We start from the raw sequence: 144,179 nt of genomic DNA on the forward strand, positions 1-144,179 counted from the left end.
TAAAATGCAACATATCAGAAATGTGCATTTTCAAAAGCTGATATATTCCAATTAATACATTCAGAATAAAATACTTTGCTTTACCTTTTTTGTCTAAGTATTTTATTTTTCTGTTCCCTTTGGTCCCAGTGCTCTTTTTCTGCTTCTGTTTGTTTTCTTGTGTCTGCTGTGGTCAGTCCATTTGACATTTCTTCTTGCTCCATGTCCACCATCCTCCTCCTGCATCCTTGTCCATCCTGTCTAACATCACTAGTCTGTGTCCCTGTCATTTAACTTCCTCCATTTTCAGCATATGCCCTCTCAGTGTCCCGATCCAGCCCTTATGTTCAGCATTTCCCCTTTGTGTGTATCTTGCCCTATCCTGCATTTTCCCCTCTGTGTCCCTGTCCCTTTCCCTCCCTCCCACCCCTGTGATCAGCATTATTCCTCTGTGTCCCTGCCCTCCATCCAGCATTACCTCTGTGTTCCTATCCTTTCTACCTCAAAGCCCAGCATATCTTCTGTCTCCCTGTCTCACCCCTCTCTCTTCTTCCCTCTAGGGTCAGAATCTCTCCCTGTAGCTTCCCACCCACACCCTCCACCCTGGGTCCAGTATCTATCCCTGTCTCTTCCTACCCACACTCCTCTCACAGTTCAGTATGGCTCCCTCCTGGGTTTCCAGTGTCTCTCACTTTCTCTTCCACCCAGCATCTTCTTTCTCTATTTTTCTCCCTGCAGTCTGTCTGTCTGTCTGTCTCTCTCTCTCTCTTTCCCCCCCCCCCTCAAGTTGGTCCAGCATCTATCCCCTCTCCCCTTTCCATCCAGCACCTCTTCCTATCTGTCCTTCCCTCCCTCCCTCCCCTCTCCCATTTCCTGATCCAGCAGGGCAGCATCTCTCTTCCTTCCTCTGGCCCCCACAGGTCCCTTGTTTCTCCCATTTGTCATGCTCCCCCACACCCAGCTCACTTGTGCTGCTAACTATCTTGAATGCTGCTGCTGGTAGAGGCACCACAGCGATTGAAAGGAGCTGCTTTGGGGCCTCGAACTTCCCTGTGATGCGTCCTGCCAATGCAGAACAGGAAGTTGCATCAGAGGTGGCAGGGCACATCATAGGGTCCAAGATCCCAAGGCAGCTTCCTTTGATCGCCATGGTGCCTCTACCAGCAGCAATCAAGGTAGCTAGCAGCACTAGTGAGCCGCAGGAAGCGATAGAGCTGCCAGCAGCGGGACAGTGCAAAAACTGACTATTGAGAGTTCTCTGGTAGAGCATTGCACTTGCTGCCATGCCATCTATGTCAGGCCTCAAATTATTGGGGGTGCTCAAGCACCCACAGAGTCAGCGCCTATGATGGCAGCCACACAGAGGGTTGGAGTCAATGAAGACTGACAGATTTTTATTTTAAATATCCCCCTTCTTGTCAGTGTATGATCCAATCATCACATATGCATTGACAGGAAGGGGCACATTTCACAATGAACTGTAGATTACTTCAACGATTTCAACATGGCAGTAATTTGTATGCTCATTGATTGCTGCATACTGGTAGTAATTTTTTTTAGCAAGAACTTCAGGATTTCCTGTTTGAAAATAGGTAAGAAAGACATTCTTGCACTGAAAACATCCAAAATGAACAGCTATTTTTTCAAAATGAAATTTCCAAAATATGAACACTAAAAGTCAGGCACAAAAACATCTATCTGCCATCATTTGTACAAAAAAGACCATATAGGCATCCCTGCAGAGCAGAGGGGCAGCCTAGTGGTCGGTGCAGTGGACTGTAAACAACGGGACAAAGTTACAAATCCCACCTTAATTCCTTTATATGTTATTGTTATCCTTCTAGGAACAGATAAAAACTTACTGTACCTAAAGATACACCACTACAATAAGCAACTCATAAGGTGGAGGGATGTTCGAAGAAATGAACAGAAAACAAATTTCTTCCAAAAGGTTTATTCTTCACAAAGAGTCACGGGTAATAGCTGGACCCAATACGGTCTGTGTTTTGACTTTATACTTTCTTCAGGAGTCACAGCTATATCACAAATATATAAAGGTATAATTACACAATTTAAAATATGATAAATGATACAAAAGTTGATGAATCATAATGATACAAACAAAGGAAATAAAGGAGTGATGAGACAAAAAAGAAAATTTGTCCAATGTGATAAAAGGTAAATGGAAGGATGAACATGGAACTGAGGTGGTGGGTGACAGTACATTTAAAAAATGATGAAAAAAGAGGGAAGTAAAAAGTGCTAAGTGACAACTACTTTAGAAAACTCTTGGTGAAAAGTATTCTGAGGTGTAGAAAAATGTGATATGGAACTAAATATACTATAAGCTAAATAATAAAATACCTCAAAAATATGTGACCATAGCTACTTGGAGAAAGCACCTCATTAAAGACAAACTGTGTTGATGTAATCCTGAATAAAAAACATATTAAGTGGACATCATGAATGCAAACTTCTGTGTGTGTGTGAAAGGTCATAAAAGAACAAGTCAAACATGGTAAAGAGGATTGAAAATAATATTAAGTATTCTACAAAAAAGGAGCTCTATATAATATCTAATGAGCATATTTAAATCAATTTTCTTTGCTGAATGCTAAAATGTAATAATAATGAAATAAATGGTATTTGACATGATGCAGCAGTAGTGGTGCACTATCTGAAATATATTTTAAAAAGTGCAAGTATTCAAATTTACATATGATAAGTCAAAGGCACTGCTTGGATCTTTGGAACAATTGTGGATTTTCTAACTTTTAAAAATTGAGTAAAGTAGTTGCTTAGTTGTAGTTATTTTCATTATTAGTGGCAGTTGGTTTTTTCCAGCAGTGGCTTTTTCTCCCTTTGGGAGTTGTTTTCCACTGCAGTTTTTACAACTTGCCAGTGAGCCGATGAGAATGTGCCCCATTGGGTTATTGCTTGTAAAAGTCTGAGACTTGTCCCGGGGCAGTTGAGGCTCATATTTATTAAGAATAATTAACAAGGTGACAAATACTCTTTTTCAGTTTTTAAGAGCAATATAATCTGTATACATTTTGTTTTTTTACAAGGTACAAGCATTAGAGTGTCATAACGTATATAGTTATTGCCTTGTTTTCAATATATTTCTGCAAATTTACTGAAAATTTGACTTAAGTATGTGAACAGTAACTCATAGTATGAAATAAAATGTGTGAATTCCCTTTTTTTCTAACCACCATGTAGTGTAAAGAATGACATTGCACAGATGTCACTTTTGAATGGTAGAAAAAGTAATCAGGAAGCAGCAATTCTGGTGGTCAATTATACAAAGTGTTTCTTGATGCTTATTTTGGTACAAATTATCCAAATTGGCTTAAATCATGCTGTTAAATAACAAAAGTTAGATTTTCCAATCACATATGTTCTGATAGGGCAGGATATGAAGAAAGGGAGAAGGTGTATGTAAAAAAAAAAGAAAGAAAGAAAAAACTATGAAAGTAATAGAACTGCAAGGTTTAAAAGATAGAAGGATGCAATATGGGAAAATGTAGATATTGAGAATGGAACATCTATTGATATTAGTTTAAGGGGTTCTCAACCCAATCCTCAGGAAATCCAGCCAGTCAGGTTTTCAGGATAATCATAAGGACCTCAGCAGCAACTTGTTTCAGAAGAGTCAACATACTCTTGGCTCGCTTTTCCTCCTCATTGGTCCATAATGACTTTTAATATTTACTTAAACTTCATATTAATGTTTAAATCAAAGCTATTTTTCAAAGCTTTTTCAACTTATGTGTGAAATATAAAGCAATTTGGCTTTTAATATTTTAATTGCGGGACTGCTAGCTGACATGTGGTATGTTTCACTTCCAGGTGTGTCAGGGTTCGGTCCTCTGAAATAACAATAAAAAGATTAGTATGAAAAATAATAGAAACATAAACTGCTCAAAATTTATTTTTATATAATACTCACTCATCAATTTCACATTCAAAATAAATTCAGTCTTTAAAATATGGTGGCTAGGCAAGATGCTTTAAAATTCAATGTCACGTGATCCCTAAGCAATTGGTATCCTTGAAATTCTGAATAGCACCCAATAGGAGCAAACTCCAATACAATTCATCATTTAAACTACCATAGGTCAGTGTATTTAACATAATTTAACAATGTCACCACCCTCCCGCCCCAACTCAACTTTATCAATTACATACCAGCACAAATCAGATATGTTATGTTTTAAGTCTAATCAGTGTTGAACAATAGAAGCTGTCAGTGTTTTAGTTTTAATGCATGATTTATGTTCCACCAACCTGCATTTAACAGGATGAGTAAATCGCCCAATATAAACCAAATTACAAGGGCAAATCAATGCATACACCACATTCATGCTATCTCAAGTGGTATCTGAATGGGCATAGATCTTTCCGTTCAAACCCGGTACAGACCAGGATGTTCCAGTGATTGCTGATATACACAATTTGCAACAGGTACAGGGGAAGCAGTTTCATAATCCAAATGTTTGTATGATAATATTTCACCTATAGTTTGCCACTCTGATAAGCAACTATTGGGTGCTCATGAAAACATGAATGAATAGAAAGTACTCCCCAATACTTATGAATCAATGCAGTCACAGTAGTGCTGCCAGTAGTGTAAAGCAAAACAGCCACTAATTGCTCATCAATCTCCATAGATCTGTACTGTTAAAGAAGATCACAATTCACAAATTTGGCTCTTAAGTAAGCCTTTTAAATAACTTTATGAGGATAGCCCCTGTCCACTAGGTAATCAAATAGCTGTTCAATGTGGTTTTCAAACTGAGCAGATGTAGATCAAATATGCTTGATTCTCAGAAATTGACTTATAGGTAAGCCTTTTCAAACTACAAGGATGTGAGCAGGTATAGTGTAGTAAAGTGTTGTGGGCCACAGATTTATGATACAGAGTTGTCTGAATCATATATTCCTGCCAATATATTTGAACATCTAAGAAATCTATCTCTTGCATGTCAAAAGTCATAATGAATTGTAAAGAAACAGTCAAAGAGGTCAGCCACCTCAAAAACGTGTGCAACTCTTCAAGTGTATCCTCCCACAGAAAGAAAATATCAATCAAGAAGCATTGCCAAAATCTGATCTTAGAATACTACTCAGTTGGATATATAATTTTTTCTTCAAAGTTAGCAACAAACAAAGTCACTGCTGATGGATTTAAGGATGCCCATGGCCACTCCCTGTTTCTGTTTTATAAATTGATCTCCAAATAGGAAATAATACCTTTTAATAACCAGGATGGCCAAATTTATCAAAAAAGATGTAGAAATTCTTTGTGGACAATTCGAATGTCCAACATTTCCTTAACCACTTATAAAAGTTCTTTCTGGGAATTTGTGTGTACAGTGACACAATGTCTATAGACACAAATACAGTCTTTTCAGTCAATCGAATGTATCTTACTTCACGCAAGTAATGTGTAATATCCTGTATATAGGAAGGAGCTTGTTTGGTCAAAGGTGCTAGAAACACATACACAAATGTACTTAGTGGCTCCAAAATCAAGTCTCTTAAAGCCACTATGGGGTGACCTGGAGGGTTAGAAACATTTTTGTGTATCTTGGGTACAAAAATAAAGTCTAGGAGTTTTTGGATGAAGCTTCATTAAATAAAACATTTCCTTTTGCATGATCATATTCTCTAAAAATGCTTTGGTAACTAATTCCACAATGGATTCTTGTATATCCCTCATAGGATCTTCCAAAAGAATAGAATAAGGGAAAGGGGACTTGATATACTGCCTTTCTGAGGTTTTTGCAACTACATTCAAAGCGGTTTATGTACATTCAGGTACTTATTTTGTACCAGACGCAATGGAGGGTTAAGTGACTTACTCAGAATCATAAGGAACTGCAGTGGGAATTGAACTCAGTTCCCCAGGATCAAAGTCCACTACACTAACCAGTAGGCTACTCTGCAAGTTGTCTCATGGTCTCTTGCTGATATAATTGCAAGCTTTGAACAGTAGTGGCTTCACCTTTTGTCAGCCTTAAGAATTACTAATTATTGATGATCCCTCAAAGTTTGGAGAGCCTGCCTCTGCTCAAAGGTTAAATTACTTTGAAAATGAACAAAAAAGTTTTTTCCAGCTATATCAATTCCATCAGGTAATAAAAAGGATTTTAGAGATTGCTTTTCAACTCTATCTGCCTTGACTGACAAGTGCACTTGGGGTCTGTATTATTGATTAGAAGTAATTCTGTTTAAAAATGATTATTTAACTTTGTTTGAAAATAAGTTGAAATGCAGAAGATAAGACACAGCTCTAATTAATTTGGTATGTGAAGAGGAGGATGGTGCTTGTTTTTGAAGTTCAGACTGGCCACCTGGACTTGGAAACAAGTGACCACATTCCCACAGTATGGCTTGTTTACCTATTCTCAAGCATTTTGTAATTTTCCTTGGCTCTGAAAATAAGCTTTAGCTTAATAAAAAGGGGGGCTTGTTGCAGCAGAGCTTTGAGGCTCATCTGTGGGTGGACGCATCATGCAGAAAAGACTTGTTTCTGGTCATAAGGAGACTTCAGGCTTTCACTGCAATGGGCCTCCCGGCTCATGAGATAAGGGCCTGAAATTCCTGACCAGTGACGTTGTATGTATAGTGTATTATTGCTTCTTTTCCTGGTCTAAGAACTCTTAGCATTGCTTAGATGTAGAGACCAATGATGTAATGATTGTTTATAGCTAGGTATTGTTACTTTTTATTTATATAGCTAATCATTTTGTATATAGCTTAATCATTGTATATAACTTAATCATTGTAGATTTTAGCACCTCTAATAAAGGTCTAATTTACCTAATACGAATCCAAAAGAATCCACAGTAATTATTGAGTAGTCTGTGTCAGTGATACAGGCTGTAAATCCATAGCAGTACACATCACCAACAAACCATGGTAGATCTGGATTGCTAAGGAGTCCTTTTATTAAGCTATGGTAAAAGAGGTCCTGCACTAGCTCAGCGCATGTTTTTGATGCATGCTGAGCTGCCCCCTTTTACCACAGTGGGCAAAAGGCTGTCCATTTTTGGGGAAAAGAAATGGTTGTGCGGTAAATGAACCACTTACCACACGGTCATTTCAGTGGGGAGCCCTTAATGCCACCCATTGAGATAGCGGTGCACTGCCCGATTACCGCCAGTTAAGTTCTGGTGCTACAATAAAGGACATATTTTTGTAGCTCCAGAAATGGCATGTGCTAGGGGTTGGAAGTACATGTGGTAGCCCAGAGGAAGTTCCAGATTGGTGCATGGTAAGCCCACAGTGGGCTTACCGTTGTATAGTAAAAGGGCCCCTAAATCTATTAGCGCCTTAGTAAAAGGACTCCTATGTATGCAGTTTATATCCCTTCTTCAAACTTGTACCCAGGAATGCCTATTCATGGTAGATATAAAGATACACAAATGGTACACATGTACTTTTACCCACATAAAGGAACAATTTTATAAAAGCCTGCTTACACAGTTTAAGCTTTTTTATTTTCTCAGAAAATGACTTTGAAAATTACCCTTCTTCTGTGTTTGGTGACTTGGAGAAAGCAGAAAGCCAGTTACCATTCACGTCAGTATGTGTTCACTTGTTTATAATTTATTGCTAATCAGCAGTCTGAATGGGCCTCCTGCCTGGATAGAAATGCAAAAATTTTGGATGGTTGACCTGATGAGCTATTCACCTCATGACAGCTCCCTGTGGCAAAATGTATGAATCACCCCTATGATTGTAGAAATCACAGAGAACATTAGGTTGCCATGCCTACAAGATTCAAGTCATGCATACTAAGGCAAGCCATCAATGCCAAAAGATACAGGCTGATGAAATTGTCTGACATAGGAAATATTGTTGGTAGTAGGGATCACTTTCTCAAGTATTTCAGTATTGCCTACAGGTATTTCAATTTGCCTATAACTTAAATGTTGACTATATGCTTATTATGTTGTATTTTTCATTTTTTTAATCTAAATAATGCTTGAAGATAATTTCTTTCATGAAGATATACCTAATGTAGATAAAGATTTACCCCTTCATTTCATGACTTGGTTCCTATTCCTATATTATAGTGTAAAAGCACAAAATTCAGATGTTAAACACACATAGATTTTTTTTAAAAAGAGGTAATTACAGCAACTAATAAATCTCCCCCTTATATATATTTTTATATATATGTCAAATAAATAGAGGGCGTCCTTAATTGAAAATCTTATCAAAGAGCTACTAACATGGTTCGTCATAGATCCGTGAATATCTAATTTTTGATTTTGTGAACTGCAGTGATTGTCAAATAGACTTCATGGCAAAAAAAGTTCATTTTAAATAACCATTTTCTTATAATATCAAAAACAGGCAACCTCCTGACATGACATCATATTTTGCATATGCTACAACAAGGTACATCTCTTGTGTCTTGATATTCTTCCAAAGGCTCCTTGTAATCATCAGATATTGTTCTGCCTACCTACCACTGAAGTCAAACAGAAGGTAAAATCTTATTGATTAACACACGGCACTGAAAATCTAGGCAGACACCCATACTTTCATATCACCAGGCATCCTACACTGGTATGCCTCTCTGAAATTGTATATGTGCTTCAAAGCTGAGTCTCTCTCTCTCTCTCTCTTCTCCCCCCACCCCCCTCCAAAAGAGCTAGAGACCTGGCATCCTCATCCAGAAGATCTGAAGCATATGTATAGTTTGGACCAAGTATGTGGTAGTGCTCCCCTCTCCCTAAATCTTACAGTTGCTAATGATGACGTGATCCCTCCTACTCCATTGAAAAATAAGTACATAAGTATTGCCATTTTCTTCGCCCTTCTCTGCACCTTTTCTAATTCCACTATATCTTTTTTGAGAAGCGGCAACCAGAATTGAACACAATATTCAAAGTGCGGTCGCACAATGGAGCGATACAAAGGCACTATAACATCCTCATTTTTGTCCTCCGTTCCTTTCCTAATAATACCTAACATTCTATTTGCTTTCTTACCTGCAGCAGCACACTGAGCAGAAGGTTTCAATGTATCATCAACGACGACACCTAGATCCCTTTCTTGGTCCATGACTCCTAACTTGGAACCTTGCATGACATAGCTATAATTCGGGTTCCTCTTTCCCACATGCATCACTTTGCACTTGCTCACATTAAACATCATCTGCCATTTAGACGCCCAGTCTCCCAGTCTCATAAGGTCCTCTTGTAAGTTTTCACAATCCTCCCGCGATTTAACAACATTGAATTACTTTGTGTCAACAGCAAATTTAATTACCTCACTAGTTACTCCCATCTCTAGGTCATTTATAAATATGTTAAAAAGCAGTGGTCCCAGCACAGATCCCTGGGGAACTCCACTAACTACCCTTCTCCATTGAAAATACTGACCATTTAATCCTACTCTCTGTTTTCTATCTTTAACCAGTTTTTAATCCACAATAGAACACTACCTCCTATCCCATGACTCTCCAATTTCCTCTGGAGTCTTTCATGAGGTACTTTATCAAACGCCTTCTGAAAATCCAGATATACAGTATCAACTGGCTCACCTTTATCCACATGCTTGTTCACCCCTTCAAAGAAATGTAGTAGATTGGTGAGGCAAGATTTCCCTTCACTAAATCGATGTTGACTTTGTCTCATTAATTCATGCTTTTGAATATGTTCTTAATAATAGTCTCTACCATTTTGCCCGGCACCGACGTCAGACTCACCGGTCTATAATTTTCCGGATCTCCCCTGGAACCTTTTTTAAAAATTGGCGTTACATCGGTCACCCTCCAATTTTCTGGTACCATGCTCGATTTTAAGGATAAATTACATATTTCTAACATTAGCTCCGCAAGCTCATTTTTCAGTTCTATCAGTACTCTGGGATGAATACCATCCGGTCCTGGAGATTTGCTACTCTTCAGTTTGTAGAACTGCCCCATTACATCCTCCAGGTTTACAGAGAATTCATTAAGTTTCTCCAACTCGTCAGCTTTGAATACCATTTCTGGCACTAGTATCCCACCCAAATCTTCCTCGGTGAAGACCAAAGCAAAGAATTCATGTAATCTCTCTGCTACGGCTTTGTCTTCCCTGATCGCCTTTTTTACTCCTCGGTCATCTAGTGGTCCAACCGATTCTTTTGCCGGCTTCCTGCCTTTAATATACCTAAAAAAATTTTACTATGTATTTTTGCCTCCAATGCAATCTTATTTTCTAAGTACCTCTTAGCAGGGGCGTATCTGCGTGGGGCCACAGGGGCCTGGGCCCCCGCAGATTTCGCCCTGGCCCCCCTCCCCGCCGTCAACCCTCCCCCGCTGCTTACTTTTGCTGGCGCCGAGGTCCGACCCGCAATCTCCGTTTTTCGTCTACCTCCGTGGCCATGCTTCCAGGAAGTAACGCTGCAGTGCTGATTCGTTGAATCCAGTTCGGCGTCTGACGTCAGACGTCGAACTGGATTCAACGAATCAGCACTGCAGCGTTACTTCCTGGAAGCATGGCCACGGAGGAAGACGAAAAACGGAGATTGCGGGTCGGACCTCGGCGCCAGCAAAAGTAAGCAGCGGGGGAGGGTTGACAGCGGGGAGGGGGTGGAGAGAGGCGGCGGCGGCGGCGGCGGCGGGGGGGGGGAGGGAGGCAAAAATGTGCCCCCCCTCTCTGGCTGTGGCCCCCCCTACCGCCGGATTCCAGATACGCCCCTGCCTCTTAGCCTTCCTTAACAACACTATGCATTTTACTTGACATTCCTTATGCAGTTTCTTATTATTTTCAGTTGGTTCCTTCTTCCATTTTCTGAAGGATTTTCTTTTAGCTCTAATAGCTTCCTTCACCTCACTTTTTAACCACGCCGGCTGTCGTTTGGTCTTCCAGCCTCCTTTTTTAATACGTGGAATATATTTGGCCTGGGCTTCCAGGATGGTGTTTTTGAACAGAATCCACACCTGATGTAAATTTTTGACCCTCGCAGCTGCTCCTCTAAGTTTTTTTTTCACCGTTCTTTTCATTTTATCATAGTCTCCTTTTTTAAAGTTAAACGCTAACTTATTTGATTTCCTATGTATACTTACTTCAAGGCTAATATCAAATCCGATCATATTATGATCACTATCAAGCGGCCCCAGCAACATTACCTCCCGCACCAGATCATGTGCTCCACTAAGGACTAGGTCTAGAATTTTTCCTTCTCTCCTCGGCTCCTGTACCAGCTGCTCCATAAAGCTGTCCTTGATTTCATCAAGGAATTTTACCTCCCTAGCATGTCCCGATGTTACATTTACCCAGTCAATATCGGGGTAATTGAAATCACCCATTATTATTGTGTTGTCCAGTTTGTTTGCGTTCCTAATTTCCTTTAACATTTCTGTATCCGTGTATTCATCCAGGCCAGGCAAATGGTAGTACACTCCTATCACTATCCTTTTCCCCTTTACACATGGAATTTCAATCCACAGTGATTCCAAGAAGTGTTTTGTTTCCTGCAGAATTTTCAATCTATTTGATTCAAGGCTCTCGTTAATATACAATGCTACCCCTCCACCAATTCGATCCACCCTATCACTACAATATAATTTGTACCCTGGTATGACAGTGTCCCACTGGTTATCCTCCTTCCACCAGGTTTCAGAGATGCCTATTATATCTAATTTTTCATTTAGTGCAATATACTCTAACTCTCCCATCTTATTTCTTAGGCTACTGGCATTGGCATATAGACATTTCAAACTATGTTTGTTGTTCCTATTTATATCATGTTTAGTACTTGACAGTATTAATTTGCAATCTTTCGTCTGATTTTTATTTTTATTTAAGGACACCTGATCTACAATGGTCTCTTTTGCAACCTCACTTTCAGGATACCCGGCCTGTCTCTTGGGCCCTGCGTGTGGAACGGGTAGCATTTCAGAAAATGCTACCCTAGAGGATTTGGATTTGAGCTTTCTACATAAGAGCCTAAATTTGGCTTCCAGAACCTCTCTCCCACATTTTCCTATGTTATTGGTACCCACATGTACCAAGACAGCCGGCTCCTCCCCAGCACTATCTAATATCCTATCTAGGTGACACGTGAGGTCCACCACCTTCGCATCAGGCAGGAAAGTCACCAGGCGATCCTCACGCCCACCAGCCTCCCAGTTGATCGAATCACCAACTACAACAGCTGTCCTAACCTTTCTCTCCCGGGCTGCACTTGGAGACATATCCTTGGTGCAAAAGGATAGTACATCCCCTGGTGGGCAGGTCCTGGCTACAGGAGTACTTCCTACTTCACCAGGGTGATGCTTTCCTTCTAAAAGACTTCCCTCCTCCAAGGTAGCACAGGAGCTACCAGACTGGAGGTGGGACTTCTCTACAACATCCCTGTAGGTCTCCTCTATGTACCTCTCTGTCTCCCTCAGCTCTACCAAGTCTGCTACTCTAGCCTCAAGAGAACGGACACGTTCTCTGAATGCTAGGAGCTCTTTGCATTGGGCACACACATATAACATCTCACCAACTGGGAGGTAATCATACATGTGACACTCAATGCAAAAGACTGGATAGCACCCCTCTCGCTGCTGGACTGCTGACTCCATCTTAGTGCTTTTAAGTTTTTCAATAATTTAAAACTTGATACAGTATTAAGGATATTAGCCTAATATAAAAGTGTCTTTTAGTTTATGTGATAGTATATTGTATGATTTATTTAGTGTTTCCTTCTTAGATGGTAATTAAATGTATTTAAAACTCTGTAAGCATACTCCTTGCTTGTTATCCTAATTACAATAACTGACTATAAATGAAGAGTTGTCCTAGGGGTGGGCGGGAAGACTAGACTAGATCCTGCATTGCCTGCTAGATTCTGTTAATGCTGTGGTAGAAAGTTTTTAAAAGTAAGTGGAAAAGACTATGGAGATTAGTTGATAATTTTGCTTTTTATAGTTTTATTTTGCCTATCACTATCTTACAATTCCTCTTTTAACCCCCAATGTTTAAGTTCCCAAAGCACAAAGCAAAATAGTGTTCACTTACGAGAGAAATGTCCTCTTCTCTTGGAACTTTTACCCACCAAAAGTAAGCCAGTAAATGATACCTAAGAAATTAAGTTCTTATATCTAAACCAGGAAAACCTGTAGCCCTGTTATCCCCCCCCCCCCCCCCCTAAGTAGGTTTGAAGCACCTGTATTCTCGCCTTGGAGAGCTGGCATGTCTGCATACTTACCTACACTGGTAACCCCACTCAGAATATGGGCCTGTAGCCTGTTATTCCACTTGACTAGGGGTCTGGAATACCTTAGTCAGACCTGGATGGTCTGGAGCCCTGATATTCCTAATGAAAGATCCTGGAGCCCTGCTATCCCCACCCAGAATGCATGTCTCTGATTGCTATTATTTCCAGAGTTTCTCAACCTGGCAGCACTAGAATCAAGAATGGAAGATAAAACAACAATGCAGACCTTGTAAAAAAACACGATGCGTCGGGGTAGTGAGTCACTGTAAATGAAAATAACAAATCTAATATCTAATAACAAATCAGTATCTAATATTTATTTTATTTATTTATTAGGATTTATTTACCGCCTTTTTGAAGGAATTCACTCAAGGCGCTGTACAGAAAAAATAGATCAAACATGAGCAACAGGCAATTACAGCACTAAAAATATTTAAATAACAATACAAAGTATGGCATGGTATGCTACTTACAATGTCAACACAATATGTAATAGAACATTTTAATTGATAGTGAAGGGTAAAGCAAAGATGTAACATTTAGATAGGTAAAAGAGTAAGAAGAGTTAGAAAGTAAAGTGACTGATTTAAAGAAAGTTGCACACGAGGTCAGATAGATGGTTAAATATTATCTCAGCTAGGGTATGAGTGGATAAAAATGTCCTGCTGCAGTATTTGCAGCCTGAGTCACTCCTTGTGTGTTTGAGTGAGATTAACAAGTTAGTTACTTCTTCCATTAAAGGTCTGGTTAAAGACCCAAGCTTTCACCTACTTCCTGAAGTAGAGATAGTCTTGTGTTAAGCGGAGCCTTTCAGGCAGTGTGTTCCAGAGTGTGGCTATTACTGGCTAAATCCTGAGGTCAATATTCCATCCTCATTCTTCTTGATCTTTCCGCTGCTTTTGACACTGTCGATCACAGCATACTTCTCGATACCCTGTCCTCACTTGGATTCCAGGGCTCTGTCCTTTCCTGGTTCTCTTCCTACCTCTCCCTCCACACCTTCAGTGTTCACTCTGGTGGATCCTCTTCTACTTCTATCCCTCTGCTTGTCGGCGTACCTCAGGGTTCTGTTCTTGGTCCCCTCCTCTTTTCTATCTACACTTCTTCCCTTGGTTCATTAATCTCATCCCATGGCTTTTCCTACCATCTCTATGCTGATGACTCCCAAATCTACCTGTCTACCCCTGATAGCTCACCTTGCATCCAAACCAAAGTTTCAGCGTGCTTGTCTGACATTGCTGCCTGGATGTCTCAACGCCATCTGAAATTAAATATGACCAAAACCGAGCTTCTCATTTTCCCCCCCAAACCCACCTCCCCGCTCCCCCCGTTTTCTATTTCTGTTGATGGCTCTCTCATTCTCCCTGTCTCCTCAGCTCGAAACCTTGGGGTCATCTTTGACTCTTCTCTCTCCTTCTCTGCTCATATCCAACAGACTGCCAAGACTTGTCGTTTCTTTCTTTACAACATCTGTAAAATCAGCCCCTTTCTTTCCGAGCACTCTACCAAAACCCTCATCCACACTCTTGTCACCTCTCGTTTAGACTACTGCAATCTGCTTCTTGCTGGCCTCCCACTTAGTCACCTCTCCCTTCTCCAGTCGGTTCAAAACTCTGCTGCCCGTCTCGTCTTCCGCCAGGGTCGCTTTACTCATACTACCCCTCTCCTCAAGACCCTTCACTGGCTCCCTATCCATTTTCGCATCCTGTTCAAACTTCTTCTACTAACCTATAAATGTACTCACTCTGCTGCTCCCCAGTATCTCTCCACACTCATCCTTCCCTACACCCCTTCCCGTGCACTCCGCTCCATGGATAAATCCTTCTTATCTGTTCCCTTCTCCACTACTGCCAACTCCAGACTTTGCACCTTCTGTCTCGCTGCACCCTACGCCTGGAATAAACTTCCTGAGCCCCTACGTCTTGCTCTATCCTTGGCCACCTTTAAATCTAGACTGAAAGCCCACCTCTTTAACATTGCTTTTGACTCGTAACCACTTGTAACCACTCGCCTCCACCTACCCTCCTCTCTTCCTTCCCGTTCACATTAATTGATTTGATTAGCTTACTTTATTTTTTTTTTTTGTCTATTAGATTGTAAGCTCTTTGAGCAGGGACTGTCTTTCTTTTATGTTTGTGCAGTGCTGCGTACGCCTTGTAGCGCTATAGAAATGCTAAATAGTAGTAGTAGTAGTAGGGGGCTAGTCTGAAGAAGGCTCGCTTGTGAGTATTACATCGTGTAATGTCTTTTGGAGAGGGCATGGTTAGTGATAGTCCTTGTGTGGGCCTTAGTGTCCTTGGTGGTATGTGAAGGATCATCCTATTCTTCAGGTACTCAGGGCCATTTCCTTTCAGGGCCTTGAAGATCAGGCATATAATTTTAAATTTAGTCCTATATTGTACTGGTAGCAAATGAAAGTTTTGCAAAAATGGTGTGATGTGGTCACATCGCTTGCAACCTTCAATGAGTCTTGCTGCTGCATTCTGAATCAACTGAAGCTGGTGCAGGCCCTTTGTAGTTAGACCATTGTATAGTGCATTGCAGTAATTCAGTCTTGATGTTATCATGGCATGTACAACTGGGTTAGATTTACCTTCTCGATGTAAGGAAAGAGGCAGTGTAGCTGTCGCAAATAGTAGAAGCAGCTCCTGAAGGTTGCTTGGATTTGAGGAATCAGAATAAGTGTTGAATCTAACTGTATTCCAAGGTTCCTGACTTGTGATTCTTCTAAAAGAATAATTATAAATAAATAAATAAATAAATAAATAAACTTTAAAAACAACAGTAAAACAACCAGAGAGGCTTACCCAGCTGATATAACATTCCAAAATTAGCCTGGCTGATGCAGCTGTTAAAACATAGCAAGCTCTTTCTGGATGCCTTCTGACCAGGACATGTGAATCTCACAGGTGTTTTCAAGATTGTACAATTGGGCAGCATCAGAAACAACATTCCAGGCAAAGAAAGTCTTAGAAGGCAGTCCAAAAAAATAGAACAGAAATATATTAAAGAAAGATGCTTTTAAGAATCAAAAATCATATTTTAAGAATAATTTTTAGCAAGTCAAGCATGCCAAGCAATACATTTATATTTTTTTTTCAAAAAGGAAAACCATTTATAGTTCACTTTGCATTCCATTACATTAAACATGTAGTGCAATGTTCAAGAATGAAAAATCAGTCCAAAACTCGCTGTAGGAAACAGATAATTTAAATTCACATAGCAATCTATGGAATTTATGGTCACTGGCATAAACTGTGATCAGCAGCACTTATAAGAATTACTGGAGAAATATCCAATCTTACAAAATCATGCAAAATGACATAGGTGCCAACATTTCAAAATGATTCGGAGTGCTAAATGCAATACAAATGATCTTGCCTTGCATACAAATGAAGGAGTTTGTTCAACATTGGGGGTGCTTAGCAGCTATTGCACCCACTACGCTGGCTCATAGGACTAGGGATGTGAGCTCATTTGTGTGCATTCAGTTCATTAGCATATCTTTTTAAAAGGCTGTGTACGTTAAATCAGTCCTTACCATTATCGTCATTTATTGCTTAAGGAATGTACTCAACTCCCTGAGCTTCAAATGGACAGATTTGTAATAAAAAGTCAACCAGAGATGACAGCAAACACTCAGCAAAGAGATAAGGAAACAACTAAGACTGGAGACAAGAAGATGACAGATGCAGTGCAGGCGTAAGCCACGTTTACTGCAGAACAAATTGAAGTGGTGGAGCAGGTGTTGGGCTCTTACTTTGAGGGACTCTCCTTGCAGATAAACCTCTTGTCCTAAACAGTATCTGACTATAGAGCCCTTTTACTAAGCTGCGGTAGAGCTAATGTGCGCGTAGTGCACATCAAATCGACCCTACTGCCAGGGTAGACCTGGCACCCGGCAGTAGTTTTGAAGTTGGTGCATGTTGCTTACCATAGTAGAAAAGTTTCTACCATGTGGAGCATTTCCGGTCATAATCGGCAGTATAGCAACATTACAGCATGCTGCCTAATTACAGTATGAGTAGTGCGTGAGCCCTTACTGCCAAGTAAATAGGTGGCGGTAAGAGGGTTAGACAGCAAACAGCCACACTCTACTTTTAATATTATCATACAGCCATTTACTGCCCCACTTAAAAAAGCCCTTTTTACCCGCTGCGGTAAAACAATGGCCCAGTGCGTGCCAATTTCATGTTCCCCAACTAGTGCAGGCCATTTTTTACCATAGCTTAGTAAAAGGGCCCCCTTCATGAGGTGCATGGGAAAGGCAGAGTACCAAATTGTTGAGATGGAGGAGAGCTTGGTGACCATGCAGAAGCAATAAGGGAGATGCAAGTGAAACTTGAGGACGCTGACCTTAAACTGGACAATCTTGAGAATTGTTCACATTGCAGCATTGTGCAGATGACAGGACCACCAGAAGCTTTGGCAGAAGCTGAGCTGGGAGGTCGTTTTGATTTTTGTTTTTGGAACAATGGCTCCTGACAGCTCTGCATCTCTTTCTGCAATAGGAAAAACTCTTGGAGGAGTGGTCCCATCACATGGGACCCCAACAAGTAAATACTCAATGGCCCAGAATAGTGATTTTCAAAATACTTAACTATACTCATATGGTAGCTTTCTTGCAAGTCTACCAGTGGTTAGGAGACTTATTTTATCAACAGAAGTGTTCTTTTCTGTTTTTATTTTGAATTGTAAACCACTCTGGCCTTGTTGAAGACTAGTATATCAAATAATGTAAATAGAATGGAAAACAAAAATGAGGACGTTATAATGCCTTTGTATCACTCTATGGTGTGACCGCACCTTGAATATTGTGTTCAATTCTGGTCGCCGCATCTCAAAAAAGATATGATAAAGTGGATGGGATGACTCCCCTATAAGGAAAGGCAGAAGTGACTAGGGATCTTCAGCTTTGAGAAAATACGGCTGAGGGGAGATATGATAGAGGTCTATAAAACAATGAGTGGAGTGGAACGGGTAGACGTGAATCACTTGTTTAGTCTTTCCAAAAATACTAAGACTAGGGGGCACATGATGAAGCTACAAAGTAGTAAATTTAAAACGAATTGGAGAAACCTTTTCATCACTCAACGTGTAATTAAACACTGGAATTCGTTGCCAGAGAATGTGGTAAAGGCAGTTAACTTAGCGGGGTTTTAAAAATTTTGGATGGCTTCCTAATGGAAAAGTACATACACCATTATTACAATGGACTTGGAGAAAATCCACTGCTTACTTCTAGGATAAGCAGCATAAAATGTATTTTACTTTTTTGGGATCTTGCCAGGTACTTGTGACCTGGATTGGCCACTGTTGGAAACAGGATGCTAGGCTTGATAGACCTTCGGTCTGTCCCAGTATGGCATGTTGTTAGATATCGAGGGGCATAATCGAACGGCGCTGGCCAAATCGATGGCCGGCCATCTTCGGGGCCGGTGCCGTAAGCGGGCAGAGCCAAGGGTATTTTCAAAATACGCTTGACACTGGCCAAATAGCTCGCCGGGTTTACAACAGGATCGCCGGCGGATCGCTGGGTTTATATGAGATGACCGGCTTCGGTTTTCAGCCATAATGGAAACTGGGCCCGGCCATCTCAAACCCGACGAAATGCAAGGCATTTGGCCGTGGGAGGAGCCAGCATTTGTAGTGCAATGGCCCCCCTGACATGCCAGGACACCAAACGGGCACCCTAGGGGGCACTTAAAAAGTTTTTTAAAAAAATAGCTTCCAGGTGTATAGCACCCTTACCTTGTGTGCTGAGCCCCCCAAATCCCCCCCCCCGAAACCTACTCGCCACAACTCTACACCATTACCATAGCCCTAAGGGTGAACGGTGGCACCTACATGTGGGTAGAGTGGGTTTTGGGGTTTTTTGGAGGGCTCTACATTAACCACCACAAGTGGAACAGGTAGGGGGGATGAGCCTGGGTCCACCTGCCTGAAGTGCACTGCACCCACTAAATACTGCTCCAGGGACCTGCATACTGCTGTCAAGGAGCTGGGTATGACATTCCAGCCTGGCATACAGGCTGGCAAAAAAAGTTTTCTTTTTGTTTTATTTGGGTGGGAGGGGGTTGGTGACACTGGGGGAGTAAGGGGAGGTGATCCCCGCTTCCCTCCGGTGGTCTTCTGGTCAGTTGGGGAACTTTTTTCAGACTTGGTCCTAAAAATAAATGGACCAAATCTGGCCGGCGAAATGCTCGTTCAAGCCAGCCTCTTTTTTTCCATTATAAGGCAAAGCCGCCCATCTCGTACCCACACCCCCATCCCGTCTTCTCTACCCTACCAACACGCCCCCTTGAAGTTTGGCCGGCGCCGCAACAAAACAGCAGTTGAAGCTGGCCAAAATCGGCTTTTGATAACACCGATTTGGCCAGGATCAGGAGATCGCCGGCGATCTCCCGCTTTATGTCGGAAGATCTCCGGCGAGCCCTTTCGAAAATAAGCTTGAATATGTGCTCCACAAGTAGTTTTTCAATTGCCTTTCTCTGCAGAACACTCCTATGTTCTATAATACATTTATTTAAAGCTTTGATTGTTTTCCCAATATATAGCATCTTATAAGGACAAATAACTGCATAAACTACACATTATGTTTTACAATTAGAAAAATGTCTCAGCTCATATTTACTACCAGTGACTGGAGGCTGGAAAACCTTGGTTTTACGGTTCACATGACAGGTGGAACAGTTGTGACAAAGATAATGCCTGAAGATGGCATCATTCCTTTTCCTCTCAGGCGTATGAAGGGCTGAGGCAGGGGCATAACCAGACTTGACATTTGTTTTTGTTACATTTGTACCCCGCACTTTCCCACTCATGGCAGACCCAATGCGGTTTACATATTATATACAGGTACTTATTTGTACCTGGGGCAATGGAGGGCTAAGTGACTTGCCCAAAGTCACAAGGAGCTGCCTGTGCCTGAAGTGGGAATTGAACTCAGTTCCCCAGGACCAGAGTCCACCACCCTAGCCACTAGGTCACACCTAGGGGAACTCTACTATCTATCCTTTTCCTTTGAGAAAGCTGACCATTTAAGCATACACTCTGTTTTCTATTTTTCAACTAGTTTTTAATCCACATTAGAACACTACCTCCTATCCCATGGTTCTCCAATTTCCTTTAGAGTCTTTCGTTAGGTACCTGGTCAAATGCTTTTTGAATATTCAGTTATAGAATATCAACCAGCTCACCTTTATTCACATGTTTGTTCACCCCTTCAAAGAAATGTAGTAGACTGGTGAGACAAGATTTCCCTTCTCTAAATCCATGTTGGCTTTCCGGCTTATTTTCAAAAGAGAAGGGCGCCCATCTTTCGACACAAATCGGGAGATGGGCTTCCTTCTCCCAGGGTCGCCCAAATCGGCATAATCAAAAGCCAATTTTGGGTGTCCTCAACTGCTTTCCATCGCGGGTACGACCAAAGTTCACGGGAGCATGTTGGAAGCGTAGCGAAGGCGGGACTGGGGCGTGCCTAACACATGGGCGTCCTCAACCGATAATGGAAAAAAGAAGGGTGTCCCTGACAAGCACTTGGGCGACTTTACTTGGTCAATTTTTTGTTATGACCAAGATTCAAAAAGGTGCCCGAACTGACCAGATGACCACCGGAGGGAATCGGGGATGACCTCCCTCTGCTCCCCAGTGGTCACTAACCACCTCCCACCCTAATAAATTTTTTTAAATAGTTTTGCCAGCCTCTATGCCAGTGTAAAATGTCATACCCAGCTCCATGACAGCAGTATGCAGGTCCCTGGAACAGTTTTGGTGGGTGGAGAGCACTTCAGGCAGGCGGACCCAGGCCCATCCCCCCCACCTGTTACACGTGTGGTGGTAAATGGGAGCCCTTCAAAACCCACCTGAAACCCACTGTACTCACATCTAGGTGCCCTCTTCACCCCTTAGGGCTATGGTAGTGGTGTACAGTTGTGGGGAGTGGGGTTTGGGGGGCTCAGCACACAAGGTAAGGGAGCTATGCAACTGGAAGCAAATTCTGAAGTCCACTGCAGTGCCCCCTAGGTTGCCCGGTTGGTGTCTTGGCATGTCAGGGGGACCAGTGCACTATGAACGCTGGCTCCTCCCAAGATCAAATGGCTTGGATTTGGTCGTTTCTGAGATGAGCGTCCTCAGTTTCCATTATCGCCGAAAATCGGAGACGACCATCTCTAAGGTTGAGCTAAATGTTGAGATTTGGGCGTCCCCGACCGTATTATCGAAACGAAAGATGGCTGCCCATCTTGTTTCGATAATACGGGTTTCCCCACCCCTTCGCGGGATGTCCTGCAAGAATGCCCTCAGGAAAACTTGGGCACCCTGTTCGATTATGCCCCTCTTTGTTACCATGTTTTTTAAATTTATTTATTCATTTTTAAATGCATCTATGGCTTATTCATTGCATTTCTCTTTCTTATTTTGTTCTCATGCAATAACCACTTAATAAGCCATTTTTACATAACCGCTTACCTTTCCACATAGCTGGTTTTTGTTTTAACCAGTTATGCTCTTCGGTAATACAAATGCGTTTCTCCCTCTGTTTTTCTGCTAATAAATATTGATGTGATTACTATTTAAATAGGCTAATGCACCTATACATCCCCCTTTTATGTCTGATGATGGCATTGCCTTTGAACCTCGCTTCTCTTTGACGGAACTACTCTCCAGTAAATAAACAGATCTTTTTATTGCTTAACCGGTTACTTTTTATGGCAATCCTACAAGCTGTTCCCATATTGCTACCAGACCCATCTTCCACACGGTTTTCATTTTGTTTTTGTTTTAAGCCCTACCACTGCATTTTTGGTGTATTTGTTTAGCAATACTGCTTTTTTAATGTTTTTAGTCCTACTGTTTTTCTCCAAATCCAGGTATATATTTTAACCAGGTATAGTTATCTGGTTATATTTTTAAATAGTTAGTATTGTAAGATATTTTTAACCGCATGCTTTTTTAACCAGTTATCACATACATGCCTACTGGTTTTATATCTCCCTGATTTTACATTGCAATGCTTGCTATACACCACCCTGCATATTTCTCCTTGCCCCTCTCTCTCTCCCTCCCCATCCTGCATATCTCCCCCCCCCACCCCCCCCCCCCCCCCCCCCCCCCCCCCCAAATCTGACATTTTTTCATTCCCCTGCACAAATGGCCATTCAGGAAGAGAACTCTAACTACATGACCATGCGACAAGGATCTCTTACTGCCACCCATTGAAGTGGCAATAAGGGCTTCCACATAAGCCAGCAGTAACTGGGCAGCAGCAGTGATGGTCAATTACCGCTGGGTTATCACCATGCAAGATATTTCCAGGGGTTTTCTCTTTCCTCTGGAAATTGTGTGCGGTCGGGGCAGGACTACCTCCAGCAGTCGCGTTGGGCAGGAGTAATCCCAAAGAGTGAGCGGCAAGACTGCATTGGGCCTACTGTTCCTCTGTAAAAGGGCCCCTCAATGCCTTAAGTCAGAAGAAAGATTTTATCTGTCACTGTAATTTCATTTGAAACTTTAATTATGTGTGTGGAGTCACACATATACGAGGGGATAGAGGGATCAGTGATCTCAAGAATGTGTCTACAAAAGTAGACAACAGTTCTAACAATGATCTGATCACAGAAATGATCGATCTTCCTGGGGTTTAATTAGTGATTTCTGAACCTTAGGATATATATATATTTTTTTCTCAGAACTCTTGGAAAGGGAACATGTAAGAAATTATATTCTCTTTTTGCCAAGTATCCTGTCTGTTTACCAATATCAAAGAGAATCTATTTTCTTTCGTAGTCTGTCAGTTGGGTCCTCCTGTAATGGTTTACAAAAAATTGGCATCCTGTGTGATGATTTCCTTAGCATAATCCTCCTTTTTCATTGCAACAACTACCCTCCTTAACCTGCCTGTTTGATGACAATACTAGAATAATTTTTCAATAAGTCGATGGCATTCTTCTCTCCCTTGGTCAGATTTAAGAAGGGGTGCCTGTTCTTGTTTTCCAATGTCTCTATTTCTTTCAAAATCAATTTTTCAAAAGTACATATCAAATGATTTGTATTGTTGGACTAATCTCTAGATACAGACAGTTTATTCGTAAACTAATCAATAACTTTTAGCTCTCCTATCACAGGTTAAATGTAACGTGAAGATATGATTAAATTCATCTAATATCCACACACTCCTTTGGCACTTTCATTGTAAATGCATTTATGCTTTTCATTCATTTTTATGTTTTAACATTGTTTATGTCAAAACTCCTAACCCTTACTCAATTGTTTAGTACCCATATTTATCATTCCACCTTAATAATTCCCTTATCCCTTATTTGTCCTGTTTGCTTTTCTTAATTAGATTATAAGCTCTGTCGAGCAGGAACTGTCCCTTCATGTCCAGTGTACAGTGCTGCGTATGTTTAGTAGCGCTATATAAATGATAAATAGTATAGAAATGACAAGTAGTAGTAGTTGATTTATGTGGAGGGGCATTTTCGATATGACATCTAAGTCTAACTTTGGATGTTTTGTTCAAAATGTCCAGAATCCAAATAGCAAATATTGCAATTTTTGAATAGCAAAATGTCTACCTTTCTTTTTTTTTAATGGCCACTTGATAGATGTTTTTGTGCTCTGTGTGTTTTATCGTTTTAGTCCATTTTTGAAAAAAAAAATCCCATCCAGGTGAAAAACTGACAAAATCAAGCCATTGGAATGTAGGAGGAGCCAGCATTCTTAACAGACTGGTCACATAGACATCCGAGCAGATTAGTGGGGCAGTGGACTTTACTTAAAAGCTCCCAGGTACACATCTCACTGTTGCGCCCTTATATTGTATAGTGAACCCTCCAAAATCCATCAAAAACCTACTGTACCCAAATGTACACCACTACAATAGCCCTTAAGGTTGAAGGGATCACCTATATGTGGTGCAGTAGGTTTTTGATGGGTTTTGGAGAGCTCACTCTTCCCAGCACGTGTAACAGAGTGGATTATGGGCCTATGTCCTCTTCCCTACAGTGCACTGCACTGACCACTAGGCTACTCCAGGGATCTGAGGCTGTCATAGAGGCTGGTATGCACTGTGGTTCATGACTGTCTACATTTCAGGTTGTATTGTATATAGACATAACTATCTGACAGCCTATAAAACAGTTCTCCCCCAGATGGATCTAGATAATGGAAACAGCTTTTTAGCATGCCAAAGGTTTTCTCAATGATGGCTCTGGTTTACTAGTGGACCCTGTTGCATCAGTGTGGGGTGCCACAATAGGAGTGAGAGTAGCCCCTATCACCTGTGTGGGATTAAATGAAGGAGACAACACTCATGATGAGTGAAACAGCCTATGAGCTGTGGTGATTAGTGAGTTCTAGGAAGCCTCTGCATATGTGTTCTGAACCTCCAGAAGGCAGAGGGACTTCTTCCCTTATGCACGTACAGGTGTGAGTGTGGATAATTGCTGGGATTACCAAACAGCCAGCCACCAATGATCTGGCTAATCTCAGACCTCTCACAGATTCCCTCATGTGAAAGGATGTATGAGTCATTACAGGATCCAGGGAAGTGGAAGAGGACATCTAGTATCTAACCCTTGGCATTATAGACCACCTGCATATTTAGGGAGTGAAAGGCCTCTCTGTAGTTGTATGTGGCCTCCCTCCCTCTTAGAGGCCTGATGAGCACATGTGTACAGTCTGTGTCCCACAGGACAGATGGAAAAAAATGGGACATTTCATAGAACTAGGACACTTTTTGGTGCTTCTGTTGCACAGTGTGAATGAAGGCTATGTAATCAGAGGTATGAGTAAGAAAAGCTATGAGGAACTGGTGCACTATAAGAGGCCAGACTGACTGAGGCCTGCAGCAACAGACAATGCACACTAGAAATTGCCAGTGGTACCAGCTTTAGTTCTTCACAGCCGGAGTCACCATTCAAGCATCACTCTCACATCCACCCACCTGCAGCCACTTAAAGATTTTTGTTGTTGTTGTTTTATACATCTATTTTCTGTGTTCATCCCACACCTTTTGAATTCCGTCAATGTTTTTGTCTCTACTGCTTCCCTCAGCAGGGCATTCCAGACATCGACCACTTCTCCATGAGCAAGGATTGAATGAGCAGAGATCCTCTCTGTATGGAATGCTCTGTTTTTCTGGATTTTGGTAGGACCTTAAGCTAGGTATTCTACCTTGAGGAAAATGACAGGATTGCTCCTTGAGGTATTGTATCGTTCCTGAAGCAGCCCTGCAGGGCAAAACACAGCCATGTTGGGCACCCTTTTACCTGCATTTTACAATAAAGATTGTCATTTATTGTCAGAAAATGCCTAGCCACCCACCTGGGGTTACCCCACGGCCACTTAAAGGGGCTATCCCCAGCACAGCTCAGGTCCACCTGCTGCTTGTGCTCTACACTAGCACCCTCCTCCCACTGACTGGGTCAAAACTAACTCTGGGCAAGTCTCCCCGCTCTCAAATTATCCCAGTGATTCCTAGGTTACTGAAGCCACACTCCCAGTGGTCCCTCAGTTCCCAGAAAGCACTCAAGACCCAACACAAAAACCACCAGGATTCTTTATCAGTCCAGAAAAGCAGAACAAACAATTTGTTTATTCTCATAAAAACTGAATACTGAACAAAAATGTGCAATTGGCAAACAATAACAGGTAACTGAAATATGGATCAATTATAACACTAACCAAACGTCTATATACTGTCTAAACAGTACCTGGGAAGGTCAGGACATATAGCTGTTCACAGAGCCTCAGCAATGAGATCTCTCTTTCCTTCCTGGCTAGGACTGAAGCAACAGTCAGCATCTGTCGGGTAATTTTCAAAACTCCAGGCCAATAAGAGCCCAGAACAGTCAAGTTTCAAATAAAAACTGGTTATATCACTACAGTCACTTCCTATTATCTGTGTGCCAAATAAAGAAAGATAAGTCAGTCCTCTGTAACAGCTTTAAGCATAAACATGTACCATCTGCTGGCCAAACAGGAGAAATACACTTCAAATATAATGCAGGAAAATATCCAATACATTTTACATGTTTAAAACACACTGTTTCTTCACATTTATCTTTCATTGTATCTGCTTCTGCATCTTCCATTCTACTGGGACTAGCAGACTGCTTGCCCACCTGTTTTCTAGGACAATATGCCTCATTCAGTAGGGTCTGCACTTCCCATATGTTCAGGTCTGCCATGACTCCTGCATACCACCATCAGCAACACCCAAATATCCCCACCAGCAGTACCCAGATATTCCCACCACTATCATCCAGATATGTTTATGCTTATTTAAAACTTAATGGATCGCCAATCTTGGCTCAAACCATATTGGGGTAATGTACAAAGTTAAAATTGAAAGTCAGTAAGAACACACAAAAAAAATCAGGAAACACACAATCAGTCCAAGGAAAAAAACAAAACTAGTCTATCTACTACAAACAAGCTGACATTCATTGCAATGCTACCACAGCTCCTGTCCCAGAGCTCCGGGTTCATCAAAAGCTATCTGGAAAAAAGTGAATTTTTAAACTAACCCTAAATTGCTTATAAGAAGTCTCTGAATGAACTGAAACGGCAAAGTATTCCACAAACTAGCAAACAGATGATCAAAACCCTGTGTTGTTCCAAACAGCGCTCCAAAAATAGCCCTGGAACAGTGTGGGGCATAATTAGACCTATGATCAGAGATAATTGAATGCAAATTTAAGCACGCAATTATCTCTGATCATGGGGTAGAAGTGTGGGAGAATTATGCCTGAGCATGCGCTCAGCACAATCCTCCCACACTTGTTTGACAGGTCTGGGCTATCAAAAGCCCAAACCTGTCAAACACAGGGGCTGGAGGTCCATGGGACTACCAGGCCCCAACTACCCCTGCCCCGAGCAACGGTGGCTGGCGGTCCGGCGGACCTCCAGTCCCCCCAACAATCTCCCGCCCAGGTTCAGGGAGGGCTGGAGATCCGGTGGGTCTCCAGCCCCCCCTAACTCCCATTAACATGTGCAACCAGTCCCTGGTGGCCCAGTGGGTGACCAAACCCCCCCCCCAGCGACAGGGAGGCTGGAGGTCCGCTGGACTGCCGGTCTGCCCCCCCCCCCCGACGATTCCCCCCCTAGGTTCAGAGAGGGCTGGAGATCCAGTGGGTCTCCAGCCCCCCAACCTCCCAGCAAAGGGTCCCTGGTGGTCCAGTGATAAATCTGCCCCCTCTCCCTGCCTACCCACCCCCTCTCCCTACCCCCTACCTTGTGGGTCAGAGGAGGAGGGAGGTAGCCTGCCTTCCTCCTCGTCCTTCGACGCCACAAAATGGCGGCGCCCAGCCCTGCCCAGTGTATCGTCCAATCACTCGCAGTTTCAGGTTATCTGCAATGACTGTGCATTAATAAATTTGCATAAAACAGAAACAGTGCATGTAATATGACATATGCATATTTATTGTGGATATCCTTAAAAATTGACTTACAGTGTATGTCCCAAGAACTGGATTGCATTGACTAAGCTAGAGAGTAGTAAACTGATGACAAAGGAGACAAGAAGATGTGCTAAGACTATAGTATTTGGAGTTCTATATGCATAGCTGAGCTATTTGTGTCAAGCCCAGCCTCCATCTCTTAATAACACAAAAATGAGAGAGCCATTTCAGTAAAAATTATTGAGGAAATGTCCTTCAAATCATTCCCATTCATTCTCATTAAGCCAATGTAAGTGATACTAACACTTGAATTCTTTACTGCTGATGGGTCTAGAAGTGCATTTTAGCAGCCTTGCTTTCAGATTAATAATTTAGCCTTTCAGTATCTATTGTAAATGGCAATTGGTTCAATGGCAATTCTTTGGTTACTAATGAAAACTATTATCTGCTCTCTAATGGCATTTAGGTTTCAAGTGAACAGAGAAAGCCATCTCATGGTCTGTCAACATGAATAGAAATACTACACTGCTTTCTACACATCCAGGAACGAACTTTGAAGACTTTGGCATCAAATTAAAAATACGTCATATGGAATGTCAAAAAACAGACATCAAAGTAGTGGTGACAAGTCTGTTGATTTCCACTGTATGTCTGGTACCAATTTATCCTTCAGTATAACCTCTACCGAATGGGTTTGAATCTACTGTAGAAACAACAATAAAAGAAAAAGAAAGAAAGGAAATAGATTAAAATTAAAAGACCTGCTTCCTTCTAAGCAACTATGCTGTCATTTTAAATTTGTATAGTCAAACTATTTTGACTGCATTGATGTCTACAGTCATCATAAATATATCTGAAGATGTATTCTAAAAAGGAGAGTTAAAAAGGATGTGTTCTAAAATGTTGAAATATAAAGTGAAAGCTAACGTTATTGGCAATATATTCTATGCTACGCTTTATTTATCTTGCTTTTAGACAACTTGAATGTATTCAAACAAAAGGTAATAATGGAATGCTACAGAATGCATTTATTCATTTTCTTAAATAGTGATTGCCACATCTTGAAAATCTCTATTGTTGGATTCACTTTGCACAACAATATCTAGCTTAAATGCTTCCTTCTTTGTGTAGACATATCTCAAAAAGGAGATCTATACAATCAATAAGTGATATTACAGTGTGAGCCGAATGTAAATAACTTTAAAAAAAATAACCTTCATAGTTTCATATTACTTAAATAAAAATGCTTCATATGTATTAGATATTTTGGGCCCTCTTTACTAAGCAGCATTATAGGTGCATTAACATTTTAAATGTGCGTTAACCATGTATGTGCATTAACAATGTACGTGCCTTCAATATCCCTATAGGTGCCTATATGGTTAGCGCACACACTAAAAACACTAACACACCTTAATAAACACCTTAATTTGATATTAATTTCAATAATAGATTAAAGATCCAAAAACAAAGTATAAGCTGTATAAGGTAGAACAAATTTTAAGAATATTTATGATATTTTTCAAAGGAATAGTCTTACGTGAAGTATATTATCGACTTTACTCCCTAGTTTACATAGAGCTCCTTTTACTAAGCTTCAGTAAGTGCTAGTGCGTGCTTACTGCAGCTTAAAATGGATTATCATGGGACACACTCAGGGTTCTTGTGGTAAGTTTGAGATCTGCACATGCAAACCACGTGATTAAAATATATTTATTTTCTCCACAGAGGGGGAGTGTCAGTGAGAGAGTGATCTTTTCTATGTTGATCAGTTAGCTCAATTACAGCACGCTAACTAGTTCAAGATTAGCATGCGAGCCCTTACCATCTATAAAATAGATGTCAGGAGTGCTCACACATTAATCTTTGTTAATAGCCATGCACTCATGGCAAAACTGACACATGGCATTAATTGAGAAAATGGAAAATCAGTCATTTTCCTGCTGGGATATTCAAAAGGCTCTGCTGAACATAGAGCCTTCTGTAAAACATGCATAATGATGCTGGTAAATAAGCACATATTTGTCAGCACATTCAGCAGGAGAAGCCATTTTAGAAAGACATTCTTAGAAAAGAGTGACTTCATTAGTGAATTTATACATGTAAGTGTAAGCAAATACACATACAAGCACCAATCTTGTAACATTCATGTACAGTGCACTCCATTTAAGTGCACGTCGGATAAGCGCATGCTCTGTTTAACTGCATGGATCAGGGCATAACAGCCAATTTCAAACAACATTATCGGGCTCTTGTGCTACGTCGTCTGATGAGCGTTATGGATGACCAGACTGGCAAGAATAAATGTGCTGTTGAACTGGCTCGTAATCTATCATTGTTGGATTCCATACATATGCAGAAAGAAGCCTGGAATCATGTTACACAGGCAACCATTGTGAACTGCTACAAGCGAGCAAACTTGGTTAAGGATGTGGAGAGGGACGAAACAGATGCAGCTGTTGCAAACGCGTCAGATGAACAGGCTATTGACATCCCAGCCGGTGTTACTGAAGAGGAGTTTCATCACTACGTAGCTGTTGATTACGATCTACAAACAGCTGACGACAGCACTGATGTCCAGATATGTGCCTACACCTAGGCAACGGCTGATGATGATGAAACAGATGATGAAATGAGCAGCGAGGCACATGCTGACAAATTCAACAACCTCCTGTCACTTTGCAAGAGCGCTGGCCTATCTGGAGGCCACTGGATGTCAGTGCTATGACAGTTTTTACCATCTGGCAGACATAGTCTATGAACTCACAGATACAAGAGTGTACAGAGGACTATGACTGATTACTTCAAGTAAGCCTAACATCAGTTAACGGAGACTGTATAACGTCAGTTAACGGAGACTGTCTACTCTACGTATAATAAACAGTACTGTACATATGTTTACCAGATGTCAAACTTCTTTGGGTCACAACGGTTAAGTGCATGCTCCGGTTAACTGCATGTATTTCTTTGGTCCCAGAACCTTGCACTTAAGCGGATTGCACTGTATATTTCCCAGTATCTGTGCAAGATTTCAGAAAGCTGTAGATACAAGATAAACCAAATAAGAAGTCCAGTGAAATAACTGTTTTTTTGAGGTGGTGTTAGGCATGACAGATGTTAGCACAATTGCACCCTATCACTGGTAGAGGCCCAGTGTCCAAATTAATGAGTATCTCCACTGTGTGTGCCTCAGAGCTTTTGTAAAAGCTATTGTGGGAATTTTAGGGATAGCCAGGGGAGCTGGAGTTCTACCGGCGCCAGTGCCTATTTTTTTTGGTCCTGTTGCACCGGTGGAAGTCCGCTCTCGCTCCCCCTGCGCCGTCAACTTGCCTCATCCTGGCTCCACTTCTGCATCCAAGATTCATCTGGAGGGAAGGGGTGGAGATGTCTTGACATGGCCAAGCCACTACCATATATGTAAGTTTGTCATAGTGAGAGCAAGGGATGAGATGCTAGGGTTATTGTCAGTTTCCACGAGATAAAGGACTTAGGGCACTGGCCCAGGTTCATTGGTGAAAGCAGAGTTATGCAGTCAATCAGCTCAGGACAGAGATCCCTTTTGAACACTGTTCCCTCTGCTGAGTGGGAATCCTCCAAATGCATTGCTATCAGTAGGGGGTGGTACTTTAATATTGTGCTTTCAATTGTTAGGAACAGGTAAGTTTCTTGGAGTCCTGCAGAGCTTGCCCCACCCTCATTATTGAAAATGTGATAGTACAACAGTACCAATACCCCTCACTGACAGAACTGTAGGTGGAGGACTCCTGCTCAGTTTAGAGGGAACAGTACTTCTAAGCGCAGGGAAGAGTCATTGGGGCAGTTTTTTCTTCAGGAGCCCAGGTGTGAGGGAGTCATCAAATTTCTTGTCAGCCATTGACTACCTGCTGTCCAGTCCATCAATTCCATCAATTCCAAGCCTCCAATCCAGCTTTTCGCTCTATCTATCTGCTTCACAACTCAGTCACTACACATACACCTGTTACACCTCAATCACTACTTATGGCCAATGTCCACATTCTCTTCCTTGCCCTGTCCCTTCCTAATCTTTTCCCTCCCCCCACCGCTGTCTACCGCTGGAACTCATTGCCCGCCCATGTTCCCCCTCCCTTCCTGCTCGCTACGGCAATACCCTATTCACCCCATCCCTCACCACCTCACCATCTCTCTTGTGCCCACCTCCTTCCTAGCTCTTAACCTTCAACACTTCATTCCTGCCATTAACCCATCACCGTTCCTCCTAAGTGCATCCCGTCTTCGTTGCCTTTGTCGCCCGACCGCCCCCACCCTCCTCCGCACTCTCTTGCTTCTCCTCTTGCTATCTGCGGGAGACATTAATCCTAATCCAGGCCCCCCTCACCTGTCCTTCTCCTATCCATGCAAATGATTCTGTGATGTCTCCAATCTCGTCTCTATTCCCCTCCTTCCCCCCTCTTCCCTCCCCTTCTCATGTGCCCTGTGGAATGCCCACTCGGTCTGCAACAAACTGCCCTTCACCCATGATCTCTTCATCTCTCGTTCCCTTCAACTGCTCGCTCTAACTGAAACCTGGCTCTCCCCTGACGACTCTGCCTCAGTCGCGGCCCTTTGCCATGGAGGTTCTCTCTTCTCCCACACTCCCCGCCCAGTTGGCCATGGTGGAGGTGTCGGGCTACTACTTTCGCCCTCCTGTAGTTTCCAACCCCTCCTCCTACCGCAGTCTCACTGCTTCTCATCCTTTGAAGCACACTCCATCCGGCTATTCTACCCATTGCCACTCAGAGTGGCAGTCATTTACCGCCCCCCCTAATAAATCCCTCTCTTCCTTCCTCACCGACTTTGATGCCTGGCTTTCCATTTTTGTTGAACCCTCATCTCCGCCCCTCATTCTCGGAGACTTTAACATACACGTTGATGACCAATCCGACCCTCACACTTCTCAGTTCCTCACTCTAACATCCTCCTTCAACCTCCAGCTATGCTCCACCACCCCTACTCACCGAGACGGCCATTGTCTTGACCTCATCCTCTCCTCTTCCGGCTCTCCCCCCAATTTCCACGCTTCAGCTCTTCCTCTCTCCGATCATCACCTGATCACCTTCACACTTCTTCACCCCCCCTCAGCCCCGTCCAACTCTTACCACTACCTCCAGGAATCTCCAGGCTATTGACCCTCCCACCTTATCCTCTAGTATTTCTAATCTCCTCCCCGCCATCATGTCCTCCGAGTCTGTCGACAAGGTTGTCTCTACTTACAATGCCACTCTCTCCTCTGCTCTGGACACCCTAGCACCATCCACCTCCCGTCCCACAAAGCGTACTAATCCCCAGCCTTGGCTGACCCCTTGCATCTGCTACCTTCGTTCCTGCGCCCGATCTGCTGAACGCCTCTGGAGGAAATCTCGCACCAATTCAGATTTCCTTCACTACAAATTCATGCTATCCTCCTTCCACTCCTCCCTATTCCTTGCCAAACAGGACTATTACACCCAATTGACCAATTCTCTCAGCTCCAACCCCCATTGTCTCTTCACCACCCTTAACTCCCTCCTCAAAGTGCCCTCTGCTCCCCCCCCTCGCTCTCTCCTCAATCACTGGCCGATTACTTCCGCAACAAGGTGAAAAAGATCAACCTTGAGTTCACTACCAAGCCATCTCCTCCTCTTCACCCTTCAACCTTCTCCCTCAACCAACCAACCCAGGCCTCTTTCTCCTCCTTTCCTGACATCACCGAGGAGGAAACCGCTCGCCTTCTTTCCTCTTCGAATGCACCACCTGTTCCTCTGATCCCATCCCCACCAACTTACTTAACACCATCTCTCATACGGTCACCCCCCTCCATCTGTAATATCCTCAACCTCGCTCTCTCCACTCCAACTGTCCCTGACACCTTCAAGCACGCCCGTAGCACACCTCTCCTCAAAAAACCATCACTTGACCCTACCTGTCCCCTCCAACTACCGCCCCATCTCCCTCTACCCTTCCTCTCCAAAATACTTGAGCGTGCCGTTCACAGCCGCTGCCTTGATTTTCTCTCCTCTCATTGCCATCCTCGATCCACTTCAATCCGGTTTCGCCCTCTACACTCGACAGAAACAGCACTCTCTAAAGTCTGTAATGACTGTTCCTTGCCAAATCCAGAGGCAACTACTCCATCCTCAGCCTCCTTCAATCTATCCGCCGCTTTTGACACTGTCAATCATGATTACTCCTTGCCACACTGTCCTCATTTGGGTTCCAGGGCTCTGTCTTCTCTGGTTCTCCTCCTATCTCTCCCACCGCACCTTCAGAGTTCACTCTCATGGATCTTCCTCCACCCCATCCTGCTATCGTTTGGTGTTCCCCAGTGATCTGTCCTTGGACCCCTTCTCTTCTCAATCTACACCTCTTCCGTGGGCTCCGATCTCATCTCTGGCTTCCAGTATCATCTCTATGCTGATGAACACCCAGCTGTATCTCTCCACACCAGGCATCACCGCAGAGACCAGGCAAAGGTTCGGCCTGCTTATCCGACATTGCTGCCTGGATGTCCAACCGCCACCTGAAACTGAACATGTCCAAGACCGAGTTCATCGTCTTCCACCAAAACCCACTTCTCCTCTTCCTCCACTTTCTATCTCAGTTGATAACACCCTCATCCTCCCCGGCTCATCTGCCCGCAACCTCGGAGTCATCTTCGACTCCTCCCTCTCCTTCTCTGCGCATATCCAACAGACTAGCAAGACCTGTCGCTTCTTCCTCTTCAATAGCAGCAAAATTTGCCCTTTCCTCTCTGAAACACACCATCCGAACTCTCGTCCCATGCTTCATTACCTCTCGCCTTGACTACTGCAACTTACTCTTCACCGGCCTCCCACTTAGCCATCTATCCCCCTTCAATCTGTTCAGAACTCTGCTGCACGTCTTAATTCCGCCAGAACCGATATACTCACATCACCCCCTCTCCTCAGGTCACTTCACTGGCTTCCGATCAGATACAACATTCAGTTCAGCTTCTTCTTGTTACCTACAAATGACACTCAGTCTGCTGCACCTCACTACCCTCTACCCTCATCTCCCTTACGTTCCCGCCCCGAAACCTCCGTTCACAGGACAAAATCCCTCCTCTGAGTACCCTTCTCCACCACCGCCAACTCTAGGCTCCTGCTCATTCTGCCTCGCCTCACCCTATGCCTGGAACAACCTTCCTGAGCCCTTACGCAAGCCCCCTCCCTGCCCATCTTCAAGTCTTTGCTTAAAGCCCAGCTTTCAATGCTGCTTTCGGCACCTAACTCTTACCTTTCAGGAAATCCAGACTGCCCCAATGACTGCCCCTATCGGACTGACTGTTCACTTGTCCTTTAGATTATAAGCTCTTTGAGCAGGGACTGTCCTTTTATGTTAAATTGTACAGCGCTGCGTAACCCTAGTAGCGCTTTAGAAATGTTAAGTAGTAGTAGTCGTAGTATTCTTGCTTACCTCAGGGCTATGTTTGAAGAGCAGAGTACTTTGGGAACAAAATACTGTTGTTGTTTTTTTTGTGATTGTGAGATGAGCGGGGATGCCTGAGTCCTGTTGTGTGGTGGCTCCAGGCTCTGAGTGAAAACCAATGTGAGAAAGTGAGTGACAATACCCTTGGAGAGAGAGGACTTCGGTTGAAGGAAGGCTCCGGATGTTTGTTGGGTTTTTTTTAAGTTTCATTGAAGCAACCAGATTCCTGGCCTCTACTTCAGGGACTGACTCATTGGACTGTGCATTGACAATGCTCACTGTGACCTAGTTGTCACAGTTGGCCGAAGATCTTAGTGCCTGCGGATTTTGCCATGGTTTGGGTAGTAATAGGCAGTGCAAAGTGTTGCTCAGAGAAGTGTTTTGATATTTCAATGGGGTGTGGAGAACTTGTGTAGGGAAGGGTGAGAACCAGGAGGTAATGGAGGGTTTTATTAGTCCATTTTTTAAAGACTGTACTTATATTGGTATGGCTCCTAAGCAAAGGAGAAGAGCTGGCACCCACATAACTTTTTCAACTCCCCCTCACGAGTCCCTTACAAAGTCCCCTCCTTCCCTTCCTCCAGCTCACTGCAATGACTCACCTCCCTCCCTCCCCTTCCCCTCAGGAGATCCTATCCCCTCCCACGGAAGATCCAACCCCCCCCCCCCCCCCCACCAGAATAGACATGGCCCCCTACCTTATGTTTCGGTGGTCCATGATATTGTTGAGGGCAGGAGCAAAGGCCACTTCTTCTGCCCTTTGTGGCTGCTAGGCAAAAATGACTACCTCGCCTCTCGATCAGGTCATGGTACTTTGTGTAGTACCGTGAGGCCTGCCACAAGTGGTTGTGGCAGCCATTTTCTTCTAGCAGCTACAAGGGACAGAGGTGAGTGCATTCGCTCCTGCCCCCCAATGACCCCATGGACCATCAGAGATACAAGGTAGGCCCAGAGAGGGGCCTGCCTACAACAGTTAGGGGGTAGTACCTCCAGGGGGTGCAAGGGAGAGAGGTCAGTCATTGCAGTGGGCTGGAGGAGAGAAGAAGGAAAGGAGGGGGGCTTTGGAAGGGGCTTTGGGCTTAAAACAAAGAAAGACTTATGCGGGTCCCGGTCAATATTCAATTGGTCCTGCATAACTCCTATGTGGGCCCCCTATCTGAAGTTTTATGTTTATATAAGCAATATTTTATGTATGGGTAATTTGTTAACTGCTAAGAACTATGGATTGTGCTGTATAGAAATGTTTGAATAAATACATATTTTGTGAGTAATATTATTGATGACCTTTTATGTATCTATTTTATGGTTCGTATTTAGCCCCGATGCAGCCCTTGTGCAGGCAAAACATGGCCATGCCAGGCATGTAGAAATTGTTTTTATCTATTGTGATGAAGCAAATTCTGTTTTAATCTAAAAACGCTGGTCTGCCCCATTTTTTTTTTTTTTTTTGCTGTACTATGAAGTAAATACAAAATAAAAATAGAGCAATGAAAAATAAGTGAAAAATAATAAGAATGCTTCAAAGGCAAAGAAATGTACTTAACAAAGGGGTCACAAAAAGCCAGCAAAAAGCCGACATATAGCCAGTCGCATTCTGTCAGAAGTATAAAAATAAAGGTTATGAACTGGTTAATCATTACATAATAATAACTGCGTGACCGAATATTTAACGGTAAAACTATAACCCTTAGCTTTAACAGGTTCAGGTGAATGACTGGTGAAAGAATGTATATATAGTAAATGGCACTAACAAAGTATAAGGGGTGATAATGTTTTACAAAAAAGGGGGTGTAGTCTGCTTCTAAGTTAAGAGCAGTGTCCTAATTACAAAATCTTCACATCTTTCACATAGGGGCCCTTCTACTAAACCAGTAGGCATCTACGTGCATCCAACATGCACCAATTCAGAAATACCGCCCGACTACCACATGGCCCAGGCGGTAATTTCATTTTACAGTGCTAACTGGGCAGTAATCAGTATTGTACGTGCACTGATGATTACCACCCGGTAACGCGTGAGACATTACCGCTAAGTGAATGGGTGGCAGTAAGGTCTCAGGCCCAAAATGGATACGTGCCAAATTTCATTTTACTGCAAAGTCCATTTTCAGCCAAAAAAGGCTTTTTTTTTGCAGGTGTGCTGAAAAATGGACCTGCACGTGCCCAATACACATGTCTCACCAGCGCAGGCCACTTTTCGGCACACCCCAGAATGTCCAGCTGAATATCAATGTTCAACAACTGGTGCACTGTGGATGTTTCTATTAATACAGCTCATGTGTTCCATGACACATGTTCTTATCATTCTTTTAGTTTTGCCAACAAATAACAAGTTACTTGGGTTCCTTTTACAAAGGTGCGCTAGTGTTTTTTAGCACCGTGCGAATGATTAGGCATATGCTAAACACTAGAGAGTACCCATAGAAATATATGACTATTCCAATTAGTAGACTGAAAATATATATATGTGGGAACTAAATTATAATTATAATTTCTGTGGAGGGGCATAATCGAACACGAACTCCCATCTCCATGGGCGTCTATCTCCGAGAACGGGTATGTGAAGAAGCGGGACAGACCGTATTATCGAAAAGGATGGGCGTCCATCTTTCGTTTCAAAAATACGGTTTGGACGGACCAAATGCCATGGATTTGGTACCTTCTGAGATGAGTGTTTTTTTTTTTTTTTAGTGATAATGGAAACTAAAAACGCCCAGCTCAGAAACGTCCCAATCCAAGCCATTTGGTCGTGGGAGGGACAAATGTACAACACTACCATAGCTCTTAGGGGTGAAGGGGCAACTACATGTGGGTACAGTGGGTATTAGAGGCCTCCCATTTACCACCACAAGTGTTACGGGTGAGGGGCGATGGGCCTGGGTCTACCTGCCTAAAGTGCACTGCAGTACCCACTAAGGGTACTCCAGGGAGAGGACTTGTTGCTGGTGTATAACCTTGGCACAGCAGTTGACACCTGAAGACCAATCTCGCTGAAAACATCCTTTATTTGAATAAGCACTTTTATTCTCAGTTAACTGTCAACGAGTCTTGCTGGTACTGAGAAGAGCAGGTAGGTCGAGCTATCAGAATGGTGTACAATGCCTTTTTTCAGCCACATTCAAAGTAAGAACTAAGTGCTGTAACATGGCTAACCCATGAAGGGATCTAAAAGTGTCTTAAACTAAATGGCCATTACCTCATGGACTACCGGAAACAAAACAGGGCACACTCTGACCCCAGTAAGCAGAGGGAAAAGCTCCCATGGGAGTAGAGCCTACCAACTACCATCATCGTGAGCATTTGCCACAAACTAGTGGAATCAAGGAGCCCAATACCCTACACCCACCACAATGCATTGCTGATGTGACTCTGCAGTATCCTTAACAAAAAAGATGTCACACTCACTCGAGACTCACATCAGAACCAGGGAAAGGCTGTCAGAGGATAGAACACATTCTGCTGTCATGGAGGTGGGTACGGCATTTGAGGCTGGCATACAGGCTGGCAAACAAAGTTTGTAAAGTTGGTTTTTTTGGGTGGGAGGGGGTTAGTGACCACTGGGGTAGTCAGGAGAGGTCATCCCCAATTCCCTCCGGTGGGCATCTGGTCAGTTGGGGCACTTTTTTGGGACTTGGACCTGAAAAAAATGGGTCCAAATAAAGGGGACCAAATTCTCATCAAAACGCCCTTCTTGTTTCAATTATCAGCTAAAGACGCCCATCTCTCCTCGGCCGATAACCACGCCCCAGTCCCGCCTTTGCCACGCCTCCGACATGCCCCCGTGATCTTTGTTTGTCTCCGTGACGGACTACAGTTGAGGATGCCCAAAATCGGGTTTCGATTATACCGATTTGGGCACCCACGGGAAACGGACGCCCGTCTCCTGATTTGGGTCGAAATATGGGCGTCTTTCTCTTTCGAAAATAAGCTGGATAGTGTCCCAAACATTCATACTTCAGCAATAGATTTTCTTCAAACTTAATACAGAGATATATAATTTTTTATGAAGAAGGAACGACGAGTTCATATGCTGTGAGCTGCAGTAATATCTGATGATCCCCATAAAAAATTATATATCTCTGTACTAAGTTTGAAGAAAATCTATTGCTGAAGTATGAATGTTTGGGACACTATCCTGCTTATAATCAAAAGAGAAAAACGCGTATATTGCGACCCAAATCGGGAGATGTGCGTCTTTCTCCCGTGGGCGCCCAAATCGGTATAATCGAACCCGATTTTGGGCGTTTCCAACTGCAATCCATCGCGGAAACGGGTAAAGTTGATGGGGGCGTGTCAGAGGCGTGGTGAAGGCAGAACTGGGGCGTGGTTATCGGCCAAGGAGAGATGGGCGTCTTTAGCTGATAATCAAAAAAAAGGCGTTTTTACCGCGATTTTGAATCACTTTTTTTGGACTCTTTTTTTTCCACAAACAAGTCCCAAAAGTGCCCCAACTGCCCAGATGACCACCGGAGGGAATCGGGGATGACCTCCCCGGACTGCCCCAGTGGTCACTAACCCCCTCCCACCAAAAAAAAACACTTTAAAAACTTTTTTTCCAGCCTCTATGCCAGCTTCAAATGCCATACCCACCTCCATGACAGCAGAATGTGTTCTATCCTGTGACAGCCTTTCCCTGGTTCTGATGTGGCTCTCGGGTGAGTGTGACACCTTTTCTGTTATGTAGGTGTAGGGTATTGGACTCTGTGATTCCACTAGCTTGTGGCAAATGCTCACAATGTTGGTAGTTGGTAGGCTCTACTCCCATGGTGCTTTCCCTCTGCTTACTGGGTCAGAGTGTGCCCTGTTTTGTTTCCGGTAGTCCATGAGGTAGTGGCCATTTTTGTAAGCCAGTTTTAGATCCCTTTCACGTGTTAGCCACGTTACAGAACTTAGTTCTTACCTTGAATGTGGCTGAAAGAGGGCATTGTACAGCATTCTGCCAGCTCTGACCTACTGCTCATCTCAGTACCAGGGAGACTCGTTGACAGTGGGGCACAACCTCTGATCTGCAGTTAACTGTGAGTAAGCGTGCTTATTCTAATAAAGGACGTTTTCGGAGAGATTAGTCTTCAGGTGTCAACTGGTGTGCCAAGGTTTTATAGCAGCAACAAGTCCTAGAGGCCTGCGTGTATGCAGGTCCCTGGAGCACTTTTAGTGGGTACCGCAGTGCACTTAAGGCAGGTGGACCCAAGCCCATCCCCCCTATCTGTAACACTTGTGCTGGTAAATGGGAGGTCTCCAAAACCCACTGTACCCACATGTAGGTGCCCCCTTCACCCCTAAGAACTATGGTAGTGTTGTACATTTGTGGGTAGTGGGTTTTGGGGGAGGGGGGCTGGGTGTTCAGCACCCGTGGTAAGGGAGCTATGCATGTGGGAGCTTTTTCTGAAGTCCACCGCACTGACCTCTAGGGTGCCCAGTTGGTGTCCTGGCATATCAGGGGGGCCAGTGTACTACGAATCCTGGCCCCTCCCATGACCAAATGGCTCGGATTAGGACGTTTATGAGCTGGGCGTTTTTAGTTTCCATTATCGCTAAAAAAATCAAACGCCCAGCTGAAAAACGTCCATTTTTTTGAAAATACAGTCTGTCCCGCCTCTTCACATACCCGTTTTCGGACATAGACGCCCATGGAGATAGGCGTTCACGTTCGATTATATATCATAGAAATATATGGGCATCTCTAACATTTAGCGCATACTTATTTTTAGCGCACCTTTGTAAAAGGACCCATGGACTTTGGATGATATATTTATAACGTTAGCAGTGTTACAGTCAGAAGAATGTTTGTGCCTAAAAGTCTTTTTTGTTTGAGGGTCAGTGATGCTGGATAAAGTCATTGTATATATGCAAACCGAACAACATTCACACTCTTGGAGCTGGATTCAGTCAATGGAGCCTAGTGGTATTCTATAAAGAACTTTCCAGGATGAGTGCTCTTTATAGAACAGTGTTTGTTCTGCCTCATTACATAGGCAGCTTGTGCTGTCTGTATATAATAGATCAAAAAAAGAGCAAACCACCAAAGAGGTAGCTAGGTCATTTTGATTGCTCTCTCACAGATGGTGCCACTCTAGAGCAAGACTTGTCTATGCCGGTGCTGACACTTATTTTCACTTCCATTTCTTACAATATGAGCTCATAATAGTTATTGTGCTATTTTATTGATTATACATGCTGGAAACAATCTAATATATGCTTCCCTTTTGGGTAGCCATGCATAGATACAATATGTTGACAGATATATTTCTTTCTGATGTTTCTTTGGTTGCTGGCTTCCCTGCTTGTCCTACTTAAGAGCATGATCTGGGGTTAAATTTTGTTTCCTTAAATACATTTCAGACAAGGCTGCTAGTATATTTATTACATCCACTGTTTCTTCATTCCATGATGCAATTCATCAGGCTGAAGCTATTTTTAAAAATATATCCTTTCTATTTATAATACTCACTGTCTTTTCTTTCCAAGACCTTTCTTTGACTGATAGCTCATACTCACTGTCCCTTCAAATGTTGTATTGTACATTTTTGTAGCTCTCGTTGCTAATTATGTTGAGTAAGCATTATTTTTATGCTCATTTAGGGGGATAATATCAGTATTTTCTCCTTTTATCTAAGAAGAAAAAGTTTTCTAGCAAACTATGCCACCACCATGTATATTATAAACCAATTACTTTGCTTTATCACAATGTGCCATTATTGTGTTAGTCTGTATTAGTTGTTTCAGTACCACTGTGTCTTTATCTTCACTTTTTCTGTTCAAAAGGAGCTATCTGTTTAACAACGTTGCCACCACTGTGTCAGTTGCAATGTACATTAAAGAATTAAATATTGCTTTCCTTTGTTACTACATTAGTGAAATATGTATCTATGTTTCTGATCAATACAGGACAACTTTGTGGTTTTTGACCCTTTGAACTCTGGAAGAACAATAGTAAGCTTTGGTTTTCTACATGCGGTTGGCAAAACATATAGTTCTATTTTTCAAACAGCATCTTTTTTTAAAGCATATTTATTGACTAATAATACAGTACCGTTTTCTTTAAGCACATACATTTGATTGATGTAGTATACGCATGTTTGTTTTACATCTTATATTATTTATTGGGATTTTGCTCACACCTTTTTCAGTAGTAGCTCATGGTGACTTACATTCAGGTACACTGGGTATTTCTCTGTCACTGGAGGCAATAGAGGGTTAAGTGACTTGCCGAAGATCAGAAGGAGCAGCAGTGAAGTTTGACCCAGCCACCTCTGGATGTCAAGTGCTCTAACCACTGGGCCACTCCTCCACTCCACTCCACATTGTTTTTCTATATATACATCATAGTTCTTGCTCTCTTTTTTTATTCTGGACACCTCATAGTATATATGATTCTCATTATTTCTATTTATGTAACGTTTATGTGATGATGTATTGCTGTTTTTAAATTTTCAATGTATTATATGTTGTATATATTTTTAAGCATTGTTTACAGACCTCTGAGGCAGGCTTTTTTTTTTTTTTAGCTGAAATACAGTCCCATTTCAGATCTTTTTGATCACCAATAAAACCATTCCATTTAGAATCATCTCTCGTCAGTGTGATTGTATAGGAAGTCTCATTCACCACCTTACTGTTTGTCTTCGTATAACAGATTGCATGTCTGTATATGTATTACTGTGTGTATGGACCAGGTCCCTGCATTTTTTGTAGTCTTAGGTGATAAGCCCTCTTTGAGCACCTGTACTCTGTTCCTAGTGCATTATGGAACCTTCTGGTTTGATTGGTTGCCCTATGCATGCTGGGAGGAGAAGATTTCTCCCCTCCCATCAAATGCCTGTCTGACTGCTGCCTGCCTGTGTAGTTCTCTTCAAGAAAGGAAGGCAGCTGTTAGGGGCCAGCTTGTTCAGAGACCAGAATCTCTCCAGGTTGAGGCAATAATTCTACGGCTTGTTCCTCAAGCCTTAGCATTTCATGGTGATTTTTCACCCTTTAAGTATTTACTCATTACCAGCAGCATGGAGCTGTTCTCTTTCGAGCCCCATCTTGGTCTGTATCAGAAGGGCTGGTCACAGAACGGACTCAGACTGTAATGGTAGAACCCTTATTCCATCGCATCTCACTGTATGTGCATTTTTTCCTTATTTTGTGATCAACCATATTAAAGAGAACATTTGGAGTAAGAGTTTGGATCTTCTATGGAAGTGGAATACTTGGGTTTAAGCTGACTGAATATATAGTTAAGAGAAGAGATTTACTATAGAGTTCAGTACAATGTTGGTTGCTGAATTCTGAACCCAACTTTGGGTGTGAGGACTTATATCAACTGAAACCTGATATAAATCCTGGATTGCAAATTGGGCACTCATTCACAGTATTCCATAATACTTTGTACAATTTTCCAGAACACCCCTGACCTGCCCATACCCCTCCCATGGGAATGCTTCTTTGTAGCTGCACATGGATACACTTAGACACTATCCTGTAACTGGGTCATAAGGGTATTCCATGCTGATCTGCCATTTCAGCCATGTTTCGGTGCTTTGCATCCATTAGAATTTTCAATTCTGCACTAAACGTTGGGCAAGGAATGAGTGCCTAACTTTATGCACCATTTATAAAATTCCCTAGTTTATGACCTATAAATGGGCTCAATGTTGAACTGAGTTCAAGTAGAGCAAATAGTACCAGTAGTTTGGGGTCCTTTTACCAAGCTGCAATAAAAGGGCCCTGCAGTAACAGTGGGGCCATATTTTCCATGCACCAGGACCCTTTTTCCTGCAATGGGAAAAATCCCCCCCCCCCCTCAAAAAAATGTCCATGTGGTAAGATTACTCTTACTGCATGGCCATGTGGTGGGGAGTACTTACCACCACCCACTGAGGTGGCAGTAAGGGTTCCCACAGTAACCTGGTGGTAACCAATTACCGCCGGGTTAGCACCATGGTATAAATTCCAAAAATATTTTTTCGTGCACAGGAAATGGCATATGCTCAAGGTGGAACTACTGCCGGAGTCTGTGTTGGGCTGGCAATAGTTCTGGGTTGGTATATGGCAACCCTTTAGTAAAAGGGCCCTTCTGGGGTTTGTTCCCAGAGTAAGCTGTGGTGACAGATTTGTTCTTAAAACAATTGTGAATCTCTTCTTAATTCCACCTGCTAGTTGAGAATATCTCAGTGTGCATACAACGTCAGAGGAAGGTTTTGCATGGTGATTGTGAAGAAGGGAGCCCCTACTTGTATGCAAGGCTTTCCTGTACCCTTTCCTTATAAATGTCTCAGACTGTTCTTTGAATTCTGAAATTTCTATACATAATCTCTTCTCTTAAGGCATAAGAACTGGCAGTGTGGGAGATTATGTTTTAAACTTCTGTGATTAAAACTTGTAATGCAAGTGTGCCTTTTTGTCAGTGGGTTTCTATATATGGTGGTCACAACGGAATATCTGGTTTTCCTGATAACATTATCCAGATATGAAATTTATTCTGAATTGTATTGTATTTTGAAAGGCAAGTTCGTGTCACAGGTGTTTATCCAGGAAGGAATTCCTCCAAACTGGTTGTGGCATGTAATTTTGAGTGTATTTATCCCTCCGAATATGGTGGTACACCCACCCAATACCTAGGAATAAATAAATCATACAAGGCTGCATCAGTTAGAAAAGCAATTAGATACTTTATTCTCTTTACTCACCAAGTATAAATACAATTGTCAATTGCTTTTGGGAGACTAGCTACCCATACAAAAGTACTGGCTGTCCAGATTCTCCATTGAAGTAGGAAGCACACTTATTTTTATATGTCCATTCAGGATACAGGTAATATGACACTAATTACACCTAATTGGATATATGGTAATATAATGGTTAATATTTCTTAGAATTCTACTGTATGTGCTTGGCTGTTTTTAGCATTACTTAGAAAGCGTGGTCATCTCCCTGTATGACCACTCAGTTCTGCATTCTGACCATATCTTCTTGGGTGTAACTGACTCTCTGCCCTGTTGGTAGGCCGCACCATCCTGTTATTGAGCTTTTTGCACCCTAGCCCCTTCTTCATTTTGCTGCATGAGGGTGTCACAACAGCTCATGAGTTCTGCTGTAACTCTAGAGTTCAGATTAGAGTTACAGGGCTGTAAGCTTCTCTGTCATTTTTAGATCCTGAACCAAAGCTCATGGCTGTAATGATAATAAACAGGGGCTTTTTCTATAGATCATTTATAGACTCTGACTTCCTCATTGTATAGACAATCTTTCAAAAGTGTATCTTCAAAATGTGTGACATAGAGGTTTGCTATATCGGATTCCATGGACGTGCCTATGGCTATTCTCCTTATCTGCTGGAAAATCGTCTTTTCAAATGAAAAAATAGTTTTTGATCAGAACAATGGTCGCAAGTGTCAAAATAAAGTGGTTAGGTATTCTATGGTTAGCTGTCCTTCTCCTAAGTATATTTTCAATGATGGCAAGTGCTTCTATCTGTGGATATTTGTGTATAATGAATCAATGTCTACAGTGACTGTAATGATGTCTGATGAATCCCCATCAAAAGACTCAAGGAGGTTAATCATGTGAATGGAGTCTCAGATGTAAGAGTCAATTCTGGGAATGTAAAGCCTTAAGAAATAACCAACAAAGATCAAGAGAGGTTCTAATTCACTGAAATAATGGGCCTGCCAAGTGGGATATTAAGGGATTTATGTATTTCGGGTAATGTGTATTGGTGGGAATCATTGGATGTTTAATGGTAATGGTAATAATGCTTATAGTAAGTTCACCAACTACGTTTAAAGTGGATTATAAAAAAATCATAAAATAAAAAACCTGATAAAGACTTTGAATCCAAAAATTACATTAAAAATCTTAATTATTTGTAAACAAGCTTTTAACTGATTATAAATTACCAAATATGATGAAACCATCCTAATTTTAACAAGCCTGCAAATAGGTGGGAAAAATATGGGGTACAAATGCAACAAATAAAACAAGCAGAGAACCCCAAGCTGACACTGCTTGATAAGGAAATGAGACTGATAATAATATATATATTTTTTTTATATTTGACTCTGACAAAAGATGGGAAATAAACAAGATATGACTCACCATCTCGTCATGAGGATGGAGACAGTGGAACAAAGAACAAAGAAACTAAATATTCTGGACATGTACCTTGAAACATCATGTAAATCCAACAAGATAGTTTAAAATAATATCTGCCTTAATGGACAGCCAATAAACTTTCAGTAAAGTAGCTGTAACATGATCTCACCATTCTTGTCACAAAATTATCTTAGGCGCAGTGTTCTGTATTACTTGCAATCTAGAAATCAACTTAGCTGACAAAAGACATATAAAACTGTTACCGTAATCTAAAGTTGGAAAGAACTACTGCCTGAACTAGAATGGAATAGTTTTTCTTCAAATAGAGCATGGATTCTTCTAAGACCATATAATTTGAAAACAAAATAGGTTTAATAACTGCATTAATGTGAATCTTTAAAGATATTCAAGTAAACACCAAAGACCTTGGAAACACTGTCAATGTTTAGTGTAAACCCTTCAGAGAGTGCCAGTTCTTTAGGCATATCATATTCCATTCAATCTAATCAGAGTAACTGCTGTACTTAACATTTCCAATTTTTGTATACAAGATGAAATCAACAATTGTATGAAAAAGTGAACAAGAGATAGAAAATTGTAACAGAAAATGTCATATAGACATTAACCTCCTGATTTATATAAAGGTTGCCAACAATTGTGTGTACAAATCTAGGCATGTTCCCAATTTGTACATGCAATTTAATAGAATAATGAGCCAATTAGTACCAATAATTGGGTTTTTAATAAGCAATTATTGGCACTAATTAGATTTAATTGGGACCAATGTATGTAAAGTTAGGCACAGGATTTGTGCCTAAAATTTACGCACAGTCCAAAAATGGGGACATAGAAATGAAAGAGTCAAGGGTGTTTTAGGGTAGAACAGGAGCATGGTTTTGAGTTACGCACATAATCACAGAATAATGGTGCTCTGCACATAAATGTTTACACAGGCATTTGTACCACATTTTCATTGCTTTAAATGTCCTTGCCTAAATTTGTGCTACTCTCCACTTAAGCATGTATTCTATAAACCATGATGAAGTTTAGGTGTGGCTTATAGAATACCATGTACACGGGTATTTTTTGGAACTGATGTTTAAGGCGCCATATATACAATCTAGCCATAAATAAAACCGGGGATAGAGGAGAACCTTGAGATACTCCACAAGGTGGGGTCCAATTAGCTGAAATTTGATCTGTCATTTTAACTCTAAAGTGTCTAGAGGTGAGAAATTACTTTATCCAAACCAGAATCCTATCTTTAATCCCTAATGAACACAATTTATACAGCAGTAAATCATAATCCACCATATCAAAAGGTGCAGTAAGGTCAAACTGCAACAAAATATCACACTTACCATGGGCAAACAATGTTTTAGTATCAGAGACAATTGCTAGTAAAACTGTTTCCATAGAATGGCCTGGTCTAAACCCAAATTGCAATGGGTATAAACAGTCAAATTTAAATTAACTGTTAGGAATTCTTTTTCTATGGAAGTAATATCACCTGCTCTTGATGCAAAGTTGACAATGTCTGCAATTTCCCTTTTTAGTTTTGGCTGTCAGATCATGGTCTAATCATGTATAGTATTCTTTATCATAAAACTGTCTCATCTTCACAAACATAATCTGTCCTATTCATAATCACAATCCCACCACCTTTGTCAGCTACAATGTTGTGGTTCTCTGCAAGCTTTCATTCTTAATAAGGTATATAAGCACGGCTTCTTTTCTTCTTCTAATACAGAGATGTCACTGGGAACGCATTTTTGAATGGTATATATAAGGGGATCCACGTAACTTGGTGGTATCCATCTAGAATTGTCCTTATAACAGATGTATCAAGATGGGTGGCTGTGTTGTTGGCAAAAACTGCAGGGCCTGCCAAATTACCGCTGGGCACAGCCTGGCACTACAAAAAATAAATACATTTTCGTAGCACCAAAATGATGGCGCGGTGGGAGGGAATTAACCCGCTGGGCTCCTGTGTTAGCCGGGCGTTACTTCCATTACAGCGAGCGATAAGCCACATTGGGGCTTACCGCTGCTGAGTAAAAGGAGCCTTAGTGCTTGTTTTTTTGTGCTTTTAAATAAATAATTAAACAGCCAGTTTGAGGAGATGCCATGGCAGCACAAACATCGTACTGGTGTGCATTGTTGCTGCTTGAATCTGTTTGACATCATGAATAAATTACAAGTAATTTGGTGAGTTTATTAAGTTTCTCTACCATTGTTGGGATATATGGAGAGGCATAATTGATGGGGATGACCACCTCTAAAGGCGCCATCTCTAAGGATGTCCCTGCGAAGGGGCGGGGAAAGCCGTATTATCAAAACAAGATGGGTGTCCACCTTTTGTTTCGATAATATGGTCGGGGACGCCCAAATCCCAACATTTAGGTTGACCTTAGAGATTGGTCGTCGCCGGTTTTCGGCGATAATGGAAACTGAGGGACGCTCATCTAGAAATGACCAAATCCAAGCCATTTGGTCATGGGAGGAGCCAGCATTCATAGTGCACTGGTCCCCCTGACATGCCAGGACACCAACCAGGCACCCTAGGGGGCACTGCTGTGGACTTCAGAATTCCTCCCAGGTGCATAGCTCCCTTACCTTGGGTGCGGAGCCCCCTATCCCCCCCAAAAACCCACTCCCACAACTATACAACATTACTGTAGCACTAAGGGGTGATGGGGGCCACGTGCATGCGGGTACAGTGGGTTTTGGGTGGGTTTTTGAAGGGCTCCCATTTACCACCACAAGGTAGGGGGGATGGGCCTGGGTCCGCCTGGCTGAAGTGCACTGCACCCACTAAAACTGCTCTACTGACCTGCATACTGCTGTCATGGAGCTGGGTATGACATTTGAGGCTGGCATAGAGGCTGGCGAATAATTTTTTTTTTAAGGTTTTTTAGGATGGGGGAGTAAGGGGAGGTCATCCCCGATTCCATCCGGTGGTCATCTGGTCAGTTCAGGCACATTTTTGAGGCTTGGTCGTGAAAAAAAATGGACCAAGTAAAGTCGGCCAAGTGCTCATCAGGGATGCCCTTCTTTTTTCCATTATCAGCAGAGGACGCCCATCTGTTAAGCACGCCCCAGTCCCGCCTTCGCTACACCTCCGACACGCCCCTGGGAACTTTGGTCGTCCCCGCGATGGAAGCAGTTGAGGGCGCTCAAAATCGGCTTTTGATTATGCTGATTGTGGCAACCCTGAGAGAAGGACACCCATCTTCCAATTTGTGTCGGAAGATGGGCGCCCTTCTCTTTTGAAAATAAGCCTGATAGAGTACATTTTCTGATATCGCATTTGATCACAGCAGTGACTGTCTACACTTTGAACACTGGAATGAAAGGGGCTGGATGCCACTAAATCAATATTTTGAATGGAAGAGCATCTATACTTGGATTGGACAATTTAGTTTTCAGTAAGGGAATGGACACTGATGATTTTTATAATCCTATGATTGACAATTTGGAGCAGAAGCAACAAATGCTATTCATTTAGTTTCAGCTTTGAGTCTGAAGATTCCTTTCAATTATTTGGTAGGAGTTTTGTTTTTGTGATTGTGATTAAAAATAGTCAACATTTTTTGTGTGAAGGAATGAATTATATTAGGGTTGTTCTATTTTAAGCATTAGGGCCGTATGGAATAAGATTTCATGCTGCAACTTATAAAACAACCTCCTGCCTGTAATATTAGCTTAGTTGATTGTTCTGTAATACAGAATATGCACTCATAACAGCCTAATGTTATCTTCTAGTAGCAGATGTCTGTAGCATTCCTGCTCTATGTGGACATGACACACAGCATGAGATCTGTCAACTGGCAATACATGAAGAGAAGCAGAGTTGGACTAAACAAGGTCTGTCAGTCTCTGTGTTGCTAAAACTTGCTTCTTTCCACTTTATAGCAAAGATTGGATATCAAGGTTCAATTTTCTGCATCTGTCAAAAAGTTTGAATCATGCCATTTTTACTGAGAATAGATTGCTAGAAAATATGAGAGGTGCAGAAAAAAGCAAAATATATCAGAGTTATCTGCATTATGAAATACTTGTGGTGAGATTACTTGGTGCACAGGCAGCTAATATTATTAATGTTTCTGAATTTGTGATACTCACTACTAGAATTATGAGGATAACTCTATAAAGTAAGCATCAACATTTACATGCAAGTTATGTCTATAACGTTTTAGAATACTATTATAGCATACATGTGGTTATATGTGTGCACATACATGCCAGATACGCACCTAGCTATTCAGTATATATGAGTATATTTTACATATCACATATGTTACAGGAGGACATACATATAAGCGGAGCCTGGGTAGAGCATGGCTGGGAGGTACACCATTATGCGCATAAAGTTATGAATACTATAAATTATCTGCTGGATTCTATATAGCATGCCTAAAGATCCGTGCCAAAATCTAGGTGTAACAAGCCAATTAGCATTGTTAGCACTTAACAAGCAATGATGAGCACTAATTGGCAGTACTTAGAAATTACACACACAAATTGCTAAGCATATTCTGTAAAACAGTGCACTTAAATTGTAATACATGCAGACAAAAGAGGACATGGTTAGGGGTCAGGGAAATTGGCATTTCATGAGCAATTCTAAAATTTCCATGCATTGTTATAGAATATGGCCTTGTGCACCTAAATCTACACTCTGGAATTTACACCACATTTTCATTGGAGTAAATGGTGGTGCGTAATTTTAGGAGCTGGGATATTAACTAAGCGTATTCTGTATAGCTCACTGAAATCTAGATGAAGCTTATAGAATATGCTTAAGCAGAAATTTGTTCCACATGGATTTTTGAGGCGCGCTATATAGAAATCTGGCCCTATATGCATATCACTGGAACTTAGGCACCTACTTTTCTTTATAGAATATGCACCTATCATGCACCCTCTGGGCACCAATATATAGGTGAAGAGTTATAGAAATGATAAGTAGTAATAGTAGCAGTAGAGATGTTCCCAGTGGCATAATTGGGGTGGAGTGGAAACAGAGCTGTAATTTATGTGTATAGTAAGTAAAATATGTGACTATGCATGCAGAGCAAACGAAGCGAAAATACATATCTGTAGCAGTTATTCTCTGAGGACAGCAGGCTGATTGTTCTCACATGTGGGTTGGCATCCATGGTGGCCCAGGAAACTGCAAATTTTCTACAGCAAAATTTAAAAAGTTTTGACAGAGCCTACTAGCGCGCGAACCGCTAAATAAATCATACAATATACTATATAAACTAAAAGACACATATATTAGGCTAATATCCTTAATACTGTAGCAACTTTTTAAATTATTGAAAAACTCAAAAACACTAAGATGGAGTCAGCAGTCCAGCAGCGAGAGGGGTGCTATCTAGTCTTTTGCATTGAGTGTCACATGTATGATTATCTCCCAGTTGGTGAGATGTCATATGTGTGTGCCCGATGCAAAGAGCTCCCAGCTCTCAGAGAACATATCCGTTCTCTTGAGGCTAGAGTAGTGGAGCTGAGGGAGACAGAGAGGTACATAGAGGAGACCTACAGGGATGTTGTAGAGAAGTCCCACCTCCAGTCTGGTAGCCACTGTGCTACCTTGGAGGAGGGAGGTCTCCTAGAAGGAGAGCATCACCCTGGTGAAGTAGGAAGTACTCCTGTAGCCAGGACCTGCCCACCAGCGGATGTACTATCTTCTCACACTCAGGATATGTCTCCAAGTGCTGCCCAGGAGGGAAAGGTTAGGACAGCTGTTGTAGTTGATGATTCGATCATTAGGCATATAGATAGCTGGGTGGCCGGTGGGCGTGAGGATTGCCTGGTGACTTGCATACCTGGTGCGAAGGTGGCGGACCTCACGCATCACCTAGATAGGATTTTAGAAAGTGCTGGGAGGAGCCGGCTGTCTTGGTTCATGTGGGTACAAATGACATAGGAAAATGTGGAGAGAGGTTCTGGAAGCCAAATTTAGGCTTTAAGGTAGAAAGCTCAAATCCAGATCCTCTAGGGTAGCATTTTCTGAAATGCTACCCGTTCACACGCAGGGCCCAAGATACAGGCAGAGCTCCGGAGTCTCAATGCATGGATGAGATGATGGTGCAGGGAAGAGGGTTTTAGATTTGTTAGGAACTGAGCAATATTCTTGGGAAGGTGGAGCCTATTCCAAAAGGATTGGCTCCACCTTAACCAGGGTGGGACCAGGCTGCTGGCATCAGCAATTAAAAAGAAGATAGAGCAACTTTTAAACTAGAAATGAGGGTAAGGTCAACAGTCGCTCAAAAGTGCATGGTTCGGGGATAAGGTATCTTTCAGAGATATCACCAAAACAGGAAAGATAGAGTATCTTGATAGTGAGGTTGCAAAAGAGACCGTAGTAGATCAGGTGTCCTTAAATAAAAATAAAAATCAGACAAAAGATTGCAAATTAATACTGTCAAGTACTAAGCATCATGTAAATAGGAACGACAAACAGTTTGAAATGTCTATATGCGAATGCCAGGAGCCTAAGAAATAAGATGGGAGAGTTAGAATATATTGCACTAAATGAAAAATTGGATATAATAGGCATCTCTGACACCTGGTGGAAGGAGGATAACCAGTGGGACACTGTCATACCGGGGTACAAATTGTATCGTAGTGACAGGGTGGATCAAATTGGTGGAGGGGTAGCATTGTATATTAACGAGAGATTTGAATCAAATAGATTGAAAATTCTGCGGGAAACAAAATACTTCTTGGAATCACTGTGGATTGAAATTCCATGTGTAAAGGGGAAAAGGATAGTGATAGGAGTGTACTACCATCTGCCTGGCCAGATGAACAGACGGATGCAGAAATGTTAAAGGAAATTAGGGACGCAAACAAACTGGGCAACACAATATAATGGGTGATTTCAATTATCCCAATATTGACTAGGTAAATTAACATCAGGGCATGCTAGGGAGATAAAATTCCTTAGTGGAGCGCATGATCTGGTGCGGGAGGTAATAGTGCTGGGGCCGCTTGATACAGTGATCATAATATGATCGGATTTGATATTAGCTTTGAAGTAATTATACATAGGAAATCAAATACGTTAACCGTTTGACTTTAAAAAAAGGAGACTATGATAAAATGAGAAGAACATTGAAAAAAAAACTTAGAGGAGCGAATGAGAGGGTGGAAAATTTACATCAGGCGTGGATGCTGTTCAAAAACACCATCCTTGAAGCCCAGTCCAATTATATTCAGCGTATTAAAAAAAGAGGACAGAAGACCAAACGACAACCGGTGTGGTTAAAAAGTGAGATGAAGGAAGCTATAGAGCTAAAAAAAAAAATCCTTCAGAAAATGGAAGAAGGAACCGACCTGAAAATAATAAGAAACAGCATAAGGAATGTCAAGTCAAATGCAAAGCGCTGATAAGGAAGGCTAAGAGAGACTTCGAAAAAAAGATTGCGTTGGAGGCAAAAACACATAGTAACATTTTTTTTAGCTATATTAAAAGCAGGAAGCCGGCAAAAAGAATCGATTGGACCGCTAGATGATTGAGAAGTACAAGGGGCGATCGGGGAAGACAAAGCCATAGCGGAGAGATTAAATGAATTCTTGCTTCGGTTTCACCGAGGAAGATTTGGGTGGGGATATCGGTACCGGAAATAGTATTCGAAACTGACGAGTCAGAGAAACTTATGATTCTCTGTAAACCTGGAGATGTAATGGGGCAGTTCTACAAACTGAAGAATAGCAAATCTCCTGGACCGGATGGTATTCATCCCAGAGTACTGATAGAACTGAAAAATGAGCTTGCGGGAGCTATTGTTAGTAATATGTAATTTATCCTTAAAATCAAGTATGGTACCGGAAGATTGGAGGGTGGCCAGTGTAACGCTGATTTTTTTTAAAAGGTTCCAGAGTCGTAAGGTCCTCTTGTAATTTTTCACAATCCTCCCGTGATTTAACGACTTTGAATAACTTTGTGTCATCAACAAATGTAATTACCTCACTATTTACTCCCATCTCTAGTCATTTATAAATATGTTTTAAAAGCAGCGGTCCCAGCACAGACCCCTGGGGAACCCCACTAACTACCCTTCTCCATTGAGAATACTGACCATTTAATCCTACTCTCTGTTTTCTATCTTTTAACCAGTTTTTAATCCACAATAGAACACTACCTCTTATCCCATGACTCTCCAATTTCCTTTGGAGTCCTTCATGAGGTACTTTGGGGACTGGGGACTAGAGGAGAAAGGGGGGGGGGGTATGGAGTGTTTGGTTGTTCTTTGTTGATCATATTATTATATCCATCTATCTGCAAGTGTGTTATTTTGAGCACCTGCTGCACTATTTGTGTACTTATGTGTTTGTTTGGTAAAACAATAAAAATTATTTGACCTCAAAAGTTAGGCGTGATTCTTGTGCTTAAGCGCTATTTTATAAACCATGCCTAACTTTAAGCATGGCTTATAGAATAGTACTTTTTTCAGCACCAATTTTATTTTTGTGCCATATATAGAATCTATCCCCTAAAGATCAGTGCTATGCATGGAATCCTCCCCTTAGTGTGTATAATCCTGGTGCCTAGCATTAGGTGACCTGCAGTGAATTACCCCTTGTTTCACTTATCCGGATAGATTTAGGCCAGCCTTTTCTTGTCCTAAGTTATTTGGATAATTATCCAGGTAACAGCGTTGAAACTTGCAGATAACTTGGTCTCTGCTCCAGCTCTGCCATGGTTCTGCCTCCAGATTACCTCAGCACTACCGCTGAGGTAGTCTGTAAAGGCATTCAGTGACAACATTCAGATAGTGCCACTGAATTTCTGTCTTTTTAAAAGCTGAAGTTTACTGATTACTTTAGATGATTTAATAAAAATGGAGAATAGAAGCCAAGCCCTTTAAGTAATAAGGAGGGATGGATACTGGTATTTTAGAGAAGCAAAGAAAAAAAAGTCCAAATACCACATGGCAGTCTCATGTCACCTTTATTTTAATGGAATTGTTTGCTATTAATAATAGCAAGCAGAATTTTAGGACATTTTATAGTGGTTATCATTCTCTAACCTGCCAGACATTTAATATATCAGAGTGAAAAGCTTCCAGGCATATCTTACATTATGGATGGTAAGGGAAAAAGGTGAGATTCTGCATAAACCAACCAATTCAGAATTGTCATTGGATACGAAAGTAATATATTTACAGTTGGAGATTATACTTATTTATTCATTTTGTTAACGTTTTGCTATGCAAATGATTTTACTTTTAAATTAATGTGCATCTTTTCACTGTCTAGGCACTGGACTGTAACATTGAATGGAATACAGAATAAAATATATCCCCTGTGGTCAGAATTGATTTCAAACACTGACCACAACATTTAAATTTATGACTGGATATGGTTAGTAGAACTATGTATCCAAGTATAAGGCAGCCACTAGGATTTATCCTGGTTCAGCCAAAAAGTTAGGCTATTTTGTTGTCCTAGCTTGCCCTCATCATTATTGGGATACCAGTGTTGAATACTGAAGGCAGTGGGTAGAGCTTTTCGCCATATTGGCCAGAACAAACAATTGCTGTTGAGATCATCTCACTCTTTGTGAGACCTTTTTTGGAGGAATACCAGTATAAGCCAGTCTGAAGACCCTGAAGAAGGCCTTTTCGGCCGAAACATGGACCGTGTTGGGTCTTAATAAATTATTCTAGTTTCCAACATTTGTGGGCTTCAGTCTGGTCCTTCTGGATAGCTTGCCGCTTGTTTTGTTGTTGTCTTGTTTTTTTGCGGGAGATTTGGACTCTCTTTGTTGTTGTTTTTTGAATACTGGTGGTACATGAAAAATTCCCAGTTCCACCTTCGCTCTACCTCGGAAATGACCTGACATAAACCAGATAGGGTTAAAGCAGTCACACATGATTTTCAGCAGCATTATCAGGATTCATCTTCAGAAACGAAGCTTTAATCTCTATTAGTTGATATTTAATGTTTAGCTCACACCTTTCCAGTGATAGTTCAAAAACAAGTTACATTCAGGTACAGGTCCCAAAATATCCCCCAAATAGTCCCACACAACTATTTTACTACCCTTCAAACTACACCTATCACCTAAAATACCTCCTATATGAACCCCACCACCCTGCAACTATTTTCATAGTACATACAGTATGTGGCATAGTAAATGTTGGCAGAGGCTGGATGTATGGTCCATCAGCCTGCTCAATAAGGTGAACAGAGTTGTATCTGACACTTTGCATAGGTTCTGCTTCTTCATAATTAAACACTGACATCATAAACAATGCAGTTGACAACTGACCTTGCCAGCCACATGGGCTCAGTTTTATGATGAACTCTTGGAACATGATACCAGGATACCATTGCTTTGAACCCTAAGAATGTCTGCCTCCCTGCAACTAACTAGGACCTTAGCCACCGATTATTAAAGTCTCAGCTGTCACCAATGCACTAGTCCACTCATCCAATATTTGTAATACAATGCACACCCATGAGTAGCAAGGGAACCCTCAGATGATTTTGCCACTTCTCATGCGTCAAGCATACTGCTCTGAATGGTATAGCGTTTCTTTCATCGGGTATCCCTGCAGTGAGTTCGGAAGACTTTTTTTCTTTTTTTCTATATTATTGCTTCCCGACACCACTGTGCTACAATTTTTCAATCTTTTTAAACCAAATGTGCAAAGTAATGGACTAAATACTTCAAACTTTCAATCTTTTAAAACAAATGTGCAAGGTGAAAAGCTGAATGCTTATCCAGTCTCGTGGGAATTCTTCCACTTTATTCCTCTTTATTCCACACTGCTTCCCCTGAAACCGCCCGACTCTGCAGGTTTCAATTGCTTGCTTCAGGGACGAGGGTTAAGGCATGAAAGACAAAAGACTCCTTCCTCTAGCTCAAATTAAAACGAGTTTTGGATGTTACCAGAGACACGATATTTTTGTATTGTTCCCTGCAACTAACTAGCATCATTTATTCACTAATATCAACTTTATTTTTCTTCTCCCCCCATAGAGATATGCAGCACCTGCAATCATAACATATGGTGTGAATATGATATGATATGCTCCAGTAGCGTAGCCTGACCTCAATTTTTGGGTGGGTCTCGGGGTGGACTAGGTAGGCATGACCCACACATTTCCTCTCTGCCCCCCCCCCCCCCACTTAAAGATACCTTGGCTGGTGGGATCTAAAGGCCCCACGCAGTCCCTATCCCAAAATAGCCCCACACAACTATTATACCAGGTTACCCAGAAGGCCTCAAGTTTTCTCTCTGTGGGGTTCAACAGAAGGTCCAGCAAAGTTCAAACAGCAGAAAATTATCCATTATCTCAAAACCTATTTATGTTATGCAAAAAGATTCCAAACAAATATTATATAGTTGCAGTTATACCCTGTCCCATGAGTCAGCTTTGGAGTTGAACAGTTTGTGGAGTGGTGCTGCAATTGTGAGTATTTATAAGGGTGGGACACTTGATGGTTTGGTTTACAACAGAGTAATTTTTGAGGGTGGGCAGTTTCAGAGTGGTGGGGCAGTTGTAGGAGGTAGTTTTTGGAGGAAGTTCAGAGGATAAAGAACACTAGTGTGGCGATTTGAATGGAGTTATTCTGTAACTGCTTTATACATTTCTACACTATAGAAGGTGAAAACTTCTTCTCCCATAGAAATGTATTGCACCATGGAAAGAGGGTGCTTATTTCTCTGGAACCCCAGTCCGATTTGGCCTAGTTTGAACTCAATGTTTTTTTGCCATGTTTCATACTATTTCATTAGACAAACAGATGAAGAAACAGGCATTCTCAACTCCTTTTGTGTAATTCTTCTTACTTCCAAGGGTTGGAAGAATTTAAACAAAAAAAGGATTCATTAAATCTTAAAAAAGATATTTTTAGAAGCACTGAGATATGTAAATAGCAACATTTACACATCTAGATTGCTTCTAGTGCAAATAGCAACTTTAGAGTCCCTTTTACTAAAGCAAATAGGTGGGAAAATGTGGGATACAAATGCAACAAATAATAATAATAATAAAGAGTGTAAGTCCGAACACATTAGCTCATGAAAAAAAAGAAAAATGTTTAATGCAAAAGGGGGCATGGGTGAGGAAGTGCTATCCAGATAGCACTAACTGATAATGCAGACTTATTTTTTTGCAAGTCCCATGTGCTAATGGAAAAATTTGTACAGGACCTGCAAAAAAATTAAAAAAAAAGCCTACATTCTGCTGCATTAAATCTGGGCTTAGTGCATGGGAAACTCCCATATTAAAATGCATTAAATCCAGATTTTAGTGTGTTTTAGTAAAAGGGCTCCTTAAAAAGCTGCTATTGCACATGCACATCCCCCTGGACAAAGATCTAAGCAGGTGTGGTAGGGCATGGTTTTAAAATGGGAAGTATGGCTATAAAAAACAAATCACAGTTTTTGCAATTCCTCTGAGGCACACACAAATGCTAGCTACCAGTTAAAAAGGCAAGAGCAAAACTAAATCAATCCCACCCCCCTGATTTCCTCCTACACAGCAGCACAAGACAAACCCCTGACTCACCCATCCAATCTCCTCACCTCCTAAACCTCTGCCACACCTTAGTTCCCTGACTCCCATAACCCCTTTATATCATTAGGAAAATGCCTATGAATCTAAACCCAGGGCATTCACAAGAAGACCCCCCCCCCCCCACACACACACACACACACATATATACACATGTGGCTCTTTCCAGGGTGATTAGTGGGAAAGAGGCTTGATTCCTAGACATGCCTGCCTCTTCCGTACCTGGGTTCAAAATGACACCTCTGATCTCCTTGTGGTAATCTTTCAGTGCTACTACTAGGGGTCAAGCTGCCAAGTAAGAGGTGTGCATGCCTTTTTTTGGCAGCTTGACCTCTAGTGGTAGTGTTATATTTTTGGTACACTTGTCTCAGAAATGCTCAATCAAGCCTATTGCTTCTGGTGTCCTCCACGGCTCTATTCTGGAAACAATTTTTTAACATAGTAAATGACGGCAGATAAGACCTGTATGGTCCATCCAGTCTGCCCAACAAGATAAACTAAATTTACAAGGTATTTGATACTTCATATGTATACCCAGTTTGATTTGTCCTTGCCTTTCTCAGGGCACAGACTGTAGAAGTCTGCCCAGCCCTGTTCTTCTACTAAGTTCTGAAGCTAACTTCAAAGCCCCTTAAAATTTACACTCCAGCCTACCCCTATCTATTCAGTCACTGTCAGGGCATAGACCGTAGAAGTCTGCCCAGCTCCCATTTTGTTTCCCAATTACCAGTGTCGCCACCAATCTCCGCTAAGATTCTTCGGAACCATCCTTCTAATAAGATTCCTTTGTGTTTTATCCCACGCACGTTTGAATTCCATTACCGTTTTCATCTCCACCACCTCCCACAGGAGGGGCATTCCACATATCCGCCACCCTCTCCATGAAAAAATACTTCCTAACATTAGTCCTGAGTCTGCCCCCCTTCAACCTCAATTCATGTCCTCTAGTTCTACTGCTTCCCATTTCAGAAAAAGGTTCATTCGCTGATTAACATTTTCCTTGTTCCACTCACATTACTTATTTAGTCTCAACTTTATCGTCTTTATCTATGTTGATTATATCCAAGATTCTTGCTCTCTTTCAGCCACATTCATCATCCACTATAGCCACTGTAGGATGAAATATTGTTTTCACTCTATGAATAGTTAAGCTCTGGAACTCATTGCCTGAGGATGTACAGCAGTTAGCATATCTGGGTTTTAAGTGGATTGGATGAGTTCCTGGAGAAAAGCCCATAGTCTGCTATTGAGATAGACATGAGGAAGCCATTGCTTGCCCTAGAATTCATAGCATAGAATGTTGCTACTATTTGGGTTTCTGCCAGGTACTTGTGATCTGGATTGGCCACTATTGGAAACAGGATAGTGGGCTGGATGGACCGTTTGGTCTAACCCAGTATGGCTATTCATATGTTCTTATGTTCGCTATATCTTCTATTATAGGTAGCTGAATAGTTATATGAAAATGGCAAGAAGCTCAAAACAACTAAATCTAATACCATCATTTCCCTTCATGTAATTAATCAGGTGTATCAACCACTCCTATTGTATATAAAACACATCCCCCCCTTAAAGACTCTGTAAAGATACTTGTGATCATATTCAACTGTACATTCAGATTCATGCCCAAATTTCTACTGTGATCACTAAATGTTACTTCACCTAAGGCAAATATGCTCTGTTTGTTCTATTGTTGAGTCTTCTCCATCCAGATATTCCTTCTCTTCTTTATCTCCCATCTGGATTATTGCAACTCTCTGTATCATGATCTAAAAATTATACAGTTGAGAAGACCACAACTTATACTGCGATTAGTCTACCTTTTGTTCTGAAAAAATATGATCATATCTCCCCACTCTTCCAATCTGAACATTGGCTCCCTGTGGCTTACAGGGTTCCCTTCAACATCCTGGCAGTCACCCACCAGGTCTTCTACTCTGGTTCACTATTGTTTCTTTCTAGTAACATAATATTGACAGCAGATAAAGACCTATATAGTCCATCCAGTCTGCCCAACAAGATAAAAACATTTTACATTGTATGTGATACTTTATATGTATACCTGAGTTTGATTGGTCCCTGCCCATTCTCAGGGCACAGACCGTATAAGTCTGCCCAGCACTCTTCTTGTACTAAAAGTTCTGAAGCCCCTTAAGATTTACACTCAAGTCCATCCATATCTATTCAGTCATAATCAGGGCATAGACCGTAGAAGTCTACCCAGCATCAGTTTTGCTTCCCAATTACCGGTGTCGCCACCCAATCTCAGCTATGATTCCATGGATCCATTCCTTCTAAACAGGATCTATTTGTATTTATCCCATGCATGTTTAAATTCCAATTATTGTTTTCATCTCCACCACCTCCCATAGGAGGGCATTCCACGTATCCACCACCCTCTCTGTGAAAAAAATACTTCCTGAAGTTACTCCTAAGTCTGTTCTCCTTTAACATCATTCAAGTCCTCAAGTTCTAACCGCCTTCCCGTCTCCAGAAAAGGTCTGTTTGCGGATTAATACCTTTCAAATATTTGAATGCCTGTATCATGTCCCCCCTGTTTCTCCTTTCCTCTAAGGTATACATGTTCAGGGTCGGCAAGTCTCTCCTTGTACAGTTTGCAACGCAAATCCCATACCACTTTTGTAGCTTTTATTTGCAACCACTCCAGTCTTTTTACATCTTTAGCAACATACAGCCTCCAAAACTGAACACAATACTCCAAGTGGGGGCTTCACCAACAATCTGTAGAGGGGCATCAACACCTCTGTTGGTATACCCCTCTCTATGCAGCCTAGAATCCTTCTGGCCATGGCCATCACCTTGTCATATTGTTTCTTCCCCTTTAGAACCTCAGACACTAACACCCCCAAGGTCTCTTTCCTGAGTCAAGCTTACTAATCTCTCCCCTCCTATTCAGTATTTCTCTTTTGGGTTTCTGCACCCCAAGTGCATCATTCTACACTTCTTGACATTAAATTTTAACTTCCGGACCCTCGACCATTCTTCTAATGTTTGGAGATCCCTTCTCATTGTTTCTACTTCCTCCAGGGTATCCAGTCTATTGGCTGTTTTTGTGTCATCTGCAAAAAAGCAAATCTTTCCTTCCAACCCTTCAGCAATATCTCTCAAAATAGATTAACAGAATAGCCCCAGCACCGACCCCTGAGAAACTCCACTGCTCACCTTCCTTTCCTCTGAGTGGATTCTAGTTACCACCACCCTCTTTCCACCTGTTGGTCAACCAGTTTCCTATCCAATTCACCACTTCAGTCCTAAGTTCAACCCTTTCAGCTTATTCACGAGTCTTCTGTGGAGGGCAGTATCAAAGGCTTTGGCAGAAATCCAAGTAGATTACATCTAGTCCTTCATCCAGTCTTTGGCCACTCAGTCAATGAAGTCAATAAGATTCGTTTGGCAGGATTTTCCTTGGCTTCTAGAAAGTTAACTATCCTTTCTTTTAGCAGTGACTCCATTATTTTTCCTACCACCAACGTGAGACTTACTGGTCTGTAGTTTCCCACTTCCTTCCCTGTCTCCGCTTTTGTGAAGAGGGACCACAATCCACTTGTTTCCAATCCTATGGAACCTCTCCTTTCTCTAAAGATATATTACATAAATCTTGAAGTGGTCCCACCAGGACCTCTCTGAGCTACTTGAGTAGACCATCCGGCTCCATAGCTTTGTCCACCTTCAGATTCTCAAGCTGTTTATAAACTTTTCTTCTATAAACAGCGCAGTATCCACTCCATTCCCAGATGTTCCCTCAGCAGCTGACCGCAGTCCTTCTCCAGGATTTTCCTCCATGAACACCGAAGAGGGATAATTGTTTAGCACATTCACTTTATCTTCATCACTCTCCACATAGCCATTCTCATTATCTTCAGTCTCTAAATTCCATTCCTATCTTTTCTCTTTATCCAATGTATCCAATGTATCTGAAAACATGTCTTGTCACCTCTCTTTACATCTTTAACCATTTTTTCTTCCACTCACACTTTCGCTAGCCATATTTCCCTGTTCGCTTCTTGAGTTTAACCTGATAATCCTTTCCGTGATTCTCTCATTGCATTCCTTTGTATTTCTTGAACAAAGCCTTTTTGCTCTTATTTTTTTCAGCTACTTGTTTGAAGAACCATATAGGCTTCCTGCTTCTCTTGTTTACTTTCCTTGCATAAAGATCAGTTGCCATATTTATAGCAGCCTTCAGCTTTGACCACTGATTTTCCACAACTCCTATGCTTTTCCACGTCTCCTCATCCAAAGTACTGTACTAAACAGAAGCTCTTAATCCTCTAAGCATAACATTTTGATTGTTTCTTCTCATCCTCAGGTTCACCTTGATTACATTAGAAACTCCTGCTTTAGTGTACTAGCCCCAACCTTTTGAAATAATCTCCCTCTTTATATTAGAACTTAGTCTTCTCTTAAAGACTAACTTTTCTTCCACATCTGGCCCTTCTTCTGGTGTGTCCCATTTTTCACTGGCAGCAGCACTAAATCTTATACATTGACCTAGAAAATGTGTCAGAAGGATACAGAAATATTTCCCATTGTTTTGGTGCCTCAAGCTGATTAAAAAGAATTTCTGAGCACACCTGGATAAATTGTCTATACAAGTAACATCTTATGAACTCCAGAAGTGCTTTTTGGAACAATGCAAGTACTAAAGTGAATATTAGCAGTTAACTTGAGAGACTGAGTGAAGGAGTGGCCTAGTGGTTAGAACAGTGGGTCTTGCCATCCAAATCTGGTTACTTCAAATCTTGGCTGCTGCTCATTGTGATCTTGGGCAAGTTACTTAATTCTTCATTGCCTCATCTCAGGTACAAAATTAGATCACAAGTGCTCCAGAACAGGGAAATACCCAGTGTACCTCAATGTAACTCACCTTGTGCTACTACTGAAAAAGATGTGATCATAATATAAAATAATACTTTCCTTATCCATGTATAGGAGTGAGGTTCATCAGTGTCATGATATACACAAAATAACCCATTCAGAGACATTGACCCAAAGGATTGCTTCTTATTGACTTTCTACCCCCCCCCCCCCCCCCCCCCCACACACACACACACCATTCCCTGCTCTGCAATATTGTAACATACCTTTTTTGTTTCCTTCTTGTGTGACTTGTCATGTTTGATTCCTGCTCTGCCTATACCCATTAGTCTCCCCCATTTTATCCTCTAAAGCACTTCTATGGATGGCACTGATTTGTGGTATATCAAAAACACTGTAGTGCTCAGAATCCTTTGGAAGCTCTTTCAAGTAACCTCTGCTGAACCCACCTCCATTCTGTATTCAACTGACAAAGATGGCCCTAACAATAACCATGCCCACCCCAACCCCTGGTTCTTATTGGAGTTTCCCTGGTGTCTATTAGGTGAGGAAAGATCCCCTGTCACTTCTACCCCTTCTGGCGCCAGGTTCAAAATGGTACCAGTTAACATCTAGTAGTACTTGTGGTACTACTGCTAGGAGTCAAGTTGTTAAATAAGGGGTGAATGTACACGCACATTGCACACCATAAGTATTTTACCAAAGGATCCATTTTTGGCAGAGTCTTTTGTAAAATACCAGAATTGTCAATATCCTGACCTGGACATCTCATTTCCCATCTTGATTTCCAAGCTTGATTCTGTGGATGGTTGGATAAAGGGTCAAATGTTTTGATAGTATGGTATCATCCTTTGATTTATCTGCAGCCTTGGTCTTGTAAACTATAATATTTTGTAGGGTTATGCATAGCGAAAACAAAAGTTTGGCTATACTTGTTATAAATGATTTTTTTTTAAATTTAGATTTTTTTTCCAGCTATTTAAATATTTATTGCACACATTCTGGCTTATTTTCGAAAGAGAAGAACGCCCATATTTTGACCCAAATCGGGAGATGGGCACCCTTCTCTCATAGGCACCCAAATCGTATAATCGAAAGCCGATTTTGGGCGCCTCCAACTGCAGTCTGTCGCGGGAACGAACAAAGTTGAAGGGGGCATGTCGGAGGCGTGGTGAAGGGCGGGACTGGGGTGTGTTTATCGGCTGAGGAGAGATGAGCAGTATCGAGAATTTGGGGCCGCTTTTTTGGACCCTTTGTTTTCACAAACAAGTCCCCCAAAAAGTGCCCCAACTGCTCAGGTGACCACCGAGGGAATCGGGGATGACCACCCCTGACTCCTCAGTGGTCCACTAACCCCCTCCCACCAAAAAAAGAACTTTAAAAACTTTTTATTCCAGCCTGTATGCCAGCCTCAAAATGCCATACCCAGCTCCATCACAGCAGTATGCAGGTCCCTGGAGCAGTTGCTAGTGGATGCAGTGGACTCAGGCAGGTGCACCCAGGCCCATCCCCCCTACCTGTTACACTTGTGCTGGTAAATGGGAGCCCTCCAAACCACCCCCAAAACCCACTGTACCCACATCTAGGTGCCTCCTTCAGCCATAAGTGCTATGGTAATGGTGTAGAGTTTGTGGGGAGTGGGTTTTGGGGGGATTTGGGGGGGGCTCAGCACCCAAGGTAAGGGAGCTATGGACTTGGGAGGTATTTAAAAAATTTTTTTTTACTTTTTACAAGTGCCCTCTAGGGTGCCCGGTTGGTGTCCTGGCATGTGAGGAGCACCAGTGCACTACGAATCCTGGCCCCTCTCACAACCAAATTCCTTGGAGTTGTTCGTTTTTGAGCTGGGCGGCTTCGGTTTCCATTATCACTGAAAACCAATACCGCCCATCTCAAATCCGCCCCAATCCGATGCATTTGCCCGGCACCAACCGTATTATCAAAACAAAAGATGGACGCCCATCTTTTTCAAAAATACAGTCTGTCCCGCCCCTTTGTGGACCCGTCCTCGGAGATAGTCGCCCATGGAGATGGGCGTCTGCGTTCGATTATGCCCCTCATTGTATGCGTGTAAAAAACTTTACTTGCATACATGAATCGATTGTATGCACATTAATTCATAAGCATTCACATACAAGCAATTGTGCAGTTTAAATTTTTGTGTGCCCATCTGAATAGAAAGCATGCTCATAAATACATATGTCTAATATTTTGATTCAGCATTTGGAAGCCTTGAATAAGGGAAGCTATCCTGAAATGGTTTATATCTTGTTATGAGTAAGATATCTCTGCAGGTGAAAATAGGTTAGAATGTTTTTACCTTGGTTGTTGAAATAGGGAGACCTCCAATGCTCTATTTGTCATCCTTGTTATTTAATTTAGATATGAAACCAGTTGGAAATTTAATTTGGGGTAGAAATTTTCAATGTTAGGCCTCTGCAGATGATTTTAAAATTATTTTGTATTCATGCCCTAAGCAAGATAAAATTTGCTTGACTGCTTGATGACACTCTCTAAATGGATGGTTAAAAGTAGATTGATGTTGAATTCAGAGAAGACAGATGTATTGTGGGTTAAATGAGCCGTTATGAGCTTAGTACTTCCCCAAGTAATATTTGATGATCAAGTTCTTCCAATTAAGCAGGAAGTACACATTTTGGGGAGTGACTTTTGATGCTTTATTTAGTTTGCAAATTAATGTTGATAATGAGGTGTGTCTGTGTGTTTAATTAAAATTTATACAAAATCTTAGTTATCTTCCTCAAGAACATTTGGTAATAGTTATGTATATCTTAACAGCAGTCTGAATTGATTATTGCAATTCAGATATCTGGAAAAAATTGAATTGGCTCCATGATACAAAAGAAAAAATAGAACAGCTACAATAATTCCTCTTTATTAATAGTAACTACAAAAAGTAACTTTAATAAAAGTAATTTTGCAGCTGCAGTGACTACAGTATTACCTAAACTGAATGTAGATGCCACCTTAGTTCAAAACTTCAGACCCATATCTTTATTAAATATTGATTATAATTTATAAGTGAAAATTTTTAACTAATAGGCTGCAGAGAATTATTGACAAAATTATCTCTCACAATCAGGTAGGCTTCCTTCCAGGATGGCTTATTTCAGATAACTCAAGGCTGTTCTTCCACCTATCAGAATTAGCTAAACCTTTCTTCCACCCTGTCATTGCGCTTTTGCTTGATGCCAAGAAAGCCTTTACAGGGTCAAATGGTCCTATCTTTTTTTGCATTCTGGAGTAGTTTGGAGCCCAGCCTGAATTTATAGATAAAGTAAAGTTGTAATATACCAACCCATCTACATTCATACTAGCAAATAACCATCTTTCAGAGCCAATTTACCTAAAGAGAAGCACCTGACAAGGCTGTCCCCTTTCTCCTTACCTGTTTAATTTGGTTCTTCAGCCACTTTTACTGGCAGTCAAACAACACTCTCAGATTACAGGAATACTATATGGCAGTGAACATTACAGAATTACTGTAACCCGAGGGGTTAATAAAATAAATAAAATTACCCAAGTTGTCCCAGAGTTCCATTGTGGCCAGCAGCACAAGTCTTTAGAATTAGCTGAGAGCTGAGCTTCTGTTGGCTTAGCAACAGCTTTGCTGACTGTTACAGAGAGGCCTTCTGGCTGGCAGTTGGAAGAGAGAAGTCTGCAGTTTGGATGGAGAGAGGATGTGTTTGATTGAGCTCTGATTGAAAGGGAAAATAGAAGTAAAATTAATTGGAGGAAATAGGATTTCTGGAGCTGCATTGAGTATTTGGGTATAGCAAGTGTGGGATTTAGTGGGAGAAATAAGTGAAAGGTCTATTTGAGTAATGAGCAAGTGAAAGTGGTGAGTAGCATAGTAAAGAATGGGAGTGTGAGATTGGATGTGACTGAGAATAGGGTGAAGGGGGTTCAGATGTGAGAAGAGGGAAATTTGCATTTCGCCGGGTTTGAGATGGCCGGGCCCGGTTTCCATTATGGTTGGAAAACGAAGCCAGCCATCTCATGTAAACCCTGTGATCCTGCTCTAAATCTGGTGAGCGATTTGGCCGGCGCCAAGTGTATTTCAAAAATACGCTTGGCTCTGCCCCCTTGCGGAGCCGGCCCCGAAGATGGCCGGCCATCTATTTGCCGGCGCTGCTCAAGTATGCCACTCTATGTCATAAAAAGGTACCATAAATGACCAGATGTTCACTGGAGGGATCAGGGGTCTGGTCTGGGCTTCCAAGATGGTATTTTTGAATAATGTCCACACCTGATGCATATTTTCAAAGCACTTAGCCTTCCAAAGTTCCATAGAAACATATGGAACTTTGGAAGGCTAAGTGCTTTGAAAATGAGCCCGCATGTGTCCTAACCTTAGCACCTGATCCTTTTAGCTTCTTTTTAACCATTTTCCTCATTTTATTATAGTCGCCCTTTCAAAAATTAAATGCAGCTATAGTTGATTTGCGGGTTCATCCTAGTTAGTAGCTCATACTAGATCATGTTATGATCATTGTTTCCCAGAGACCCAACACCACTACCTCTTGTACTATACCCTGCACACCACCAAGGACCAGATCCAAAATGGCTCCCCCTCTTGTTGATGCCTGGACCAGTTGCTTCAAGAATCAGTCATTTATTGCATCTAGAAATTTTATCTCCTTGGCACTCCCTGATATAACATTTATCCAGTCAATATTGGGATAATTGAAATAATCCATTATTATAGTGTTCTCAATTTGCCGGCTTTCCTAATCTCTATAAATATTTCTTCATCTGTCTGTTCATTCTGTCCCAGTGGACGGTAGTACAGCCCTACAAGAATATTCTTCCTTTCACACATGGAATTTCTTTCCATAATGATTCCATGCTGCTATCTGTTTTATGTGGAATGTTTATTTAATTTGACTCAATTCCCTCTTTAACATATAGCGCAACTCCTCTCCAATCTGATCCTCTCTTTCATTGTGATACAATTTGTACCCTCTTAAGAAAGTGTACAGCGAGTTGTGCATGTAAATTATAATTAGTGCCAATTAGTGTTCATTATTGCTTGTAAATACTCTTATCAGTGCTCATTAGTGTGTTAAGCTTGTTAAATTGAATGCATTGTTGTAGAATCCACGCCGATTTCGGTGCAGATTTCTAGGCATGCTATATAGAATCCAGGGGTTAGGGCTCAGCCTTTGCACTTAACATACACTGATTTCTGCTGTTAGAGCATACTAAGTACAGCAACTTGACACACTTTAGTAAAAGACACCCTTAAGAAATATTTTTGACATTGCATTGAGCCAGCTAAAATATTCATATCCAGTATTGAAAGAACACACTAAAATTAGTCTATATGTCAGTGGGTCACTATTCAAAAGCTCTTGGTCTGGATGCTGACTGCATAGGTGATTTTCTAATTTTAAAAAAAGAAGAATTCCAGGTGTTGAACAGATAATTTTGGATATATAAATTATATAGCCAGAATTATATATCTGAAAAGAGGGCGGGGTCTGTTGTGTTTGAAGTAGTAATATAGTGACATCATAAGTGACAGCAGATAAATCAACAATGAATGTGAAATTATATACTTGATCATGGTCTTTCTTTGGTGTTTCTGGGACATAGACTGTAGATGCCCACCTGTCCTTATTGGAGTTGATTTCATAGCCCACTCCAGCCTATCCAAATCTGTCATGTCATTTGCTGGACACAGACCATAAAATTCTGCATGGCACTGTCATCATGTTCCAAATTACTGGATTTTCTATCGAAGCCGTCTCCAGCCCATCCTAAAATCGATTACTATATGTGGGACATAGATCATATAAGTCACATAATGCCACGTAGACTTCTAACCTATGTAGTTAAGCAGTGATATTGTGCTACAAAACATATAAAATAAATTGCCAAGCATGCCACAAAAAATAGCACGTATAACCTGATATATCTAATTTGGATTGTTCAAGTTCTCAATCCAGTCCTCTTGTTGGGCATCTAGATACGATAAGGCCATGCCTGTTTTGGAACACCTTCATTGGATTCCCATTGAATTTAGATTAAAATGTAAAATCCTTACACTAACCCATAAAGCACTTCATACTGCCACCCCATCCTATCTTGCAGCCTTAACCATCCCTTACACACCTGCCCGTACTCTCTATTTATTAATTGATAATAGACTGGTCTAGCACCTTCCTTCTAAGACAAGGTGGGAATCCACTTGCTCATCAGCTTTCTATTTTTTATGCCCAGCATTATGAAATTTGCTGCCTAAGCCTATTAGTCCGGAGGGATCATATTCTCATTTTCAGCTAGTGCTTAAAACACACTACTACCAACAAATTATCATCATTGACTGAGTTCTTGACTGGCTGACTACACAGGTCTTTAGTAGTTTTTAATTGTTGATGCCATTATTTTATGTTTGTTTGTTGTTTAAGTTCATTGATCTTATCTTTTAGTAAGAACGTTTTGTCTGTCTTCTATCCTATTTTAAATGGAGTTCCAAATAGTTTTAATTTATGTGTATTTTATTGTATTAACATGCAACCTGTTCTGCCAAAGCAATAAGTGACTGTATAGTAAAATAAATAAACAATAAATGATAAACACGTCCAGCTGGTCAGGTTTTTATGATGATCACAGTGAATATGCATGCGAAGAAGTTACATGGGCTACTTCCACTGTATGCAAATACCTCTTATGCATATTCAATGTGGGTATCCTGAAAACCTGTCTGGCAGAGAACCCCTGCTCTACATAGATAGTGGTGCTGAATATGGGTATAATTTGAATGCCTATATTAGTCATTTCAAGTTGTATCTTCACCGCATAGCTGAATGCTAACTTTCTAATCCAATTCTTCCCAAGTCAGTCCTGGAGTAACCCTGTGCCAGTCAGTTTTTCAGAATACCCACAATGCATAACCATGACAGAAATGTTCATACAATGGAGGAAATCTCATGTGCATTCTTTGTGGATAACTTGAACGCCTGATTGGCAAGGGGATACTCCAGGACTGACTTGAGAAACTGTAATGATGTAACAGGGAGAATTTTCATTTTGGTCCATTACATTCATGCTCATGTTCTAGAAATGTGTTTATTTTATTCAACTTTACAGCATTAAAATCAACGGGGAAAGCAAGTTTGAATGCTAACAGTGAGATTTTTTTGTAACTATGCAGATTTTCAATAAACATACAAGCATAAAATAAACTTGTATATGAAATAGAGCAATCACAAGAAAAAAGCAAATACAGTGCACTCCATTTAAGTGCACGTCGGATAAGCGCATGCTCTGTTTAACTGCATGCCGTTCTTCAGTCCTGTTTTTGGCACCATCAATTTCTATAGGGACAAACTTCGGTTTAGTGCACTACTGATAAGTGCAAGATTTGCTTATATGCATGGTTTAAGACTGCTCCTCTGCAGGAAAGACTCCGCATAAGCACACACACGGAATATGGAAGTTGATTGGCACATGACAAAGAGGCGATAAATTTGAAATCTCATTAGTTAACTGCCACAGGCAGAATAAGCGAAAGAAAGTTGTTAGAATGTACACTGGAGTCGTCGTCATCATCGCGCAACTGTAAGACTTTAACACTGGCTGAACGAATAGAAGTTCTTAAAAAATTAGAAAACAAACAAAGTCAAGCATCTATTGCTAAAGAATATGGTGTCAATCCCACTCAAATTTCACGTATCTTGAAGCAGAAAGATCAGCTTCTGGAAGACTGGCAAATCAATACAAATCCACACAGGAAACGTAAACGGGCCGGAAAAGCTGAGGATGTAGAAGATGCTCTTCTTCGGTGGTTTTCTCAAGTCAGGAGCAGACAGTTTCCTATCAGTGGTCCACTGCTTATGGAGAAAGCTAATCAGCTAGCTGAAAGTCTTGCACTAACTGAATTCAAAGCCACTGTTGGATGGTTGGAAAGATGGAAGGAGAGGAACAACATAACATTCAAGAAACAGCATGGTGAAAAACAAGACGCTGATGACTTTGGTGCTGAAAATTGGGTTGTTTCAGTTCTTCCTACCATCTTGAACGAGTTTACACCTCGTGACATTTTCAATGCTGACGAAAATGGTCTCTACTGGTAAGTGATTCCTGATGGAACACTTGCATTCAAACAAGCCGAAACTACAGGAAGTAAAACATCGAAGGACCGACTGACGATCCGCCTTTGCTGCAATATGGATGGGAATGAGAAGCTGGAACCACTCGTCATTGGAAAGAGCAAACAGCCCCATTGCTTCAAGAATGTTAAGTGAATTCCTGGGTCATACAAGGTTAATGCAAATTCATGGATGACTAGGGAAATTTGGAAGCAGTGACTAAAGAAGTTAGACACTAGAATGCGGGCACAAAAGTGGCAGATTTTGTTGCTTTGTGATAATTGTGCTACACACAGTGATGATGTCAGACTGTCTAATGTCAAGGTGGTCTTCCTGTCACCAACACTACCTCTCTGATCCAACCTATGGATCAGGGCATAATAGCCAATTTCAAACAACATTATTGGGCTCTTGTGCTACATTGTCTGATGAGTGTTATGGATGATCAGACTGGCAAAGATAAACGTGCTGTTGAACTGGCTCATAATCTATCACTGTTGGATTCCCTACATATACAGAAAAAAGTCTGGAATCATGTTACACAGGCAACCATTGTGAATTGCTACAAGCGGGCAAGCTTTGTTAAGGATGTGGAGAGGGACGAAACAGATGCAGCTGTTGCAAACGCGTCAGATGAACAGGCTATTGACATCCCAGCCGGTATTACTGAAGAGGAGTTTCATCACTATGTAGCTGTTGATTACGATCTACAAACAGCTGATGACAGCACTGATGTCAAGATATGCGCCTACACGCAGGCAGCAATGGCTGATGATGAAACAGATGATGAAATGAGCAGCGAGACACATGCTGACGAAATTCAACAACCTCCTGTCACTTTTGCAAGAGCGCTGGAGAGTCTCAACACCATGCGGGCCTATCTGGAGGCCACTGGATGTCAGTGCTATGACAGTTTTTACCGTCTGGCAAACGTAGTCTATGGAACTCACACAATAGTGTACAGAGGACTATGACTGATTACTTCAAGTAAGCCTAACGTCAGTTAACGGAGACTGTATAACGTCAGTTAACGGAAACTGTATACTGTACGTATAATAAACAGTACTGTACATATGTTTATCAGATGTCAAACTTCTTTGGGTCACAACGGTTAAGTGCATGCTCCGGTTAACTGCATGTATTTCTTTGGTCCCAGACCCTTGCACTTAAGCGGATTGCACTGTATATCTAATTATGTCCAAAAAAGAAAGCAAAAAGTAAAGGATCACATTCTCTCAAGCCTATAAATTAAGAGAGCATCCAACCACCTGGAAAATGATATCACGAACTGCATCAAATATATATTCTGTGCATACTTCAGAAATATACCTTTTATACACTTCAATTTCTCATGTACACAGTTATGCACAAGCTGTTTTATATATGCTCATTTTTATTTTGAAAAAACATTCATATAACCCATTTAGTATATGTATAGATTCAGTAAATTGTGCTGAAAAACCAGTGTGGAATTATGAGTTGAGTGGCATTCTATAAAGGGCATCTACACTTTAGAATAGCACCTAAGCACCTAATCCACACTAACTTTAAGTCACCTGCATTTATGCCTGCTAAAAGCAGGTGCAAATGCCATCACCTAATTTATTTATTTGTTGCATTTCTACCCCACAATTTCCCACCTATTTGCAGGCTCAATGTAGCTTACATAGTACATAAGTACAAAAGTAATGCCACACTGGGAAAAGACCAAGGATCCATCGAGCCCAGCATCCTGTCCATGACAGCAACCAATCCAGGCCAAGGGCAACTGGCGAGCTTCCCAAATCTACAAACATTCTATACATGTTATTCCTGGAATTGTGGATTTTTCCCAAGTCCATTTAATAGTGGTTTATAGACTTGTTCTTTAGGAAACCGTCTAACCCCTTTTTAAACTCTGCTAAGCTAACCGCCTTCACCACGTTCTCCGGCAATGAATTCCAGAGTTTAATTATGCATTGGGTGAAGAAAAAGTTTCTCCAATTTGTTTTAAATTTACTACACTGTAGTTTCATCGCATGCCCCCTAGTCCTAGTATTTTTGGAAAGCGTGAACAGACGCTTCACATCCACCTATTCCACTCCACTCATTATTTTATATACCTCTATCATGTCTTCCCTCAGCTGTCTCTTCTCCAAGCTGAAAAGTACCATCAGAGGTGTTTGCCCAGTCGTTTGATAACAAATACAAGGTTGTATAGTAATCGAATGAAGTAAATGTGGAGGGTCAGAGGCATATTCTATAAGAATATCTATAATTCTATAATTTAGGAGCGAGGCATAGTCTATAAGAATTTACGTAATTCATGGGAACATCCCTGAAATGCCCCTAAACATGCTCCTAAAAATATATGCATCCCAGGATTTACATGCAGATTGTTATAAAATATGATCTGCATGTAAATCCCAATTAAGATCAATTAACACCAATAATTGGTTGTCAGCAGCTAACTATTGATGCTGATTGGCTTATTAATAAATTAAGTTGCATGTGCAAATTGGCAAGCCATGCTGATTTGCGCATGCAACTTTAATCACCATATATAGAAGGGGAGCATCCCTTGTAGAAGCCTTTTAAAACTACCCCCTAAGTGTTATGCTATCACTTGTGATTTTTAAACTTTTCTTATCTTTCTTCGAAACAGTCAGATATAATTAGTTGCAGAGCTACATGTTTTGGAAGTATTCTGAATTCTGATATCCTGTTCCATGTTTTTGACTCTGTTATGATTTTACATCTGAACTACATAATTGTCTGTCTGCTTTCTCTGCTCAATAAATGTAGTCTTTAAGATGTCCTTAGTAATTGACAAGCTAGGGCTTCTCACATGAGTAAGTAATGCTGACTAATGTGATGGTGTAGTGAAATAAGCAGATGAGATGGGAATATGAAAAAGAGGATTTGATTGTTATTGTAACTGACTGAATATGACAGATAAGTAGTAAAGATATAACTGCAAGATAAAATAGGCTTACAATAAAATCTAAAATATGCTTTGGATACATGATAGGCTAATATAGTGCTTGAAACATTTAAAACAGCCTGGAAAAGTGGTATTGGCCCTTTAGAAGCTCTGGTCTGGAAATTCTTCAGATATTGCGATATGGTGTATAAGATGGTAAAACTGTCTTCCTAAATGTTTATGCTAGAATAAGAAATGTGTAGCTTGTTACAGGAAGAATTCTTATTTGTCCCTAAGCGTGAAAAGATTTTATTGTGTCAAACCATTGAATGAGGACTATAAGGATTGACAGTGTTTCGCTTGGACTTATTTCTTCGTAAGCAGGAGTGAATATATTGAGACAATTGGGGGCAGATACACAATGCAAACATAATTGGATGAATCAGTGTATGTACAGAGTTCTGGGAATTGAAGAAAGAGGCATAATAACACATCTATCATGGATTCTCATTTTTCAGTTCATTCTGAATGTCTACTTTTGGTTTAAGTTTTTGCTAGATATCTATTTTTATGACAATTGATATTTGATGTTTTCCTAGTATTCACCACTGGGAAGCCAAATTTATTTTGTCTGATATAAATCAGGAACACAATATCACATACTCATATGAAAAACTAATTCATTTTAAAAACTCAAGGGCCAATGCTATAAAGCGAGCAAGGCTTTACATGGGCTAGTATATGATAAGCATGGTTTTAGGGCACAATTTTGTAAACTCAGAGGTACAAAAAAGGGTTTTGTGCCAGAACAACACTATTCTGTGCATAAATATCATTATTACAAATGTTTTCGGCCAGATTCTATAAATAGTGTCAAGTTTCCACGTGCAATTGTGTGCTATCCTAAGATGCATGCACAATTAAATTGGCTAATTTTATAACAAACGATCCCAAAATGTTCTGGTAATTATTCACAAACGCACACAAGCCAGAATCAAAAGATATGGCTACATATAATAAGGTGGCAGCTTGGTATCCCTTCTAGTCCGCCCTTAAATCACCAGGACAGACTCCATAATGACTATAATAAATCTTTTAATTTTTAGGAGGATTCTCAGAGTATTAACTTACCCAGAATGAGACCCAATAAATATTGAAATCTCTACCAGTGGCGTAGCCGGGGGGGGGGGGGTTGCCAGGGGAGTGGTCGCTGCCCCAAATGGAGTTCTGCCAGCTCCAGCGCCTATTTTTTTCTCAATGTATTGCAGTGAAAATGTGCGCCAGCACCGGCAGAAGTCCGCTTTCGCTCCCCCCGCGTCGTCAACCTGGCTCCGCTTCTGATCTCTACGGGTGGTTGAGCTTCTCAATCACTGAATCCCTCTGTGGTTTTTATATATATAACAAATCCAAGTTTATTCTAAAACCACAAAAGTGCTCTAATACTACCAAGTGAATATTTTCAAAATAATAACAAAATATCTAAAAATTTATAATCAGAATGTGTATTTGAAGCTAATGTCAAGCTGACACCTTACAGTTCCAACAGTCCTCAGAAAAGACTAAATATTAGACCCCATCTTGGTCCTTCTACTCTGTAGAGTCCTCAAAAAAGACTGGAAAATCGATCAAATCTAGGTCTTTAAACTTGAAAGTATATGAAAGAAGACACTTATCATTCTCAGTCTCCGTCATATCGACTCTCCTTGAAGCTGTGATAACGGCAGTCAACCATAGTGATAATGGCAGTTACTCCATAGCTGTTGTATATTTCTCTTAGGACGCCTAGACCGTTGTCTCTTCAAATATACGATCTCAGGCTCAATACCATTTCTTCTAATAATATTTTGTTATCTATGATCAAGAGTTCAACTCTGCAGGGTTTCGTTCAAAGCTTCCTCAGGAACTCCGAGATAATTATGAAGCTAGAAGCAGTCAGCAGAAGAACAGGCCTGACCCAGTATGGCTATTCTTATCTTCTTAATAATTGAGTGCTAATAATCAATTATTAACATTTATTGGCAACATTTTTTATTTTTGCATGCATCTTGAAAAGCACTATTCTATAAAGATATGTGCACAATTCTTGTAAGTACTTTTGGTTTTCGTGCGATATAGTTCAGCACAACGTGGATGGTTTATTTTGGACTTTTAGGTTGAAGCAGTGTTGTTTGTGGCAGCAGGTCTCTCTGTTTCTGATTGGCCTATTACTATTCATGCCTAGATAAGATGCAGCTGAGTTTTTTATGGCACCAGCATTTTTTAATTAGTGTTTGTATAAAGGAAGCATTGTGGGCGCTAATTTAGATCAGTGCTGGCCCCCAGAGAAGTTGTGTCAGCAGAAAGTAAGTGCCATAGGCTTGGGTGGGTTTTTGTGTTTTGTATTGTGTATTATGAATCAATGTGGAATGACAATTTTGTAAGTGGTTTGTCAGCATATTGTGAGTGTGTAAATGTTATGACTGTTTAGTATTTGACATATATTTTTCAATTTTAGATTTATACCCCTGTAACCATGTTTAAACTCTGGTTCCTGATGAAGCCATGAAGCGGGTGAAATGATTTGGGCCCCGATGAACAAATGAAAGTTAACAGTTGGAGTGTGGGGTTACCAAGCCAGCTTTGAGACAGCTAAGTTCATTTATGCTATGCTGTAGCTTGGAATGCTTTTTGCATTTTGATAATGTTTTTGAAATATTAGTTTCATTGCAAACAGTTGTGTTTGAAAATAGATGGGATTATTATACCCTCTGAAAGAGACAAGATCACAGGCACAAAAAATATCTCATGTAGATACTAGTGTCCTGGTGTTCAGACCTTGGTATTCACCTTGGTTTCTGAGGGTATTTCCCACTAGTTAGCTATTGCTGTGCATTCTTTTGTCACACGACCCTTTGAGATTTTGGTTGGCTGTTTTTCAGTTTTTGCTGTATTAGATTACCCTAGTAGGATTAACAGCCCATACTGCTCATTGATTAATTTATAGGAGGTAGTGTTCTATTGAGGATTAAAAACTGGTTCAAAGATAGAAAACAGAGAGTAGGGTTAAATGGTCAGTATTCTCAATGAAGAAGGGTAGTTAGTAGGGTTCCCCAGGGGTCTGTGCTGGGACCGCTGTTTTTAACATATTTATAAATGACCTAGAGATGGGAGTAACTAGTGAGGTAATTAAATTTGCTGACGACACAAAGTTATTCAAAGTTGTTAAATTGTGGGAGGATTGTGAAAAATTACAAGAGGACCTTACGAGACTGGGCATCTAAATGGCAGATGACATTTAATGTGAGCAAGTGCAAAGTGATTCATGTGGGAAAGAGGAACCCGAATTATAGCTACATCATGCAAGTTTCCACGTTAGGAGTCACGGACCAAGAAAGGGATGTAGGTGTCGTCGTTGATGATACATTGAAACCTTCTGCTCAGTGAGCTGCTGCGGCTAAGAAAGCAAATAGAATATTAGGTATTATTAGGAAAGGAATGGAAAACAAAAATGAGGATGTTATAGTGCCTTTGTATCGCTCCATGGTGTGACCGCACCTCGAATATTGTGCTCAATTCTGGTTGCCGCATCTCAAAAAAGATATAGTGGAATTAGAAAAGGTGCAGAGAAGGGCGACGAAAATGATAAAGAGGATGGGACGACTTCCCTATGAAGAAAGGCTAAAGCAGCTAGGGATCTTCAGCTTGGAGAGAAGGCGGCTGAGGGGAAATATGATAGAGGTCTATAAAATAATGAGTGGAGTTGAACGGGTAGATGTGAAGCGTCTGTTCACGCTTTCCAAAAATGCTAGGACTAGGGGGCATGCAATGAAGCTACAATGTAGTAAATTTAAAACAAATTGGAGAAAGTTTTTCTTCACCCAACATGTAATTAAACTCTAGAATTCATTGCCAGAGAATGTGGTAAAGGTGGTTAGCTTAGCGGAGTTTTAAAAAGGTTTGGACGGCTTCCTAAAGGAAAAGTCCATAGACCATTATTAAATGGACTTCGGGAAATTCCACTATTACTGAGATAAGCAGTATAAAATGGTTTGTACTTTTTTGGGATCTTGCCAGGTATTTGTGACCTGGATTGGCCACTGTTGTAAACAGGATGCTGGGCTTGATGGACCTTTGGTCTTTCCCAGTATGGCAATACTTATGTACTTATGTAGCCTGTTCAACAACCTCAATCTAGTCCAAAAAATACCCATAACTGGATTGACTGGAATCAGCAAAAATATATCATCAGCATAGGAAAAAAAATTAATTCATCAGAGACCAATGAAATCACACTCAGTTTACTCATATATGTGTTGTACAATAAAGGAGAAACAATAGAACCCTGTGGTAAACATTGTTTAAATATCAAGGTATCCTTTTACTAAAGGTGTGCTAATGGATTTAGCATGCGCTAATGATTACTGTGCACTAAATGATGACACCCATTATATTCTTATCGGCTTCTTATCATTTAGCCCGTGCTAATTGTTAGCACACGCTAAAGCTGTTATCGCACCTTCATAAAAGGACCCCCTTAATATGATCTTTGAAAATATTGGTGCTAGTCTTTCCAGTCTACTGTAAGCCACTTTGAGCCTGCATTCTGTGGGAAAAAGTGGGGTAAAAAATGTGATAAATAAATAAATAAATAAATGGGGATGACAGCTGCGCTGGTAAGGGGATCTATCCTAATTGGCTTCCTTGCCTCACTTCCACTCCTGTTTATTGATCCTCCTTGAGCATGACAGTGTTGAGAACTTTCTGTTCTCAACCCGCTCATCCACCCTCCATGTTTTACCAATAGGCCCCGCGCACCAAATGCATGTGGCAACCTACTGTGGGGGGATGGATGCACGTGCCACTACAACACTACAAGCTTTTCATTGGCGGTTAAAGAATGGAGGACATGCCTACTGCTTGTGAGCTCGCCCATGAAAAAAACCACGTGCTTGACCCGCCCAGAGGAGACTGGGATGTTGCAGACTGCAGGTGAGTATGGCAATGCACCTTCACGGGGTGCAGGGGGAGAAAAGGCAAGGAGACAGATGGTGACCCATGGTAGAGGGGGTAGTCACACAAAGGTTAATCTGAATAAAAGCTTGACGCATCCTGAATTGAATTATGTGACACAAGTCGGTTTGGCATGTACTGTCCACTGTTGGGGAAGGAAGGTCGCAGAAAAGGGGGGGGGGCATGCAGGAGAGGTGGGGTTCATAAAGGAGGGCAATAGGGTGGCAATGCATGAGAGGATAGAAAAGTGTTTTCTTTTTTTATTATTTTATTTATCAATTTTACATTTTTAATTCAAGTGTACATCTTGAAAATAGAAAAAAGATGATTTTAAGTCAAAACATTATCAGGTAAACAAAGATTTAACATTTATAATCAAAAGTATTGATCTATTACTCATCTTTAGTCCAATATCTGGAGGCATTTCACAATACTTAAGGAAATTAAAAATTTAGAATAGAATGATAGCTTCTAAACTTAATGAAAAAGAAAAAGGCGGCTGAGAAGGGCTCCTAGGAATATTACATTTATTATGGAGTTGAAGTTGTTATAGTCCTTGGATGTGGCATAGGTGACTCAGCCAGCTTAGCTTCCAAGAAAGAGTTTAGTTGTTTTGATTAAAAAAAAAACATATTTAGCAGAATTTAATTTTAGGACACACTTGCAAGGAAAGTTCAACCAAAATAAAGCGCCCAATTTCAAAGCTTTTGGATGAAGTTTAAGAAACTCTTGTCTTTTTTTGTGTTGTTCTAGAGACATCTGGGTAAACTCTTATTTTACAATCCAGGAAAATTTGTTCTCTATGAAGAAAAAATTGTTTAAGTACCTAGTCTCTATCAGGTTGTAAAATGAATGTTACTTTGAGAGTAGCAGTTGTCAATCCCACTTTATTATCTTGAAGTATTTGACTTAAGTTCATATCTAAGGATTCTATGGGTTGATCAAGTCTCTCTCCTGATTGTTGCTCCTTCTTATAAAAAGGCTGTATATATTTTTGAAATAGGAGAATGTGATTCTTCAGGAATTTTCAGTACCTCAGTTAGATATTTTTTAAATGTTATCAAAATTTGTTAATCTTAGGGTATTAGAATGTTGATAGTTTTCCAGAATTTCAATTTTATTTTGCAGGAAAAGGTTTTCTTTAATAAGGTTAACTTGAATCTGTTGAGTATTTTGAATTTTTTTAGAATTTTCTTCAATTTCTATACCCATAGTTACCAGGTTTTTTTTATCAAAAGCTTTCATTTTTTTCCGACTCAAGTTTTAACTCTAAGTTGTTGATTAAGGAGTTTAAACTTCTGAGAAAAGGAAGCCTCCAAACCCACCAAAGCTTCCCATATATTATCCAAAGTTATTGTTTGAGGGTTGTTAGGCAAGTAGGACTTACTTGGTAAATCCACATCTGACAAGGTAGCCAACGCTGGTTGTACCTCAAATGCCTCAGGATCTCCCCCAAGGATACTTTTTGCTGCTCCTTCACCCGCCATTTCCACCACAGGGAAAGTCGGCATTTCTAGCCTCTGGTCAACGCCCGCGCCTGGAGACCCCGTCGATTAAGTTTCACCCAGGGTTTCCTGGACCGTCCTCGGGGCTACCGCCGGCATAGGTGGAGGGACTCTCGAATCGGGGCTAAACGATGTTTTGTCTTCAAGTCGGAGAGATGGCAGACCTCTCCCCAAACTCTCCAGCAGCGAAGAAGCACCCGCCAAAACAGCCGGTGAGAAGAAGCAATCTAACGTCCCTGCATTAGTCAAGACAGACGTTGTGGGGCTAGCGCGTTGTCTGCCTCTCCTTTTTGGCATTTTCTGAGCAGGAAATAAGGTTTCTCAATTAGAGATATGCAGGTAAGACGAGAGCTGCTTCTAACACGTCTTACTCAGACGCCATCTTGCCTCCAAAAAGTTTTTTCTATATAGTAAAATCTAAACAGCCCAACACAGGAATGGGGAGATGGTGAGTGTTACTATCCAGGAGGGGAAAGGGGGGGGGGCAATGCATGAGAGGTCAGTACAGTTTGAAGACAGTAACAGCTATCCATTATGAATCTATGTACCCAATATGTACTGTCTCATTCAATCTTCCTTCTGTGCTTGTCTCCCTTTGGCAGGCAAGAGAAGGAGTAGCCCTCTAGATGAGGGGGAGGAGGTGAGTAGTACTAACAAATATTGTCTATTTAAATTATTAAACACTGGAACACAATAAAAACAGCAATTAAGACAGTGCTTGTTTGGCTACCTTCAAATCAGACTTAAAAACCTTTCTTTTTAAGGATGCTTTCCCTATAGTGTAATAATATTACTTACTGTTATGCTTTCTCTGGAACCTGATAATTTCTACTTTGGTTTTTACTCCCCCCCCCCCCCCCAACTCTTTCCAATCTATTTTGTAGTTCTTCCCCTTTTTCCTATTATATCCCACGTGGAGGGGCATAATCGAACACGAACGCCCATCTCCATGGGCGTCTATGTCCGCGAACGGGTACGTGAAGGGGCGGGACAGATTGTATTTTCGAAAAACATGGGCGCCCATCTTTTGTTTTGATAATACGGTTTGTGCCCGGCAAACGCATCGGATTTGTGCGGATTTGAGCTGGGCGGTTTTGTTTTTCAGCGATAATGGAAACCGATGGCGCCCAGCTCAAAAATGAACAAGTCCAAGGCATTGGGTCATGGGAGGGGCCAGGATTCATAGTGCACTGGTCCACCTCACATGCCAGGACACCAACTGGGCACCCTAGGGGGCACTTGTAACAATTAGAAAAAAAAAATACCTCCCAAGTCTATAGCTCCCATTCCTTGGGTGTTGAGCCCCTCAAATCCCTCCCAAAACCCACTGCCCACAACTCTACACCATTACCATAGCACGTATGGCTGAAGGGGGGCACCTACATGTGGGTACAGTGGGTTTTGGGGGCGGTTTGGAGGGCTCCCATTTACCACCACAAGTGTAACAGGTAGAGGGGGATGGGCCTGGGTCCACCTGGGTGAAGTCCACTGCAACCACTAACAACTGCTCCAGGGACCTGCATACTGCTGTGATTGAGCTGGGTATGGCATTTGAGGCTGGCATAAAGGCTGGAAAGTTGTTAAAGTTGTTTTTTTTTATGCTGGGAGGGGGTTAGTGACCACTGGGGGAGTCAGGGGTGATCATCCCCGATTCCCTTCCATGGCGATGTGGTCATTTAGGGCACTTTTTGGGACTTGTTTGTGAAAAAAAAGAGTCCAATAAAAATGACCCAAATTCGCGCTAAAAATGCCTTTCTTTTTTTCCATTATCGGCCAAAGGCACCCATCTCTCCTTGGCCGATAAACACGCCCCAGTCCCGCCTTCACCACGCCCCCGTCAACTTTGCCCATTTCCACGACAGATTGCAGTTGAAGACGCCCAAAATCGGCTTTTGATTATACCGATTTGGGCGCCTTTGCGATATGGGCGCCTATCTCCCGATTTGGGTCAAAATCTGGGCGCCCATCACTTTTGAAAATAAGGTGGATAGTCTTTGTATGTTTTAATTTAGATTGTAAGATGCCTTGATGGTTTTTCCCACAGGTGGGGTAGAAAGTTTTAAATAAACTTGGAAATGTGTGTGTCCTTTGCTTTTGTTTTGAGTAAAGTTTTATCATTTTTTGTTAATAAGTACCATTACATGCTTCATTTCTCCTGTTTGTTTCCCTAGTTCTACATTTGATAATTCTGGTCATGCTCTGATCTTTGCTATAACCTTTAAAAAAAAAAAAAAGATGGTACACACAATACTGCTTACATTGCTATAGGCAAATAACTACACATAAAATCTATCAAGGATCATATCATCAGAAACTGCATAGGTCACCACCAAGAAGGTCAGGACAATGACCAAAGAGGCAGGCACAAGTACGGAATCTGAATACATGGTTGAGGGCAGAGGCATTATATAGCATACACTAAATTGCCTGATGCACAACTAGTGTTGTCCCTTGATATAATCTTACCATAGTTAGATATGTGGTGAGTGCCAATGTTGTAGCTCGGCTATTACTGGACTGGAATGGAAGATACCTAACTATGGGGGTCTTTTACTAAAGGTTAGCTCAAGTTATCTGCAGCAGGACCCTGCTACGGATAACTGAAGCTAATCTTTAGTAAAAGACCCATGTTGGTGGTGGTCCCGGACAATCAAAAATTATGTTTGTGAAACAGCAAGAAGATGTCTTTTTTTAAATTGAAGTAAATAAATGCAATATAAAATTAACTGTGCAATGTAGATATAGCTGATGATATATTAAGTGAGTCACTGGGCAGTGGTTCCAGTGTGAAACCAGTCACTGCCAAAGCTTCCTTTCATGGTTGAATATCTACACATACCGATATATGCTTTTTAGCATTTGAGAATATTGCAGCACTGGGTTGTTTTTGTTTTTTAATAGCATTGTATATACCCTTGCAGTAAAAGATTTATATTGGGACATATTAATTGTGTTCATGTGAATTTTTAACATATTCTGTTGATCCTCGTGAAGAAAGAGTGTGTTTTAAGCTTGTAAAATGTATTGGATATTTTCCTTCATTGATTTTGTTCTGAAGAGTATTTCTACTATTTGGCCAGCAGGTGGTGTTTCTTTGCTGCAAAGTTGTTACACAGAACTGAGGTGTTTTTTTTCTTTAGTTTGACACAAACAGGAAGTAAGAAGAAGTATATATTTTAAATATTGTTGACTGGGCTCTGATTGGCTCAGGAGCTCATGAGAGAGAGAGAGAGAGAGAGAGAGAGAGAGAGAGCGCTCTTTGCTGAAGCCCTGTAAAAAAAAATCAGTTATATTTGATTTTATATTTTTATTTTTGTAGCGCCAGTGTGTACCCGGCGGTAACTTGCCACACGTCCATTTCTTAAGAAAAAAAAATTGCCTTTTAGCTGCTGTGGTAAAAGGGGGCCTTACTGCACATTAGAAACACACGCCAATACCAGCACATGCTCCCTTTTGCCGCAGTTTTATAAAAGGACCCCTCAAATAAGTGATGTCCTATATGTCAGTACCTTAAATATCAAATTTTAGATCAGAATTTTAAATCTTATTCTGTACTCCATTGGTAACTAATATAGCTGCTCATAATGACTACAACCCCCTCACACCCTTACCACAGTGTTTTGGGTAGTATGAGCAGCCATTTTACAAATCTACACATTGAAAAAAAATGAGTGACATGAACACAGCAACATCTATGTTGAAAGTGTTGGTACTTCTATACGGAAGAAACAATTTTACAACTTCCATGTGTAAGTAATGCAACTTCCACATGTAGACTGCCCATTTTCAAACGTATCCATAGTGCCATTAATTAAATAATGTAGGCATAATTTTTTATATAAACAATGGGGTATTAAGGAGAATTACTCCTTTAATATCTTATGTAAAACTCTGACCAAAATAAGACCTTTTTCAAAATCTGTGCTTGCCTCTGAGCTGGTACAAAATAAACTGGGATATTTTTCTTTATAAATGTGTTGTCCTACAGTAAAATGGAGAATATATGTGTTGATTTTTAGCCCAATCAAGCCACACCAAAACCATGCTGAACTACACCTCCTTGAAATATCTGCATGGTAAGAATTTCCACATGGTAATAGCAAATGTTTGAAATCACCTTTTACAGGTGTCTGTATATATATATATATATATATATATATATATATATATATATATATATATATATATATGTCTAAATGCTATTGTATACATGGAATGTTTCTAAAATTACTCCCATAATAATCTTATTTACAGATGTATAATATTACCGTATTTTTTGGACTATAAGACGCACTTTTTTCCCCCAAATGTTGGGAGGAAAATGGGGGGTGCGTCTTATAGTCCGAAGGTAGCGTTTTTGGACCTCCGTTCCGTACTTACAGGATTCCATGTTCCCTGGTGGTCTAGTGACGTCGGGGCAGGAAAGAGCCCCCTCTTTCCTGCCCATCGCGCTGCTCTCCGTGCTTCTCAATGCTTTCTGATGGTCTCGGCGATATTCAGAAAGCATTGAGAAGCACGGAGAGCAGCGCGATGGGCAGGAAAGAGGGGGCTCTTTCCTGCCCCGACGTCACTAGACCACCAGGGAACATGGAATCCTGTAAGTACGGAACGGAGGTCCAAAACCCGGACAAGACGCACCGGAGCACCTAGGTTTTAGAGGAGGGAAAGAGGAAAATTTTTTTTTCCTATTTCCCTCCTCTAAAACCTAGGTGCGTCTTATAGTCCGGTGCGTCTTATAGTCCGAAAAATACGGTAATTATTCTTGTACAAAGGAAGTTATAGTAGCTGTCATCAATGATACATATCTTTTCAATAGGAATCTAAGAACTTTTAATAACATACCAAAGATTATCTAAAATTATTCCTCTTGATTTTATGCATGATTTGTTCATGTAACTAGTGTGTTCTACCATGTAGCTAGTGACATTTGAATTTTCATAGATTTAATATGATAAGTTGACTTCATAATTACTAGCTGGTCACTGTAACATACATTTTGGTGTCCTTATAGATAAACTTACATATTAAAAAGCAAACACATTCTGGTTAATGCAAGAAAGTTACATGAATTTTTCATTTTTTTAATAACATTCCAAACACCCTACAGTTTCAATTTTATTAGACATGAATGTGTACTTTCTGTGTAATGTTCACATATAATTTTGGGGTAGGAGATTGTGTTGGAGATATATTTTAATATCCTGATAATTAATAATTTAGATGATGTTGCCTCTGGGAGCTCTATTTTGTGCTTATGGAGCAAGTCAATCTGTGTAGTTAGGGCCTTTTTTGAAGACTTTTGTCAGCATGACATAAATGACTAGTTTTATTGGTATTATACATCTAACCTGTTTTGATTTACAGTTACATCTGGCTAGTTTTATAGATACCACTAGCCTCTTTTGATTTATGGTGAAAAGATATCACATTATATGCTATTTAATGTATGGTAAATTTGCACTGTCCTTACATTATCTTTTTTTTTTGTGCTTTAAGCTATACTGGAGCTCCATCTAAACTGCTTTGCCACCACAGTTGCTCTTATTTATAAAAGGTTATTTGCCTACTATAATAAAGAAATATGTCTTTGCTCATTCTTTTAATACTTGGTCATTTCTATTAGTTTTCCTTAATAGTTCTCTGATGACCTTATCTGGTACATGGTATTTTATGAATGTTGAACTTTCACCCTTCTCTGTAAATTTCAGCCTGTTCAAACAAACTTTAATCATGCTTCTGACAACACAAATAGAGATGTTCCAGACTCATAAGGATTCCATTTTTATTTTCTTTGCCAGTATAGGAACATCACCTGAACAATGTGTGTGGCTCTGTTTCATGGCTTGCATTTGGGGAAAACCAGACAGTTTACCTATAATGTAGCAGATGTTGTCTGATACTGTCTGCCATTCATCGATTTCAAAGCTCTGAAATCTGGGGCTATGAAGTGCTGTCAACAAATAGTACACAAAATTCATTTTGGGATAAATATTTCTCTATTCCTCCTTAAATTATGGCCAATACACACTAAGAATAGATTTTTTTTTATTTTTAATAAATTTATGCGCTAATTATTACTCCATAGCTTCATTCTTACAGATTACAAATTACATGTACATATACTTATCAGCACTATTGCCAAACCATTCGAATACCCAGTCGATATTGCTTCGACCAGATATTCCTAATACTCAACCATTCCTTCCATTGTGTTCTCTGTATTGATCACTGCTGTGTCCTTCCAAATCCTTTTAAAATCCTTATAGCTCTTTAATAACCGTGAATCCTTATGATGTTAAAATCTGTGATTCCTGATATTGTAATGTTCATACATCCATTATATCCATTGTTACTGTATTGACTGTTCCTCAGAAGTATAAAAGATCAATCTGATGCACTGTTTGTGCTTCCGTCTCTCATACCGCTACAAACAGCTCTACACATAGCTTGTGTTTCGCCACTGACGTCTTCAGGAGCCGTGAACATGTACCATCATAGCACACTTATTCTATTAATTTCAACAACAATATAAACACTTACTTTTCATCTGTAGTAACAGTCTCAACACTGCGGCTAGCACAGTATTTTCAAATTGGTACAAGCGGAACATCCACCAAATCGACTGACTTCTGTTCACTGGGGCGGTCCTTATATCTAAGGAAACCGCTCCAACCCGAACTACATCATTACTAACTTCAGGTGTTCCCCGTATTAGATTCATTATATGAGTTCAGCCCATTCCACTTCTTTGTTGAGGCCAAGAGGGTGATAGGTCTGCCATGTAAATATTATTTGTTGCTATATTCGCAATAATTTCTGCGAAAAGTTTCCACCCCTCCCCTGATTCGGTTGTAATAAAATTGAAAATCTTAAATCCTGCTCTGTATGTTTCATCTCAAACCAATGTGAGACCAGTGGAGCCTCTATACGATTCCTTCGAATATTACTGAGATGTTCACCTATTCTTACTTTCACTTTCCTGATGGTCTGTCCCACATACCATTTCCCACATGGGCACACTATTACATAAACTACTCCCTCTGATGAACAGTTTGTTAAATTTCCTATGTGGAACGTTCTATGCACTTGTTGATTATATATAGAATTCCCTATAATTGCATATTTGCAATAACTGCACGATGAACACGCCAAAAACCCACCCCCATGATCTTGGGATGTACCCCGCATCTTCCTATTTACTGACATCAATTCAGCTAAATTACAAAAATATTCCAAGAACATAATAAGAAAACATACAAGAGAGCAAAATATGCATAGTGAGAGTGGCTTCTTCATACAACTCAGAAATCCAAAACACAAACCTCAATGGTTTGTGTTCTGCCGTATTCCTCTCAAGCAATGAAAATTCGTAATGCCATCTATAAATACTGGGATAGCCTAAAATAGCATTCAGAAGAGGGCGTAATTTAGCTGAATTGATGTCAGTAAATTGGAAGATGCGGGGTACATCCCAAGATCAGGGGGGTGGGTTTTTGGCGTGCTCATCATGCAGTTATTGCAAATATGCAATTATCGGGAATTCTATATATAATCAACAATATATATTAAAAAGCAGCGGTCCTAGCACTGACCCCTGAGGAACACCACTAACTACCCTTCTCCATTGTGAATACTGCCCATTTAACCCCACTCTCTGTTTCCTATCTTTCAACCAGTTTTTAATCCACAAAAGGACATTTCCTCCTATCCCATGACCCTCCAATTTCCTCTGTAGCTTTTCATGAGGTACCTTGTCAAACGCCTTTTGAAAATCCAGATACACAATGTCAACTGGCTCCCCTTTGTCCACATGTTTGTTTACTCCTTCAAAGAATTGTTGGTCAGACAAGATTTCCCCACACTAAAGCCGTGCTGACTTGGTCTTAGTAATCCATGTCCTTGGATGTGCTCTGTAATTTTGTTTTTAATAATAGCCTCTACCATTTTCCCCGGCACCGACATCAGACTCAAAGGTCTATTATTTCCCGGATCTCCCCTGGAACCTTTTTTAAAAATCGGCGTTACATTGGCCACCCTTCAATCTTCCGGTACCACGCTCGATTTTAAGGATAAATTGCATGTCACTAACAGTAGCTCCGCAAGCTCATTTTTCAGTTCTATCAGTACTCTAAGATGAATACAGCAATATTGACTGGGTATTCGAATGGTTTGGCATATGTACATGTAATTTGTAATCTGTAAAAATGAAGCTATGGAGTAATAATTAGCGCATACATTTATTAAAAATAAAAAAAAATCTATTCTTAGTGTGTATTGAGCATTATACAAATAACAACAACAGCAATAATAATAATAATCATAATCATAATGTGTGGAGGAATAGCCTAATCATTAGAAAACAAAAATGGAAGCCCCACATTCAAATTCCACAGCAGCTCCTTGTGGCCTTGGGTAAACAAGTTATCCCTCCATTGGCTTGGGACAGTTAAGGGTAGCATTAGCAACCTAACCACACTTAGGACCGGCCATGTACACTATTATACTTGTGGCAGCCCCCATAAAGTCACAGCTTGGTCCATGTGCACTGTGAAGAGAGTGTGATACCATGAGCGAGGGTGGCCCCGGAGCCCAGGTAAGACAGATCACACAATGGTTGCAGGTAACGGAAAATAATATTTATTAAAAGTTTGGGCAAGGAATCCTCTTTAATTCACAGAGAGGAACAAGCCAAACTTGAAGCAAAATGTGACAGTGTCCTCAGGTGGCCTGTTCCTGCAGGGCCACAGCATACATTTCTGTCTCTTGGAACAACAGCACAGTCTGCTTATCGCTCTCCAGCAGTTGAAATGAGTTCCTCCCAGCCTCTCGATGAGTTCTTTGACCCTTGGCATCGAGTAGGCCTTCACTTTGGAGACAGCATTCATCTTCCAGATTTGGCACCAGCACAATGGGGGATGACCAAGTATCAGTCAATTATTCAATAATGCTGAGTTTCAGCACATCAGCTATTTCTTTTGCCGTGGCCTGCTACCGAGCTTCCAGGATCTGATAGGGGGATTGCCATACCACCACTCCAGGCTCAGTGATAATATCATAAGTTGCAAGGTGGGTTCGGCCTGAGACTCTGGAAAATACATCCTGGTTCTGGCAGACCAACTGTTCCAGGTCAGCCTTCTGTGAGGCAGAAAGCTGATCACCAAATGGAACCTGCAGGGGCCCAGACTCTTCAGAACGTCCGAGACCAGTGCCGCAGTCACCAGGATCCAATTTTTTTAGATCTTTGCCTTATCCCTCTTTTCTTGTAGGGTCTCCTTGTAATTGACAAGTCCTGTCTTCTCCAATATTTTATTAGGTCCTTGCCACTTGCATAATAGTTTACTTTCTGAGGAGGGCAAGAGGACTATGACTCTATCCCCTAGCTGAAAGGTTCCCTGCACTGCCTCTTGGTTGTTGGTTTGGGCTTAACTAGGGTTACCATATGGCTCCAGAAAAAGGAGGACGGATTGAGCCAGCCGGGTTTTACTTCCATTGTTTTCAAGCAATGGAAGTAAAACCCGGCTAGCTCAATCCGTCCTCCTTTTTCTGGAGCCATATGGTAACCCTAGGCTTAACCCACTTGAACCTTCTCATCTGTCTTCCTTAGCCTTTCCTGAATGGTGAGCATGTATTTAATGAAGTTTCTTCCTGGCTAGGTTCCTCCTCTCTAGCTTCCTGAACCACATTCAGGATTCTTCTAGGTATCTGCCCACACAACAATTCAGAGAGAATCCTGTCAAACTCTGGGGCACCTACTGGACAGCAAACAGTACATACAGGAGTAGAATAATATCCCAGTTCTTCCCATCTTCAGCCACAAACTTCCTCAGCATTTGCTTAAGAGTCTTATTAAAGCATTCTACCAGACCATCTGAGCACTACTTCGGCATGATCAAGGAAAGCTGAACTAACTATTATTGCTGCAGAACTACTGCATGCTGAGCTATGCTTAGGTGGAATCATGAGTGGAGAATATGCAGCTGGCAGTGTCGAGATCTTTGCTACTGCCATCAGAATCAATGAGAAACCCTCAAGCTATTTACTTAGATGATGTTTGGGAAGTCATCTCTTGGAAAGAAGGCAGGGCTGATTTAACCACTAGACAAACTTAATGGATGCCTAGAGGTCAGTTTCTGTGGAATGACAAAAATCATCACAATCGAGGCAAAACAATGGATCCCAATAGCCAAACAACTCAAAAAACCTCCAGTAGAGTGAAGGGTTATAATATTCAAATTGCCTATTATCTGGTTAAATAATGATTTACCCAGATAAATGGCTTTAGGACAGCTAGGCAGGGAAGTTGAAACTTATGAACAGCTGTTCTTTCGCTACTTAGCTGCCCTATTATAAAATTACCTCCAGCATGTTCATAGATGTCCTCAACTACATTAATAAATAAGCACACTTATCTTAATCTCAGTGACTGCTTCATTTCAATGTGCTTCCTTAAATTATTCTACTGGTAAAGAAAATGCTGGTAATTTCAAGAATGTCACAACCTCTCTGTTTATTAAGGATATAAATTGCTAATGGCTTAAAATGGTGTCAGATCTCACATTGATAATGTTTCTTTCTACCAGCCTACACATACTACTTCACTGAAAATTACTCCAGGGAAAATATGCACTTATATTTGCATTTGTTCTATGGCACACACAGATAATCAGTGTTAATACCCATGCATATTCTTGACTTTTCAAAGGAATGCATGCAAGTGCAAATCTTTCCCAATCCTTGAGTCCAGGTAAACTTACACATATTTAGGCTGTAGGCACATATGTTTACCTGTATATCTGATCAGACATTTTATGAAACCTGTTTCTGAAGGTGAATTATCAATTATCTATTGGAATAATGACCTTTTGTACTATCTTGTGGGATGGCCAGGTATCATAACATATAAAATCTATAAGAGGGGTCATCTGAACAGAACACATTTAAGAAAGAATACAAGAAGAAAGAAAGAATGTATAACTTAGTAAAGAAAGGGTAAACATACATTCATAGTAATAGTTGAAACAACATGTAAGAAGAAATAAGTAGAATTATGTTGTAGGTCTCTGTTAACCATGGAAAAGGTTCATCCAGATTTAGGTGCATCACTCTGACATGACTGGTCTGGTAGGGAATTGTAAGGTACAAATGGAATGTATTTGAAATCTTGAGCATTTTATGGGGTATAATTCAAATATTAAAAAAAATAGATATTCAAATCAATGGCCAGAAATTGCATGTCCAAAGTACCATGCATATTTAGCCACACTTAAATAGACAATACTGCTGAAAATGCCCCGTTATTGCCTAAACCAGAACTGACTTTTTCTTGGGCATTCAAAGGATCCTCTCTCTTTCTCTTTTTATAATGCATCTGAAGTTCCAATCAGCTATCCAGCAGATCCTTATTTACAGACCTGCCTACCCAGGCTGAGTATGTCAAGGTACATCAGTCTATTTAGAAATGTGACTGTGAGCCCATTACCGACAAAAAAGTACCTGCAAAAAATAGTATATGTAAACTGCTTTGACTGTAACTACAGAAATGAGGTATATCAAGTGTGGAATAAACATAAACACTTAGGGGTCCTTTTACTAAGCCACAATAAAAAGTGGGCAGCGGTAATTTTAGCGTGTGGGTTGCTCCAGCCACTTTTTACCATGGCAGTAAAAACCCTTTTTTTCAATGGAGGTAGTAAGTGGCTGTGCGCTAATAAAAACATTGGCACTTGGCCATTTACTGCCTGATCCCTAGCCACCTCTATTTACCAGGTGCCCATGCTAGAACATTTATTTTCTGGGTGCAGGAAACGGCACATGCTGAACACAGTACTACAGCCAAGCACCTGGGTGTGTCCAGTGGTAGTACTGTTTTCCCATGCAGTAGTCCTAGTGCCCTTTTGTAAAAGGGACCCCTAGAGGGGCATAATCGAATGGAAACGCCTATCTCTATGGGCATTTATCTCCGAGAATGGGTCCGTGAAGGGGCGGGCCTAACCATATTTTCGAAAAAATGGACGTTTTTGAGCTGGGTGTTTGGTTTTTTTAGCGATAATGGAAACTAAAAACGCCCAGCTCAAAAACGTCCTAATCTGAGCCATTTGGTCGTGGGAGGGGCCAGGATTGGTAGTACACTGGCCCCTCTGATATGCCAGGACACCAACTGGGCACCCTAAGTCAGTGCGGTGGACTTCAGAAAAAGCTCCCACACGCATAGCTCCCTTACCACGGGTGCTGAGCTCCCAACCCCCCTCCCCTAAAACCCACTACCCACAAATGTACAACACTACCATAGCTCTTAGGGGTGAAGGGGGCACCTACATATGGATACAGTGGGTTTTGGAGGCCTCCCATTTACCAGCACAAGTGTTACAGGTGGGGGGGGGGATGGGCCTGGGGCCACCTGGCTGAAGTGCACTGCGGTACCCACTAAAAGTGCTCCAGGTACCTGCATACATGCAGGCCTCTAGGACTTGTTGCTACTGTATAACATTGGCACACCAGCTGACACCTGAAGACTAATCTCTCTGAAAATGTCCTTTATTGGAATAACCGCATTTACTCACAGTTAACTGCAGATCAGAGGTTGTGCCCCACTGGCAACGAGTCTCCCTGGTACTGAGATGAGCAATAGGTCAGAGCTGGCAGAATGGTGTACAATGCCCTCTTTCAGCCACATTCAAGGGAAGAACTAAGTTCTGTAACGTGGCTAACACAGGAAAGGGAACTAAAACTGGCTTACAAAAATGGCCACTACCACATGGACTACAACAGGAAACACAACAGGGCACACTCTGACCCAGTAGGCAGGGGGAAAAGCACCATGGGAGAAGAGCCTACCAACTACCAACATTGTGAGACTGTAACACAAGCTAATGAAATCACGGAGCCCAATACCCTAAACCCACCACAATGCAATGCTAATGTGACCCTGTACTGCACCCGAGAGCCACATCTGACCCAGGGAAAGGCTGTGACAGGATCAAACACATTCTGCTGTCATGCAGGTGGGTACGGCATTTGAGGCTGGCATATAGGCTGGAAAAAAAGGTTGTAAAGTGGGGGTTTTTTGGTGGGAGGGGGTTAGTGACCACTGGGGGAGTCCGGGGAGGTCTTCCCCGATTCCCTCCAGTGGTCATCTGGGCAGTTGGAGCACTTTTTTGGGACTTGTTCGTGAAAAAAAGGGTAAAAAAAAAAAGTGACCCAAAATCACGGTAAAAACGCCTTTTTTTTTCGATTATCAGCTAAAGACACCCATCTCTCCTCGGCTGATAACCACGCCCCAGTTCCACCTCCACCACGCCTCCGACACGCCCCATCAACTTTATTCGTTTCCGCGACGGAGTGCAGTTGGAATCGCCCAAAATCGGCTTTCGATTATACCGATTTGGGCGCCTTTGCGAGATAAACGTCTATCTCCCGATTTAGGTCGCACTATAGGCGTTTTTCTCTTTCGAAAATAAGCAGGCTAGTCAGTTAAGTGCTGATATTTAGCACTTAAGCGACTAGAATAACTGCGTAAATGGGACCACATAAAACATAGCCCTATTTTTATGTGGTTCACAATAGCCATTTAAGTGCTGAGTACTGCATTTTGGGGCCCTTTTACAAAGCAACAGTAACTGTACCACCGAATTTCCACATGCCAAATTGGGCCTACCACCGTGCTCTCTCAGTTAGGAACTGGGCAACAGGGCAACATTCTGGGTGATATTTAACATATTTATAAATGATATGGAAATCAGAACAATGAGTGAGATGATTAAATTTGCAGATGACACAAAACTATTCAAGGTTGTTAAAACACATGCATACTGTGAAATACTGCAAGAAGACCTTAGGAAATTGGACGACTGGGTATCCAAATGGCAGATGAAATTTAATGTGGACAAATTCAAAGTGATACACATTGGAAAGAATAATCTGAATCATAGTTACCTGATGCTAGGGTCCAGCTTGGGGGTCAGCACCCAAGAAAAAAATCTAGGTGTTGTTGTTGATAATACGCTGAAATGTTTTGCTCAGTGTGCGGTGGCGGCCAAAAAATTGAAAAGTATCTAGGAATTATTAGGAAAGGGATGATAAATAAGACCAAGAATATTATAATGCCTCTGTATCGCTGTTGCGTTCTCGAGGGCCTTGGCATTCTGTCAGGTCCTCGAGGCAGGACTGGAGTTCGTGAGCCCTTGGCCCACTGCCGAGGAGCGGCAGCGGCAGGCAAGACCACCTCGGGACTGGAAACACAGAAGAGCAGTACTGGAACTCTGGACTGGAGTAGTACATGGCAGGCAACTAGAACAGATGAGACAGGAACAGCTTCACCTGCACCTAGCCACCGTTCCTCCGGAGTTGAGCTCTGAAGTGCAGGCGGTCGGCAGGACTTGCAGGATAAGGCAGAAACTGAAGATCCAGAGGACCCACCCTGGGTCTGGGATACACGAGGGTGACAGGGCACGGAACTAGACTCAGACAGTGTGCTGCTGCACAGCCACTAGCAAGACCCAGAAGACAGACCAAGGAACACAAGGCGTACAGAAGCTAGCAGGAGCAAGGACTAGGGCAGCAACACACTAGGCAGAACAGGATCCAGGAATACCCACAGGGTACACCCTCTAGCTAGGTGGAGACAGGATACAGGAAATCACCCAGGAAAACACACTAGCCAGACAGATACAGGATTCAGGATATACCCTCAGGATATACAAGCAGGGAAGGCACACAGGCTAGGCAAGGCAGGGTTCAGGGTAAAGAGAGCAAACCAGGAATAACAGGCCAAGGGTCTTGGACAGGCAGGACAGCAAACAGAGTAACCAGGAAGAACAGGCCAAGGGTCTGAAGCCACAGCCGTTCCACACACTGACTGGGGAACCCACAAAGGCTGAGGCTTCACATACAGACAGAGAACAAACCCGGACAAAGGCTTCACCCCAACCCAGGGTAAGCCAGGAATAGAGGCTTCACCCCAACACAGGGTAAGCCTGGAGCAGAGGCTTCACCCCAAACACAGGGTAAGCCAGGAAGGACCCGCAGTCCACAGACAGACAGTGGCAGGGAAGACCCCCCACGGAAGGACAACAGAGACACAGACACAGAAAGAAACTGGGCTGGAACCCAGAGAGGCTAAGCAGTAGTGCAGCAGACACTTACTAACCTGACCTGGCCTAAGAGCATAACACTTATGCAAAGGCCCTGACTGCAAGCACAGCACTTCCTTATGAAGGCTCTCACTGATGAGTCACCAGCAGCAGGACAGATGCAGGAAGTACACTGACTCCAAGGAGAGGCTTGACACACATAGGAAGTGAGCACACAGGAAAGACAAGCAGGAGCCATCTTGGAAGCTGGCACAAAGCCGGTGGCAGCCATCTTAGATGCTGGCTCCCTAGAGAGACATAGCCCACACAGGTGAGGTCTAGTGAAGCAATCAGGTTCATGCTGGAAGCAGCCAGCACACCAGGACAGAGACAAGACTAACACAAACACAGACAGAAGCCAGCAGAGCTGCTGACCCCCAGAAAGAAGGTAAGGCTGAGGGTGGTCACGGCCACAGACGTGACAATCGCTCCATGGTGTAATCTTACCTTGAGTATTGTGTTCAGTTCTGATCACCGTATCTCAAAAAAGATATGGCAGAATAGAAAAGGTTCAAAGAATAGTGACCAGAATGATAAAGGGGATGGAACTCCTCTTGTATGAGGAAAGGCTAAAGAGGTTAGCTGGGAAAGAGAAGGATGAAGGAAGATATGATTGAGGTCTACAAAATCCTGAGTGTTGTAGATCGAGAATATACAGAAAAAAGCAACACTGGGCCTTCAAGAAAGAGATAACAGCCGTCCTTTATTGTTACAAAGACCCGATACGGGCCGTGTTTCGGCGCACAAGCGCCTGCCTCAGGGGTCAACCAAGGTCTTCGTATTGTATAAGCAGCAGTAATCAGACAAACATTTGAAATCTCTAGCTCACACCGAGCGTATGTTCAATCAGACAGGACGCTGTCCTCAAAAAATGCCTTTGTCATTGTAGCAGTTTAACACAATTTAGAAAACTCTTGAAAACGTAACTGTTTGTGACTGTATTTTTTAAAAACTGATGTGGACTGGATCTTTTTTATTGCTGAGTGATGTTATGTTTTTGTTTTATTGTGTATATTATTTTATTATGATTTTTTTGAAACCTCCTAGTTATAGGTGGTATATACATGTTTAAAATAAATACATAAATAAACAAACAAACAAAGGGGGTCTTTTACAATAGCTTAGCTTGAGTTATCTGAAGCAAGGCCCATATGAATAAAATGGGCTCTGCTGCAGATAACTCAAGCTAAGCTTTAGTAAAAGGGAAAGGGAAATGGGACTTGATATACCGCCTTTCTGAGGTTTTTGCAACTACATTCAAAGCGGTTTACATATATTCAGGTACTTATTTTGTACCAGAGGCAATGGAGGGTTAAGTGACTTGCCCAAACTGTGTTAAGTGCTAATGTGTGCTTAATATTGGAAAAAAGGTTTTGCACAAAACCCATTAAAGTATTTTATGGTAATTTGCCTGTTAGTGCATGCTATTTTTTTTAATATTATTTTTTTGGGAGGGGGTGTCATAGGTCGGCAATGGGCATGAAAGTATTACCCAGCTAGCATGTTCACATTAGCTAATGCAAACTGGATAACACAGACAAAACATGAAAGCATTTAGATTCTCCTAGATAAGAGGCAGTGTTCCCACATTAATATTTATGCAGGTCTCATACTCAGAAAAATTAGAGTGGGACAATAAAATATAAAAGAAAAGAGCTCTATTTTCAAGCCATATTATAAATTGGCTTAGCACATCAAAAAATCCTGCATTAAAATATGCTAAGCCCAATTCTTAAAGCTTTTTAGTAGAAAGGTCCCTCAATTCTCTAGAATATGAAAACATTTTTAAAATCTAATTTTGCTAGATTTGTTGTTTTCCCTGATATTGTCAAAAATTACAGTACATTTTTTGCTTTGGTACACAAAGCCTATGAAAATTAATATATAATATCATCAATAATTTCAAGTTTGTACAATAACATAGGTTTGCAAATGTAAACTGAGAGTAAAAACAACTGTACTTGAAAGAGAAATGAAACATAAGAAACATGAGCAGCAAGGAGTAAATCATTTCACCTTCTCCTTTGTATGTTTAGGTTGAAAGACTGCAAGCTATGCAGATAATTAGCCATTCATACTGCCACAATTAATCACATTTCTAAAGAGACTGATGCACCTTGACATACTCGGCCTAAATAGATAGACATGCCTGTAAATAAGGATCTGTTGGATAGCTGATAGGAACTTCAGATGCATTATAAAAAGAGAAGGAGAGAGGATTCTTTAACAAGCATCTTGTTTTTCCTAAAGCAGTGGTTCTCAAACCTTTCCTGGGGTATTCCAGTCAGTCAGGTTTTTTGGTTATCCACATTGAATATGCATGAGAGAAATTTGTATGAAATGGAAACAGTGCATGCAAATCAGTCTTATAAAATTCATTGCAGATACCCATAAAACCTGACTGGCAGGGGTTCCCCTAGGACAGGTTTGCGAACCACTGCCGTAGAGGGACTAGGTGTTGTTGTACCATCCACCAGGAGAGTGCATTCTGGATGATCTCAGGACTCAAGCAGGCATGCTAACACCCACTTATCATCTATCTATCTGTCTAGGTATCAACAGCTGAGATCCCAAGTTTGACCTGCTTGCTTCTGAGCACAAAACACATAACAAAGCCCGCTTAAGACTTATAAAGACCTCTAACACGCAGTCTACCACCTGCCTATTCTCTTAATATTCTCAAGAGATAACCCCTGGTAAAGCAAAGTGAAGCTGCCCCAAACCAAAAGAAATGAGCACCAAATAATGATGGATGAAAACCCATAGTCTCAAGAGACCTATGAAGTACAGCAAAAAAAATTGATCGTTATTCATTTATTAATCTCTGTGGACAAAACTCTCATCCTCCCTGTCTCATCAGTTCATAACTTTGGGGTCATCTTTGACTTCTCTCTCTCCTTCTCTGCACATATTCAAAAGACTGCTAAAACCTGTCGTTTCTTTCTCTGTAATATCACCACACTCTTATCACCTCTCGCTTGCAACTTTCTTCTCAGGTCTCCCACTTAGTCATATCTCTCTTCTTAAATCTGTCCAAAATTCTGCTGCATGGCTTATATTCCGCCAGTGTTGCTATTCTCATATTAGCCCTCTCCTCAAATCACTTTATTGACTCCCTATCCATTTCCACATACAGTTCAAAGTCCTCTTATTGACTTACAAGTGCATTCACTCTACAGCTCCTCAGTACCTCTCCACTCTTATCTCTCCCTATACTCCTCCCCAGGAACTCCATTCACTGGGCAAATCTCTCTTATTTGCACTCTTCTTCTCCACCGCTAACTCCAGACTCCATTCCTTTTATCTTGCTGCACCATATGCCTGGAATAGGCTTCCTGAGCTGGAACGTCAAGCTCCATGACTGGCTGTGTTCAAATCTAGGCTAAAAGCCCATCTTTTTGATGCTGCTTTTAACTCCTAACCCATACTCACTTGTTTAGTACACATGTTTTATCATTCCCACCTTAGTAATCCCCTTATCTCTTTTTTGTCCTGTTTGTCCTAATTAGATTGTAAGCGTTGAGCAGGGACTGTTTCTTTATGTCCAGTGTACAGCATTGCGTACGTCTAGTAGCACTACAAAAATGATAAGTAGTAGTAGTAGTAGTTTCTTTGTGTAATTTCTTACCACTTCGAGAAAACATTTTTGCTTTCACTTTTCAATGTTTTAATATTTGTAAGTTTGGATTTTCCTACCATTGGTTTGCTTAAATGCCATTGATGGGGTGCACCACACCAGAAAACTTACTCTCATTTTGATGGTGCTTAGAGTACTCTATTATTCATTGGTAAATGATGGTTTGATATATTGAAAATTATTTTAAACATTTGAAATGGCTGTAAAAATAAATTAAAACTCAACCTCATTTTTTCCTATAATTTGCTGTCATCTAGTGAAACTTGTCAAGTCAAGAATGGGTAAGTGAGACTGACAGTTGTTTGATCGAAGAGTATACGGGTGATTGGACATTCTACTGAGAGGCAATGCCTACACATGGCTCCGATCTTAATAACTTTCTATTACATGTGCTTCCTGTTGCACAGGGAAAGCTAATATTTGATAGATGTTCTACACACCAGAACTGTATTACTTTGAAAGGTGTTGCCAGAAAAACATCTGAAGTGATTTTATCACTGTCATGAAAGGAGTAAATAGTTTCGGGTGCTAGAGATCTTGCTACACTCTGCTGTGTGATAAGTGAAGTCTGTTGTTAAATATGTTTTTTTTTCTGTTTCTTTAACTTTTTGACATAGCCCCAGAAAATCTATATTCTGTACTCAATAGGGAATCTATTGCTTTATAAATTATGTGAGGTAGAGTACTGAAAGTCTGAGATTTGTGAGGTTGCTCTAATACATTCTGTACAGCGCTGAACCTTTTAAACGGTGTACTGTACAAGCTACATATAATATACTATATTTTAGACCTGTCTGTAATATTACAGAACAGCTTGACTTTAAATTTTAAAAAGTTTTCTTTGCACAGCATATGCCTCACAGGCATGTAGTGAATCCCAATTCAGCACTTTTATTATTGTTAAGTAATAGTAGACATTTTCCATCCAAAACATCTTATAGTCCTAGGAAGTGCATATGTTCGGTTGTCTGTACACCTGGATGACTATACATTTGGCATGACAGTTTTAGAGAAGAATGAAGGGTTAATAATGTTGTTATTATTGTTGTTATTACCTAAAAATGGAAAATATTAAGAAACTATACAGAATTACATAAGAGGATATAAAATAATATAGGGGCTCATTTTCAAAACAGAAAAAACATCCCAACAATGACACAAAGTGACAGATTGACATATTTTTGCCCAAAACATCCAAATCACTATTTTAAAAACCCATTTTAAGACATTTTTCTATGCAGTTCATCTGCAGTGCATCCAAATCACAAGGGGGCATGTGAGGAGTGGGGTTGGACATGTTTCTGCCATATTGGAACAAAACAAAAACGTCTGGGCAATGAAGATACATACCTGCAGCAGGTATTCTCCAAGGACAGCAGGCTCAATATTCTTACATGTGGGTCGTCATCCGCAACGACCCAGAAGACTGAAGAAACTTCAAAGCTGAAAACCTTCCCAAACGTTCCGCCACACAGGCCAACCCACAGCACATGCGTGGGCGGCTTCTCGCCCGCAACGCGAACTTGCTGAGATTAGTTAATAAAAAGCAAACAATAAAAAAGGAACAACTCCAATGGGGAGGAGGGAGGGTTGTAAGAATATTGAGCCTGCTGTCCTCGGAGAATACTTGCTACAGGTATGTATCTTCATTTTCTCTGAGGACAAGCAGGCTCAAATTCTTACATGTGGGGTATCCCTAGCCCCAAGGCTCACTCAAAACAAACATTGGTCAATTGGGCCTCGCAACAGCAAGGACATAACATAGATTGACCTAAAAAGAATCACAACTAAGTGAAAGTGCAGCCTGGAACAAAACAGAAATGGGCCTAGGAGGGTGGAGTTGGATTCTAAACCCCGAACAGATTCTGCAGCACCGACTGCCCAAACCGACTGTCGCGTCGGGTATCCTGCTGAAGGCAGTAGTGAGATGTGAATGTGTGGACTGATGACCACGTTGCAGCCTTGCAAATCTCCTCAATGGAGGCTGACTTTAAGTGAGCCACTGACACAGCCATGGCTCTAACATTGTGAGCCGTGACATGGCCCTCCAAAGTCAGCCCAGCTTGGGCATAAGTGAAGGAAATGCAATCCGCCAGCCAGTTAGAAATGGTGCGTTTTCCGATGGCAACTCCCCTCCTATTGGGATCGAAAGAAACAAACAATTGGGCAGACTGCCTGTAGGGCTTTGTCCGCTCCACGTAAAAGGCCAATGCTCTCTTGCAGTCCAAGGTGTGCAACTTGTCTTCACCAGGACGGGTATGTGGATGGGGAAAATGTTGGCAAGACAATTGACTGGTTCAGATGGAACTCCAACACCACCTTCGGCAAGAACTTAGGGTGAGTGTTGTGATAAACACAGTGTCTGCCCTTACAGGAGGAGGCCGCCAGAGGGCGCTCTCCCACTGAAACCGGGAAAATGCCCATTCTGGCCAGTAGAAGGAGCTCCAGAGAGATAGCTGGAAGAGTGAGAAAAGTCTTCTAGGCCAGATCTTTCTGGAACCAGAGGGGCGAGGTCTCAAGAGGTGGGGAGGTTAATTGGACACCTCATAAATAGTTTCCTCTCAGCAGAGGAAGGAGGTTTGCCAGAAAGAGAGGAGTTTGCCTAAGGGAGAGGAGATGGGAGCCTGGAGGCCGGTGTCCAGAAGTGTGTGTCTTGGGGCTGAGGAGGAGTGACTGTGTGTCCAAGAGGGAAAGCAGGCTGGAAATCCTGAGGTAAGAAGTCCCTGAGGTATTGGGGTGGGACTGTGTGTCCTCAGTACTGGGAAAGAACTGAGTGTTCAAGGAGAAGGACTGTGGGTCCCCAGTACTGATATTGGAACTGTGAAGGGTTTAAAAAGAACAAACAGCCGTGGGGTGGAGGATAGGACCGTAAGGTTAAGGTGAATAAAGTGTGTCCTATCCAGGGGAGGTGGCTGCTATACCCTGAGACCCAGATGTCCCCCAGTAAATGGTCTCAGGGGGGTGAATCACAGTCAAAGAAGAATTGGAAAGCCAGGTTCCCAAAAGACTGTAACCTAGCGCTAATAAACTGAATTTACATGCAACCAGCTAATTTGCATATTTTTGCAAGCAGAGGAAGCTGGGCTATCTTCCAGAGAAGGGTGACCAGGGGGCCCCACCAGAAGAACTGGTCAGGTGGGTCGGTTACCAGGAGATACAGCGGGGAGGCCGGGCCAGGACTGCAGGTAAAGGGGAGGACCAAACATAGAGGCCCGAGTCAACGGAGACAGAGAGAACTCTGGTCTCAAGGTGGTTCCCTGAAGCAAAGGGCTGGTGAGGTTGGGCAGGAGCCAGTAGAGGGCCACCACACATCAGAGAGCACCCCTGGGGGCTTACAAATGGCATTCCAGATGGGACCTGGTTGAAATAACCCCCTGAGGACAAGGACATAGAGAATCCCTGCTACCCTTGGCTATTGACTACAACTGTCTGAAAGCTGAAGCCAAGGGAAGAGCAGAGGGTTGGTTAGACCCAGGCAGTAATTGTATCCCCAGGGAAGTGTGCAGAAAGGCCAATAGACTACCCGCTGGTTCTGGAGGACCAGAGAATTCAAAGTGAAGCTGAGTGGAAAAGGCATCAGTCTCCAGAGGAGGTCTCCTGTGTGGGGATAGTGGGAGCAGTCAAGTTCCAGAGGCAAGTCAGCAGAGTTCCACGAGGTCTCCTGTGTGGAGATAGAGGGAGCAGTCAAGTTCCAGAGGCGAGGCAGCAGTGTTCCATGAGGTCTTCTGTGTGGGGATAGGAGGAGCGGTCAAGTTCCGGAGGCGAGTCGGAGGAGTTCCAGAGTCCAGTGCCCAGAGCCCAGACGAGTGGCCAGAGTGTGGAAGTGGTGTCCAGGAGATTCCTGAAGCCCGTCGAGGGGGCCAACGCTGACAAAGGCACATTACTCGCCTACCCAGGTAAAGGGTACCTAGGGGGGAGGCGAGGGAGGATCCAGGAAGCTGAGAAGAGCAGTTCATGTAAATGATAGAAAGGCTTGTTCTTGTGGAGATTCTGGTACGAGTTTAAGAAGTAGAGCAAGTGTAGGACCAGGGAAAAAGACAGTCCGCACTTGGATATCTCTCTTGTGTTGCAGGCTACATCCCATCAGACGGTCGAGAAGGACGTTGGAGCCATGGGAGGGCGGAGACGGTTCAGACCGAAGAGAAAAGTCCAGAGGCCCAAGGAGCCAGAGCCCAAGTCACCAGCAGAGGGAATGGACATGGCAGAGTTGGACACCGTGATCCAGGTTCTGGGACTTGGAGGGGGACTGTGTTCAGAGACTGTTGGGACATTGTTTAAGCCTGAAAGGGTGTCTGGGGAAGACAGGACCCCGAGGAGAAGAGAAGTGATGGAGCCAGAGTGTGACCAATGTGGGGAAATGGGCCATCTTGGGAAGTGGTATCTGGCAGTAGGCAGTTCAGGGGATGAACTGGGAGACTGGGAGGAGATAAGGAATCCTACAGTCGGTTGGTTGGGGTTAAGTGACATGGCAGGCAAGAGGAAGCCCAAAGGCCATGGGAGTTGGGAGGTAACCCATTCCTCAGGGGCAGACTGCATGGGTAGGCCCGGAACCCAAGGGGAAAGAGGTGTCTGCAGGGAAGAGGGTCAGGAGGAACCCGCTGCAGGGAAAGCACCCAATGTCCCAGGGAGAAGGGAGGCCACAAACCTGAAAAGTGCCAAGAGGGAGGATAGGTGCCTGGGCAAGAAAGGAAAGCCCCAGTTGCAGGATAGTGAAAGTCCTGGTAAGAAGGGTAAACCCTCTAAGAATGGGAAAGGGGGTGTAGGCCCAGGTGAAAACTTCCCAGGTGACAGGATAAAGGGTAGTCCTGATTGTGGAGGGGAAGTCAATTTACACTGTGAGCAGGGGGGCGAGACAGCTGAAGATAAAGTAGGCTGCCCATGCTACGGTGAGGACCGGGCAGTATTTCCATGGGGTGGGGAACCAGGGAGAGTTGCCCCAAGGGAGAAATACTGGGAGGCCCGGGAAAAGAATGAGAACCAGCTGTTAAAATCCCTTACAGAAAATGTCTGGCAGTTAGAAGGGGAATTACAGGCCCTCGGTAAACCGGGGGAAGTCTATAGGCACCCGGAGCAATGTCTGAGGGAGGTCCTGGAACTAAACAAAGGACTAATGGTGACTTTAGTGGGCCATATACAGCAGCAGCAGGAGGCATCCCAGAAGGCGATGGAAAATAGTCTGAGGGAGAATGAACAGAAATGGATCTTCTTCGAGTCAGCTTGTAAGGAGGAGATGGCTGCTTCAAGGCAGGCCTTAGAGGCCAAACTGGCAGAGTCCCTTAGGCAGAAGGAAGGCTGTGAGGCACTGCTAGCCACGGTTAGGGCTGAGCTGCGCACAGAAGTTAAGCTAAGGGAGGAAAGGGAAGCAGAAGTAGCCCAGCTTACAACTACCTTGAAAGAGACCCAATTAGCTAAGCTGCAGTCCACCCATGAACAGGAGATAAGGGACCTCACAGAAAAATTGCAACAAGACCAGGAGCAGAGGGTATCCCTAATTACAGCTGAGTTCCAGAATGCTCGCCAGGAGTGGCATGAAGAGCGGGAGGCCCTGAGGGAAAATATTAGGGAGATGGGTAAACTACAGCACACAGCTATAAGAGAGCTGAGGGGGAGTTTAACCCAGGTAAAGGCTTGGCTGGGAGAATTAATGGGCCAACAGGAAAGTCAGCTGAGGGAAGTACAGCAGGGGTATGGTAGAGCTGTGGCAGAGGTAACGATGGCCTTGCAGCAGACCCAAGCTGAGTGGGCTGTAGAGAGACAGCAAGCCAAAGAGGCCACAGAAAGGGCAGGAAGATGCAGGGAGGCCATGGAAGAGAAGTGCAGAGTGCTGACCCTAGCAGTTGATGTGCTCTTCCAGGATGGGCAAGGGAGGTTAAGAGAGCTTCAGGAAGCCCACTCCTGCATTGTAGCCCTACAGGAAAAGCTCAAGGGGAAGGAGCGACCAGGAGGGGTCAGTCAACTCCTACCCATGAGTAAGGGTCAGGATAGGGAGAGTCAGAATGACCCAGGAGGTGTTAAATTAAGTAAACTCCTGTCCATGAGTAGGGGCCAGGATAGGGAGAGTCAGAGGGTCTCTGTTGAAACCACAGGGGGAGGTGGTGTAAAATTTAAAGGTGGGGAGAAAACCCCAGAAGGGCAAGCAGGAAAGGGAAGAGGCTGCCCAGGGGAGGGAAAGGCTCAGGCCTCAGAAGAAAGGGTTGATCCTAGGGCCCAGATACCGAACATTAGAGTCGGGGGAGGAAAGAGCTCCTAGGCAGGGGACACCGGCTCAGGAAGGGTGCCAGGGGGAGGCGAGATCACCCAGAGGCTGGGGGAAGTCTTGTGCTAAAAGTTGTTATCCGAGTCCAAAAGGGAGGGATAGGAAACACTTAAAAGTCTCAGGGAAAAGGAGACTTAGAACCTTACACAAAACCCACAGAGGTCAGGCAGGGCCCAGTGGGCGTAGAAGTACAGCCCAGGGTGGTAGACAACAGGAGGGTAGGGTTAGAAGTTGCCCTGGTGGGGTAAGGCAACCCGGCCATAGGAAAGTACTCCCGAAACCCACAGTGAAGAAGGGGGCTAGGAAAGTAGGGGAAGAGATTAGACGCCGAGGCCTAGGAAGGCATAGAAAGAAAAGATTAATGATCTTTGAGTTTCTAGGGGTTACAGAGGAAGGTCCCCTAGAGCAAAGCAGAGCCTTTGTGGTAAGGCGGACCACTGGGTACAAAGCCTTCCTGAGAATCCCTCCTAAGTGATAGGGGAGAGAAGGAACCTGACCCCGAGATGAGTTAGGGGAGTCAGGAATTGCTGCTCCTCAAAGAAGAGATTTGAGGGAGCAGCAATATCTTAAGGGTGGGGGTATGTGATAAACCCAGTGTCTGCCCTTACAGAAGAAGGCTGCCAAATGGGAGCCTGGAAGACGGCATCAGGAACTGTGTGTCCTGGGGCTGAGGAGGAGTGACTGTGTGTCCAAGAGGGAAAGCAGGCTGGAAATCCTGAGATAAGAAGTCCCTGAGGTATTGGGGTGGGACTGTGTGTCCCTCAGTACTGGGAAAGAACTGGGTGTTCAAGGAGAAGGACTGTGGGTCCCCCAGTACTGATAGTGGAACTGTGAAGGGTTTAAAAAGAACAAACAGCCGTGGGGTGGAGGATAGGACCGTAAGGTTAAGGTGAATAAAGTGTGTCCTATCCAGGGGAGGTGGCTGCTATACCCTGAGACCCAGATGTCCCCCAGTAAATGGTCTCAGGGGGGTGAATCGCATCAAAGAAGAGTTGGAAAGCCAGGTTCCCAAAAGACTGTAACCTAGCTCTAATAAACTGAATTTACATGCAACCAGCTAATTTGCATATTTTTGCAAGCAGAGGAAGCTGGGCTATCTTCCAGAGAAGGGTGACCAGGGGGCTCCACCAGAAGAACTGGTAAGGTGGGTCGGTTACCAGGAGATACAGCGGGGAGGCCGGGCCAGGACTGCAGGTTAATGAAGAGGTCACCCTGAGGTAAAGGGGAGGACCAAACATAGAGGCCCGAGTCAACGGAGACAGAGAGAACTCTGGTCTCAAGGTGGTTCCCTGAAGCAAAGGGCTGGTGAGGTTGGGTATGAGCCACTAGAGGGCCACTGCACATCAGAGAGCACCCCTGGGGGCTTACAGTGTGGAGAACTACTCTGTTATGATGAAACTTGATATAAGGTGCATGGACTACCAAGGTTTGGAGCTCACTGACTCTACAAGCTGAAGTAACAGCCACCAAGAAAATGACCTTCCAGGTCAAGTACTTCAGATGGCAGGAATTCAGTGGCTCAAAAGGAGCTTTTATCAGCTGGGTATGAATGACATTGAGATCCTATGACACTGGTGGAGGTTTGACAGGGGGCTTTGACAAAAGCAAACCTCATATGAAGAGAACAACTAAAGGCTGTCTAAAGGTAGGTTCCCGCGTCTCTCTGCCTCGGCCCATGCAGGCCGGGGGAGCCCGGAGTGCTCGGGCTCCCTGAGCGGAGGGGTCTGGCGGGCCGTAGTTTGCTGCACTGGGCGACCGTGGTCCTGTGCACTGCCACCGCACTCCCCGGCCGGAACGGCCTGGGCGCGAATTGCAGTTGCGGACCACGGGACCGAGACGCCTACAGTGGCTTTGCAGCGCCGACAGGAGAGTCCACCAGCCCCGGCCCGTTCCAGCCCGCCGATCCAGCGTCTGCAGTGGCTTTGGGGCACCAACAGGGAGAGTCCTCCAGCCCCAGCCCGTTCCAGCCCGCTGATCCAGCGTCCTGTGCGTCGGGCCGACCGGGGCAGGGACAGAGATCGTGGGAGACAGAGTCCATTGGCCCCACCCTGTCCCAGTCTGCAGGCCCAGCTCTTCCCTGCCTGCCTGCTCTGATCCATCTGCTCCATCTGCCTGCTCCAGCTCGCTCCACTCTGCTGACCCAGCTTTTCCCTGCCTGCTCTGATCCATCTACCTGTTCCAGCCCATCTGCTGGATCCGGTCCATCTGCTCAGCTTGCTTCAGGACACCTGACCCAGTTTCTCCCTACTGTTCCATCCAGTCCGCACGATCTAGCTTCTTCCTGCTTGTTCCAGTCCGCCTGCTCCATCCTCCCTGCTTATTACAGCCATCTGCTCCAGCTTGGTCCAGCCCACCTGATCCAGCTTGTCCAGCTTGTTCCACTCCATCTGATCCAGCTTCTCCCTGCTCGTTCCAGTCCATCTGCACCAGCCTGTTCCAGTCCGTTGGATCCAGCTTCTTCCTGCTTGTTCCAGCCACCTGCTCCAGCTGTTCCAGCCCGCCTAATCCAGCTTGCTCCAGTCCGCCTGATCCAGCTTCTCCCTGCTCATTCCAGTCCATCTGCTCCAGCTTCCGTCGGATCCAGCTTGTTCCAGCCATCTGCTCCTGCTGTTCCAGCCCGCCTAATCCTGCTTGCTCCAGTCAGCCTGATCCAGCTTCTCCAGCTTCCCCTTGCTCGTTCCAGTCCATCTGCACCAGCTTGCTCCAGCCCGCCTGATCCAGCTTCCAGTCTATCTGCACCAGCTTGCTCCAGCCAACCTGATCCAGCTTCTCCTGCTCATTCCAGTCCATCTGCCCCAGCTTGTTCCAGCCCGCCTGATCAGCTTCTCCCTGCCTGCTCCAGCTGTTCCAGCCCGTTTGATCCAACTTGTCCCAGCCCACCTGATCCAGCTTGTTCCAGCTTGTCCAACTTACCTGCTCACTCACTCCCTACCTCTCTCACTACCTATGGCCCCCATTCACATTCTATTCCTCGCCCTATCCCTCCCCAATCTCTTCCCCCTCCCTCCGCTGTCTACCACATAAACTCACTACCCATCCCCCCCTGTCCTGCTCACCACTGCAATACCCTACCTACCCCTATCCCCCACCACCTCACCATCCCTACTGTCCTCCTCCTCCTCCTTCCTAGCTCTCAAACTCCAACACCTCCTTCCTGCCATGAACCCTTCCCCATTCCTCCTCAGCGCATCCCGTCTTCGGCGCCTTCGTCGCCCTACCTCCCCCACCCTTCTCCGCTCTCTCTTGCTCCTTCTCCTGCTATCCGCGGGAGACATCAATCCCAACCCAGGTCCACCACACATGTCCTCGTCCTCGTCTCATCTATGCAAACGTTCCCGCGATATCTCCAATCTCATCTCCATTCCCCTCCTCCCCCCTTCCTCCCTCCCCTTCTCGTGTGCCCTGTGGAATGCCCACTCAATCTGCAGCAAACTTACCTTCACCCATGATCTCTTCATCTCCCATTCCCTCCATCTGCTCGCCCTAACCGAAACCTGGCTCACCCCCCCGACGACTCTGCCTCAGTCGCAGCCCTTTGCCACGGAGGCTACCTTTTCTCCCATTCACCCCGCCCAGCTAGCCGCGGTGGCGGCGTTGGCCTACTACTTTCGCCCTCCTGCAGTTTTCAACCCCTCCTCCTACCACAGTCTCACTGCTTTTCATCCTTTGAAGTCTATTCCATCCATCTATTCTATCCGCTGCCACTCCGAGTTGCAGTCATCTACCGCCCCCCCTGATAAGTCCCTCCCTTCCTTCCTTACTGACTTCGATGCCTGGCTCTCCGTTTTTCTTGAGCCCTCATCCCCATCCCTCATTCTTGGTGACTTCAACATACACACTGATAACCCATCCGACTCATACGCTTCTCAATTCCTCACCCTAACCTCCTCCTTCAACCTCCAACTGAGCTCCACCACCCCTACTCACAAATCTGGTCACTGTCTTGATCTCGTCCTCTCTTCTACCTGCTCACCCTCCAATCTCTGCGTCTCTGCTCTTCCCATTTCTGACCATCACCTGATCACATTCACACTTCATCACCCTCCCCCTCAGTCCCGCCCAACACTAACCACTACCTCCAGGAATCTCCAGGCTGTTGACCCCCCCCCCCCCACCTTATCCGCTAGTATCTCTGATCTCCTCCCGTCCATCATGTCCTCCAAGTCTGTTGACAAGGCTGTTTCCAATTACAATGCCACTCTCTCCTCCGCCCTAGACACCCTTGCACCGTCCGTTTCCAGTCCCACAAGGCGCACTAATCCCCAGCCCTGGCTTAACCCTTGCACCCTTTACCTTCGCTCCTGCTCCCAATCGGCTGAACGCCTATGGAGGAAATCTCGCACCCATACTGACTTCATTCACTACAAATTCATGCTATCCTCCTTCCAGTCCTCCCTATTCCTCGCCAAACAGGACTACTACACCCAATTGACTAATTCCTTCAGCTCTAATCCTCATCGTCTTTTCGCCACCCTCAACTCCCTCCTCAAAGTGCCCTCCGCTCCCACACCCCCCCCCCCCTCACTCTCTCCTCAATCACTGGCTGACTACTTCCGCAACAAGGTCCAGAAGATCAACCTTCGAATTCATCACTAAACCTTCTCCTCCTCTTCATCCTATCACCCACTCCCTCAACCAACCAACCCAGGCCTCCTTCTCTTTTCCTGATATCATCGAAGAGGAAACTGCCCATCTTCTCTCTACCTCGAAATGCACCACCTGTTCCTCAGACCCCATCTCCACCAACTTACTTATCACCATCTCTCCTACTATCACCCTCCCCCCATCTGTCATATCCTCAACCTCTCTCTCTCCACCACAACTGTCCCTGACACCTTCAAGCATGCTGTAGTCACACCTCTCCTCAAAAAACCTTCACTTGACCCTACCTGTCCCTCCAACTACCGCCCCATCTCTTTCCTACCCTTCCTCTCCAAAATACTTGAACACGCCGTTCACAGCCGTTGCATTGATTTTCTCGCCTCTCATGCCATCCTCGATCCGCTTCAATCTGGCTTTCGCCCACTACACTCGACAGAAACAGCATTATCCAAAGTCTGTAATGACCTGTTCCTTGCCAAATCCAAAGGTCATTACTCCATCCTCATTCTCCTCGACCTATCCGCCGCTTTTGACACTGCCAATCACAACTTACTTCTTGACACACTGTCCTCTTTTGGGTTCCAGGGCTCTGTCCTCTCCTGGTTCTCCTCTTATCTCTCCCATCGTACCTTGTGATAAGGAAGAGGCTATCCTACCCTGGTTAGGCCCCTAGAGGGCGCTGTTCCCCTAAAATGTCCAGGGAGAAAGGCTGGGTGAGTCACTAAAGGGAGCCAGTAAGGGGTGTATAGCAGGAGGTCGCTAGGACCGAGGAGAGTCCTGGGGATAGAAACAGGTGCAGCAGGTTATGGGCTGGGTCCTGTTTGGTCATTAACCACTTAATACCCCACCTGAGTGTGAGGGAAGAGGAGAGCTAGCAGCTAAAGAAGAGAGCTGGTAGCTGAAGCAGGAGGATCCCCATGAGAAGTACTGGCTGAGCCCTTTGGACTGGTGGTGAACTGTGTGCAAAGCAAGGAAGCTGGCTGGGGTAAGAAGGGAAAAGACTGTGTGTCTAGAACAGTGTGTTACCAAGAAGGCCTGAGTTAATACGGCTGGGGTAAGAAGGCCCTAGCGTGTCAGGTATAAGAACTGTATGTTACAAGGAAGGACTGGGTGTCCAGGCGCTTAAGCTGGAAGATTGAACTGAGTAGGAAGAAATGTTTAAGCTGGAAGAACTGTTTAAGCTTGTAAAAGTGTTTTAAGCTGGAAGAGGTGTGCCCCAGGAAGCGGGAATAAAAGATTTGTATGAGAAATATCTTGTGGGTGAGACCTGATTATGTTTGCCTTTTGAGAAGCAGGTCACCCTGAACAGAAAGGGGCAATAGACTAATTTGCATAAAATCTGCATACTGAGAACCAGCTCACCCTGAGTAACAGAGGGACCTGGGATCCTGAGGTGGGAGCTTCATCTTCACAACCTTCAGAGTACACTCTCATGGTTCTTCTTCTACTCCTAGCTCACTCTCTGTTGAAGTTCCTCAGGGTTCTGTCCTTGGACTCCTTCTTTTCTCTATCTACACCTCTTCCTTGGGATCCTTGATTTCATCTCATGGCTTCCACTATCATCTTTGTGCTGATGACACCTAGCTTTATCTCTCCACACCTGACATCATTGCAGAAACCCAGGCCAAAGTATCGGCCTGCTTATCCGACATTGCTGCCTGGATGTTCAACCGCCACCTGAAACTAAACATGGCCAAGACCGAACTTCTTGTTTTCCCACCCAAACCCACTTCTTCTCTACCTCCACTCTCTATCTCGGTTGATAACACCCTCATCGTCCCCGTCTCATCTGCCCGCAACCTCGGTGTCATCTTCGACTCCTCCCTCTCCTTCTCTGCACATATCCAGCAGATAGCCAAGACCGGTCGCTTCTTCCTCTATAACATTAGCAAAATCCGCCCTTTCCTCTCTGAGCACACCACCCGAACTCTCATCCACTCTCTCGTTACCTCTCGCCTTGACTACTGCAACTTACTCCTCACTGGTCTCCCACTTAGCCACCTATCCCCCCTTCAGTCCATTCAGAACTCTGCTGCACATCTTATCTTCTGCCTGAACCGATACACTCATATCACCCCTCTCCTGAAGTCACTTCATTGGCTTCCAATCAGGTACAGCATTCAATTCAAGCTTCTGCTACTAACCTACAAATGTACTCGATCTGCAGCTCCTCCTTACCTCTCAGCCCTCATCTCCCCTTACGTTCCTACCCGTAACCTCCGCTCTGAAGACAAATCCCTCCTTTCAGTACCCTTCTCCACCACCGCCAACTCCAGGCTCCGCCCTTTCTGCCTCACCTCACCCCACGCGTGGAACAAACTCCCCGAGCCCATACGCCAGGCCCCCTCCCTGCCGATCTTCAAATCACTGCTTAAGCCCACCGCTTCAATGTCGCCTTCGGCACCTAACCACTACACCTCTACCCAGGAAATCTAGACTGCCCCAACTTGACATTTCGTTCTTTAGATTGTAAGCTCCTTTGAGCAGGGACCGTCCTTCTTTATTTAATTTGTACAGTGCTGCGTAACCCTAGTAGCGCTCTAGAAATGTTAAGTAGTAGTAGTAGTACTACACATTGATGGTAAGCACTAATCACACTAAGGTGAACCCTACGGAGTTGGTCTTAAGACCAGAATCTGATACGTGTAGAAGGTACTCAAGCAGGATCCGTGTAGGACAAGAAAAAGGATCTAGGGCCTTGCTGTCACACCAGATAGCAAACCGCCTCCATTTCAAAGAATAACACCTTTTCATGGAATCTTTCCTGGAAGCAAGCAAGACTCAGGAGACACCCTCTGAAAGGACTAGAGAGGCAACTTCTAAGTTCTCAACATCCAGGCCGTGAGAGCCAGAGACTGGAGGTTGGGATGTAGAAGTGATCCCTCGTTCTGAGCGATGAAGGTCAGAAAACAGTCCAATCTCCACGGTTCTTTGGAGGACAACTCCAGAAGAAGAGGGAACCAGATCTGATGAGGCCAGAAAGGTGCAATCAGAATCATGGTTCCGTGGTCTTGCCTGAGTTTCAGCAGAGTTTTCCCTACTAGAGGTATGGGAGGATACGCATACAAAAGGCCTGTCCCCCAATGCAGGAGAAAAGCATCTGATGCTAGTCTGGCGTGGGCCTGAATTCTGGAACAGAACTGAGGAACCTTGTGATTGATCTGAGTGGCCAAAAGATCCACTGAGGGGGTGCCCCACACTCGGAAGATCTTGCGGACAACGTCCATGTTCAGAGACCACTCGTGAGGTTGCATTATCCAGCTCAGTCTGTCGGCCAGACCGTTGTTTATGCCTGCTAGGTATGTGGCCTGAAGAAACATATCGTGATGGTGAATCCAAAGCCACATCCAGATGGCCTCCTGACACAGAGGGCGAGATCCGGTGCCCCCCTGCTTGTTGGTGTAATACATAGCAACCTGATTGTCTGTCTGAATTAGAATAATTTGATTGGACAGCCGATCTCTGAAAGCCTTGAGAGCATTCCAGATCGCTCGTAATTCCAGGAAGTTGATCTGAAAATTCTTTTCCTGAAAGGATCAAGCTCCATGAGTGTGAAGTCCATCTACATGAGCTCCCTACCCTAGGAGTGATACATCAGTCGTTAGCACTTTTGTGGCTGAGGAATTGGAATGGACGTCCCAAGGTCAGATTGGATCAATAGTCCACCACTGAAGGGAACTGCAAAAGTTGGTGGAGAGATGGATGACATCCTCTAGATCCCCTGTGGCCTGGCACCACTGGGAAGCTAGGGTCTATTCAGCTGATCTCATATGTAGGTGTGCCATGGAAGTCACATGAATTGTGGAGGCCATGTGCCCTAAAAGTCTCAACATCTGCCGAGCTGTGATCTGTTGAGATGCCCAAGCCAAGGACACTAGAGCCAGAAGATTGTCTGCCCTTGCCTGGGAAAGATAGGCTTGAGACATCCGTGTATCCAACAGAGCTCCAATGAACTCCAATTTCTGCACTGGAACAAGATGGGACTTGGGATAATTTATTACAAACCCCAGTAGCTCCAGCAGTTGAATAGTCATCTGGACCATAGAGCCCCTGCTTCCAAAGTGTTTCTTCACCAGCCAATCGTCGAGATAAGGGAACACATGCACTCCCAGTCTGCATAGCGATGCTGCGACAACCGCCACGCACTTTGTGAAGACCCTGGGCGCAGATGCTAGGCCAAAGGACAGTACACAGTACTGAAAGTGCTGAGTTCCCAGGCGAAATTGAAGGTACTTCCGGTGAGTTGGGAGCACTGAGATGTGAGTATAGGCATCCTTTAAGTCTATAGAGCATAGCCGATCATTTCCTGAATCATGGGAAGAAGGGTGCCCAGGGAAACCATCCTGAACTTTTCTCGGACTAGGAATTTGTTCAGGGCCCTTAGGTCTAGGATTGGGACGCATCCCCCTGTTTTCTTTTGCACAAGGAAGTACCTTGCTTTTGCTGGGGAGCCCTAGGGGCCTTAGGTGCATGGCGTTGATGAGAACGCAAGTGCTGGGGCTGAGCCTGAACCGGCTGCCGAGAGGCAGGAGTGTACCTATGCCTATTATAGGAATAGGGAACACTCCTCCTCCCTCCAAAAAACCTCCTGGATGAGGAGGCAGTAGCAGAAGACATCCGGCAGGAGAGAGAATCCATGGCATCATGATGCTTTTTCATCTGATCAACCATATCCTCTACTTTCTCTCCAAAGAGATTATCCCCCCGGCAAGGAACATCTGCCATTCGCTGCTGGGACTTCGATCCAGGTCAGAGACACACAGCCATGAGAATCTGTGCATCACTATACCTTGAGCAGCTACTCGGAATGCTACATCAAAAGTGTCGTAAGACCCCCTTCTGCTGCCTGACCACCTGGTGGAAAAGGTTCAGCAAGCTCCGCAGGAAGTACTTCAACTAACTGGACGATTGCCTCACCGAGTTCCACAAGTGGGCTCGTGTACAGCTGGTATGTTTGGATCTTGGTGGCAAGCATTGCGGCCTGATAAGTTCTCATCCCATAAAGAATCCAAGGTCCTAGACTGTCTGCCTGGGGTGCTGTGGCATAATCTCTAGTACTCTTGGCTCTTCTGAGAGCAGAGTCCACCACCCATGGAATCGTGAGGAAGTTGGGCCTTCACCATTACAGGTTCTCCATGGACTCTGTACTGGGACTCGGACTTTTGTGGACCACTGGATTAGAGAAAGGGCAAGACCAATTCCACATCAGCACTTCCCTGAGAATGTATTGTGGAGGGGGGCCGTGCAACCTCTGCAGGTGGAGAAGGATAATCCAGGACCTCGGGCATCTCAGCCCTGGGCTCATTCCGACCTCCATAGGGAATGGAATGTCCCTAGACATTTCCCGCACAAAGGATGAGAAAGTAAGACTCTCAGGCGGAGACATCCTCACTTCAATCGGTGGAGTAGGATCAGAAGGAAGCCCACAGGACTCCTCCTCCAAAAGTACCTAGGGTCTTCCTCCTCTTCCCCCGAACGCTCCTCTTCGGTATCAGACAGAAGCTCCCTAAGAGCAGCCCGAAACCGAGCCTGTCTCGACATCGAGGATTGACGACCTAGTGGGGGATGTCAAGAAGTCAACCCTTGCCTGAACTCCAGTGAAGCTTCCTCCACCGACGTCGAGGGAGAGTCGACCCCGGTGGCAACTGGCTCCGGATCCGCAAGCGGCACCAAGGGCGGGGATCTCCTCACAGGTGATAGCCCAGATGCCGTCTCTGCAGTCGGTATGGGAGGCGCAAGCACCCCCGACACCGAGGCCGACTGACGAAGCAAACCCTTCCAGAAGCTCTGGAAGAAGGGCCCGGATGCAGTCGTCGAGAGCTGCCATCGGAAAAGGCTGTGGGGCCGGTGCAGGAGTCGGTGGCCAGAAACTGAGGGGGCTCGAGAGCCGGTACCAGGCTGCCAGACGACCGACACATCGGCACCTCCTGAATGGAGGGTGAGCAATCCTCCTGGCGCTGATGCTTCTCGGGTGTCCGACTCCCTCGGCTCCCTGGAGTTCCCGGTACCATGTCTGGAAGGAGATCGATAACGATGCTTCTTAGCCTTCGCCTGACGCCCGTCATCAACACTCCTCGGTACCGACGAGGAAGACGTGGAATCCTCACGCCTCCTCGGGGCCGGGTCCGATGAAGGTCAGTCTTGGGGGACCTGCATAGCAGTAGGCCTCAGATGGGTGGAGACCCACTCGATGCCCTCGCTGCTCCCAGCTCGATGCAGTCTCTCGGCAGCCATTACCTGCGCTTTCTGCGTCGCTGCCTCCCTTGCTTGTCGATGCCGATGCCCTTATAAAACTACCACCCAGAAACAGTACCAACCTATCCATACGTATTTAAATCTGCATTATCCAGACTGCAATGGACTTAGATACAAATCTACTTATGCATCCAGCTTTTCTTACATAAGTACACAACTGTGGAACGCTTGCCCAAAGCTGTAAGATCTATCCGGAACCACCTTAACTCCAGGAAAATACTGAAAAACATCCTGTTTAAGAAGGGCCTATCCCCCTGATCCTGCGACACAGCTAAATATGGACAAAAATAGACTTTTATTATCACCCCCTCTTCATTCCTTGTAGCTCAGGGCCGGCTCTAGGGTTTCTAGCACCCTCCTGCAGTCTATTAGTCGGCGCCCCTACCCATTCAGAGGCGGGATCACTATGGCTCCGTCCCCACAGTAGACACACCCCTTTTACCAGCCATGGCATCATTGAAAATATTACACCAGTATAGAAGAAAAATAACTTAGTACACAGACCAGGAATTAGGAGGACAGTTTTGCCAACTCTGAAAAACAATGTGTTATCAAAATTTCAGAATCTAACAAACAGATCCCTATTCAGACACTTGGCCTTGCAGTCACACATGTAGAACAGAGATAGCCCCTCTTCAAATTCTTCAAAAATTAACCTGAAATCCTAAGAAGTTAGACTCTGCATGCAGCACAATAGCCTTCCCATCGAGCACAGCTTATAATCTAGCTAGGACATACTTAATCAGCATAAATTAACATATTCTACAATCTGAGTTGGACAGACTAACAGGAGTTACTGAAGTGGGAATGAGAGATAGGTGATGGTTAGGAATTGAAAGCAGGCATCTAGCCCTCCTGTCCTGTGAGTTGCTTTGTTGGGGTGGGGGTGGAAAAGGGTTGGTCAGGTGCAGCACTAAACAGCAGTCTCTGACAAAACAAGGGTCCAGGCTCTGCTGTGCTGTCTCTGTCTGAGCCCTCTCTGGGCAGAGGTTAGCTGAGCTCCCACAAGTTATTTCAGAGCCGATTCAGTTTGAGCAGTGACATCCTCTGACAAACACAAGGAGGATATTTCTCTGCTTGGAGGGGGGAGGGGACGGGACAGAGAGCTGACAGCTTTGGAGCCAGACTGAGATGAGCAGCAGAAATTAGATACTGAAAAACAAAAGCCTCAGCAGAGCTTCATTGCTTGCAAAGTGACGCCCTTGAAGGCAGGCACCCTCCTGCAGTGCTTACCCTGCTTACTGGGTTTGACCGGCCCTGTTGTAGCCTATACTTATGTTTCTTATCATGCTTTCTACTTTATTATGTATCTGTAATATTTAACCGGAGCTTTACGGTATTGTGTAAGCCACATTGAGCCTGCAACTAAGTGGGAAAATGTGGGATATAAATGTGTTAATAAATAAATAAACACAAAGGAATCCTGTTTAGAAGGAACGGATCCATGGAATCTTAGCAGAAGATTGTGTGGCAACACCCAGTAATTGGGAATCTAAACCAGTGCTGGGCAGACTTCTACGGTCTATAACCTGATTATAACTGAATAGATATGGATGGGCTGGAGTGTAAAGTTTAAGGTGCTCCGATGTTAGCTTCAGAACTTTTAGTACAAGAACAGTGCTGGGTACACTTTTATGGTCTGTACACTGAGAATAGCAAGGACATATCAAACTTGGGTATACATATAAAGTATCACATACCATGTAAAATGAATTTATCTTGTTGGGCAAACTGGATGGACTGTTCAGATCTTTATCTGAAGTCATTTACTATGTTACTATGCTACAATATATATATATATTGTGATAAGTATGAGGCTGTCCTATCCGGGGTAGGCCACTAGAGGGCGCTAGGAGAATTGGTGGAGGTCGCTAGGACCGGGGAGAGCATATTGAGAACCAGGTCCACCTGAGTAAGAGGGGGATATCACAAATGGCACATCTGGGACGGCCAGGAAGGCTGGAGGCCTGAGAAGCCGGAGGAGCCGGAGAGGAGAAGGCCAGAGCACTTGCCTGGGTCGATGTCCGATTGGAAAAGATCTAAAAAGATGGACATGAGAACCAGGTGTTGGGACTTGCAGGGATGAGGGTCAGAAGGGACCTGCTCCAGAGTGCCTTTCTCGGTGGGAGCATGGTATCGTCGTGCACCCTAGTGAGAAGGAAGGGCCCGGGCCATGTGAAGTGCTAAGAGAGGAGTCGTCAGGTTTCCTCTTTCTCGGAGGGATCATGGTATTGTCGGGCGCCCAGTGAAAGGGAAAGGCCCGGGCCATGTGAGGTGCTAAGAGGAAGATAAGGGACCTAGGCGAGCTAGGTGACCCCTCCTCGGAGGGATCATAGTATCGTCGGGCGCCCAGGAGGTAGGAGGATGGCTGCAGGAGAAGAGGGTCAGGTAGGGCCCGCTGCAGGTGAGAGCCATCAAGGCCTAGTGAATGGGAAGGGCCCGGGCCATGTGATGTGCTAAGAGGGGGATGATGAGCCTAGATGGGGGGTGGTGAGGCCCATGGATAGAGCAGGGATGAGCCTGGAAACGTGTATGCCCTCCTTTGAAGAATTGCTGCTCCTCAGTGGAGAAGGCTAGAGGGTTGCTGAGGTAGAGCAGCAATTATTTTAAGGGTGGGGGTATGTGATAAGTATGAGGCTGTCCTATCCGGGGTAGGCCACTAGAAGGCGCTAGAGAATAGGTGGAGGTCGCTAGGACCGGGGAGAGCCTGGGAGGTCCACAGGTGTAGGAGGTTATGGGCTGGGTCCTGTGTAGCTAATTAACCACTTTATACCCCACCTGAGAGGTGAAAGGAAGAGGAGTGAGTGGGCAGCAGAAGAGGAGAGATCCCCCCTGAAAGATACTGGCTAACCCTATGGACTTGTGGTGGACGGTGTGTCCAAAGGAGACAAGCAGGCTGAAAATCCTGGGGTAAGAAGTCCCTAAAGCATTAGTGTTGGACTGTGTGTCCTCAGTACTTATAGAACTGTGTGTTCAAAGGAGGAAGGCCTGTGTGTCCCCAGTACTGGTAAAGAACTGTGTGTTCAAAGGAAGGACTGTGTGTCCAAAGTACTGAGAGGAGCAGGCTGCAAAACCTGGGGTTGAGAGTCCCCAAAATATTGAAGCTAGTACTGAGCCCATGTATCTGTGAGGGGAGGCTCAGTGTGAAGACCTATGAAAGATAAAGTATTAGGCTAGAAGAAGTGTGCCCAGGTGCTGGAATAAAGAGTTGCCTGAGAATATGCAGTTGGTGAGACCTGTTTAATTTGCTTAGTGGGAACCAGGTCACCCTGAGCGAGAAGGGGTAGCACACTAATTTGCATATGATCTGCATATTGAGAACCAGGTCACCCTGAGTAAGAGGGGGATATCACAATATCACTTTCTTCCAAATAATATATATATTATTTGGAAGAAAGTGAACCTCAACTGAAGTATGAATCACTAATCTTAAACTACAATCACCATCTGTAGGAATTGTTGGTAAAGAATAAAAGGCATGATAATTCAAGACTTGACTGAGCAGTCATAATGTTCCTTATCTTTCAACTCACCCTTACAGTATTAACAGGTTAACAAAAAATAAATCCCAGAGGCAAGTGGAAGACATTGCCGATTACATCCTAGGTGGTTTCAGCAATCATATGTTCAAAAACATTCTAAGTCTAATATTTATTATTGCAAGAATGCTTTCTGCAGACATTTAAGATGGAGCATTACCAAACTGAAAATAACAAAAAAAATGCCTTACTTTTGTTAAATTATTACATTTTTAAATATTCTTACAAAAAAACATGATTTGACAAACTGTAGACTGTGTTTTATAAATAATAGTATTCTGTTGCTAAGAAAGCAGACTGCATTTTGATAATATACATTATTTTACACAAAAGAAAGCTCAACTATTCAGCACTCCTTCTGTGATCTGAAGGAAATCACTATTGTCACTTCCCTGAGACATCTTTCCTACTTGATATCTCTTTTACAATGGATGCCATCATCTAGGGTTCACAAACATGATTGCTTCAGGGTCATGAGCACAGCAAGCCTTGACCTTGTTATTTAGGAAGTGAAGTTTAAATTACAGCTTGCTCACAGCATTACAAGGTTAGTGTATCAATTAAACCTCTCCTTCGTGGCATGGGAAAAAATGGACAAATACTTCTAATGCCATTAGGTGCATCGTCTTAACTTCTATAATAGGTTAACTATGCATTATGCTCTAATAATGTCAGCCTTCTGATATTTTCCTCTGTCTTCCACAGTCGTTTGCCTCCTGCCAATTACCACAGATTCATACTGTACCAAAGGAATCTAACGTTAGTTGTTTCTTGTATGAACGTCAAGGCTGTATAAGAACCTTCGGAGGGCTTATTATACTCAATATCTTCAGCAGTTACTCAAATACAAGTCATTAATACAAGTCACTTTCCTGACTAGTCCCCTCAGATAACATGAAAGAAGGCATAATATCCCTATAATCTTTATTTAGTGCTGGTTAGACTTGCTTATTTGTACTGACTCTTTGTTCCTGGTCTAGATGTTGACAATAAATAAATACATTCCCCAGCTGGCAATTGCACCACTCTTAAGAAGCTTTCTGAGCAACAAAGCAAAGTGATGGATATGTAGCCCTAAGAGCTTTATTCATAAATAATCCCCTTGTTTCATTGAAAAGTATGTTTTGTCTACTCAGTTAACGGCATATTACTCCTTGAACCTACAGATAAAGCTTTTATTCTAAAGCACATGACTGTTTAAGTACTTCGTACAGTTGAGAGGTTAATATTTCAGAATATTTTCCAGGGGTCAGGGAAGAATGACACCCAGGCTGACTTTTTTTTTATGTGTTCCCTTTGTATCTCACAAATAGAAGTATTTATTTATGCTCAATCACTCATGATTTCCACAAAGGCATGAATACCAGAGAACCAGTAAATCTATAATGAATATATTCAGAAGTTCAAAGAAGAAAAGTAAACATCAAAACCAAGACAGTAATCAATGCTTTTGCCATTCATCTCTTGGCATTAACATTGAGCTTGATATATGCTGAACTTTGTGTACATTAGTAAATAGGCAGACAGAGTGGCTTTATTTAAGAAGCTGACATCAATCCCATTATAATATTTATATAACGGTCTCCTGGTGGAAGTGATGGAGATGAAGAATATATCTGAATTCATGAAAACATGGGACAAGCACCTAAAATCTCTAAGAGACAGGAGGGGATAGGAGACTGGATAGGCCATGTGGTATTTATTTGCAATCACTTCCTGTTTCTATGTTGCTATATTTCTTTATATTTTGTTGTTCATTGTTGATGTTACTCAAACGTCATCTACTGTCAAATTTTAGGAATATGTAGTTATTAATACATATTTTTATTTATTTATTTGTTGCATTTGTACCCACATTTTCCCACCTATTTGCAGGCTCAATGTGGCTACATAGTACCGTCAGAGGCGTTTGCCCAGTCGGTTGATAACAAATACATAGTTGTATAGTGATCGAATGAGGTATAAGTGGAGGGTCAGAAAGGGTTGAAGATTGTGTGTTGTCCTGTTTGATCATAGATATACTGTGTTGGTAGGTGAAGAGGGTTACGTGGCGTCGTTGGGGTAGGACCTTTTTGAAGAGGTTGCTTTTAGTGATTTCCTGAAGTTCAGGTGGTCGTGGATTGTTTTCACAGCTTTGGGAGGCCATTCCATAGTTGTGCGCTTATGTAGGAGAAGCCAGATGCATACGTTGTTTTATATTTCGTCCTTTGCAATTTGGGTAGTGTAGGTTTAGGTAGGATCTTGACGATCTGACTTTGTTTCTTATTGGTAAGTCTAAGGTCTGTCATGTATCCTGGGACTATGCCGTATAAGATTTTGTGGACTAAGGAGCAGATGTTGAAGATGATCCGTTCTTTGATTGGGAGCCAACTTAAATAAACTTAATACTCACCTTAACCTACAAATTACCAAATGTTGAGTAACTCACATTAAAAAGTTGAAAGATGCATAAACATTTTAAAACAATGTGTTTAATGCTGTGACAATAGCCACAAATGGACCCAGGTTGACCTGTGCCCATCCAGAATTCAGACATACGGGGATCCCCAAGCCCCCACCAGCTGAAGAAGGCCTCTTCTGGCAGCTGGAACAATCCTGTACTCTGCAGCCTATGGCCGGAACACTCTCATACTACTCTCTGTGTTACTGCTGCCGCTCCAGCTCCCCCTTCTGTGCATGCTCAGTTTTTGTACATGAGTGGGGTGAGAGGAGCAGTGCAGCAGCGGCACATAGAGAGTAGTATGGGAGTGTTCTGGATACAGGCTGCAGAGTAGAGGACTGTTCCAGCTGCCGGAAGAGGCCATCTTCAGGTGGTGGGACATGGGGATCCCTGCCAGCTCAGGTACTTATTGAGTCAGGGGATGTGGGAAAAAATGGACTCAGGCCCACTCAAAATACCATGTCTGGCTATACCTCTAGTTTAATGAACTTAAAAAAAAAAACCCCAAAACGAACCAAACTGATCTGCCTATGTTGTCAAAACGTCTGCTGGAAGACCAGTATATAAGTTGAACACAGACTGAGACGTTTTCTTTAATACAGCTCACAATGGATTAACATTATATTGGGGCCTAGTCGCCCCCCCCCCCCCCCCCCCCCCCCCCCCTCCCAATCAGGGATCCTATTCCCCACCATCATTTCTTCTCTCCAAAAGTAGCAGGAAAAAGTGCAGAACCTAACTATGGGTAAATTGATAGCAATAATAGGGGTCCTTTTACTAAGGTGCACTGAAAATGGCTTACGGTAGTGTAGGCCTGGGTTTTGGGCATACGCCAATCCCATTTTGTCAGCGCCTGTAAAAAAGGCCTTTTTAAAATTTTGCTGAACATGGACATGCGGCAACATCAAATTGCTGCATGTCCATTTGGGTCTGTGACCTTATCGCCAGCCATTGACCTAGCGGTAAAGCCCCACGCAGTAACTGAGCAGTAATGACCTACGTACATCAAATGCCACTTTGACACGTGCGTCCAAAAATAATTATTTTTTGGCCACATGTATTGGACGTGCACCAAATATAAAATTACCGCATGAGGCCACACGGTAGCGGGTAGTAACTTCTTTTGGCACGCGTTGGGCATGGGTAGACACTTACATGGCTTAGTAAAGGGTCTCATAGTTTGTGCGAGAACATGGGGACTATGCAAGCACATGTTTGAATGGGGAGGATTAATGGGTTACAGATGGGGAGCTGCCAATTTACTCAGTTCCAGGAGGGAAATTCTGAGCTAGTCCTGGATTTCTGCAACACTATCCTGGTATATTATGGAACCAGAAGTGCTGATTTCAATTGATGGTATCAGAGACTACAAAAGAACACTGACTTGGGATATAAGCAGTGGTGGGTGCAGAGCCGGCTCGCAACAGCTTGCAAGAGCCGGTTAATTGTTTTGGCATCTTACAAGCCGGTTGTTCTGGTTGTGCGAGCCGGCTTGCGTCTCCTCTCGCACCCCGCCTGAGCTGCAGAGTCACAGACTCCCAGCGTCAGCTCACCTGCCTGCCCTCAGCTCCCCGATAGCCCTCCTTTCCTTCCTCCCACCGCCCTGCGTTTAAATCTTTTATTTTTACCACAAGTCACAGCAGCAGTGAAAGCAGCAGGCTCGGCTCGCCTCCAGCCTTCCCTTCCTTCTCAGTGTCCTGCCTTCTTCTGATGTATTTCCTGTTTCCACGAGGGCGGGACACTGAGAGGGAAGGGAAGGCTGGAGGCGAGCCGAGCCGAGCCTGCTGCTTTCACTGCCGCTGCAACTTGTGGTAAAATAAAAGATTTAAAAGGCAGGTGGTGGCAGGAAGGAAGGAGGGCTATCGGGGAGCTGAGAGCAGGCAGGTCAGATACCGTTGGTATTTTGGGGTTTGGATGGCTCACAATTTCCACCACAAGTGTACTAGTTAGTGGAATATGGAAGGGGGCCCTTTCTTTAAATTTCACTGCATTGACCACTAGCCTACTCCTGGGACCAACTAGCTGCTCCAATAGGAATGACCATAATATTTGAAACTGTCAAAAGCCTGGTATGTACTGTCACTGTCACATCTTTGTGGGATGGGAGAGGGGTCATTGACCAATGGGGTATTAAGGGGAGGAGTTATGCCTTAATTCCTCCAGTGGTCAGCTGGTCAGTTAGGGTACCTACATAAGTACATAAGTATTGCCATACTGGGACAGATCAAAGGTCAATCAAGCCCAGCATCCTGTTTCCAACAGTGGCCAATCCAGGTCACAAATACCTGGCAAGATCCCAAAAAAGTGCAAAACATTTTATACTGCTTATCCCAGAAATAAGCAGTAGATTTTCCCGAAGTCCATTTTAATAATGGTCTATGGACTTTTCCTTTAGGAAGCCGTCCACACCTTTTTTAAACCCCGCTAAGCTAACCACCTTTACCACATTCTCTGGCAACGAATTCCAGAGTTTAATTACACATTGAGTGAAAGAACATTTTTCTCTGATTTGTTTAAATGTACTACTTTGTAGCTTCATCACATGCCCTCCAGTCCTAGTATTTCTGGAAAGCGTAAACAGATGCTCATGTCTATCCCTTTTTGTGACTTAGACATGATTGAAACAGATCTAGATAAAAACATCCCAATTTTTGCCCTAAACATGTTTCTTGTTCCATTATTGCAGAAAACTATCCAAATTCTGTGCCTGCCCGAAACACGCCCCTTTATGATTTAGACGAACTGCAGAGAAATCCATCTCAAATTAAGTTTTCAAAAATTGCAGCTTGAACATTTACCCATGTAAAATGTCCATCTGGTGCTTTGTGCCACTTTGAGATGTTTGTAAATAGTGCTATAGTAACATAATAAATGAGAGCAGATAAAGACCTGAATGGCCCATCGAGTCTGCCCAACAGACATACTCATTATCAATTCATGATTAAACCAACAATGAATATGATATAAATCCTTGATCATGGTCTTTCGTTGGCATTTCTGGGACATAGACCATAGAAGTCTTCCTGGCACTGTCCCTTATGTTCCAACTACTAGAGATGCTGTAGAAGCCCACTCCAGCCTATCTGAATCAGTCTTGTCATTTACAGGATACAGACAGCAAACGTCTGCACAGCACTGTCCTCACATTCCAGCTACTGAAGTTGCTGTTGAAGCCCGTTCTAGTCCATCCTAAACTGTATTGCCATATAGAGGAGCAGACCGTACAAATCTACCCAACACCAACCTTAGTTCTTCACAGCCAGAGTCAACCAAGAACCACTCGACAAATCCACCACACATGCAGCCATTTAAGTTTTTATTTTTTTTTAATACCATCCATTTTCTAATTAGAGATCCTCTGTGTTCATTTCACACCTTTCTGTATTCTTTCACCATTTTTGTCTCTACCACCTCCCTCAGGAGAGCATTCCAGGCATTGACACTCTCTCCATGAAAAAGAATTTCCTGCCATACTCCTAAGTGTACTCTGCAACTTCAATTTATGTCCTCTAGTTTACTATTTCCCCTTCTCTGGAAAAAATAAAAAGATTCTATATTAATACCTTTCAAGAAACATCTGTATCATATATCCCCTGTCTCTTCTTTCCTCTAGGGTATACATATTTAGGTCTTCCAGTCTCTTCTATGTGTCTTTTGGTGCAAACCCATACTACTTTTGTCGCCTTTCTATGAAACCGCTTCTAGTCTTTTCACATCCTTAGCAATATATAGCCTATAAACTGAAACACAATACTTCAGGTGGGGCTTCACCAATGACTTGTACAGGGGCCAGCAACACCTCTTTTCTTCTGCTGATTACATCTCTATGCAGCCTAATATACTTCTGGCTATGGCCACCACCTTGTCACCCTGTTTCGTCACCTTCAGATCCTCCAACACTATCATCCCAAGGTCTCTCTCTCCCTGTCTGTGGATACCAGCCTCTTACCTCCTAGGACATATGGCTCCCTTGGATTTCTACTCGCCAAATGCACCACTCTGTACTTCTTCGCATTACATTTTAAAACTGCCAAACAGGCAATTCTTCTACTCCATCCAGGGTATCCACTATGTTACAAATCTTGGTATCATCCTCAAAAAGGAAAATCTTACCTTTTAACCCTTCGGCAATGTTGTTCACAAATATATTGAACAGAATCGGCCCCAGCAATGATCCTTGAGGCACTTCACTACTCCCCTTTCCTTCCTCTGAGTGAATTCTATTGGCCACCACCTCTGGCATCTGTCTGCCAACCAATTTCTAATCCAGTTCACCACTTGGTTCCTAACTTCAGCCTGTCAAGTTTATTCAAGTACCTCCTATGAAGAACCGTGACAAAGGTTTTGCCAAAATCCAAGTGGATTACACCTAGCGCATGTCCTCAATCCAGTTCTCTGATCACCCAATCAAAGAATTCAATAAAATTCATTTTGATTGATTTAGCTTTGGTAAAACCATATTGCCTCAGATATTGTAACCCACTGGATTCCAGGAAATTCATTATCCTTTACTTTAGCAATGCTTTAATTACTTTTCCAAAAACCAAAGTGAGGCTTATCGGCCTGTAGTTTCCCTCTTCTTCTCTTTCACTACTTTTGTGAAGAGGGACCACATCTGCTCTTCTCCAATCCCACAGTACCTCTTCCATCTGCAGGAATTTATTAAACAAATCTTTAAGAGGACCCGCCAGAACTTCTCTGTCTCCCTTAGTATCCTGGGATGGATCCTGTCCAGTCACATGGCTTTGTACATCTTCAAGTTTTCAAGTTATTCATAAAAACTTTCTTCTGCGAATGGTGTGACATCTATTCCATTTTTATTGGTACCATTGCCAGCTGATTGTGGTCCTTCTCCAGGATTTTCTTCCATGAACACAGAAGTATTTGTAAAAGTTTGTGATTAGACTCTTTGATTAAATTTTGTGAGGGACAGGAAGATTTGGGGACTAATCTACTAATGGAGAAATACCAAATCCCACAAAAATAAATGTGTTGCAGTATTTCAGTTGTGTTATCATATACAAACTTTGCCATTGAAGGAGAAAGAGGAAGAGAAGGGAGAGCAGCGGGAAAAGGTATCTTGCAAAGATACCTCACAAACAGGGAAGATGGGGTTTCTGGATAGTGAGGTTGCACAACAGACCGTGGTAGGCCAGGTGCCCTTAAATACAACTAAAGATCAGACAAAAGATGTCAAATCAATAGTGTCAGGTACTAAGCATCATGCAAATAAGAACAACAAACATACTCTGAAATGTCTATATGCAAATGCTAGGAGTCTAAGAAATAAGATGGGAGATTTGGAATATATTACACTAAATGAAAAATTGGATATAATAAGCATTACTGAGACCTGGTGGAAGGAGGATAACCAGTGGGACACTGTCATACTGGGGTACAAAGTATATCGTAATGATAGGGTGGACCGGACTGGTGGAGGGGTAGCATTGTATATTAATGAGAGCCTTGACTCAGATTACAAATTCAGCAGGACACAAATCACACCTTTGAATCACTGTGGGTTGAAATTCCATGTATAAAAGGGAAAAAAATGGTGATAGGAGTTTACTACCGTCCGCCTCGCCAGGATGAGCAGGTAGACACAGAAATGATAAAAGAAATCAGAGACGCGAACAAAATGGGCAATGTGATAATAATGGGTGACTTCAATTATCCAAATATAGACTGGGTAAATGTAACATCGGGACATGCTACAGAGATACAATTCCTTGATGAAATCAAGGACAGCTTTATGGAGCAACTGGTGCAGGAACCGACGAGAGAAGGAAAAATTCTAGACTTGGTCCTTAGTGGAGCGCATGATCTGGTGATGGACGTTATGGTACTGGGGCCGCTTGATAACAGTGACCATAATATGATCAGTTTTGACATCGACCTTGAAGTAACTGTACACAGAAAGTCAATACGTTAGCGTTTAACTTTAAAAAAGGAGACTATGATAAATGAGAAGAACGGTAAAAAAAAAACTTAGGGGGGCAACTGAGAGAGTAAAAACTGTACAACAGGCGTGGACGCTGTTCAAAAATACCATCCTGGAGGCCCAGGCCATACATATTCCGCAAATTAGAAAAGAAAGACGGAAGTCCAAAAGACACCCGGCCTGGTTTGAAAAGTGAGGTGAAGGAAGCTATTAGGGCTAAAAGAAACGCCTTCAGAAAATGGAAGAAGGAACCATCTGAAAATAACAGAAACAGCATAAGGAGTGTCAAAGCAAATGCAAGGCGCAAATTAAGAAGGCCAAGAGGGAGTATGAAAAAAAGATAGCATTAGAGGCAAAAAAACATAGTAAAAATTTTTTCGGTATATTAAAAGCAGGAAGCCGGCAAAAGAATCGGTTGGGCCGCTGGATGACCGAGGGGTAAAAGGGGCGATCAAGGAAGACAAAGATGTAGCGGAGAGACTGAATGAATTCTTTGCTTCGGTCTTCACCGAGGAAGATTGGGGTGGATACCGGTGTCGGAAATGGTATTTCAAGCGGACGAGTCGGAGAAACTTACTGACTTCACGGTAAACCTGGAGGACGTAATGGGGCAGTTCGGCAAACTGAAGAGTAGCAAATCTCCTGGACCGGATGGTATTCATCCTAGAGTACTGATAGAACTGAAAAATGAGCTTGCGGAGGCTACTGCTAGTGATATGCAACTTATCCTTAAAATCGAGCGTGGTACCGGAAGATTGAGGGTGGCCAATGTAACGCCCATTTTAAAAAAAGGCTCCAGGGGAGATCCGGGAAATTATAGACCGGTTGAGTCTGGACGTCGTGCCTGGAAAATGGTAGAGGCTATTATTAAAACAAATTACAGAGCACATCCGAGGACATGGATTACTGAGACCAAGTCAGCATGGCTTTTGTGTGGGGAAATCTTGCCTGACCAATTTACTTTCAATTCTTTGAAGGAGTGAACAAATATGTGGACAAAGGGGAGTCGGTTGATATTGTGTATCTGGATTTTCAAAAGGCGTTTGACAAGGTACCTCATGAAAGGCTACAGAGGAAATTGGAGGGTCATGGGATAGGAGGAAATGTCCTATTGTGGATTAAAAAACTGGTTGAAGGATAGGAAACAGAGAGTGGGGTTAAATGGGCAGTATTCACAATGGAGAAGGGTAGTTAGTGGGGTTCCTCAAGGGTCCCTGCTAGGACCGCTGTTTTTTATATATTTATAAATGATTTAGAGATGGGAGTAACTAGCGAGGTAATTAAATTTGCTGATGACACAAAGTTATTCAAGTCGTTAAATCACGACAGGATTGTGAAAAATTACAAGAGTACCTTACAAGACTGGGAGACTGGGCGGCTAAATGGCAGATGATGTTTAATGTGAGCAAGTGCAAGGTGTTGCATGTGGGAAAAAAGAACCCGAATTATAGCTACATCATGCAAGGTTCCACGTTAGGAGTTACGGACCAAGAAAGGGATCTGGGTGTCGTCGTCGATAACACACTGAAACCTTCTGCTCAGTGTGCTGCTGCGGCTAAGAAAGCGAATAGAATGTTGGGTATTATTAGGAAAGGTATGGAAAACAGGTGTGAGGATGTTATAATGCCATTGTATCGCTCCATGGTGCGACCGCACCTTGAGTATTGTGTTCAATTCTGGTCGCCGCATCTCAAGAAAGATATAGTAGAATTGGAAAAGGTGCAGCGAAGGGCAACTAAAATGATAGCGGGGATGGGACGACTTCCCTATGAAGAAAGACTAAGCTAGGGCTATACAGCTTGGAGAAGAGACGGCTGAGGGGAGACATGATAGAGGTATATAAAATAATGAGTGGAGTGGAACAGGTGGATGTGAAGCTTCTGTTCACGCTTTCCAAAAATACTAGGACTAGGGGGCATGCGATGAAACTACAGTGTAGTAAATTTAAAACAAATCGGAGAAAATATTTCTTCACCCAACGTGTAATTAAACTCTGGAATTCGTTGCCGGAGAAAGGGTGAAGGCGGTTAGCTTAGCAGAGTTTAAAAGGGGTTTGGACGGTTTCCTAAAGGACAAGTCATAAACCGCTACTAACGGACTTGGAAAAATCCAAAATTCCAGGAATAACATGTATAGAATGTTTGTACGTTTGGGAAGCTTGCAGGTGCCCTTGGCCTGGATTGGCCGCGTCGTGGACAGGATGCTGGGCTCGATGGACCCTTGGTCTTTTCCCAGTATGGCATTACTTATGTACTTATGTACTTATGTACAGATAAAGGTATGTCTTTGTGAGGGGTGTGTGAAAAAAACAAGGATTAGCAAAGCATTATAAGTGGCTCATTCAAAGTAAATTTTCCTGGAACTTCAACGCTATTTATAATAGATGGCAGAAAGAGTTAGGAGAGGTAACATCTTTGGGCATGATAAGGCAAAAAGTGAACAATTTTCAGGTAAAGAAAATGTCCTCTATCAAGAAGTATACATTTTGATGCAACCTACAGTATGTAGCACCTCAGCATACAGGGTTGAATCCATATGCCAATTGCTCAACGTGTACAGAGGGTACATAGCTTTGTCCCATGTATTTTAGGCCTACACATAGTTTAGTAAATTGTGGTTAGCAGTGCAGGCTGGATTAGAATCGAATTATAGGGAGGGATATGAATGTGGTCTATAAAATCTTCAGCAGTGTAGAACGGGTTGAAGTGAATCAATTGTTCACTCTTTCAAAAAATATAAAGACCAAGGGTCACTCAATGAAATTACATGGAAATACTTTTACAACAAAATAGGAGGAATTATTTTTTCAGTCAAAGCATATTAAGCTCTGGAACTCACTGCCAGTGGATGTGGTAACAGTGGTTAGAATATCTGGATTTAAAAAAGGATAGAGCAGATAGAGAATTTTTATAGGCGTTTGAATCTTTGCCTTCTGAATTTTCTAAAGTCCTTGAGACTCTGCCTATGGATTTATTTAGAAAATATTTGGTTGAAAACACCACAGGACGCTATTCCTCCTATCAATAAGATTTTCTATTTGCCCAAGAGTTCAAGGGAGAAATAAGGAGAAAGCGGAGGAAATATAAATATTGATGTGAACAATATATCTGCCATTTTGGATCGATAGAAAATGTTTCAGAGAGAGCCACGCTCCTAGTTTCTTTTGTTTTTGAACAAGATCTCAATGCCGTTTTAAGGCTTTACTTTAGACACTCAAATGTTTTCTTTGGAGGAGAAAAAATTTGGATTTATCCAGATGTTACTAAATTAACATAACATGAACAAATTCACCACCATTAACACACCAAAACTGAATCTCCCAATCTCGGACACCCTAAAAATTCTAGGAGTTACCATTGATCGACACCTAACACTTGAGAACCATACGAAAAATATAACCAAGAAGATGTTCCACTCAATGTGGAAATTAAAAAGTGTAAGACCTTTCTTCCCAAGGACCATCTTCCACAACCTGGTACAATCAGTGGACCTCAGTCATCTAGACTACTGCAACGCACTCTACGCTGGCTGCAAAGAGCAAATAATCAAGAAACTTCAAACAGCCCAGAACACTGCAGCTAGACTCATATTTGGCAAAACAAAATTTGAAAATGCTAAACCCCTACGAGAAAAGCTACACTGGCTCCCACTTAAAGAACGCATCACGTTCAAAATATGCTCCCTAGTTCACAAAATCATTCACGGAGATGCCCCAGCCTACATGTCAGACCTGATAGACTTACCACCCAGGAATGCTAAAAAATCATCCCGCACATTCCTTAATCTTCACTTCCCCAACTGTAAAGGTCTAAAATACAAACTAACGCATGTATCAACCTTTTTATACCTGAGCATACAATTCTGGAATGCGCTGCCGCGCAACTTAAAAACGATTTATGAACTAGCTAACTTCCACAAACTACTGAAGACACATCTCTTTAACAAGGTATACCATAATGATCAACAAATGTGAACTCTCTACACACATCCAGAATTGTCTTATAATATCTGCTTGTTATACTACTATCATGTTTATCATTATAATGTTACCCAAGATTCTTCTGTAATACTAAATGTCTATTTTCTTACATATTTCCACCATTCATGATGTATTGTAAGCCACATTGAGCCTGCAAAGAGGTGGGAAAATGTGGGATACAAATGCAATAAATAAATAAATAAACTCAAGAACGGAGAAAAATGTTTTTGGCTATGAAACAGGAAACATTGAAATTAGGGGGAACTTTTTTTTCTTGCTTACCCATGTAAATGTTTGGTCCAATTTGGAGAGACAAAATACATTTTTTATTCCCCAGAGCAATTAAAAGCCTTTCTAGATTTACAAAAGTTAAATAATGTTGGAAATAGTAATATAGGTTAGGTAATCACACCTTATGAATAATCTCCTATGATCTAGGCACGCCTAGCCTGGTGGTCTAAGAAAGTTGACTTTATTTTGATATAAGATGTTTCTTCTATTTGCTTTGGCTTCTACTGTGTTTCTGAATGACAAGCATATGGCTTGTAAAAAGTTTGTAAAATGATTATAAATAAATAATAGTTTGGACAGTTCCTGGAGGAAAAATCCATAGTCTGTTATTGAGATGGACATGGGGGAAGCCACTGTTTGCCCTGGGATTGGTAGCATGGAATGTTGCTACTAATTGGGTTTCTGCCAGGTATTTGTGGCAGGATACTGGGCTAGATGGACCATTGGTCTGACCCAGTATGGCTATTCTTATGTTCTAATTGTTTTAATGACTGGGTTGGCTTTATTTGATGATTTTAATGGGAACCTTTCTGTTCATAAAGGGCTGAAGATCTTCTGCCAGAAGGCATTCCTCCTTCACAAAAATGTATTCTTGTTCATTCTTCCTGTGCTTCCCTCCACCAAATTGTGGAGATTTCTCCTGTTCAAAATGGTTATAATGGAAAGATGGGGTTTACGAAACACTGCAGAGCTGAGATGGTAACAATTCAAGAGTACTTGAGAAGATTATTGAAATTTTCGTCCTCATAAGGCCAGAAGTGTGTTGCTTAAATCACTGAATCCATTCTAGGAGTTTAGATCACTCTAACCATGGAATATTAGTCTGTACCTGTTTCAGTACCTGAAGAACTATCCCTGCTGTTGGTGATTTGAAGACATTCTTTCTTTTGTTTTGTGCAGGCCTATTTTACAAGAAGGTGTAGAGGGGCATTTTTGATATGACGACTAATTCGGAATTGAGATGTTTTACTGAAAAAGTCTCAAACCAACGTCTAGCACAAGGCCATAGTCGAACCAAAAAGTATCTAAATAACTGGTTCAATTATCTCATTGACCTAAATGGTTTCAGGATGAACAAGTCCACCTGTAAGTAAGTATCATTTTTGAAAAAGAAAATGCCCCAAGGAAAAATGTAGAAAAGCAAACCATAGGGAGGTCTGCCTGGCAGCATTCCTAGTGAACTAGCTACACTGACATCCCAGCAGTGCAAAGGGGCAGCCTAGTTGTTATTGAAGTGGGCTTCACATAATGGGAACCAGGTAGAAAATCCACCTAAACCCCTTGATATTGTATTGCGAGCCCTCCAAGAACAAAGAAAACCTACTGTACCTAAAGGGCCACAACTACAAAATCTTTCAGGCTTGAAACTCACTTACATATTTAGATACAGGAGGAGTTAATGGGAAAATTGAACATGTGTCTGTCTGCTGCACTGACCACTAGGCTACTCTAGCCACTTGCTTCTTAGGAATGGCCATAATATCTGAAGCAGTCATTGAGCCTGGTATCTATTGTCAGTGTCACATCTTTGGGGATGAGTGGGGGGTCAATGATACATGGGGGATTAAGGGGGGCCATGCCTTAATACCTTCAGTGGTTGGCTGGTCAATTAATGCAACTTTTACTGACTTAGTCGTGACTAAATCAGTCTAGATAAAATGTACTTCTTTTCTGCCCTGGACTTTTTTCCGTGTTTCATTATCATAGAAAAGTATCCAGATTTAAAGCCCTCCTGTCCTGCCCAAAACATGCATCCAGCATACCCCCTGCTTTTTGGATGAACTCAGTGCAAAATGTCCCAATTCTACCTTTTTTAAAATCACAATTTAGACATTTTGGTGAGAAAACTGTCCATTTGCCGCTTTGTGCCACTTTTCAGATATTTTTCTCTTTTGAAATTTAGAGCCATAGATAATTAATTTTCTTTTTTTTTTTTCAAAAATTTTATTTATGAAAGTATTTTCAAACCCGCTAAAAACTGCAAGTGAACAAGGCAAAAGACTGACGTAGTTCAGAGAAAATTGATGGAAATTGTATGGAATTTGCACCATAAGACATATGAAGAGAGACTTCATGAAAAAGATGTATACTCTGGAGGAATGGAGAGACAGGGATGATATGATACAGACATTCAATATTTGAAAGGTATAATATACAAATATTTTCCAAAGATGAGAAGGCAGTAGAACTAAAGGACATGAATTTAGGTTGCAGGGTGGTCATCTCAGGAACAACGTCAGAAAGCATTTTTTCACAGAGAGGATGTCCTCCTGTGGGAGATGCTGCAGATGTAAACAGTAACAAAATTTTAAAATGTGTGGGATAAACATAAAAGAATCCTTTATGGAAAAAAATGGAACCAAACAAACTTTACCTGTACTTAGATGACAACTCCAGTAATTGGTAAGCAAAGCCACTGCCAGGCAGACTTCTATGGTCTGTGTCTTGATCATGGCTAGACAAATTTGGATGGGCTGGAGTGGGACTTTGATGACAGCTTCAGTAATTGGAGAATGAGGCCAGTGTGGGGCAGAATTCTATGGTCTATGCCATGAAACTGGCAAGGACAATTCAAAATCAGTTATGAATATGTAGTATTACATCATGCCTTATGCTATGAGTTTATCTTGTTAGGCAGACTGGATGAACCGTACAGGTCTTTATCTGCTGTCATAAGTACATAAGTACATAAGTAGTGCCATACTGGGAAAGACCAAAGGTCCATCTAGCCCAGCATCCTGTCACCGACAGTGGCCAATCCAGGTCAAGGGCACCTGGCACGCTCTCCAAACGTAAAAACATTCCAGACAAGTTATACCTAAAATGCGGAATTTTTCCAAGTCCATTTAATAGCGGTCTATGGACTTGTCCTTTAGGAATCTATCTAACCCCTTTTAAACTCCGTCAAGCTAACCGCCCGTACCACGTCTCCGGCAACGAATTCCAGAGTCTAATTACACGTTGGGTGAAGAAAAATTTTCTCCGATTCGTTTTAAATTTACCACACTGTAGCTTCAACTCATGCCCTCTAGTCCTAGTATTTTTGGATAGCGTGAACAGTCGCTTCACATCCACCCGATCCATTCCACTCATTATTTTATACACTTCTATCATATCTCCCCTCAGCCGTCTCTTCTCCAAGCTGAAAAGCCCTAGCCTTCTCAGCCTCTCTTCATAGGAAAGTCGTCCCATCCCCACTATCATTTTCGTCGCCCTTCGCTGTACCTTTTCCAATTCTACTATATCTTTTTGAGATACGGAGACCAGTACTGAACACAATACTCCAGGTGCGGTCGCACCATGGAGCGATACAACGGCATTATAACATCCGCACACCTGGACTCCATCTACTATGTTACTATGTTAATGCCAAACCAAGCTTCAATTCACTTTGTGCCCATGACTGGGCCCATATGTGTTATCATCTTTCCGCAAAACAGGTTAACCACTCTGTTCTCATCCTCATTCAGGCTACAGGTTGAGATGAGCAGCTATTTATGCTGCATACAAGCCTCAAAAGTCTTAACAGAATGACAAAAATATATACAAAGCAATGTCTGAAAGACAAACCCCCATCTGGATGATATAGAGGGGCATAATCGAACGTCACCGGCGAAATAGATCGCCGGCGATCTATTTTGGTGGCGGCACAACAGCTGGCCAGAACCGTATGATCAAAAAAGATGGCCGGTCATCTTTTTTTTTGATAATACGGTTTAGCCCGGCCAAATGCCAGAGTTCGCTGGGTTTGAGATCACTGGTTTGTTTTTCAGCGATAATGGAAAAAAAATGCCGGCCATCTCAACCCTGCGAATCCAAGGCATGTGGTCATGGGAGGAGCCAGCATTTGTAGTGCACTGGTCCCCCTGACATGCCAGGACACCAACCGGCACTCTAGGGGGTACTTCTAAAAATGTTTTAAAAATACACAAATAGCTCCCAGGTGCATAGCTCCCTTACCTTGGGTGCTGAGTTCCCAAATCCCCCCCAAACCCACTCCCACAACTCCATTACCATAGCTCTTATGGTTGAAGGGGGGGGGGACCTAGATATGGGTACAGTGGGTTTTGGGGGGTTTGGAGGGCTCAACACTTAGCACCACAAGTGTAACAGGTGGGAGGGGGGGGGGGGTGGACCTGGGTCTGCCTGCCTGAAGTGCACTGCACCCATTAAAAACTGTTCCAGGGACTTGCATACTGCTGTCAGGGAGCTGGGTATGACATTTGAGGCTGGCATACAGGCTGGTAAAAAAAGGTTTTTATTTTTATTTTTTTAGTGTGGGAGGGGGTTAGTGACCACTGGGGGAGTATGGGGAGGTCATCCCCCATTCCCTCCGGTGGTCATCTGGTGAGTTGGGGCACCTTTTTGAGGCTTGGTCGTGAAAATAAAAGGACCAAGTAAACCCTGCGAAATACTGCTTAACACCGCTTTTTTTTCCATTATCCGCTAAAGCCGGCCATCTGGTAGCCACGCCCGTAACCCGCCTTCGCTACGCTGCCAACACGCCCCCTTGAACTTTCGCCGGCATGGCGACGGGAAAGCGGCAATGGTGTCAAAAAAGCCGCTTTCGATTATACCAATCTCACCGCCTTTGAGAGATCGCCGGCCATCTCACGATTTATATCAGAAGATGGCCGGCGATCACTTTCGAAAATAAGCCTGCTAATTTCCACTACCCAAATTGTAAAGGACTAAAATACAAGACTATCCATGCGTCCAACTTCTCTTACATAAGCACGCGTCTGTGGAATGAACTGCCAAAAATGGTGAAAACAACTCACAATCACCTAAAATTCAGAAAATTATTAAAGACTCACCTATTCGGAAAGGCATATCCGAATGACCCAACTTAAATGCCTCAACCCTGCAGCACTTCACTATCAAAGATCGTATTGTACATTATCAAACTCTTTTCCCTTAACTCAATTTGACTGTATTTTATCTTCTCTATCCCATTATAACATCTTTTGTACTTGTTCCCTACCGGACTTGGCGAATGCCTTTACAGTATTATGTAAGCCACATTGACCCTGAAAATATGTGGGAAAATGTGGGATACAAATGTAACAAACAAACAAACAAACAAACAAATAAATAAATAAATAAGCAAGGGCAATCCAAAGTGAGAAAACTGTGAACTATAACCGACCTCCTCAAACTACACACAAAATGAGAAACCTCAGCATTCATACACCACTGAAGTTTCTCAATTCCTTTAATATTTCTGTCATCCTTCTAAAGAAATCTAATTGGGGCCAAACAATATGAGTATCAGGAAAATAACATCTAACAACCAACAAAGCTATTTCCATTTGCTTAGATCCACACCCTTAATCTAACAAACGTCACCCCTCCACACACACAAAGTAACGGAAGAATAGTAGGTGATGAAAAATATCTTGCATGAAGTAACAAGGATAATAACTACACCTACAACATTTCTCATAGACAAGTTAACTGTTCTGTACACCTACACTTGTCAAACCAATATGAGGTCATCATCACAAGTGAAACTATTTTCTGTGTCCAAAAAATAAAGAGAATCCACACATTCAGATACAAATCTCTGGTGGAACAGGCACTGCAAATGGAACTGACAATGGAATAAATTAGTCACTGTTATAGACTGAAGGCTCAGTGTATATAACACTGGTATTTATTAGAATGCCAGCATCCAAACCTCTCAATCAAACCTAGTAACCCACCCAACATAGCTACATTGGTATCTGGCCCAATACAAAAAGAATGGGTCCTGTACAACTTAAAGTCAAACTCCCACCATGTCAAACATCTCTTGGGAACAGCAGCAAACTGAAATTTAGTTAATGGAGACTGATCCTGATAAGCTAATTACAACAAAGCACCAACTGGCAAGTCTAAGTAAATAAGAGTGGTATGTCTCCAAGGACAAGACATTAAGCCCTTACCCTGTGAAAAATCACCCTTGACCCATTTCACAACTGATTCATCTTGAAGCAACAAATCCTCCACTGCATATGCAGATCAGAAACACTCACATTGCTCCATAACAATCACATCCTCCCAGCAACTGCTTTAGAACTTGCTACCAACTCACTCACTCTAATAGCTCCATAGAAGGCAAAAGAGAATGCCAGTTTAAATAGAACCACTTAAGATTCTGAGCAGTCCAGTATCCAGAATAGGAAGCCGCACTAACTGGTGCCCACATCCTCCCACATTCTAGTATAGTCTTGAATCAACTTTTTCACCATAAAAGAAGCAATAGAATCCACTGATCCCTGCAACTCACAGAAGAAACTTATTCTTGCCAACTCCAGCATCCACCTTTACATACAAAAAGATCCATTATTTACAGCCAAGCAGGGCCGTCGAGAGGGGGGGAGAGGGGGGACAAAATTCCCCGGGCCCGGGCCCTCTGGGGGGGGGGGGGGGCAGCACCGCAGTCCGGCCCACCCGCCCTCCGTCACTCCCTGGCATTGAACTTAAGCACCTCACCTTCGAAAGTGCAGCAAGCAGCGGCAGACCACTCCTTCCTTCCATGTCCCACCCTCGCCTGACGTAACTTCCACAAGGGTGGGACACGGAAGGAAGGAGTGGTTTGCCACTGCTTGCTGTGCTTTCGAAGGTGAGGCACTTAAGGTCAGTGCAGAGGGCCCGGTGGCGGGTGGAGAGAGGCCCAGTCTCTCGGCGGTCCTGCAGCTAAGCCACAAGATACCACCGTATCTGCCCTGACCCAGGGCACAGAGACAGACACCTTGAAATCCTGACTGCATCCTTCGAACAGAAAGGCTACAACCCCAAAATAATCTCCAAGAATATTGCCTCCTCCTTCAAAACACTCAGAGAAAATCTGCTACAGTACAAAGAAAAAAAAGCCACAGACAGAATCCCCCTTATAGTGACATACAACCCAGAGCTGGAAAAATGAAGAAAAATCATAAAAGATCTGCAGCCTCTACTCCAGGAGAATGAATTACTGAAAGAGATATTCCCATCCCCATCAGTGCTGGCCTTCCGACAGCCACCCAACTTAAAACACAAGCTAATTAGAAGAAAGCTCCCAACACAGACTCCAAAAGAAAAGAATGGCACACATCCTTGCAATATATCCAGCTGCAAACTATGCCAAAACATTTCACAGGACCCCACAGTCATTCACAAAGGAAAAATATTCAACATTAAGGAATCTTTCACATGCTCATCTTCCAATGTGGTATATATCATTCAGTGTAAAAAAATGCAACGAAGGCTGCTACATTGGAGAAACAAGTCAGATGCTAAAGAAGAGATTTAATTTACATAGACACCATAAGAAAAATGCTAGTACCAATAAAGATGTCACACCTGTGGGGCAGCACTTTACAAAACCAGAACACTGTACCAGTGATTTCATGGTAAGAATCCTGAAAGGGAACTTTAAAACAATACAAGAACGTAAAGACCTTTGAAGTCAGAATGATTAAATACTTTGACACCTACCAGTCAGGACTTAACAAAGATCTGGGGTTTCTAGCCCATTATAACCCATAAAATTGTACTGCTTTGTCACCCTCCTGTCTCCATGCATATCTCCCTGTCCCTCATCCACCCGACTCTTCCTGTCTTTCACCTATCCACCCCCATCCTGTTAGACTGTCACTGAATGCTTTGATGTTTCACTTATATATACTGTCATCTACCAACATTTGCTTATTTCCGATCTGACGAAGAAGAGCAACCTTTGAAAGCTAATCAAGAAATGTATTGTTATTTCCAATAAAAAAGGTATCATCTTATTTTCTTTTCCATATTTTTTTTTGAAATATGTTTTATTGGCACAGCATTATCTATAACAAAATACCATAGCCAAAATAACTTCCACAACATAGTAACAGGGACAATATTGTTTCTATACAGAAGAAGTACCAAATGTGTATGTTTTCTAACCCCCCCCCCCCTCCATACTCCCCTCCCCACCGTCCCCCCTCAACAGTTCAGTATTCTACTTTTTGCTATAGGAGTGAGTGAGTCCCAAAACGGAGACCAGATCTTGCAGAATTGGTCGCCCCGATTGGAGGCCAGTCGCGGACCCTCTGTTTTTCCACCGAGCAACAGTGCATCATAGCCCATTGCCAATGCAACTTGAAGGGGGCCTCCCGGGTGAGCCACTGTTGCAAGATGGTTCTTTTCCCCATCAACACAGATCTCTTCAGAAAAGCTATCTAGTCATATGAACCTGTTTGACTATCCCATACCAAACTGTGTCCCAACAACAAAGAAATAAATCTTCTCCATTTATGCTCATAGGAATGCCAAGTACCAACTGCTAATGGAGAGTGCAACAAGCTCCCAAGGACTTCTGAATAATGCTGCACAATGCCTCTGGCATAGTTTTTGGCAAAACATCTGCAAAGGGAAACAAAGTTTGAACAGTGGTCACTGGAAAAGAGATAAACGCATCATCATACATGGTAAACATATCCCTGAAACAATTTTCTCACTAGTTGACTTCCAACCCTGCACCATGTGCCATCTCTTTTCAGTACCCACTGTACTGAAATACATCAGGGTATACACCTTTACTGGAACTGAGTGTGACATGAAATGCCTGGCATTGTCTCCAGTTGAGGCTCCTTGGGAGCTGCAGACGAACTGAAGTTCACCATGTGTCACCCAATAAAGACACATGCATTGTCACTATTATTTTATAATGAAACATATGTAAATAGCCAGCATCCAATGATCTGGCTTTACTCATGTATAAAAGCCCTATTTCAGTGTGTAAACCTTCATTTAGAAGCCCTTGAGTCTGTGCTGGCCTAATGTCAGGAAAATGGGTTCCTGCAAGATATGAAACTTCCTACTTGCTGAAGTAGATGTAATACTGAGGGAGATCCTATCCTTCAACATCAGATGTTCTAATTTAGCCCTGTGCATATAGTAAGCAAAAATTCTGAGTGGGGATTTATCATAAAATGAATGGATTCTTCCTCAGTAATTGAGACAGCTTGGTCTCATTTATCACATAAAAATCAGCCATCATAGCCAATATCCTAATGGAATAAACCAAAAAAGAATAAACAATAAGCTTCAAATTGAGCCCCCATTCAAAAATAAATGGGGTACCTCAAAATTCAACAAAATTAGATCTGACTTTGGGCCTTCAAATAATCAGATAACTTTTGTGAAGGTCTCCCCAAATCATCATTGCCACTGCCGCTGCTGCCTGCCCGCAGTTCCTTGGCTTGTGCCGCCAGCTGCAGGCAGAATGGCTCCTTCCTCTGCCCAGCATTGCTGCCCCTGCGACTGCTTCCCGAAGGTTGTACATGCTCAGTCTCAAAACTAAGCATGCATGGCCTGAGGGCACAGCAGCTGCTAGGCAGGCAATATAAGGGGGGCCCGGCGCCAGAGTTTTCTCTCTCCTGCTGCTGTCAGGATGCAATCACCCAGATCCCATCAGGAGCAGGAGAGAGAGAGACCCCTTTGTCAGGCCCCCCCCTAGAGGCCTGGGGCTGGGGAATTTCCCCCCCCCCCCTTCTCTGTGGCTATACTTTTTAAAATATTTTTGGGAGTTAGCTTATCATGGATGAGGACAGACTGGAGTCGGCAAACGCCTCTCCGGTACTATGTAAGCCACATTGAGCCTACAAATGGGTGGGAAAATGTGGAATACAGATGTAACAAATAAAATAAAATGAGTGTGAAAGAATTATTCCGCTAGCATGTTCTGATTAGCATGCATTAACTGGGTAATGCAGACTTCATGAGGGAGTCTTTAGTGCTTCCTAAATAGGAGGTGGTAAGTGTTCCCAAGTAAATTATTTGCAGGTGCCACACACTAATGACAACATTAGCACATGACCTGCAAATAAAAAAAAATGTTTTATTTTATTGATGTGTTAAATGTGAGCTTAATGCAGGGGAAAGTCCTGCATTAAAGTGCTCTAAGACCATTTTTCAATGTGTTTTAGTAAAAAGGCCCCAAAGGCTTGATATTCTTCTGAAAAAAATAGAAAGTCAGATTCCAAGTTGACTATATTAATGCTACATACTTGTCTTATTAACCATTAGTGCATTATTACTGTACATAAAGACTCTAAGCTCTTTGTTTACTGAGGCGTGCTAGCGTTTTTAGCACGCGCTAAAATTTAGTATGTGCTAACACTAGAGACATTCATCTAGGGTATCACTAGCATTAGCATGTGCTAAAAACGATAGCATGCCAACAACACAGCTTAGTAAACAGGGCCCTCAGTTTTCTCTTTTGCTTTTTTCTTTAAACTTATTTTCATATATCTCACAGATACTTAAAGCTTGTTTGTGGTGTAAGACAATGGGGAGCAATCATTCTAAAACTAGTGTACTCAAGAGATTATAATTCCAAGCACCACCTGTTCATTTGGGAAACTCAATCAAAGTAATTAATAATGCATTTCAGAGTGGAATGAACTAGTCAAGAGGAAATGACAGTTTCCTAGGTGAAAGTGGAAATGTGGAGCTAAGTGACTGGAGTTTGCTGGCAGGTCTCTCTTTCTCTCTGTGATGTGTTCAGTACAGTCTTAAATCTCTGACATGTATCTGCAGTGCATTTTTTCTATCAAAAAAGATGCCTGTACTCAAATGTTAGGCCACCGTTCAGGAGTAGGGTGATCACTGAAGGACCCACCCCACAATAGCCAGGCCCCCTGCAACCAGTCACAGAATCTATGACAAGGCAGAATTGGTGTGTAGAGCCTGAACTCTCATTAAAACTTGGGGACCTTGGGTCAATTTTAGCAGACAGTGGAAAAGGTGCCGGTACTCAGTACCCCCTCAAAAAAAGCCCTGTGTATCTGCCTGATACTTTCATCAATGTCCTCCAAAAACAGTATAATATTTAGGGAACAGGGTAAAAAAATGAATGGAGAGATTCAACAAGTTCCTGAAAGGTAGATGATTTTTAAAAAAATTATTTTAAAGACTTGCAACAAAGCATCTTCCTCGATGCAATCACTGTATTATAAATAAATGCCCTGAAGCTATATCTATAATGATTATTCCTCAGTGGGCTGCAATTTTATTTAATCTTTACTTATGCCTTTAACACACATCTGGTGCAGCTAGTTCCATTTTTATTTTTGCCACAAATGATAGA

The sequence above is a fragment of the Microcaecilia unicolor genome, chromosome 10 (genome assembly GCF_901765095.1).
Source record: "Microcaecilia unicolor chromosome 10, aMicUni1.1, whole genome shotgun sequence".
Taxonomy (NCBI): Eukaryota; Metazoa; Chordata; class Amphibia; order Gymnophiona; family Siphonopidae; genus Microcaecilia; species Microcaecilia unicolor.